We start from the raw sequence: 144,179 nt of genomic DNA on the forward strand, positions 1-144,179 counted from the left end.
CTATTAGGTAAAATCTACATGTGCAATGTCTAGTCCGTGTGTATATAGCAACTTAGGAGAAAGTATCTGATTATCCTGTCTATCTTGACAAATTTAGAGTTCTATACTTAAGTCAACTTTTATCCTTATTGGTATTACCTATATGAAAGCATTTCCTTAAATTTTAAACAACTTAAGCTTAATTGTGGAACTATAACTATTTGATCTTTAACCCCATCAAAGACTTGAGAAGGAATAAAATTAGTTACCAGAGTAATAGGAAGTGCATGTTAGCAGCTCCCAAAAACTAAAAAAAAGACAGAGACAGTTTGCTACAACAGTCAACCATAATTCTCTGTGAAGTCAGAGAATCATCTTCAGCCTTTTCTGGCTCAGAATATTTGACAGACATAAATGTGAAGCAGGAACTATTTAGGACTTGCTTACCCTGTCTTGGTAGTTTAGTAGACTTGTCCTGCATTTAAGTTTGGCAGAATTTGTCTATCGTGAAGGAGGAGTATTTTCTTTACCCAAGTGGCTTGTTTGCCACATTTGAAGCCATCTCCATACGGAGGTTCTTTGATGCTCACGATCTTCTTCAAGTTAGCAGGGATACTGCTAGGAGATAACCTGTCTCATTGTCAAAGAATCTTTAAAATAATAAAGACATTTTAAAATGCCATAATCTGTAAGCCTCTGAAGTTTTTGAAGACTTACCTGTCTACAAAGTCATATCTATCTGTTAAACCTAGGATGTATAAACCTGTGATAAATTCGACTAGTGTCTGACATGACTATGAGTTGATTAACAATTAACAATTACCTAATACCCTAATCAGTTTGCAATAGCAGTTTAAAAGTATTGGAAGTAACCTTGAATTTGTATCAATATACTAAAGCTTATACCAATGTATCAAAAATAGACTTATTTTTGCATCAATATGCAAAATCCTATACGAGAGTTAAAATTAACCTTATTTGAGAATAACAAATAAAACCCTAAGTAGAGTAGATTCAATAACCTACCTTTTGTCTTATTATTCCTATAAGATATCCCTGTATCCCCCTTTCTTTTTAACCCCTTTTCTCCTTACCTAAGAAAGAAAGATAGAGAAAAGGAAAAGAGAGGAATCCCTGAATCTGATCTTGTTTTTCCCTGAGTAAGACAATTAATTTATAAACATCTCCCAATGAAAATAAACATTCATAGGCATAGAAAAAAAAAAAAACTTACCCAACCCCCTTTAAGGAAAATTGGACTTTGTTCTCATGGTGTTCTTCTAGCTGACATTTTGGACAGATAAAAATCCTGTTAGGGGGCCCAAAGAAAATTGGGGAAAAAATGGTTAATTAAAGAAGCAATAACATTTGTGGTCCAGTCTTTGAATGTTGAGAAATTTCAGGCTTAATAAAATTCCTGTTTGGAACAGTCTAAAATGCTGGATCAATTAAGATTAGTAGCTTTCTTCATAGCTCTCTTGGGAGCAGGCTTTGATGAGAAACAGCAATTGAAGCAGTTGAGGGAGGAACAAGCAGAATGCTGGAACATGCAAGATGCTGGAACAGATGTGTCAATGTCTCAGCATGCTGGAAGGAGGATTCAGTCAGGTTTGATCCAGCATCTCCAGTGTCCAGTCCTTTTGTTCTGCAAACATATAATTTCTCACAAGCATTATACAGTTCTAAAATTATAAATGTATGAGATGTTCAGGATGAAACTAAACTGTAAACCAATTTTATCTATCCCAGTTAAAAGAATGGCTTAATATATTTTGAGGATATTATAGCCAAGGATTTATTGGCCATGTATTGTTGTATGTGACATTTTTTATGCCTCAGTCAGTTTTAGAGTTGTTCTCATGTGAAGGGATTATCAATTTATGTTACCTGTTATGTTTGGTCTTGATTTCTCTCTTCTTGTGTGGCCAAGGTCTTCAGGTTGTCTTTCTCTGTCATATCTGATTTTAGTTTTGAAGGAACCCATAATTTCTTTTCTCCTGTATGAACATACACAAAACCTCTTTCCCAGCGTAACACATGTGAAGTTATGGTATTTTTGAAATATATAAGCTGAAATAATTTGGCAGTTTTTTTCTATAACCCAGTGTCTCTTCCCAGCTGTTGTTTGTTGTTCATTAACATTTAAGAAATTTAAGGTCAATAAAGCATTATGTAATCTATTTCTGGGTTTTTTTTAATACCCCTCTCTGTTAAGCATGTCCCTTAAAGTATGATTGGATCTTTCAATGACTGCTTGACCGGTAGAATTGTGAGGTATACCTGTTACATGCTTTATCTTGTAATATGTAAAAAATCCTTCCATTTTATTAGAGGCATACGCTGTAGCATTATCAATCTTAATTTGTTTAGGTATGCCCATAATTGCCATCACTTCTAATAAATGCATAATAACCGAATCAGTCTTTTCAGAACTTAAGGCTGTTGCCCATTGAAACCCTGAATATGTGTCTATAGTATGATGCACATATTTCAGTTTACCAAACTCTGTAAAATAAAGCACGTCCATTTGCCAAATTTTATTTCTTTGGTTACCTTTAGGGTTACTTTCTGCAGGTAGTGGAGTTTGTTTATATAAAGAACAAGTGGGGCATTTTCTCACAATTTCTTTGGCTTGTTGCTAAGTGATAGAAAACTCTCTTTTTAAACCTTTGCTGTTAATATGGTGTTTTTTATGAAATTCTGAGGCCTCTAACACACTGCCTATCAATAGTTGATCAATTTTATCATTGCCTTGTGCTAGAGGGCCTGGAAGACACATATGAGATCTGATATATGTTATATACAATGGATTATTTCTATTTCTGATTACTTGTTATAATTGAAGAAACAGTAAAGTTAAATCAGAATTATCCTGAATTAGATCAGCAGTTTCTATATTCAGAACAACTCTTTCTGCATATTGAGAGTCGGTGACTATATTAAGAGACTCATGAAAATCTGATAACACCAAGAGAATTGCATATAATTCTGATTTTTGAACTGAATCATAAGGACTTATAAGGACTCTCCACCACTTTACTCAGATTTTCTGACTTATAACCTGCCCTTTTTGATTTATTGGCATCTGTATAAAATGTGGGAGCTCCAGAAATTGGAGTTCCTTTTACTATAGGAGGGAGAATCCAATTGGTTCTTTTTATATACTGAAGTATTTTGCTTTTTGGGTATCTGTTGTTGATTTCTCCCAAAAATTCACAGCAAGCTCTTTGCCAATATTCGTTGTCTGCCTATAATGACACAATCTCAGCATTGGTAAAGGGCACTACAATTTCAGCTGGATATATTCCAGCCAGTTGATAAAGTCTCATTTTTTCCTTTTAGGATCAATTCAGAAACCGTTTCTATATAGGTTTTAAATTTCTTTGTTTGTGCCAAAAACATCCCATTCTATTCAGAGGGAAACTCAATCCTCTCTCTGCATAAGAATTCCTGTGGGAGAACGAGTGGAAGGCAAGATAACCAAAATACAGGCCCTCTTTGGATCAATATGGTCTATATATGCATCTTGTAATTTCTTTTCTACCATAGCCAATTCCTTTTCAGCTTCAGCTGATAATGTTCTTGGACGATTTAAGTCCTTATCACCCTGTAAGGTTTGAAATAAGTTACTTAGCTCTTGAGTAGCTAAACCAATTTCAGGCCGTAGCCAGTTAATATCTCCCAGCAATTTTTGAAAATCATTAAGAGTTCTTAATTGGGTTCTTCTAACTTGTACTTTTTGTGGTTGAATTTTCTGTGGACCTATTTTGTATCCTAGGTAATTAATAGAATCTCCTCTTTGTATTTTTTCAGAAGCAATCTGTAATCCCCAACAAGACAAAGTTCTATTTATTTCATCATAAATATTTCTAATGTTTTCATATCTGAATAAGCTAATAAAATATCATCCATATAGTGGTGAATTATGGATTGAGGAAATTGCTTACAAATTATCTCCAACAGCTGTTGTACAAAGTATTGGCACAAAGTAGGACTGTTTAACATACACTGCGGTAAGACCCTCCAGTGATATCTCTTTATTGGACAGCTTCTATTCAAAGTGGATACTGAGAAAGCAAACCTTTCCCTATCATGTTCATGTAAAGAAATTGTGAAAAAGCAATCCTTTAAATCAATCACTATAATAGGCCATTCCTTAGGTAATACAGAAGGCAATGGGATTCCAGATTGTAACAATCCCATTGGCTGAATAATTTTGTCAAATTGCTCTGAGATCTGTTAACATCCTCCATTTGCCAGATTTCTTTTTAATGACAAATACAGGAGAATTCCAAGGGCTTTTGGACTCCTCTATATTTTGAGCCTCCAACTGTTCCAGGACGAGCTGTTCTAGTGCCAGTAATTTTTCTTTACTCATAGACCATTGTTCAATCCAAATAGGTTGGTCCGCCAACCACTTGGTTTGGGGTTTTATTAGCAGTGGCTTCCCAACATGAAGTTGAAAAGACAGCCTCTGTTGTATTTTGTTATGGACAGCCTGGACAGTCTGTAACTGTTTTTGATGGCATATATATATATATATATATATATATATATATATATATATATAATTTTAACTTCTTTATCAGGAGTATTGCCTGTTTTTTGGCTTGCTTCTAAAATTGGGGGGATGTTAATCTGGATTTTCTATTGTTGTAACAGATCTCTTCCCCATAAGTTTATGTCTATCTCAGCCACATATGACCTCAATTTTCCTATTTGACCTTCTGGTCCTGTTCATTTAAGCCACCTGACACTTTGTTTTACTTTAGATCAAGTTCCAACTCCTTAGAATTGGATATCCGCCTCTTGAAGTGGCCAATTTGGGGGCCAGGATTTAGGAGTGATAACTGTGACATCAGCCCCAGTATCCACCATGCCTTCAATTTCAATATTATTTAAAATTATCTTTAACTTTGGCCTTTGATCATTTATAGAGGTTTGCCAATATATTTGTTCTTTTGTTCCCTCCTGTTTTTTTTTTATTATTATTATTTATCTATAGAACCTGCTCTGGCCTCACTGTCTAAGCTTTTAATGCTTATTCCCAGAGCTGCATTGGGGCCTGTGAGAGGCCCCTTGGGTGTTTTTTGATAAAGGATTACCCCATTTATCTGTGACTGCTCTACAGTCACTAATCCAGTGTCGACCTTTACCACATCTTCTGCATATTCTAGGAAGCAGAGGCTCCCTTTTTGAATTATTTTGGTTTTCCTGGTAACTTCTTTTGTAGCAACCTTGCCCATCACAATTAAGATATTTCCCAAGGTCTTTAGGGGTAGCTTCTCCTATCAAGGTCAAACTGGGTGAATGAGGTCTGATGTCAATCGCACTTCGAATCCATTCGTCTATTGGAGCAGATCTTGCTCTTAATGGCCTATTGCCTTTTTGCATTCAATATTAGCATTTTCAAAAGCTAAAGATTCTGTTAGTGCTTTTCTAACTAGTGGATCTGATTTACTTCTTTCCACAGCTGACGTCAATCTTTGCAAAAAGTTAGTGAATGTTTCACTTGGACCTTGTATGACCTGGGAGAATGGCTCAAGCCTTTTTCCTGATTCCTCAACCTTGTCCCAGGCATTTAATGCTGCTAGGCAACATAATGCTAAAGTTTCTTCATTATGTACATCTTGTATCTCTGTGTCAGTTTATTGGCCATCACCAAGTAGCTGTTCCTGAGAAACACCAGCACCTTCGGCTCTATTTTTGTGTGCTATCTCTCTAGCCTCTTCTTCTCTCCACCATGATAGCCACTGTAAATGTGGCCCACATTCTAACATTGCCTTTGCCATATCCTCCCAGTTCCTTGGAATTACTCTACATCTGATTGACTAGGAAATCTGCATTTGTTTTTCAAATGGTGAATGCATTCCAAAATTAGTGACACTTTCCTTAAATTTCCTCAGATCTAGCACTTCCACAGGGCGCCATTCAGCTTCAAGACAATCCTGTGGATGATCATCATCTGCTGGACTCTGCTGTATACTGACTGGATAAGCTAACGTTTGTTTTCTAACCACCTTTGATTGGCTTTCTTTCTTTTTATCTTTTGCCTCTGCCTGAGTATTTTCTTTACTTAGTATTCTAAACTCTTAAGGTCTGCACCCATATTTCATACCCATCTCTCTATTGTTTATTATGTTCAATAATCTTTTGTCTCTCTTGTTTTATGCTTCTCTTCCAACTTTTAATTTTTTCTTTATATTGTTCTAGTTATTCTTTGTGTTGTTCCAGGATCTTTTCTAAAACCCCTCTCCTATCTTCCTGTTGTTCATCCTGTTTTGTAAGTTTCTGTATCTCTTGTTTTAGGTCCTGTTTCCAACCTTCATTTCTTTTTCATATTGTTTTACGTGTTCTTTGTATTGTTTCAGTGTCTTTCCTAAAGCCTTTGCCTTTGAGAAGACATAAAAGGCTAATCCAATGATTAAAGTTAAATTAATGACTATGAATGTAACCATTGTCATAATTTCTAAACTTCCCTTTATTTCTGTCTTAAAACTGTAGACTAGATTATCAGCCTAGCTCCCAGAAGTCTGTTTTATTGTGTCTTCCATCCTGTTAGACTGTAGCCAGTTTTGTTAAGTCTCAGGTCTGCTCACAGTAAACTCCTGGGCCGATTTAAGAGTCTCTCAAAGAGACAGTAATAGACATGGGAGTTTTTAGGTTTTAAGTTTGGGTTGCATCAGTGGGAGCTTATGATAAAGTATGATTTAAAGGGTGTGGATACTTAGATTAGTTGGGTGCCATTTGTTGTGGCATAACAATATTTATTATTGATATAATAAATCTCAACCACTACAAAGAGGTTTCCATGTGCAGTCTTCATTCTCTTTTTATGTTTGTGCCATATTAGTTGACTTCTGGTTGCTTTTCAACACATTTGGTACATGATGGGAAATGGAAAGCCAATCCCCTCTGTATTGTTTTATTTTAAAATAGTATGGATATTCGTGCATTCTTCTAGATGGATTTTGCTGCCAACTTCGGAAAGGGCACGGTGGGATTCTAAGGGGAAAAGCAGTGCTCACGTGTTAACTCATGTGTTACCGTGGGATGTGCTGAGTGCCAGTCTCCCTGAACAAAGCACACTCAGTCTCACCATGGTGTCATGGAAAGTTCATCTCTCTCATATTTCCTCTAAAGTTCATTTGTAGGCATTTCATAAGCTTTGTTACCACTGCAAATTATTTTATGTAATTGACTGGATATTCAACTCTATGGGTCTAGAGCCTCAAAAACATACCTGAAAATAGAATTTAAACTATGTCTGTTCAGTATCTACCTAGAACCTAGGAGGGGCATTGCATGGAATTGTCTTAAAGAGGCAAGCAATAAACCAACAGAGCACACCTTGGTGAGCTCACGCCCACCTGGACCTGCCATAGTGGCTCTACCTGAAACTCTTTCCTCCTTCTACTGTCATGTCTGGCCATTGGCCCAGGAAATTATTTTTCAGAACATAGGGTACTAGTTTCTTCCTGTTACATTTTATTATCTCAGGAAGCTCCATAAGGAGAAGTCTCCCAGTCTCTGTCCTCAGAAGGTCCTCTGTGCTGTTAGCTGGTGGACCCTGATCCAGTTGCTTACAGTCCTGCCCCTTTAGTGGCTGCCTGGATTGCAGTCAGATTTTCATCTTCATGGATGAATTTTACATGCTCTGCTCAGTCCCCAGCTTTAAGCTCTCTCTCTTCCGTGCTTCTGTTCTTCATCCATTTTCATCTTGTTACACTTTATAAATCTTTGTAATCCATCTTAAGTGTTTGCTGGATCAAAACAAGCTTGAAAAATGCTGAGATGAGCTCATGCCTTATAATCCATACTCTAATCCATTAAATCGAATGATAAATAAAATTTACCATGCCACAAAAAAGAGGCTTATTCTTCGATTAAAAAAATTATATGCTTTAAAATTACAGATTTGTGTTACTGTGGGAGTGCGTGTGCTCAGATACATGCTGTGTTATATGTTTTCAAGTGTGCGGGTATATATATGCCCACGTGTGTCCACTCATTGGCCAGAGCAGGACACTTGGTGTCTCCTTTAGTGCTTTGAGACAGGTCTTCACTGAACCAGAGGCTAGTAGCTGTTCGCGTAAGCTGCCTGGCTAATGCGTTTTAAGCCCTTGCAAGGCTCCAGCCTCCTTGCTTCAATTCTTGAGTGTTAAAGATTCAAGCTCATGTTCTCGTGATTACAAAGCAAGTGTTCTCACTTACTGAGCCACGACCTTATCCCCACGGGCTGGTTTTTGAAAAAGTGTTAGCCACAGTTTTCAAAATCAATCTCATTGCAAAACGTACTAGGAAAATGGTTATACAGATAAGCCTCAGACTTTAAAGATTTACTAGAAAATATATACTTCGTGAGAGTTGCTGTATCAATAATGGTCATCTGCATTTGAAATGGCTATTTATTCTCGGCGTTTTGAGCTCATGTCTAGAAACATACTTTCTTATCAAAGATCTGCTCTACTCTCTCTGTATGATTGTTTCCTTCTCAGAGATGAAATTTTCAAGTTATATTCATCTAAAACAAGTTTTGGGTGACCCAGTGTTAACTTATATGTGGTGGTGTGTGTGTGTGTGTGTGTGTGTTGTTTGCATGCGTGAGTGTGCATGTAGGCAGGAGTGTTGAGGTCAGACATCACAGGAGCACCGTGATGGCGTTTTAGGTATGTCCCAGGGATGTGAGCTCATGTCTTTATGTTTGTGTGCCAAGCGTCATTGCTTAGTCCGTGTTCTACTGCTGTGAAGACACACCTCGACACGGAAACTCTCAGAAAGGAAACCATTTAGCTGAGGTGGCTTACAGTGTCAGAGGTTTAGTTCATTGTTGTTATGGAAAGGAGCGTGGCGGTGAGCAGGCAGACGCGGTGCTGGAGAAGATGCATCCCCGGGCAGCAGGAAGAGAAAGGGCCCTGTCTTGAGCCTGGCAAACCCCAGAGCACACCCCCAGTGCACGCGTCCTGTAAAAAGGCCCCACCCCCCAACCCTTGTCCAGTTGCAGGCCTGTGGGGGCCATTCTTACTGAAACCACCACAGGCAAAGCTGCAGTCCCTAATCAGTGTTCAATTAAGTTAGAAAGGACTTTGAAGTACCGGAGCCCCTTAAATCTTAAAGCCAGACAAGGTGACTGAGACAGTACAAATCGACTGCGCTTATCTAAACCAAGTACTAATTACCCGACTTATTCTGGATACCAAACAGGGACAATGAGAGTCCCGTTCCACCGCAGGAAGCAGTTGCTGCCGGCCATCGTTGCTGATTTCTTAGCTCCAAGACGCCTGAGCTGGTCTCATCCACAGTAACCTCGTGCCGGGTGGAGAGCAGGTGAGGTCCTGGTAGACCTGGAACCTGAGCACCGCACAGCAGCACCCACAGATGATGTCTACACACAAACCGTTTCTAATCCTTTTATTTGAAGTTATGACATCTGCCAGCGCCCGTCTTAGAGAGCACGCAGAGACAGTTTCTGGTTTGGGTGCTCCTGCGTTCCTCTGGTGACTACAGAAAGCGGTAGAGGTCGGCCTCTCTGCTGCGCAGCTTCATCAGGGTCCCCGGGTGGAACATGAGGTCCACGATGTACTCTTCGGGCGGCGGCAGGTTCCCTCTCAGGCCCTTCCGAGCCTCGTTCAGCAGCGTCACTTCGTTCCACCCTCGGCTATACTCACCGCGCACCAGGCAGCAGCCCACCCCGATTTTATCAGCCAGTGCCTGAGGGAGAGACAGCACACCTCGGCTCAGGGCCGCGGGCAAGCCGCTGCGGAGAGCCTCGCTGGGAGACTGAGAGTTAAACACAGGCATGCGCACACAATGTTTGACGGAAAATGGAGGAGAGTGTGGCAGGAGCGTGGGCTGTCCCTGAGGCCTGGCTGTCAGTGTGTACAGCGGTGCTCTGGGAAAGGGCGCTGCAGGCCGTTATGCAGTAGAGCACCAGATGGAAGGTTGGAGGGCAGCTATCCCCAGGCTCCAGCCACAGTAGGTGGTGAGACTGAAGCAAGCCTGATTCCCAGCCGGTCAGTTTTGCAATGCAGAAGGCACCATGGAAGACCCCAAACTGCAGCTAGCTCTCTAGCTTTCAGCTGCTACCTCACTGTAGGTTGTCTTTCCAGGGTGCCCGGACTTTCCCTGGTTTAGAGTTGTTTGTTTGTTTGTTTGTTTGTTTTAAGTGAAAGGGAACAGAGTACAATTCCAAGAACCCAAGAACAAGTTATCAGCACAAAGGGGATTTATTTGCCCTAGAGAGAGAGGGCAGGAAATAAGAGACAAGACAGGAGACAGAGGACTGGGGGGAAGAGGAAGAGACACTTGTCAAGCAAGGAGCAAGAGACAAAGGACTGCTTCTGGATGTAGAGGAGACAGATGTGGCCCATAGACAAGTGGCAGTTTATAAAGGTCAAGGGAGAAACCATGTGTTAGGGTGAGGTTTTTAATTTTGTTTGGGCATGATAATTAGGTGAGCATGGGGGCTTTTGACTTTATCACTTTGCTGGCTGGACCTTGGTAGTCAGCCTCAGGAGAAAGTAGGCAAATAGGGGAGTAGACCGTGGTGGCTAGCTTTAGGAATGTTATCTGATGGTTTTCAGGAAGGCAGAGCGAACGGGGGAGAAGGGCCAGGCCTGCCAGAGGCATGCTCTTGAGTGGGCTAGAGTCCCTTCGTCAGGCATCTTTAGAAACTTTTCAGCTGTTCCATAATGAATGAAAGAGCTTGGTTACGTTGCCTGGGTTTGCATTTCAACTCAGCCCTGATTCTTACCAACTAGTGAGCTTAAGCCTCAGGGTTTGCAAGCCCAGGCTTCCATTTCTTCCTCTGTGGGGTGGAGAGCAGCACGGTACCTTCATGGCTGCGTGATGGAAGCCAAATGTACAGAGTAAGCCCTGAACAAAGGCCAAGTAGCCCCAGAGGAGAACTGTGCTTTCGTAGTGGGCATATTTATACTTTAATTGGATGAATTGTATTTCAATAGTGGGTGCATTAAAAAAAAAAAAAACTGGATGTTTTAGTTACTATGCAGTGACTGCCCCAAACTGCAGTTTGGAATAGGACAAAATGATACAGACTTGGTGGTCATTTTCAGGACTCTTAGGTTTTGATTTTGATACCGTTTGTCCTGTAGCTCAAGATGGCCTGGAAAGCAGTCACCACAGAACAAAAGTATAAAAATCTATCACCCTTGTAGTCCAGTGGGATACAAAGACTGTGGTAGGCCGTTCTCCAGAGTATGAGACTGATGTCCCTATGTCCTGTTAAATCACTACAACAGGTTGCTGGCCCCACCCTGTTTCCTAGACTGAAGCTGAGGGCAGGCGGTTTCTCAAGGTGAGTGCACGAATCGACCTGACAGGGGAAGCAGACAGCCTCCTGGAAACAATCTGTGAGTTGGTGAGTGAGTGAAGGAGCTTGTGTCTGGAAAGCTATTCTCCTTGTACTGTGGATCACACAAAGGTCTCCTGCTCACAGGGAAGGGGAGCTGGGGTGGGGCATAGTTGTTGGAGAGTCCTGGGAAATGCCTGTGGTGAGCTGGGAAGGGACTGATCCTTACCTCCTCCTCCTAACGCTGGACACCCCTGTCATGTTCTGCAGCCTGTGTGTCAGAATGGACAGGACTGACCTGATTGGCACGGCATCTGTGAAAGATGCAGGAGAGGAAAGGAGGGAATTACTGAGCCTGAGGTCAATATATCTAGGCTTCCTTAGGGCAGGGAGGAAAGCCAAACAAGGGCCATCAGTCTGCAAGAAAATGGGACAAAATCTACATGTATGGAGAGTTCAAAGAGCAAGAGAGTCAGAGAGCACTGTGCTCAGGATTTCAGTGGTGCAATGGTCAGCAATTAGCTGCATGACACGGGTAACCTGTGAGAGCAATGAGTTCAAGTCAGCACAAAGAGTTAGGGATTACATACGTGTGCAATGCCCCTACCCCCCAGCTCTGCATGCTGAAGTCCTAAACTCTAATGTATTCTGAGTGAGGTGAGAGTTTGGAGAGATGACTGGGCTTAGAGGAGCTAATGAGGACAAGGCCTCCCTCCCCAGAAATTACTGTCCTTACAAAAACAGGAAAAGGCGTGGGGGACCACACCTTTAAACCCAGCCCTCTGGGAGGCAGAGGCAGGCACATAGATCTCTGTGAGTTCAAGACCAGCCTGATCTACAGTGTGAGCTCTTCAAGAGACTGGAGTATGTAGAGAGACCCTGTCTTAAACAAACAGATAGGAAGAGTTAAGAACTTCAGCTCTGGGAGGATGCCTCAATAATGCAGCTGACTGCAAACCAGGAAGAAATCCCTTTCCAGACGCAAACTTTTCAAGGTCACATTGACTTTGGACTTCTCAGCCTCTAGAACTATGAGAAATAAGTATTTGCTGTTTAGACCTCCCCTGTACACCAGTGTACGGGGTTTTGTGATAGCAGGACCATAAGGTGCTAACATGGGAAAGTGATCTGATATAGAAAGTTCATAAAGGGAAAACAGATGATGTGCTGGACAGTTTTACATCAACCTGACACAGCTAAGGTCATCTCAAAAGAAGGAACCTCGGACTGGAGAGAGAACTCAGAGGTTCAGAGAACTGGCTGCTCTTCTAGAGGTCCTGAGTTCAATTCCCAGCACCCACATGGTGGCTCCCAACCCTACAGTGAGATTTGGTGCCCTTTTCTGGCATGCAGGAGCACATGCAGGCAGAACACTGTATAAATAAAATAAAATAAAAGAAATCTTTTTTTTTTTTTTAAGAAGGAACCTCAATTTAAAAAATAGCCTTCATAAGATTGAGCTGTAGGCAAGCCTGCAGGGCATTTTCTTCATTGGCAGCTGATGGGAAAGGCCCAGCTCATTGTAGGGGTGTCATCCCTGAGCAGCTAGTCCTGGGTTCTACAAGAAAGCAGGCTGAGGAAGCCATGCTGAGCACCATTCCCCCAGGATCTCTGCATTAGCCCCTGCCTTCAGGTTCCTGCCCTATTTGAATTCCTGTCCTGCATTCCTTTAACAATGGACTGTGATGTGGAATGATAAGCCAAATTAACCCTTTCCTTCCCAACTTGCTTTCAGCCGTGGTGTTTCCTCTCAGCAACAGGAACTCTAAATAACACAGATGACCATCTGGAAGAGTCTAGTTATTAATAGCAAGAGAGAAGAAGGTAACTAGAGAGTGGTGTCTGGGGAAATGGATGGTCAATGACAAACCAAATCCTTTGTTGTATTAAGCAAGACAGACAATGAGGTGGTCACTGTAGCCCCTACCAGAGACTAGAGCAAAGGTCAGGGACAGAGAAGTAGGGAATGAGGTATGTGCCAAGAAATATCATGGTCAGTATAACTCAGAATTTTAATCAAGGGTGAGATTTACATTTGGTAGAATCAATGTGAGAGGTGTTTAAATACTCAGTGTAAAATGTGTTCAAGCCTAGTTCCACATGGCTGAGCTGGGTAAGCTCTTTTCTCCAAGTACTAGCTTTGCCATTTACTAAAGTAAGGGTTACAGTGCTGGAGCGATGGCCCAGTGGCTAAGCACTGGATGTTCCTTCAGAGGACCTGGGTTCAAGCACCCACATGGCAGCTCACAACTGTTTGTCACTCCAGTTCCATAGGCTCCGGCACCCTCACACACATACGAATGCAGGCAAAACACCAATGCTCATAGAATAAAAATAGATAATTAAAAAAATAAAGTAAGGATTACTAGCAAATTTAATCTTTGCTATTTTTGTGAGTTGTTACAGTTATATGAACAAGGTCCTAGCAAATAGCACAAATGACAACTGTCGTGAGGGAGAGGGCTCTGGTTGTAGACATTGCAAGAACAGACATAGAGTTTCTATGTGTACATTGCAGACTTCAGCCTGTCTAGAATCTAGATGAAGGAACAGGTGATAAAAAGAAAGGACTTTACGACAGGAAGAAGAACCTACAGAGCAAGAATTCCAAGGACGTAAGAAAGGCATTTAGATGATGAGTAGGACTGCTGTGAAACCTGAGTGAGATATAAATGGATGAAATGAGATTATGGTGGCTTTGCTGGCTAGTTTTACGCCAATTTGACACAAAGTATAGTTATCAGAGAGGAGGGAGCTTCAGCTGAGAAAGCGCCTCCAGTAGATCAGGCTGTAGGCAGCCTGTGGGGCATTTTATTAGATAGTGATTGATGGAGGAGGGCCCAGCCCATTGTTGGTGGTTCCATCCTTAAGCTGGTGTCCTGGTTTCTATAGAAATGCAGGCTGAGCCTACATGGGAGCAAGCCAGTAAGCAGCACCACTGTATCAGCCCCTCTCTCCAGGTTTCTGTCCTGCTTGAGCTCCAGTCCTTACTTCCTCCAGTGATAGACTACAACATGAAAGTGTAAGCCAAATAAACCTTTTCACAGCAATAGTAACCCTAAGACAACGGCTAATGGTGTCTATCTGCTTGGAACACACCTTGGGAATATCTCTAAGGGTCTTTCCAGACAGGTTTAACTGAGGAGGGAAGATCACTCTAAGGTCCTTGTGTGAAGATAAACCCCAAGCTACTGTAGAGACACCAGGATGTCAGAGTTAGTAAAACCATGGGACATCAGCCAAGGAAAGTTGCAGATACAGAATGCAGCTTGCCCAAGAGCTATCAGTCATGTGCTGCAGACAAGTTGGATGAGCAGGGTTCCAGAAGCCCAGATGATTGCATTACAGGCTCCAAATGCTGAACATGGTGTTGCAGGAACTGATGTTTTCCCTGTTGAAACGTTTGCTTTGGTCTTTCAAGGCAAGGTTTCTCTGTATAACCCTGGATGTCACTCTGTAGAACAGACTGGCCTGGAGCTCAGAAATCTGCCTGCCTCTGCTTCCAAGTGCTAAGCGCCACCATACTCAGCTTTCTGTTGAGTTTTGATCTTACTTTGATCCAATATTTTCTTACTGTGTTCGTGTTCCCCCCTTTTAGAATGGCAATGTTTATTCTGTGAAATGATTGTCAGAGTTATGCAACCTGAAAAAATGCTTTTACAGGAATCATAGTTAGGATTTTGCTTTGACTCTTAGAGTAGACTTTGGACTGTGGGTTTTTGTACAATGGTAGGACTGTTAGGATCTGAGGAATTCTTACAGATAACTAAGTGCAGTTTGCATTACAAGATGCCTGCAAGGCTTTCAAGAATGAGACATGGAATTTTTTTTGCTTAAAATGATGGGTATAGTTAGCAAATTGACACGTGGTAGATTGAGAGTAGTTCCCCATCAACTTGATGGGCTTTAGAATCACCTAGTAGACACGCCACAGAGTATTTATAAGAAAAGTTTAACTGCACAGGGAGGAGAGAAGACACTCTGAATGCGGGAAGCACCATCCCATGGGCTGAGGTCCAGACTGCATAAAGGAAAGAGAAGAACTGCATGCCAGCATTTCTCTCTCTGCTCCTTGACTGTGGTGGAGTGTTACCAGATGTGGCTCTCATACCTCCCCAGGCCCTGGTAGACTGAGCTCTCTAACCTTTCTTCCCTTAAACTGCTTCTTGTCAGATGATTGGTTGGTGACAAAAAGGAGAAAAGTCACTATTACAGAAGTTTATAAGTACTTGGAAGATGAAAGAAATTTAATCTTTCAGTCTGTAGGGTGGGAAAACGTTTTCTAAGTTCCTACACAATGGATCAAAAGGCCACACTCTCTTAAGCCTCACTTCTCGGTGAATGGTGCCATCTTCTCTACTTGCCCTGTCCAGAACCTGGAGGTCATTCCTCATGTCCTGGGAATTCTCCCCACCATCTTCAGGCAAATACCAACTCCTTTCAGGTGAAATCTCTGCTTCATTCTCCTTCCACATGGAGCACCCTCAGTAAGGATCACTTGACCCGCCACCTTCTAAAGGCTCATCCTGTCTTTAGTTCTGTGTCTGTTCTAACTTGTTCCCCCTTCTGCAGCCTGAATGGTCTTTCAGAATTATATCACATCACACACACACACACACACACACACACACACACACACACACACATACACACACACCCCACTTACAACTTTCAGTGGCTACTCAAATTTTAGGGTGAAGAGCAGCCTCATTTGATGCCCCATATCAGGCCTTTGAAATGCATACACTCTCTCTTTCTTTTCTTCTCCCTCCTTCTCCTGCTTTTCTATCTAAATGATATCCTTTGCATTTCTTAAATGGAAGCTAATTCTTATACCAGGGTTATTTTATGTGTAGATGTTTATTTATTTATGCACATGCACTTTTTTCTCTATGTGGATCCTGAGAACCAACCTCAGGTCATCTGCTTTGGTGGGGAAGTGCCTTTATCAGCTGATCTACATTTCTGGCTCTGAAACTTATATAGTGGAAGTTTTGGGTTCTTTGTATATTATGTAAATAATTTTTTTTAATCCTGAGTGTGGGATTTTAGTTGGTCCACAGTTTGCCCACACCTGTTATGATAACTGTCACACGTGGGGCATGATCTTTGCCACCTGCCACATGGAGGGGGGATCGAGGTCTAGGACTTGGAGTACAAACGTGAGGCCAAGAAAGAGGCTATATGGTGTGTGATGGGGTTTGGTGTTGGTGTGCAGAGAGGAGCAGTTTGGAGGGAACAGAAATGGTGTGGTGGTGGAGCAGACAGATGGAGAGAAACACTTCAGCTGAGTCTGCGGTTGATGGACGCTGGTATGGAGCCCTAAAAGAATCCCGAGGTCCTAACTAGCCGGGAGAAGTAAAGGGGTCTGGGCCCCTCTTCCCACTAACCTTCCCTCTCTCCTACCTAAGGTTGGGGGTTGGTGGAAGGGAGGGAGAGGCCTAAACACCCCAATAAAGCAGAGTTTTAAAGGAGAGCGCACCGGTGGCTTTCTGCTCCAGCCTTGTCTTTAAAGGGCAGAGTCTTGCTCTGCCCCCGGCAGCCTGAAACTAGAAAATATTCCCACCTCACCCTTCCAGGAACTGGAATAACGGGTGTGTGAGCCCCACCACGCCTGACACCTGAGGGAACCTTGCGTGGTCTCTAACAGAATTGGCTATGTGTCATTCCTGTCTCTGAACCCTTCTCTGATATGACCGTGGGGACATAGGTACCTCTTAACTGCACGATCCATCACAATACTGCCACTGACCTCCAAACTCTGCAAGATTCTCTGAATGACAGGAGGTAGATGATAAAAGTTGAGTGAATATCCTTCCAGCAGCCTGGCAAAATGTATATGCAGGTGCATATGCCTGTGTGTGTTTGTGTATGCATACATACAAATACATATAAATCAAATGCATATAAATGCAAAGATTCATGTTAATGTTACCAACTGATACATTCAGGTGAGATAAAGACAAATTTTTTTTTAACCTAATGGAAATGAGATAAAACATTTTAAATACCTTGAAAAGCAAAGCTCGATGATAAAAGATTCCTTTCTTGATATATCCAATTGGTATAACATTGGATTTCAGTTGATATTTCAATTCACTTATATGAAGTTCCCAGCTGAAATCAGATAGCTTCTCTTTTGGAATCTTACCGCCCATTTTATCTGCCACATATCTGTGTCCATTACAGTGAGATTAAAAAAAAAAGTCAGTTTTAATAATTTATTTTGGATCTTTTATGCAATATTATATGTAAAAGCTATATTTCCTCTGTTTTTTTTTTTGCTTACTTAAAAAATAAATACTTAGAGGAAAAAAAACATGCTTTACAATACTGAGACAATCACAAACATATATAAACTGAAATTCTGCTGATTTCATTCAACACAAAGAAAATGAATGCTAAGATCCCAATTGATATAACACCAAATGACTATCACACTAAATATAAATGTAGTTTCAAAGTTTTATCTTACTGTGAACAGTATTAAGTGTTTTAGTCTGAAAGTGAAGGCTTTTTACCAATTTTCTTCTTTCAGAAGGAATTTAAACTCAAAAGCAAGAGCAAACCAGTCAAATTTCTCATTACATTCATGGGCATTTTCGAGTATCAAGAAAAAAGGGCCTGTTCTTTTGAGACACGATCTCAGTGTGTGGCCCAGGTTGTAGTTGCCCGCATGGAGCCCATCCCGCTTCTGTCTTCTAAAGACTGGGCATACACCAGTGTGTATTACACGGGTGTAGTCCAGTGTGAATTTCATATTTTTTCCTTTAGGATTAATCTTTTTAATTGTGGAAGATAACACATCACAGAACACTGACATCAAAGAAGAGTGGAAAAGAAGGAGGAAAGAAAAAAGGTATGAAAGGGTAGCAGATGGGTGGGAGATAATGAAATTGGAATACTTTCTTTCCCCCAAAACAATACGATTGTATATGATGGTGTCAATAAATACTTTTCTAAAAGGTCTCTATAACTAAGAACATAATTAGGGGGAAGAAAAGAAAATTTGAAAATTTAAAGGAAAGATTAGCCTTTCTTTGGCTGTACTGTAATGAATAATATCTTAAAACCCCCAAACACAATAACAATAACAAACAAACAAAAAACACCAGAGCAAGTAAACAGAAGCAAAGGAAAACTCCAAAGCTTAAAACAAAACAAGCCAAAGGGCGGAGGAGCAGAGCCAGCAATCCACCTGCCTCCACCGCTCCTCGGGTGGTGGGACAGGCCTCTGGGGCCACTCTCTTGCTTGCTATCTAGCATCGGTTCTACTTTAAAAAAGTGGAAGTGATGAGCAGAGCCTCCGAGGGAACTCGGTGTTGTGAAGAACTGGACAGATGTTCACAGGACCCGAATCTTAATGACCCTGGAAATCCTTTAGAGCCAAATCCTTTACAACAGCCTCGTTCTGCCTCGTCCTGGGTGACAGAAGTCAGGGTCTGGCCTCTGCGAGGCTGGCAGTCGGCACTGCCTGGTCTGTGGACTGCTGCCCGAGCTGGAGTGGCCAGAGCTCCCGGAGAGGCGGCCTCTGTAGCTGGAGGAGCAGCTCCGCTGCTGGGTCGTGTCATTCGTGGAGCCCACCCCGGGGTTCTAGTCATTCCTGCTCGCTTACAGGCCTCATGTTAAGGCGGAAGGAGCCCAAACACGGACAGGGCACTTCCGGGGCTTACACTGAGCTCTGCTTTGCCCAGCAGCGAGCTCTCAGAATGCCCAAAGTCCACTCCAGAGATAGAGCAAACTAGCAGACACCCATCAGAAAAACGGATGCTTATTTGCGTTAAAAGAAGGGGAAGGGGAGAGTTTGTAGAGAACTCACAATAGGATGCCTTTAAATGGTGAGTGCCCCATACAACAGAGGAATGATTTAATTCTTAAACACAGGCTTACTCATAACCTCGATAAGATTATACCAAAGATGCTTCTTAACAGCTTAGCTAGGCAACAAAACAAAAAAACAAAAACAAACAGGTGTTTGTCTCCAAACACCTTCAGCTCTGATTTCACAGAAATGTAGCTTAACGAAATGAAGAGCACCCATAATTCATGGCTTCTGTGTTGGAGTCATTGGCTCAAGCGCCGTGAACCACTGCGGTTTATCTTGTTGGTTTTATTTTAAATTAACTTAAAAAAAAAGCCAACCACTAAAACTTTTTTAAAATTCAGAAACTAAAATAAATGTACGGGGGCGGGGAGGGGAGGGACTCACTTGGCAAGAGCCTCAATCTGTTCCTTAATGTTGACGATGGGCAGTATTGATTTGGTCACCTCGTACACATACACACAGAATTCAGGGTCAGGAGGAGGGTACCATTCTCTGTCCAAGATGCCTTCCACCATTTTGGGCACTGTCAGAATCTCTTCTTCTTCCTTTACTTTTTCTTCTTCTTTTTTCCCTCTTCCTTTCCTTTGAGAGTAAACAACCCCATATCCAGACAATTAAATGACCAAATACTAACTATGCACGGAATTGAAAAGCATCAGAGGAATAAGGAGAGGACAATTAATCAGAACAAAATACAATGACACATATGAATGAAAATACCATGATAAAGCGTGTTATTTGTATGCTAAAGTTAATTTAAATTTAAAAAACCCTAGAGACAACTCAAATGTCCTTCGGTAAGAGATAGCGATATAGCACTAAACCCATACAATGAAATATTTGTTAAGAATAAAAAGGAATAAACCACTAGTACACAAAACAATTTGTTAGCATCTCAAAGGCATTATGCTGGATGGACCTTATCAGTGTCCTATAAAAATTATCTTTGGCTGGACCTGGGGTAGTCCATGTCTTTAATGCCAGCACTTGGGGGCAGAGAGATAGGCAGATTGTTGTGGGTTCAGGGCCAGCCTGGTCTACAAGTGAGTTCCAGGCTAACCAGGGCTATCTAGGGAGACCTTGAAAAGACAAAAACAACAGGAAAGCACCACCGCCAAGTCCTGGTATCTAAAAAAAAAAAAAAAAAAAAAAAAAAAAGAGTGAACTGCTGTATTAGGGACAAGATGGGGAATGCCAGTGTTGGGGCTCTGGCATGGCTGAACTGTTTTCTATTTTGACTGTGTTTTACACAAATTCCTTCTTTAAAATTCTGTAGAATTTGAAACAAAAAGCAACTTTGCAGCATGTTAATTAAAAACTTTATTGCTTGTTTTTTGAGACAGAATTTCTCTATGTAGCCTTGGCTGTCCTGCAACTCTCTCTGTTGACCAGGCTGGCCTTGAACTCCGAGATCTGCCTGCCTCTGCCTCCTGAGTGCTGGGATTAGAGGTGTGTGCCACCACTGCTTGGCTAATAAAAAGCTTTAATTGTGCTGGGTATTCTGCTTACATTTCATGAGAGTTATTACTCAGTTTTACACCTATTATCCCTAGCATGGGGGCTGGACTAGCTTGGTCTTCACACACTCCCGTTGGCTAACTTGGCTGGCTGATGATGCCATGATCCACTTCCTGCTAGGCACCCTTCTCCTAACTATGTGCTCTAAGCCTTTGCTCCCTTCTCCAACAGTCCGCTATCTTTACTTTGCAGTATCTCCAGCTCTGCCACGCCACCCCAGGGGAATACTCTGCCAGCCTTTTGCCAAGGTGTGGCACTAGCTGAAAAGGACAGAGAACTGACAGGAAAACAAGTGACTCTATCCTAGGTAATGTTTTTGTTGCTGTAATTAAACATCAGGACCCAAACCAACTTTTGGTAAGAGAGGAAAAGGCTTATTTCAGCTTTCACCTCTCAGGTCACATTCCATTAACGAGGGACACAGTCAGGGCAGGAGCCCGAGGCAGGAACTGAAGCAAAAGCCATGTGGAATGCTGCTTCCTGGCTTGCTCCTCATGGCTTGCTCAGCCTGCTGTCTTACACACCCCATGACCTCTAGCCCAGGGATGGCATGGCCCACAGTGGGCTGTGTCCTTCAACATCAGTCACTAATCAAAAAACAAACAAATAAACAAAGAAAGAGAGAAAGAAAGAAAGAAAGAAAGAAAGAAAGAAAGAAAGAAAGAAAGAAAGGAAGGAAGGAAGGAAGGAAGGAAGGAAGGAAGGAAGAAAGAAGAAAGAAAGAAGATGCCCCACAGACATGGTTACAGGCTGCTTGGGGCATTTTCTCAGGTAAGTTTCCCCCTTCCCAGATGATTCAAGCTGACAGAAAACTTCTAAGAGGTTTTCTCTAAGAGGAAGGGGGAGATGTCCCTTGATTGTCTCCATGGTCTGTTTTCAAGGAAATCACGGAAATTGAAAGGATGTAAGAGTCTCAGGTGAGGCTCAGCCTTCTCACCTCGCAGCCAAAGTGACCCCAGACTCTAATGGCCCCTCTTTGTATTTTTTAGCTTTAGTAATTTTTCCTCTTGATAATTTAAAGGGCCAAGTGCAATAAAGGACATTATTTACCAAAGAATGGTGACCCCACACTCCTGTGGGGACAGATCAATAGGTCTGTCCAAATACCCTTGGATGGGGGTGGGGTATCTGAATGAATGAAAAGACCAAGTCCCAAGGGTCCAGGTAGGTCAGCGTGGGGCTTCCTAGTCCCCCTCTAGGGGTCAACCAGCAGTGACAAGTTTAAAACTCAGCTGTAGCTTTAGGGGACGGAGGGATTCTAAGTACTTCTGCTTCTAGCTCCCTCTTTTTACTGACCTTAGTTCTACATTTCAACTTTTCTAGCATAATTTAGCCACTATTTCTGTGTAAATAAGCACATCAATTTTAAGGTAAAGGAACTGCTGCTTCAGCTAAACACGCCACACCCTTCCTTGTATGCGCAGATGCAGATCTTGCGTTCAGGGGTCTAGACTCTCACAGTATTAAGATTAAGCAACAGATATTACTGAAACACTCATTAACTAATTGACAGGGAACTTAATGTGATCCAGATTCAAACGAGCCAAGACCCAGGCGCTAACCTGGGGAGGCAGGAGCAGCACCTAAGTTAAGTAAAGTACAAGTATTGAGTTTACATTTCAATGAAGCAAACTAGGGGTGGGAACTATTTATCTTTACCCGTTACTGACCACACAGGGTAAGAGGAACAAATCAACTGAAGTTCACATGAAGTTTCCTTTTGAATATTTTGAAAAAAGAAATCAAAGATTCCTTCAATTTTTGTTAGTCAGTACAAACCATTTTTCTCCCCTACCCCACTTGTCGGGCAGTTAGCCCAGGGTGGTACCCAGCTCTCTGTGAAGCCTAGGCTAACACTGGACTGCTGTTCTCCCTGCTTCTACCACAGCGTGCGGGACTGCAGGTGGGACCAGACTGTGTGTGGGGAACACCGTGCTGGGTTTATGTCCTACTGGGGACTGAACTCGGCTCTCTGTGCATACTAGGCACACACTTCACCCACGGAGCCATCTCCCCAGCCCCAAATAGGGTATTAGAATACATCAACCACAGAAGCACAAAGCACACTGTAACTGTTCCAACCATCCAATCCATCTCTTTCTCCCTCCTTTGAGTTCTTCGCCCTAAGGTTGGGTGGGAACACAGCTAGGAGAGGACGAGAGAGCGCCATCAGGAAAGGGCAACTCTCCTCTCGCTCCTGTTCCCTAGGGGCAGAGTAGTTGAGGACAAGTGCTGTCCTTTTTGAATGACAGCCACTGTAGTACTCGGTGGTAGTAGTTACCAGGGTAACCTGACTTATCCAAAGACAGGAGAAATTCTGGGTAAAATTTTCAAAGCCAGCACAGACCAAAAGCAAACACTTACAATACAACCCAGGCTTTTTGCCTCATTCAGTGTGTAGGTTTCAAAAGTCAGTGCTGGGGCTCAAACCCAGATATGACACTTGCTAGGCAAAGTCTCTGGCAGCAAGCTACCTATGGCTGGAGTGTGGCTGCTAAGGAGGAGATTTTATGTGCGAGGTTGTGGCTCTGTGTGAAGTCCACCATGGAGATGCCGGGTTCCACGGCCGGCACAGGGTAACCAGAAGCTCCACCTCCCTCCATGCACCCTTGCTGCATAATTACAAGTTGTCATGCTTGAAATTGGGAGAAGAAAACAATGAGTTTCCTACCTCGATCCTTTCTCTTTGGTCGCACCTCTGCTAACGACAGTGTTTCGTCCTGATGCAGGCTCTGACTTTTCTTCTGTGGGAGATCCAAATCCAGGGCTAAAACGAAAACTGTTTCTCTCTTTTATTATTTGAAAATCACACAGTTCATTCTAGTCAAACTAACATCGGGCATAGAAGATACACCTTAAAGAAGATAATCGTTAGAAGGCCCTCTCTCTTCCTTTATGCTCGGGTTCAGTCACCACTGAACAGTCAGGGCCTATTCTACCCACAGTTCAGGGGAACAGCCTCAATCTCAGGTCCTCTACCTCCAATTCCCCCCAGACAGCTTTGTCACATAAGTTTGCAAAACAATTATGCTGCTCAATCCCCATAAAAAGAAAATGAATTTAGTAGCCACTCTAGGTGGGTTGGTTGAGTTTTGATAAAATGTGTCCTTACTTGGCCTTCTCTTTGCTTCCCCTTCTCAAGGAGGCTGAAGAAGAAATGTTTCGTCCATAGGCAGGATCTGCGGATTTGTCCTCCATAGACGGAGGTGGAGACCTAAAATGTTGAAGTTAAGTACAAACTAAAACTTGTCAATGGTAACTTTGTCCTGTAAAACAGATTTTTTGGGAGAGTCATATTTGCAGAAGACTTTCAATGGTGCCATACTATTTTTAAAAATCATAAGGGAGAAGTTAAGACACAAATAAATTTAAAAACCTTTCCTGAGCCTGAACAGGAAATACTCGTATGAAATACGTAGCATGTTGGTAATATATAGATATACAGGTTCATAGGACTTGGCTGTAGCTCGGCTGGCAGGGGATTTGCCTTAGCACGCACAAAGCTTTGGGTTTGATCCTTGTCATGATGTAAATCATGCCTGGTGGTGCACACCTATAATCCACTCAGGGATGGAGGTGGAAGTTCAAGGTCATCCTCAGCTACAAGAGGGTTTGAAGCCAGCTTGTGCCACAAGTGATCCAGTTTAAAAAACCAAAAAGTTGGCAGCCCGCGTGGTGACGCATACCTTTAATCACAGCACTTTAGAGGCAGAGATCGGTGAATATGACTTCAGGGCCAACCTGGGCCACATAGTGAGTCCCAGGCCAACCAGAACGACACAGTAAGACCCTGTTTATTTGTTTGTTTGTTTGTTTTAATTGATGCTTTAGTTTTTAGTTCTACCATTTATTTATTATAAGAAAATTGACGGGTGGTCATTGCATGCTACTACACATTTCTGGAGACTAGTCAATTTTTATACACTTCATATTCTTTGGTTATTTTCCCAAATCCATTGAAAATACAGGTAGTTCCATGTCAGGCTGAGTTTATGGACAGCCCTTACATTCAGTGTTAGATACAGCTGGGAAGAAGCCATACTGGAATTTTTATGTACTTGTATATTAACAAACAAAAAACTGCATGCTTCCCTCTCTGCAGTACCCCACCCCAAAGACTCACGTGTCAGATTTATTGTTGACTAACAGAACAGCACGTTGATCATTCACCTCCTGTAAGCAGAGTTCCTTCAGGGGCAAAAGTTTGGTGCCAGGGTTTATCTGTGAGATAATGTGAACACAAAAGTTGATCATCTGCAAGTGTTATAGTTAAAACATGAGTGCTGACAGAAGGGTCTAATTCATTCATGTGCACACATCCTGCAGATAGATAATAAAGAAGCAAACCAAATGGTAGGTAAGTAGATGATAGATATATAGATGACAAGATGATAGATAGATGATAGATACATAGATGATAGATAGATAATCTCTATACATAATTAGAGCCAGAAGCCTGAAGCTTGCAGACACACTCTCCTTTACACACACATTCTTTGCTGTTTTGCCCTCAGCCATTCCATACCATAACTGTTTCCACGGTCCCTAGAAGTATTTGTTCCAGAATCTATCTATATATTCCAGGGAAGACTTTGCCTGTGAAAGTACTGTGGGCTGAAACCGATTTCTCCAAATCTCACAGGCCTATCTAAGAGAAGCTGCAGCTGGAAGGATGGTGCAGCAGTTAAGAGCACTTGTTTCTCCTGAAGGGCACCCAGGTTCTGAGAACCTATGTGGTATTTTACAACTGTCTGTAACTTCAGGCCCAGAAGATCTAATGTTCTCTTCTGACCTACCCAGATAGCAGGCATATACATGGTGCCCATACATACACACAAGCAAACACAGGCATCTTAACAGAAAGGGAAGACATTTTCAGAGTCCCACTTCTAGACAAAAAACCACAAGCAGCTAATGACTGCTGGGAGAAGGGGATTCACCTCTCTCAGGGGTGAGCCTCCTTATTGGTTTCCAACGCAGAGTAATCAAGCCCTAAAATCACGTACACACAAACAGTAAAAATGGACTCAATATGTTCTCTCTCTCTTCCCTTTTGTTCTATCAGTCTGTTAATCTAACAGTCCATCATCCATCCATCAAACCATCAATCCATCGATCCACCTATGTATACACATACATATGTATGTGTGTATGTAACAACAAGAACAATAATAATATTAATAATAATAATAAAAGAGAGGCTGTCAACTTGAGAGTACAAAGGCACGAAAAGAGTTGGAGGGTAATTTTGCCAGCCTGAGGGAAGAGGGCAGATAGATAGATCAGCCTCTTTGTCTCCTTGTGATCAAGTAGTGGATGCTGTTCCAATCCAAGAGAGTTTCCATGATCTTTTCAAAACAATTCAAAGCAATTGTCTAAAACCAAGACAGATCCTATCATTCATTCTATGAGGATCCTGTTCCATTTCCCATTTAAGACTGAGGTCTTGCAGCGGTCCTCAAGAACTATATGGTCTGGGCTCCTTTACTCATTTGATGTATTGGTTAATAATAGCATCTCTAGTCTTCCATTTTATCAGCTCAGCTCTGGTCTGCAGCCCATCCTGATATTCCTTAGACATGCCAAGCACATTTGCCATTATACCTCTGCTCAGAAATTTCTTTCCCAGATAACCCCCAAGCTAGCTTTCCCCACTCTATCCAAGTTTTTATTCATACATCATGCTCAGTAAGGGCTGCCTGGCCACCCTTTTAAAAATGGCAGCCGCAGCTCTGTTGCCTCATAGTTTTTAGATGCCTTCATGCCCTCTGCTCCACCCTCTCTTACACCCCACCCAGCTTTAGCATATTGCTGTGTCTGCATATTCCTCCCATGGAAAGGAAGCACAGTACGTACAGAGTGAGTGGATCAGAATTCTCCTTTATAGAGAATATTGTCTCATTGAGTTTTTCAAAGACTCACGCCCCTCTCTCTGCCAGTGTCTCCCTGTGTGTCAGGGTTCTGTGCTTTGAATTCCTGCTCTTGTCCTCAGTTCCCCTGAAGCGTCTTTGTACTGATGTTAAAGTAATTCTTTCAAAATTACTCATCATTGAATAAAATGAGCTTTTTGTGGAGCAATTTCTCAGTGGTTTGTGTGTGTGTCGTGGAATGTTACTGGGGTTTGAATTAACAAGCTGACTTAAAGTACAAGTTAAATAGGATCTAGTTAAAACTGTATGAGAATGCAAAATCTTATAGCTACAAGAAGTCCAGGCTAAAGTGCTGATCCTCACATTTCTAACTGTAAAAATATAAAGTGTGTTTGGGGCTTATAAAATAGCAATGTAATGGCATCATGATTAAAGAGAAAATCATAGTAAAACACAAATAAGTGCCACCACTTACCCGACCGTAATCATAGAATCCATCACTAATTATGTTGCTTGATGACAAATAGCCAGTCTGGCTGTATTTCAGGGAAAGATTGTTGTTGAGCAATTTGTTATAGGCTGCCTCGCTGAACTTATTTTTCCGACTTACTGATAGATTAATTTCTTCAAGGATGTCTAGAGCCCTGTCAATAAAATAAAAAAAAAAAAAGTTGTTTGTTTTCTCCAATCCAACTGGCAGTGAGTCCCCATTTATATCCTTGAGCTCCTGGGCAAGAACTGAGACAGAAAGCTCAGAGCCTCCCCTGCCTTTTTAAATGAGGCACAACTGACAGAATTATGAAGACAAATCATCACTTTCTGAGAACATAAATGCCATGCAATGACTCATATTCAAACAGTTAGAGGGATATAGCCTAGACAAATGTCTGTGTTAAAAGCTTGGTTGTGAGCTGTGGCTCTGTTGTGAGGTGATGGAATCCCTGAAGTGGGGTCCTGTGGGAGGGAGTTAGGTCACTGGTGTTTGTCCTTGAACTGGCTCCTGGGAGCCTATCCCTTGCCCTCTTTGCTTTCTAACTGGCATGAGGGAACAACCCTGCCTAGCCCTGTGCTCCTGCTCTGAGGCAACGCTTCACCACAGGTCCAAAGACCAAGCAACCACGATAAAGAACGTCTGCGGCCATGAGCCAGAGTAAATCTTCCCTCTTTGCTTCTTTCTCAGGCACTGTTACAGCAACGAAAAACAGATGAATGCGTATTTTAAAGGAGAAATTCCTTGTTCATTTTTGGCATTTCTTTAAATGTTTAGGTTGGCATACAAAGTAATGGGTTCCAGGCAGATATGGTTAACATTTATAATCCCAACACTCAGGAGGCAGAGGCCAGGAGATCTCTGAGCTTACAGAATGGGTTCTACAGAATGGGTTCCAGAACAGCCAGGGCTACACAGAGAAACCCATGTCTAAAACCAAAAATCAGGAAACAAAAGCAAAGTCATAAGTTCTATCTGACACTTTTATACCTATGTGTTATTGCACTTTATTCTAATTTGTATCCTCACTGGCCTTCCTCATCCTCTCTGTCCCTCTATCCCTTCACCCTCTGATCCCTTCTTTTTGTAACAGAATACATGTCACACATATTCCATTAACTTCTCTTTTCTCCTTTATCACTCCCTTAAGATTTGTCTTTCCCTCTCAGGGTCTCCTTTTAAACATGTCGCTATAAGTCTTAGGGTTTTATTGCTGTGAAGAGACACCATGACCAAGGAAAACACTTAATTGGGGCTGGCTTACAGCTTCAGAGATTTTGTCCATTATCACCCTGCTGAGCAGCATGGTATATACGGCGGGTGCTGGACGAGCCAAGAGTTCTACATCTTGATTTGGAGGCAGTAGAAAGAAAACTGTGTGGCACACACTGGCAGTAGCTGGAGCGCGGGAGACTCCAAGCCCACAGTGACACACTTCCTCCAACAAGGCCACACCCACTCCAACAAGGCCACACCTCCTAATAGCCACTCCCTATGGGCCAAGCATTCACAGGGGTCTCTAGAGGCCATTCCTATTTAAATCAGCACAGTATGCATATACATATAAATTTAATCTAGATTCCACAGAGAAGAAAAAACATGCATTTTTCTGAGTTTAGATCTGAATTTCATTCAGTGATCTCCAGTTCTGTCCACTTTTCCAGATGCCACAACTGCAGTTTTCTTAATGGTTGGATATGGTGTGTGTTATACCACATTTTTTTTTTCTGTTTGTTAATAAACGTCTGGGCTAGGTCTATTTCTCAACCATTTGGGGTGTGCATTTGGATGGTCCCTGTGGTGTGTTTACTTACAGTTCTTTGGATGCAGGTTACCTTCTCTCTGGCTGTGTTTACATCCTTATCAGCGTTCATCATCACTTGTTTTCTTGATGCCAACCATTCTGACTGGGTGAGAAGGAATACCAAAATAATTTGAATTTGAATTTTTCTGATGGCTAAGGATGTTGGACAGCTTTCCAGACATCTGTTAGTCATTTGTTTTCTTCTCTTGAGGAGTATCTGTTCAGTTCTTTGGCCTATTGATTGGCTGTATGATTCTTCTGATGTCTGATCTTCGCAGGTTTCATGTGTTCTAGTTATCAATCCCTTATAATCTGTTATGCAGTTACTGAAGATATTGTTCTACTGAGAAGGTTGTCTGCTCACGCTGATGCCCACTTGCTGCTGCTGTCTGCTCATGATGATGATCACTTCCTGTGTGCCTAAATGAGAAATGCTATCTCTCTTGTGAATTCTTGGGATCATTTTCCATGCTCTTGAGTCTCTTTCTCCAAGTTCTCACCTGAGCCGATGTTTAGACATGTTTTAGTTTTGTCTTCCTCTAGCAGTTTCAAGGTTTCGTGCCCTACATTGGGGTCTTCTAACCAAGTCAAGTTGATCTTTCTATAGTATGAGAGGTGACTCTATCCGTTCTTCTGTATGTGGACAGCCATTTCCCCTGTGTCATTTGTCAACCATGCTGTCTCTTCTTTGATGTGTATTTTTCACATCTTTGTCAATAATCATGGGGCTGTGATGTTACTGTGGCTCTGTAGTGTAATTTGAGGTTGACTATTGGGATACCCCTAGCATTGCTCTTTCTGATGAGGGCTGCTTTGGCTCTTCTGAGTTCCTTATGTTTTCATATGAATTTCAAAATTGATTCTTCTAATTCTGTGAAAAATGTCATTGGAATTTTGATAGGTATTACACTCAGTATACAGATTGCCTTTGAAGTATGGATGCTTTCACATTATTGATTATGCCAATCCAAAAGCATGGGACCTCTTTCCATCTTCTAGTGTGTTCTTCAACTTCATCCCTCAGTGTCTTAAAGCTTTCATCTCTGAGGTCTCTTACTTCTCAGGTTATATTTATTCTAGATTTTAAAAAAATGATTGTTGATGGGATTCATTTCACTCCCATTTCTTTTGTAACAAGTTTAATATTGGCACACAGAAAAAGCTACCGATTTTTGGATGTTGTTTTTAGATTCTGCTGGTTTCTGAGAGTGCTTGGCAGTTCTGAGAGTTTTTCCACAATGTGTGTATGCTCTTTTAAATAAAAGATTAAGCTGTCTGCAAACAGAGACAATCTGATTTTTTCTATTTGTTCATTTCTTTCTCTTGTTGTTCTAAGACTTTGCACACTGCTTAATCAGAGCAGTCACTGTAGATGCCTCTGTCTTATTCTTGATTTCAGAGAAACTGATTTTAGTTTTTCTCCACTTATAAGCATTGGCTTATAGGTTTGTTGTGTGTAGCCTTTCCCCCGACTTTCTTTGGGGCTTTTATCATGAGGGCCTGTTGAACCTTGTCAGATGTCTTTTCTCCAGCAAGTAAAAGGTCACGTGACTTCAGTCCACTTTTTCACTCTGTTACGCTACAGACAAGTAGAGTGTCAAGTCTTCTTTGTGTGTTCTTGGAATCATTAGAAGAATTTTTGTGTCTGTGTCATTACGGAGATTGGTCTGTTGTTTTCTTTTATGGTTGTACCCTTATCCAATTGTGAGTTAGGGTAATACTGGCTTCACAGAGTGAGTGTGGTGGTGTTCCCTTCCCTTTTGCTTTACAGAACAGTTTGAGGAGTCTTGGTGTTAGCTGTCCTCTAAAGACTTGGGGGAATTTGGCAGTGAGTTGGTCTGCCCCTGACTTTTTTGTTTGTTTTGGTTTTTTGAGACAGGGTTTCTCTGTGTAACCTTTGCTGTCCTGTACTCACTCTATGTAGACCAGGCTAGACTGGAACTCCCACCAAGCTACCTGCCTCTGCCTCCCAGAGTTGCTGAGATTACAGGTGAGCACCACCGCACCTGGCTATGGCCTTCTCTATCATTGTTCATTTCATAGGAAAAGAATATGAGAACTTAGATTGAGAACTTAGATTTAGGTAACAAAATTATATAATAAGAACAAATGCTTGGAGATATGTGGGAACCTTCAAACTTCCTCTGCTACTATGCTAAAGAGAACTAAGTTCACCTGCAGCTTGTGGGGAGCATGAATTGTGGGGAGCATGCTAATACAGATACCAGGTGAAGGGTTTGGTGAAGTGATGAACAAAGATGACAGCAGTGGCCACAGCTTATGTTTTGCCGTGAGGCTGGGAGATAAACAGGACTGTGTTTGTGGAAAGTGAAAGAGAACCATTTATCGAGATGAAGTGGAAAAGGAAATGGAGTGTGGAGCACTGAGGGAAGGGACCCTCAGGTGGGCAGGCAAGGGGAGCTCATCCTGTCCCAGGGGGCCCTTCCTCAATGCTAAATGACAGTGTGGGCTCTACTTGGTGCTCCGTGGACCTGAGGGGTCTGTTTCTCTCCTTTGTGCTTTCCACCTGAGGTACACACAAGGAATGGCCACTCACCCGAGCCTGCATAACTCAACAGACATCAGCTCGTCGCTGGCACAGACCATCACGGCCCAGCTCGCATGCCTTCGCACCTCATCATTCTTGGAGTGCAGGAGCTCAACCAGCGGCTCCAGCCCACCACAGTTCTTCAACTACAAGCAGAAATCAAAACTGACATGTTAAGAGCATAGAAACCAGCCTGGCAATAATCTCAGTACTCAGTGGCTGGGGCAAGTGGCTCCCAAGTTCAAGGCCAGCCTCCATTACAGAGCAAGATTGTATTCCAAAATCCCAGGACCGTCCTGTCAATATGGTTCATGGGTTGTTCACGTATGCTGTGTTCAGGTTCCATCCTCAGCAGCACATTGGGGAATAGAAAAATCAACATTCATACATTAGAAAAAAAAATCTCATTGACTATGCAAAGGTTTCAACTGTGCAAAGACGGTTTTAGAATGTGTCAATTTAGAGTTATTAAATTCAGGGGGAAGTCTGCCAGTTTTCCATTCTAAGCAGAGAAGCCCAAGAAAAGTCATTTTAGAGTTCTTCCAAACTTTCCCTGGGTGAGTGGTGGGAGTCCATCTCCTCCCTGCAGTATGGGGTACTCTGTGCTGAGTCACCTGAACACTGACAGTTCACTATCCTGACAGACTTTGTACAGGTGATAAAATTAAAGATGTTGAGATTGGGAAATGACTGCATTCTCAAGCAGCCCAGTGTCATTGCAAAGCTCCCAACAGAAGAAGACAGGAGTGCCAGAAACAGACAGGATGTGGAGGCACGAGTGCTGTTGTGATCATCTCTGAAGGCAGAAGAAGGGACCGTAAGCCAAAGAATGCAGGTGTCTCTAGGCCAAAAGCTGGAATGGCCAATGGCATTGAACCTCACTCCTCATTCCCCCCAACCCCCCCAAAAAAAAATCCCTCAGAGAAACACAGCACTTCAGACTTTTTAATTTTTTCTCCCAAGACCTATTTGGGGGGATCTGGCCTCAGATTCCCTAAATTAATAGATTTTTCTTGTTTTAAGTTATGAAACACCAGTAGCTTGTTATAGTGGCACTAACACACACACACACACACACACACCCTGTTGCACTCACACACTCGTGCACTTGGGCTAGTGCTCACAACACGCCATGGCCCAGGTTAGCAGCATAGCCAAAGCCATGCTAGAACAAGTCTCTAGAAAAAGGTGCTTTTTTTTTTTTTTTTTTTAAATGATGTGAAAGTTGTTTCTTTGGGGAATAGAAAATCAAAAGAGTAAAAAAGAGGCAGGATGGAGCTATGTTAACTACACCATTAAATACTTTCTCGGGATGAAATTCCAACTAGGAAAAGAAAGGTCTGGAAGTGCTCTGGTCTTGTGTGTGAGAGGTAGCACCACCTTCTCTGAGTCTAGAGAATGAAAAGAGCGTTCCCCAGAACAGTCAAAGGCGGCATTCAAAGCCAAGAGCCCACGTGGACAAGGATCCATTTTCAAGAATTCTCCCTCTTGATTAGTTTCTTTAGGTGCACAGATTTTGGTATGTTTATTCTATATTATATGTCTAATATCCACTTATAAGTGAGTATATATCCTGTGTGTCTTTCTGCTTCTGGGACACCTCACTCAGGATGATCTTTTCCAGTTTCCACCATTTACCTGCCAATTTCATGATTTCCTTGTTTTTTTTTTATTGCTGAGTAATATTCCATTGTGTGGATATTAGACATATAATATAGGATAAACATACTAAAATCTGTACACCTAAACAAACTAATCAAGAAGGACAACTCTGCCTAAAATGTTCAATCCCCATTCAGAAAGGCAAAGAAGATGAACATCAGAAGAAGGAGAAAACAGGGAACAGGACAGGAGCCTGCCACAGAGGGCCTCTGAAAGGCTCTACCCGCAGGGTATCAAAGCAGATACTGAGATTTATTGCCAACTTTTGGGCAGAGTGCAGGGAATCTTATGAAAAAAGTGGGAAATAGTAAGACTTGGAGAGGACAGGGGGTCCACAAGGAGAGCAACAGAACGAAAAAATCTGGACATAGGTCTTTTCTGAGACTGATATTCCAACCAAGGCCCATGCATGGAGATAACCTAGAACCCCTGCACAGATGTAGCCCAAGACAGTTCAGTGTCCAAGTGGGTTCCATAGTAATGGGAACAAGGACTGCCTCTGAGATGAACTGATTGGCCTGCCCTTTGATCACCTCCTTCTGTGGGGGGAGCAGCCTTACCAGGCCACAGAGGAAGACAATGCAGCCACTCCTGATGAGACCTAATATACTAGGATCAGAAGGAAGGAAAGGAAGACCTCCCCTATCAGTGGACTTGGGGAGGGGCATGAGCGGAGAGGGAAGAGGAAGGGAGGGATTGGGAGGGGAGGAGGGAGGGAGCTGCAGGGGGGATACAAAGTGAATAAAGTGTAATTAATAAAAAATTAATAAAAGAAACAAAAACAGATTTCTCAAGTCAAAACAGGCACTCCGGCACACCCACATGTCAGCACACAGAACTCTATGTTTGAAGGGTGGCACACTTAGGAAGCCACATTTCTGACCATATTTTTTTTCTGGGTATAAAACAAGATAGAAATCTAATGCCGTGTGTTCCTTTGGCAGAGAGCTGACTTATTAATTCCTCTATCCATTCATTTTTTTTCCTCATTCACTTAACAGCTATTCATTAAGTAGGAATTATCAAAGTCAGGTGTGGAGACACACCCCTGCTGTCGAGGGTGGAGGGAGGAGGATCTTGAGCCCCAGGCCAGAAGCCAGCATGGGTTGGGCAGTGAGACCCTGTAGATAAATAACACAGAAATGAACATTGTGTCCTAGTAAAATAGTAGTAACATGGACACAGGGCAGAAAATTCCGTTCCTTTCCCCAAAGCTTGAAGGAGTGTACTTTTTTTTTTTTTTTCAAGAACCATGAAATGCGGTGTAGGAATGGCAGGTAGAGACTCAGGGAGTAACAGAAGCAAAGAGGGAGGTTAGCTAAGCTGCAGGGCTGGAGAAAGGCCCGGCAGCGGGGGAGGTGGCAGAGCTGGCTTTAAAAGGGAAGAGCTGTTTACCGGGTGGATAAAAAGAGAGGTTACCTTTCCCTTCAGAGAAATGGCGGAGGTGAAGTAAGAGTTGACATTCGCATGGACTTAGGCATACAGCGGGTATTTCTACGTTATGGTGTTCTAGGAAGTGCTGTTGAGCATCGGGTGCAGGGATTTGCCTAGAAAGCCCACCTTGTTCTTACCCGAGTCTTGCAAATGGTGTGAGGAGGGTCACGCGCTGAAGGCTCAGCATGGGGGGAAGGCAGGGAAGCCTCTGCAGTGTTCCAGGCTAGACAGACCCAGGCAAGCGCGGGCTTGCACGGCCACGGCACTGTGGCTTGGCGTCACGGTACCAGCGCTCAGCACAGTGCTGGCGTAAACACCCAGAGGCTAGGGGCCGCCCCGTGGACGGGTAGAAAGGAACCCTCCGTGTCAGCGGGAGCGGGGACAGTCAGAGGAGATTGGGGCGAGGTCTGAGCAGAGGCGGGACCCCAGCCTCGGTCAGCCTCACCTGGGAGCGGGCCTCCACGTCGCAGGCAGTGGCGGCCACCGTGAGCGCGGCGGTGCTCTGCACCACGGTGTTGGTGGAGCGCAGCGGGCCCAGCAGCGCGTGCATTATCTCGTGGTTCTGGATGATGGCTCGCAGGGGCTCCTGGATGGCCATGTTGGTCAGCACCGTGGCGGCGTTGGCGACGGCTCCGTCGCGCTTGCTCGACAGGATGTTGATCAGAGGGTTGATGGCGTCTGCTTCTGCGGCGGCGCTGTGCACAGCAGGGAGAAAGGATGCCATTCAGTTCAAGGAGGTAGCAGAAGAGTTTGCCACCGAATTCACGAGTAAGCACGGAGACAACGCTTAATGAACCCAGAGATGGGTGCTAGTGAGCTAAGTGCAGTCTGGGGGAAAATGAATGAAATCAGGTAATCCTTTGGGTTCCAGAAAAACGCATGACCCAAACGTGTCAGGACTCTTCAGTGCCTGGTGTTCAGTTACTTTCCTCAGCGAAGATGAGTTTTAATTGTCAACAAGCTGGAGTCACTTGGGAAGAGTCTTCGTGATGGGCTGTCTAGATTCGGTTTCATGTCTTTGAGGGTGTAATTAAGATGGGGAAAACCTGACCGAACTGTTTGAGTGGAGAAAGCTGACTGCCCCACTGTGGGTGTGATGGGACCAGCGGGTCCCTGCTGCCTTTGTGCCCCACGGCTGATGACTGCAAGCCCTTAGTACTTGACAAAGGAGTCGTGCATTTTTGGCAAGAGAGGCTTACGGTGGTTAAAGATTTAGAGCCTTTGATGTGAGGGCCTGTACTGTGTCAAGTGCGTGAGAAATAGCCCTGTGTATAAGATGTAGGGAGCACACCTGCTCTGCAGTCTGGGGCTACGGGCCGACCTGCCGGGGCTCTCAGCTCAGCTCTGGGGACAGGAGGAGATCAAGGTCTGTCTGGACTATGAAGTGAGCTCAAGTTTAGCCTGGCTACTTGGTGAGACAGTCTCTAAAGAAAAAGCATAAACGCAAAAGGGGCCTGGAAATGTGCACTTCAGTCGTAGCGCCATTACCTACATGCCCAGTGCCTGGCTCTAGGCTCAGTCCCCAGCAACACAAAATCACACCAACAATAACAACAACCATTTACCTAAATCATCACGTCATCAAGACAACAAAAATTACTGACACTTTAGTAACACGAACATCTCAAATTCATATTGGACATTCTTTTTCATTTAGGATTGCATCATAAAACCAGAAAGGTGGTGTGGTGGGGGGCGGGGAGATAAAGCTGCCTGGTATAGCCAGCAATGCCTGAATTCATTTAATTTGGCAGCGTCACCTAAATCTGCTTATTGTGAGGGAGGACCGGTGTCCTCAAACACAAAAGTCATGACAATTATCCTGTCCCTCAGAGCAGAGACAAAATCTGGGTTGGGAGGCCAGTGGTCCTTGGGGAGGGGAGGGCTGTGATGCCCATATAAACCAGCTCAGAAGGAAAGAGAACGGGTCGGGGGTTGGTGGTGGGCTGGCAGGCCTGACCCTCGGCTTGCTAGATCAGGCCTTCCAACATACTTGCTGCCTCGATGGTGAGGGGATACCCAGTTTCTTTCCCATGCTTCCTCTCAGGTACAGTTAACCCTTCCTTTAGTAGCTGAGGGTCAATGTTTAATTTCCTTTCCTTGGGGAGAAAATACTCAAGATAATTTCAATTCTAATTCTTTCTTATTATTAACTGACATGGTGGTCATCTGGTTTTATGAATAGGAAAAATTGTGCATTTAATCTACGTCAAACAGCTAAAAATAAAGAATAAAAAAGATTTAGTGTCAACTCTTATCAGGAACTTCTCATATTTTTGTTTACGTACTTTTATAGTTCAAATACTGAATTTTAAACTTTCTGCATCTATGCGTGTGACTCTCTCTCTCTGTGTATGTGTGCACCACACACACACACACACACGCACGCACGCACGCACGCACGCACGCACATGCCAGGGCTGGAGCCCAGGGCTTACACATGGTTTACACAGAGCTCCTTGCTGATCTCTGGACGTTCAGGCTCAATGCACTTTTCTAACTGGCACACACTGACCCCCTGTCAAACCCCTCTTCTTTTGAGTTATTTGTTCAGGCACTCGGTGCAGCTGCCTCTCATGCCACACGCTTCAGGTCTTCAAGCACTGCACGCCTTGTGCAGGACACACGCCCCTCGTTCACGCGTGGGAAGTTCTCTTCTCTTCTTTTGGAAAATTAAAAAAGTATGGTGTTTTCTGTTTGTGTGTTTGTTTGTTTTCAGTTTCTCACAAAAAGAAGAAACTAAAGAATAAGGGGCTGGAGAGAAGGTTTACTACTCTTCAGACCTAGTAACCCAGGTCCTTAGAAGAGTAAGAAGTCTTACTCTTTAAAACCACCTATAACTTCAGCTCCAGGAGATCAAATGCCCTCTCTTAGTCTTCCTGGGAACCAGGCATTCAAATGGTGTACAGACATACAGACAGGCAAAATACACACAAAAGATGATGAAAAAAAAAAAAAGCCTATCTGTATTGAAGAAGAAGAAGAGGAGGAGGGGGAGGAGGAAGAGGAAGAGGAGGAGGAGGAGGAGGAGGAGGAGGAGGAGGAACAATGACAACAGAACTAAGAAACAGCAGGTTTCTTAGGGATTTTCATTCATGGTCCTTGGTGGAGCGTCAGTCTCAGAAAAGATCCTGTGCCCAGATATATTTGGTCCTTGTGGAGCTCCTATCCTTTCTACATCCATTCTAACTCCCCCTTCTTTCATATGATTCCCTGTACTCTGCTGAAGGTTTGGTTATGAGTCTTAGTATCTGCTTTGAAACACTGCTAGTTAGAGTCTTTCAGATGCCTTCAGTAGACTCCTGTCATACGTTCAATGCACATCCCATCTGTCTTTCTAAACGAGGATTGATCATCTTACCCTGTGTCTGCTTTCTTGATTATCTTCTTTATGTGTATAGATTTCATTATGTTTATCATATCTTGTAGGTCTATATAAGCGAGTATATACCATGTTTGTCTTTCTCCTTCTGGGATACTTCACTCAGAATGATCCTTTCTAGATCCCACCATTTGCCTACAAATTTCATGATTTCCTCTGTTTTGATTGCTGAGTAGTATTCCATTGTGTAAAAATACCACAATTTTTGTATCCATTCCTCCATGAATGGATATAACCTAGAACCTCTGCTCAAATGTGGCCCATGGTAGCTCAGTAACCAATTGGTTTCCCATAGTAAGGGGAACAAGAACTATTTCTAACAAGAACTCAATGGCAGGCTCTTTGACATCCCCACCCCCCAAGGGAGGAGCAGTACTGTAGGGGCCACAGAGGAGGATTTTGCAGCCAGTCCTGAAGCTACCTGATAAAAGAGGGTCAGATGAAAGGGGGGGGGAGATCCTCCCCTATCAGTGGACTTGGAAAGGGGCAGGGAGGAGTTGAGGGAGGGAGGGTGGGATTGGGGAGGGAAAGAAGGAGCAGGATACAGCTGGGATACAGAGTTAACAAAATGTAACTAATAAGAAAAATAAAATAATAATAATAATAATAATAATAATAAAAGACTAGGGATTTCTCTAAGGATCACCTGAGCCCTGGGCCCTTCTGCTCAGTGTTGGCATTGTCTGGTAAAGACATGCCTTGCCTTGGTCTGTGAATCACTTCCTTCTGCTCTTTTCTTTGCTCTTTATGAAGACAATAAAAGAATTCCAAAAAACCTAGCTGTTTAAAAAGCCCAAGTTTAAAGCTAGGCACAGTGGTGCACGCCTGTAATCCCAGCACTCAGGATGCAGAGGCAGGCAGATCTCTGTGAGGTTGAGGCCAGCCTGGTCTACAATGTGAATCTAGGATGGCCAGAGCTACCAGAGAAACCCTGTCTCAAAAAACCAAAATAATAATATAATGGTAATTAATAAAAAAGTGTCTGGTGCATAGTGGAAGACAGCTCTAACTGCACTGAGCAGAATAGCCTCCCGGAGATAAAGCGAGCTCCCAGCCCTGGGAAGAAAGGCATGTGCTGGCTCTCCACCCTTTACCTCTAGCTTGTGTTCTACACCATTCTAAACATTACTAAATGAACTTGGGGCAGAAAACCAAACCCCTTTTGCTTAAACACAAAGTAGTAACAGTGACAGAAATATAATACAAAATTTACATATTAAACTAATTATTGCATTGACCATGTTTCTTTCCAACCCATGATATTTTGTTTTGTTTTGTTTTTCTTTTGACGTCTCTAATGGGGAAATCCAGAAACTGACGGGTGGCATATTTTAAAAACATGTTTCAGTTTTCTTAACAGTACAGCATTATCCAAGCAAATGAGACAGAAGTCAAACTGCTGTATTATAAAATCCAGAATTATAAGGCCATATGTCACCACAATAGTTAGAAAATATTTTCTGATATTTACTATCATTCATCACCACCCAGTTGGAGTTTACTCAAATGAACTTAAACTGTAAAATTTTAAAACAAGCTAAACAACAAATATGGAGATGTATAAAAACATCTGTGTGTAAGCATGAAGAACAGAGGTGAAGTCTAGCAGTTGGGTAGATCCAAGCTAACCAGGTCCTGGCTATACCAAAGCCCGTGCATGCTACTGCTCTCTCCCTTCTCTCCATACTCCAATGCAACCTGACCTCCTGCGGATTAACACAAATACAGAGGTCTTTCACACACACGGTTCTTGACTTCCAGTTTGGGTTAGGATTTTTCAGAATTGACAGACATTCAACAGAAACCACACTGCAGGTTTTCAATTCAGACATTTGACAGGTTGGCGATGTGATGCTATTTGCCATGCTCCATTCCTATTGCCTGCTCTCGGCTCTCCCCGCTCTCACCTGGCCCCTCCCTGGCACCCTACGGTGTGTTATGTTCTGAGGCTAAGATGTCAGGTCTAGTAGCATTTGGACTTCAGTTTTCAATGGATTTGTGGGAATAGAAGCTCATCATGAAGGGAGGAACCAGTAAGTCCTAACATGTCTCGTGCTACAGCTAATGCAATATTTAAAAATTATAATCACTGCTTACTCCAAACTTACACAGTTTCCACTGTTAGGATAAAGCCCAGATGACTCCCCACAGCTTGCAGACTCCTGCATGCATGGCCCTGCCTCCCTCTTTGCCCCCCCCAACCCTCCCAACCCCCCCCTCGCCCCATCCCTGTTGCTGTCTCTCACCTCAGGACAAGCTCTCCCTGCTTCCCAGAACTCTCCTCTTGCGCATAATCCCCTTTCATTGTTTGGCACAAGTGGCTTTTCCTCAAGAAAGTGGCTCTACACCCCCAAACTCAGTTCTTTTTTAAAACCTGAACTTTAACCTTTTTAAAATCTGCATAATTTTTTGCTGTTGTTGTTCAGAAAACAATGTTTTGGCACAGAAATTTGCAATCAAACATAACAAAATGTAGTTATTTCACATTTGTCATGGAATTCAGAAGTTTTCACTGAAATTCCGAAGACCTACAAAGAGACAAAGGAAAACAACAGCCAAAAAAGCCACCACAGAACAAAACAAAACAACTAAAATGGATTCTCTATTTCCCCGAGGAAAAATTCAGTTACACGTGTAGCATCAACTGATGGCTTATGGTCTATTTCACATCTTTGCACTGAGGCGCCCCTTGCCCTACTCACTCTTCCCCATCCCTCCTGCATTTCCTCCTGCTTGGATTAACTCATCATGGTGAGGAAGACTTTTAGGGAGCCAACAGACTGGGGTGTCCACCTTCATTGTCTAGCCTGGTCTCAGTCCATTCCATCCTCACTGTGATGTTCTCAGTCTATTGAGACATCTTTGAGATGAAGTTAAATAATGGAGCTTTTTACTTTAAACAAAGAGTGTCTTAGGAATCTGTTTCTTTTATAAGCCATTGTCATTGCATGCAATGATTCTGGGTGTGTTACCAAGCCACACCATTTGGTCCTGGAATTGAATCATTCTGCAGGTTTAAGAGTCAAGTTCAGCAGATCTGTAACGACTGATGACATGAATCAAGGGTGACCTTGGGCATTCTGGGAATCTGTTTAACAGAGCCCACACACAGCGTGGTATGTGGAACTCGGCAGAACAGATGGTAATATTGGCAATAAGAACCGTTTGTTTACAGCGACCACCACCATTCCCACCAGCATGACTTTTCATATGTCTCTGAGTTTTGTCACTCCAAGGAAGACATATTGGCACAGCCAGGCTACAGTGGCGAAGAGAGGCCCCTGTAGCCACACCAGCTGACAGGAGACCCACACAGGTGAAGCTCTGCAGGCCCTGACAAGCAGGTGGAGGCACATCTCCTGGCTACCACAGCCAGAGCCGGACGGCGGAGAGCAGGAGCCCTCACTCCCTCATCCTGTCTCTGTCTGTTTTTCAACAAAGATGATAATCCCTAAAGTGTTGTGTTGGACTCAGCTGTTAAAAGCAAGGCTCGAATCCAAAACGACAAAACGTGTGGTCAGTTCCAGAGCCGAAAGCAGCGATCAGCTGGCAGCAGCCCTCAGCTTCAGCGTGATGGCACTGTGGCTGCACGCCAGGGCTGACGGCACTGGCCAAGGAGTCTTCTTTTCAACAGCATTTAAAGAATATTTGGCTCATAATTGCAGGCATATGCTTACAATGAAAAACTTTAAGGTGGTAAGATGATTATTATAAAGGACATGACTGTGTTTTGTTCCACAGAAGAAAATAAAGATGCAGTAGAATACTTGGAGCTATTGACAGCACATTGTTTGTATCATAATAATTTGCCTTAGGTATTGTTCTGAGGCTGCTAGAACATTCTTAAAGCTTCTCTGCCAGGGTTTCTGTGGAAGAACCACACAATTATAGGCTCCAGCCAGGCACTTCCACAGACTGCATGACTATTTTTTGTTACAGGTTTGGAGGGTGTCAGTCAAAGTCTGAGGGAATCATGTAATCTTCTGACACAGAGTGACAAGGCGTCTTTACTGACCTATCTGTTCCATCACAGTTCTTCACTTCCGCTACCCTGTTTGAAAACCCAGACTGCTCTGCCAGTAATTAACTACCTGCCGTGGGGAGTGAGCTCTCTTCATTTTACGTGGCTGGCTTATCTCCTAATAAAATAGGAGTGATGGTCAAGGTGTTTGGATGCTCAGGATAAGTGGCTTTGCAGGTACTAAATGTTTCTTGTTAACTTGGAAATCGGTCTGCAGTATCTGTAAATGACATGAAATAGGATCCCACAGGAATTAAAGATATCACTTTATGTTCGCAATAAGGACACTGAATGCTCTAGTATGACTGAAAAAAAAAGGACCCCTCCCCCCATGTCCTTCTTCCTCAATTAGCTCCAAGCAGGTCCCTGAGTCTCCTCTTACGACCCGAGGGTGATGCCTCTTCATGACCCTGTGGTATTTTGTTTCACTTAAAAAGCTGCCCCTTTAGATGGTCACTGCAATACTAGCACTTGGGAGGCTGACACAGGAGGATTGGGATAGCCTGGACCACTAGCCATACCCTGTCTCAAAACGAGACTATAATAGTTGTTTCCTGCCATCTCCCAGACTCACGCTTGAAGAATGCAGGTCCTTGGGGCCCTTGTCTACACTCCTCTGTGTCTATAGAGCTGGGGCAGTGTCCCACACAGAACTGGCACAGAAAGAGTTGGGGCAAGTGGTGGTATGACTACAGAAGGATCCTAAGCTCAAAGGTGAATTCCCAGATAAACGACAAAAGCCCAGCGCACCCTAGCAGAAGTCATTTCTAGAGAGAAGAAACTGTTGGAAGAGCCAGGATGCCTGTCAGGCCGAGGCTCAGAGGTACAGACCAAAGGGCAATCTACATCCCATCTGTTATTTCTTAGTTGAAAAAGACAATTCGGACGGATGGGAAGTGCTGCTTGAAGAAGTTGACTACCGACGAGGGTTAATATACTGACACTGTGACTTTTCCTGCATTCTCTTTGTTTCATTTTATCTGTTTGCTTGCCTGAAGCCTGGTTCCCACAGCTCAGGTAAACCTCGACGTACTCAAAGATGATCTTACCTTCCTACATCTGCCTCTCCCTCCCAGGTGCTGGGTTATAGCTGCAGCATCATGTCCAGTGTCACTGTTTTAAGCATTACAGTCATTTCAGAAAACAGTATTTTCAGAGGCTGCCTTCCCCTTCCAAGAAAAGCAAATGTAAATTCTGCTCAAATCACTTTGCTGTTGTTCAAGGGCTGAGAAATGAGGAAGGTAGAGAAGATGGGAGGGAAGGAGAGATGAGAGGGAGGAGTCTGGGTTAAAGGTGCAGATTAACATCTCCCTGGAGAACAAGAACCTCCCAAGCTTGCTCAGCAACTGGCGAGTGGGGGATGAGCTGCACGGTGGGAGAAATAACTGTCCTGCCCAGGGACGTGGGACAGGCCATGTCCCCGCGTGCATGTCCTGCCTACCTCTCATCACCTGGGGAAGCACTGTGCCTCGACTTCTCACTTCTACATGTGAGAAATGAACAAATGCACACGACAGGGACAAGTACATTCCTTCACCCATAGGACTGCTGCAGGACCCAGAGACACACCCCACTAGGGTATAGCTAAATGCTTGGCCACAACTGCCAGCTACCAACAGCAGCAGAATCTGCCGCAGGAAAATATGACCGTATTTCTCCGTTTCTATGTGTGGACGGAACCTTCATTTTCAGACAACCTTTCAGCCAGAGGCCTGAAATGAACCTGCAGGGCTAGAACGAAGGCAGCGTCTTCAGAGTTTGGATCTGGGTCTCTCCATGTAGGTACAATTAATGAGCAATAAGGGACTATTCCCAAGTGAAGAGAAAGTGTGGGGAATGATTAATATGAAAAGTCAAGGGTGAATACAAAATAACGTATAGGTTTAAATAGGCTTCAAATTAAAAGAGAAATAATCTAAGTGTATCCAATCTGTTTGATAATTTCCTGTGAAAGTCAGTAATGCCGGAAATCAGGGAGTACCAGCAACTTTAAAATGTTATGCAAATATCAGCCCTGCTCTGTAGGTAATAAAAGCAGCACGGATAATTTTCTAATTGAACATTTTATGAGATTCACTGAGCCTCACAAAACTGGTAGCTAATCAAATTCAAAGTGTTTGTCAAGGTCTGGCAACCGTCAGCCCCCACGAAGGAGGGATGGCAAATCGAGCAGTTTTATTGAAAATTAGGTGCTTTTTAGCTCCAGTATGATCCCCACCCCACCCCCAGCCCAGTATAAGCAAAGTAACGTCAAGATGCTTCTAAACAGGCGGGAATAGAGGGGCTAAGGGAAGATCTAAGAAACAAGCACTCAGCAGATTCGGATGGAAGCAATGAAGGAGTAATTCATAAGAATGCCACCAAGGCTCTTCCGGCTTTGTCACGTAAATACAAAGGACTTTCCTTACTTTGTTTATTACAAACGTGTGTGCCCCATGGCATGTGTGTGCAGGTCACAGGGCAACCCTGGAGGGTCAGGTCTCTCCTTTTACTATGTGGAGGACCTGGGAATGGAACTCAGGACATCAGGATTAGTGACAAGTGCCATTACCTACTGTTCAATCTTAGGGGCTCTCAGAGGACTTTTAAGGTAACAAGCTCTTTGGAATATTATCCTTAATTTAAGAAAAGGATCATTCTTCAAACAAAACCAGGTCTCCTAAACCAGCTCAATTTATGTTGCCTGTCACTTATGTTGGGAGACTGCCAAACTTCCAAAAAATTTCAGCAAATTAACACTAACAAAAATTTTAAAATAAGCTTTTTTGTATTATTATTACAATGAGATTCATCAGTGTCTATTGCTTGAATGGGCTGCATTTGTCCTGGTGATAACAGGGCACGGCAGATATTCAGGCACCGCTTTAAAAAAAAAAAGGTGTCAAAACATTTTGAAATGACTGCACCTCAGAAAGGGACAAAGAAAGACAAACATCAGCTAACCGCGTAGTTAGCAGCAGAATACGATCACAATGAAATGCTTTCCAGATCGCAGTCTTTTAATAATGCTCCCAAAATATTATTTTAGGCTCACCAGAGTGTTTCAAATGAAATTAGTGTGCGTTTCATTAAAACAGGGCTCGGTCTGGTTTGCCCCTCCCCCCGAGCCGCCACGAGGGGGCAGCGTGAAGACGCGGTTCCGGCGCCCTGGCTGAAGGAGAGCGGCAGAAAACCTGCTTCTTCGGGACAACCCTCCGCGGCCGGGACGTAACCGCCCGCTGCGGCTGCGGGTCCGCCCACACACCGGGAGCACGCGCTGAGCTTGCGCCGTTCGGGGCTCGTTTCTATGGCCATTTGTTTAGCTGTTTTTAACCTGAGTTCCGAGAGTACTAATCCTAAACGAACCTGAGGGTTGCAAGGGGTCTAGGCGGGTCATTGTCTGTCCAAGCACACAACCGCAGCCGCCTCGAGGGCGTGCGGCCACCCCCGCCAGAGACGCCCAGCGAAAAGGGAAGCCGGGGCGTTTGGCCACTTTTAACACATGTGTTTTGTTGTACTCTTGTCTTCAAAACAATTGGCCGTCACTCAATGTTACAGCCATCATTCTACAGGAAAGTACGCGACTCTAAGAACAATCAGTCCCACGTCTACAAGTTAAAGGGTATACAAAGAGGTGGTGAAATAATAAACACAGCATAGCGATCTTCAGCCTCACCCCAGCTTTAAAGCACACACACACTTTCTGCACTGACCAGAGATAAGAATCCACTTCGGAGCAGACTGGACTACGTGACAGTCCTGTCAGATAGCATGCCTGAATCCTGGTGTTTCTTGAGGGATGCTACATGATTTTTGCAATAGTATATAAGAATTTATCCTGGGATACATTTAAATTTTTTCTTCACATATTATATAGTTTTCTTAGACATAATACTCAACAAATATTTTTTGTAGACATTAAAACTGATATTACCTGCCTCCCTCCAGCTTTATTTAATGGGGGAGATTTTTTTCTTCGCTTCTGTATTAGTCAAGAGAAATTTAAACACCAATAATACCAAACAATCAGTCATTCATATTGACATGGATGAACAGTCGAGGAAGCTCAAGAGCTGGCAAAGCACTCAGGCACACACCCATGCAATGTGGGGCACTCCGTCTCTGCACAGAGACCCTTGGGTGGGCCTCTTACTCACCATCAGCTTTTGTGGCCCTCGCCATAGGTCACACAAAGAGAGAGACACTTGTCTTTGCTATTTCAAAGGCTTAAGGTGGCCCAACAATTAATTTATCTTTAAGTGACCAGTCTGTATTAATTTATTTTTACAATTATGCTACAATTCAGAACTTCCTTGGGTTGCTGCTCTTATGGGCAGTTGAGAAGCTATTTAAAAACAAACAAACTGAAAGTTCCAGAGGAGCGTGGGGAGAAAGGGGGTCTTAAGAACTCTGAGGTCTTTCAAACTATCTTGATGGAGGTAAGGTAGGCCATGGAGAATCAGGGTCAGGTGGTTGAACATGACAGTCTGTGAAGAGCCGAACCTTAGTTATCAGTGTCCACTTTCTTGTAGGTATTAAAATGATTACAGCTATTGTTTTCAATATTTATTTGTTGCTACTTGCTAAAATTGTATCTTTACAAAAAGATCCTTTTAAAAATGCCCAACCAACATTTATACTTATTTTCAAGTCTTGCCATGGTATATCAAAGGATAAATTTAGTTAGCAGTGCAAAGGAAATTAAAAATACTGAATCTTTCCATTCTTGGGGCAACTCTGAATCTAATTCTGGTCAGATCCAACAGATGGCAGTGATGATATAAAGTGTTTAAAATATTCTCATTACATGTAGAATCAGCTACTCAGAAAGATGTCAACCACAAATCATTTGCTCCACACTTGCATAAATTATTTAAGAATTTGAAATGATTAATTGGGTAGAAAAGTACAGGGTAAATAAAACATGAAATTCAACTGAAGATATTTCCTACATCCAAAAATTAATAGCTTCTCATTTCCAAAAAGCATTACATACAGACAACTGTCAAGCAGATTACCAGCATACGAGGGAAGGAGAGTGGCAGAGAATTAGACAAGGGGCTACCTAGTCACAGGCCAGTTTTTACTGCTTCTTCATCTCATTTTTCATTATTCTAGGTAGGTTTGTTTTTACTGTCTCCTATTTTTATTACCTACTTAAAACAATTTCTTTCTCCTTTCATTTCTAACAAGTGACCCTGGCAATTCTTGTCTTTAATTACCCTTCAGATAAGTACTTTGATTCCTGTCCATTGCTTCATACTCTTTAACCTTTATTCTGCAAAGAAATGAAAGACCACATGTAAGAACAGATGACTTCTAGAGGGAAACCACTATTGACTTCTGTGATCCAAATCACGAAGAAACAAACATCATCAATCACTTTCTGTTCTAAGATACGGGCGTTGGTATAATGTTTGCATAAACTTTAAAATTTCTGTTTGACAAAATTTATTGGTATTTTAGTAAAGACATTTAACTCTTCCTATATTGACCTCTGGTTAATAACTCATTCAGCTCAAGTAAAGAAGATGCAATGTTATTTTAACAAGCAGCAAATTGGGCAGCTTGCTACATAAATGTAAGTTGTTTGTGTATTTTGATGTAACAAAATTATATAGGACCTAATTATGTCACCTACAATTCCATTGCTTCACTTAAGTGTTATTACCGACTGCTCCCCCATTTGTGGGTGTTAGCTTAGCATCTGTGGATATGCGGGCTTCACTGAAAAGTTATTACCTGATTAAAGAGCTCATTACTAAAAAGAAAACAGGAGCTGCCTCCAAACTCAACATTGTCCTCTTCAGAGAAATGCAGCTATTTTGGTCCATGACTGTGTCTTTGAAGCTATGTTTAACTGTCACACTTTAAAACTCACCCGTACAAAACACAGAATTATAAAACAGGCTTTACAATACACATGTCTATAGACTATATATAGCAAGAGAATAGAAAAAAAAAACTGTGTTTGCTTTCCTTCTAGTTCAGTAATTAAAGTATGCTTTTGACGCCACTGGTCACTGCTTGCATGTTTAGGATAAGCTATGTAATTGTGAGAAATCCCACTCTGAGTCCCACCCAAATTGGGTCTAACAAGTTTGTAACGCCTGCTCTGCTGAAGCCACAGAGAACACATGTTCTCAGTTTTTGTGTTCATACAATGTCATATTCCCATTCTCCACTCCCCCTCCACCCCTCGGTCTCTCTCTCCCTCCTTCTCTCTCTCTCTCTCTCTCTCTACACACACACACACACACACACACACACACACACACACACACATCTGTCTGTCTCTGTATGTGTGTTTTAATTTAAACCTTCAAAAATGAAAAATAACTGAACAGTTAAAATGCATACACATTTAGATTTAAGTGGTAGCTTATTTTTAAATCATGTTCCTTAGGATTTGCCTCAGTTTCTGGTGGAATCACAGGAATTAGGGACAAAAACCAGAAGAAGCACATTGAAAATGCTGATTTCCTTTGGTGGCACATGGTGTTCTCAGAAGAGTCATGAAGGCAGACAAGAATCCATTCAAGCAAAGTGGGCTATTTCCAGTACTCACTACTGCACGTAACATTTGGGGTGTGCATGTGTGTGAGAGCTCAGTCCATACTCTATTTTGGCAATGTAATACCAGGTATAGGGTGCCCATAAGAAAAAGGGAGGGGTATTTTAATTTTATTTAAATTTACTATTGGTTAATAATCTAGTAATATTTTCTTCACAGTGAATAACCACATCCTCTAAAAGGCTTTCCTGGGAGCCAGATAGTTTAAGGTCTAGGGAATGAAGTCAGGAGATTAACTGTTCAGGGTTTTAAATGGGCCATAACTTCTCCCCCCCCCCCAAGGTGTTAAGAGTTATCTTTTTTCAAAAGGTGATTCTTTTCTTTTAAAAAAGTCATTATTTCTTTATCATCTGTTACCTTTGAAAATGAGCCACATGAACCACTACAAAACTAGCAAATTTCTTGAAATTGGTATAAAAGACAAAAATCACCTATAGTTTCAAACTTGCATTTATAAGTATTTTATTTAATCTTTGAAAAAGAAGACAAACAAAAAGGAGTTTAAATGTAGTCTTAGAGTAGCCTCTGTCTGTGTCTCCTTGTCTGTCTGTCTATGTGTCCACATCGCAGTTAAAAGCAGCTCCCCGACTCTTCATGGTCGGGCACTTTTCCAAGATGACGTACTCAGTTGCTACGGCCTCTGCTTACAGACACCCCGGGCTCTTCTGTTAGAGGCCTGTGGCTGTCTAAGCGCTCTTTCCGATATTCTCCCATAAGCCTCTGGGGCCATTTCTTCCAGCTCACTGCTTTCGTCTTCATTAGCAGCCGCTGTTACTCCAAATTGGGGGAACCAGAGTTGGACCAGATTCCCTAGATTACTTGACCAAACCCTGATGAAGGCGGCAGATGTCTTCTTTAGTGTCCAAGCGCCCGTGGCAAATACACACTTGGAGATCTTTGTAGGACTTGCGAGAAATCTGCAGATGGCCCCTCAGCCTTTCGACGGGAACCTCTTTTCCATTAGAGAAAGAAATCGTTTTCACTGGGCCTTCTCTTCTTCCGGTCCTCCAGCAGCCTGGTTACTGCGGCATCAAGGCTTCTCCACTGCGATTACCCATCACACTAAACTTCCTATTTTTCCCTTTGGGTTGATTTCTTTCTTTAAATAGCTCACCCCTCCCTCACACCTCCATCCCCGGCCCTACCTATCTGTGGAACAGTGCTGTTCTAGATCCTTGAACTGTGTCAATGAATAAACAGAGAAAGGTTGCTCCCTCCATAGATCTGGTGTAGTGGGAGACAGAAGATAAACAGCAATCAACCTAACAGGTTAGCCCTACAAGATGGGGGCAGATGCCAATGAGAGCTGGCTGTGTAGTTTTCAACATTGTAGCAATGCTTTCCCAGGGTGATAGTTGAACAGTGGGTTGGCTTTCTAGAAAAACATTTTAGGCAAGAGGGTTAGGGTTAGGGCTAGAATTGTCATTTCAAAACTGCTTGGGAGAAATACTTCTGGAACTGGAAAGTACTTCCAGATCATATTTTATGGCCTGTTTACTCTTGGTTGTTTTCCGCAGCAACGTTGATTGTGTGTTGTTAATGAAGTAATCGACAATCTGATTTAGAGATATTGGCAGATGGGATAGAGACGGCCTGATAACTTGAGTTTGCACTTAAGAAGCATACCCTCCTTTATGGTAGCAGCGTAAGCATGCAAAGGGGTTAGAATGGAGCAGTTTAGAATCTTTTAATTCAAACGCATTGTATATTGTTTGAAGGGCCATTCTGTGGAGAGATAAAGTTTGAAAGGTCCACAAAGCCACATCCGCAGGGACCTCACGGGCGGGACCCCTGTGCCCGCGTTCAGATGGAGACCCAGTTGCTCGCTGTACTGCGAAGAACGCCTGCGCGCTGCTGTTGCGGTGAATTTGTTTCCAGGCGAGAAACAAGATGCACGGGTGAGAACCTGGGTTATAGATAGGTTTTACAGTTCCATTTTTAAATCATAAAAAAATGGATGAAAAAGTATTTGTACTTTTGCAAAAAGAGTTACCTCAAAGTATCCTTCTGATGGTGGAAGTGGCATCCTCGTCCTCTGCTCTTTTCCTGTTTGGCTTGGTATAGTTGGGTTGATTCTTACTATATATTACTCAGGCTAACTCCAGAAAATGTCCCAAGTGTGAGGACAAGTACCTGTGAGTGCTCAGCCGTAGATGAGCTATCTACCCATCTCCCCCCAACCTCCCTTCCACCCAAGACTCCGGGAACATCTCTTAAGAGGACACAGAAAGAATGTAAGGGCTGAAGTATGAGGAGAGCAGTGAACTACCGTCCCCTGGACATCATATAGCTGCTGCACACCTAAGCCCACAGTAGCTGGGTTATCTGTACAAAAGGAGGGAGAAAAGACTTCAGAGGCCCTAGCTGGGAAGCTAGTGACAATTTATGTCGGATGGGGAGAATCAACCACTTTTCTTTAGGGAGGAGTGGCTGGCCTTTGGCAGGTGGCCCACGCCCCAGTAGATAACCCTACAGAACACTAACATGACTCAGTGGATGGATAGATGATAGACAGACAGATAGAAATGATAGGCAGATGATAGATAGATGATAAATAGTCAGATGATAGGTAGAAAGATAATAGATAGATAGATAGATAGATAGATAGATAGATAGATAGATAGATAGATATGAGTGAGGTGCTGTCCTGAATGGGATTGGAGAGAGAGAGAGAGAGGTAGATATGTCGTCAAGATACATTGTATATGTTGTATGAAAGTTTCAAGAATAAGTAAACACTATTATTTTAAGAAGGAATTAGAAATTCATTTTAGGCACATGGAGATGTGAATGGAGGAGAAGGTTGCCTCCATCACACCCACGGTACTCCTGGTGGTTATCCTGCCTTGCTACACGTTAGCTTAGAGATGAGCAGGTGTTCAAACAACTCTTAAGTGCACCTGGACTCAGTTCTGGCTCTGCCTCCTTCCTTCAGGATGAGCCACAAAAAGCAATTAGAACAGCATAAACTCCTCAGCCACCCCAGCAGCAGCATGGCGCATGCTGGGAGAATCATCCTGAAATAGTTTGCTTCCAAAAAGGGATTCTGCGAACCCCAGGAAAGGCAGGTTCATGCTTACTTATGTATAGTCAAAGAAGACATTTTCTATTAAAAATAACCAATCTCATTTGCTGTCATTCCTGTTGAATCTTACTTTATAATTAGTACATTAAATGACTGACATTCTAGAAGAAGCTACAAGTTAGCCTGGCTGCCTTCCCTACTTTTGGTTGACTTTGAGATCATTTTTTGACTCCAGGTTTAGCATCTGGCACAAGTAGACTGACACGCTCTGAAACATATTTACTCTGGGCTTGAAGAGTTGGCTCAGCAGTTAAGAGCACTTGTTACACTTGCAGAAGACTGTGGTTTGATTCCTAGCACCCACAGGGTGGCTCCCAACCATCAGCAGCCCCATCGCAGTGGCCCCAAAGACCTGTTTTGGCCTTTGAGGGTGCCACTTAGGAATGTGGTTATAATACACACACCTGTGGGCACAACACTCACACACAATGAGAAATAAATAAATCTAATGTTTTAAATATTTTAGTTTTTTATATATTAATATATAAATATGTATATTAATATATAAAATATATTAATGTTTTAAATGTTTTAGCTACAAAAATTAATCAAAAGTAAAACTATGCAGCTATCAAAGAACACCAGTAAACCCCTTAACAAACAGTGATAAAAGGTGGCAGAATGAAGGACACGCCGAATGGGTGAAAACCTCCCCTCACATGGAATCAGGGATGAAGGGAGTCATGTCAGAGAAAGCACACATCTTTTAGCCCTGATTCTATATTTCTAAAACAGAAATTACAAAAACAACAAAAATCCATGAAAGAAACAATGCCAGAACAATCTAAAGGCAGTCCCTCCGGCCTAGCGATGTCCTAACTCCTTCAGGTTTATAGAGAGTTGAGAAGAACTCCTCCAGGTTTATAGCAAGACACCTTTTCACCCTGAAGGCCTGTAAATGTATTTTACACTATATGTAAATGAACATGGACAACAGAGAGGTTTTAATGATACTGATAAGACTTTTTTGAAATGGTATGATTGCCATTTTCAAATACTGCTCCCTGAGTCTGAAGCTTTCTTGGAGGTAATGGTGACCCTTGGCTTGGGAGGTGATTCCCATGGCCTGTGACAGAGGAACACCTTTGTTTCGCTGCACTGCTGTTAGGCTTTCATGGGACATTGTTGGATTTTAGTCATTCCACCAAGGGCCTTATAAAACGTGTGTGTGGGAGTAGACAAAGGGGTAAAAGGTTAAGAAAAAGATGATATGAGAGCAAGGGGTGTCTAGGCTTCAAGTTAGAAAGGGTAATTTTAGCCAGAATGTCTCTCTTTCTGTCTGTCTCTCTCTCACACACTCATGCACAGAAAAGATAAGAAGTAAATGTTAGTCAGCATTACCAAGTAAGATGCAAGGAGGGCAAAGTTTATCTTCTTTAAACCCAAGCTCAGGAAATTCCTGTCTTGCAAGGCTGTGCTATACCCTGGAGGAAAGAGCTAGCCCTCTGGAGCCTCCTCCAGAGACTGACGGACGTGTGTTCCGTCTCCAGCTCAGTATTTACATGTTAGCTAAGCATGCACAGTCTTGGTCTCATTCCTGATGGACTACTTCGATAACTAATTTTAAAAGTGATTACAAAACTTGTTTTACAGTGTTCCTACTCAGGAGGAATCTCCAACGCTGGCCTCTCTTCATGCTCATTTCTCTAATGCTTACATTCTTTCAGAGGGAATCTTTAAACCCTGTAAAATGTATCAATTGTTTTAAATAATGCTGTCAATCTTTCTAGCTTGCTTACTTTCACACACATAGGAAGTGAAAGCTGTGAGCCATAAGAGTTAACGGGAGGGGCTGGGAAGATGATTCAGCTGGTAAAATGCTTTCAGCACAAATGTAAGGTCCTGAGTCTGGATGCCAGTACCCATGCAAAGTGCCAGGCATGGCAACGCAGGCCTGTAGTTCTGGTGCTGGGGAGGAGGAGCCCAGAGGACCTTTGGAGCTCACTGGCTTTCTGGTCTTGCTGAATTGTAGAGTTTCAGGTTCAGTGGAAGACTGTCTCAAAAAATAAAGGAAATTGGGGCTTGAGACGGTTCAGGGGTTAAGAGCACTGACTGCTCTTCCAGGGAGCCAGGCTTGATTTCCAACACCTACATGGCTGCTCACAAGCGGCTGGAACCCCAGGTCTAGGGCATCCAGCAGCCTTCTCGGGCCTCTGTGGGCACCACGTTCTCACATGGTACACAGACATACAAGCAGACAAAATCCAGTACACAGAAAATAGCAAACACTGGATAAAACAAAGGGGAAAGTGATAGAAGATGATGTCTGTACTCCAGTCATCTGTACACGTGGACATGTAAACACACACACACACACACACACACGCACACGCACACACAGAAGAACAGGAACACACACAAAGACTTAACTTGCCATCTCAATACAATGGTTTGCAGTTTCCCAACAAAATTCAATAGTCCATTTTTTTTAAAGAGTCAATCAGATATCTACTTTCATAAGAGACACCAAAGAATAACAAAAGTCAGATTACCTAAGAAAATATGGAATCATCTTAAAAGCTAAATGTGCAGGACCCAGCGAGCTGTCTGCACTTACTTGGCATTCGCAGGGCTGCTGGTGGTCAGGTTGGCCAGGGCCAGGGCAGCAGCTTCCCTCACCTCCTCATTGTCACTTTTGAGCAGCTGAACTATCTGTGGAATCCCTGCGGAGAGATGAACACAAACCGTGACTTCAAACCCACCTATGCAGCCTGAGCGCAGAAACCTGTAAGTCTTCACAGATGGCTGTCTCTGCTTTGCTTACCCTGGGTGTTGAAAAAATCTTTGCTGCTCGAGTTCTCGGACATGGCTGAAATAGCTTGGGAGGCAGCAATCTTGGTGCCATCGTTGTCAGATCCCAGAAGGGTCACCAGACATTTTTCAACCTCTTGTTCATGAAAAATTTTTCTATTTTCAGCTTTCATAAACCAAAAGAAAAAATAAATCAGAATTTGCCTGGTAAAAACTGTACTTACCACCTGATGGAAATCTAAGCCATTTGCTAATTTTAATGTTCAAACTAAAGAGCATGTGTACCTGCTCCACCCTCAGGTCACAGCCGGGACACAGGGGGACGATGGGCCTCACAGTTCCTCCCCGTCCCTCACCGCCGTGCGCCAGCAGGGTGGGACGAGCATGGTGTGCCCACATGCACACACTCAGACCTTGTAAGCACTTAGCACTCGTCACAAGCTGGTTCAGCTCTCACGGTCCACAGAGGCTCTCCCTCTAGCCCAGAAGCCCAAGGACCTGATATTATTTTAAATATAAACCACAACATTGAGGTGTGCCTACAAGGTGTAGACCAGAGAACTAAATACTCAAGACTTCCGGAGAAGAGCAGAGGGGAGGAGGAAGGAGAAGCGAGTCCTGGAGTATGGTCCTGCCTCTTCTCAGCTTCCATTAAAACCTTCAAGTGTCTTTCCCCAAAATGATTGTACATACATGTACAGTAATAGGACCTAGAAAAAATCATGTGTGTTACTGTAGACACAGTATAAAACAATGTTAGAATAATATGACTTTTTGAAAACACTTATGATTCTATGTCCACATCACGGTATTCACGCCTTATAAAATAAATTTCAAACCAAATGTGTGTGTGTGTGTGTGTATGTGTGTGTGTGTATGAGCGAGAGAGAGAGAGAGAGAGAGAGAGAGAGAGAGAGAGAGAAAGAGAGAGAGAGAGAGAGAGAGAAAGAGAGAGAGAGAGAGAGAGAGAGAGAGAGGCACTGAAGGCACAAACTTAGGACCCTGGACAAACTAAGCAAGTGGTCTGCCGTGGAGGATTCCCTAGCTTGAAACTCAATGTGATTTTTTTCTCTGTCTTTTTTTTTTTTTTCACTCTTGGTCTAACTTTTTTTAAAAGATAAATGCCAATCTCATAGTATACAGAAGGAACTATCTTGTGTCAAAGCAGACATTAACTTAGAATATTAAGATTATTTTTGTGTTCTTTTAGTTCTAAATTTAAAAATTTTTTCATTTTATTGAATTCTAAACCTTATTTAAGGAGTCTGGAAACTCAGTGTTAAAAACTGTGGTCACTGGCTCCAGAGGCTGCTGAGAAAAGAAGGAAAAACAGCTGAGAAATAATTCCTTTCTAAGTTACTTATTTTTTTGTTTTTTGTTTTTTGTTTTTTTGGCTGTAGATCTGATTCTCCAGTCGTCATCTGAGGACATTACCATATGGAAGGATCTTCTGCCCCAAACATTGATAATACTTTAGATGACAATCTGCACTCAGATATATTTTAATTGAATGTTTTTTTTTCCCCCAGAAATACTTTCAGAAGCAAACACTAATGGGGTTTCTCCATTGGTAAGCTCTGCTTTCTCCTTCCCTCTAACAAGTACTACATTCGCTCCATTACAGTAATATTCCGTCACGTCTGCAGACTTTCTAGCCTCTTCCGTTCCCAGCTGTGTGCGTCAAGCTGTCTGGCTGGGATTGGCTCAGGCTTCGTAACCAACCAGGAGCTGCCTACCACTCCTGTGCTCCTTTCTTGGACAGGCTTCAGGCTGGTCAGAACCGAGTTTCATAAAAAAGCTGCAGTTAATATTTACATCGAAAGCATGTGGCCTCTAAGATATTTTTAAATTCACGAAGTCATTATTAGTTTAAAAAAAAAAATCTGGGGACTTTTCCAGAGACACTGACCAAAAAAAATTACTACTGAGCTTTCCCTGAAGGCTCTCATCACCATCTAAACAGGTCACTCAGCACGGATTCTACCAGGAAGATCCGACAAGCAGAGTAGCGATTAATGTGAACAGATCAACTTTCAAGCCCACGATTGTTGCATAAAAAAAAAAAAAAAAAAACACCCCAGTATGTATGTAAAGACTGGAAAGATTTTTAAAACTAATTTAAGCAAATACTCTGGGCAATTAGATTTTTACAGAATAGTTTAGATAAATGCTGTAGACAATTAGTTTCTCAACCCTGCTGGGAAAGTGCTCACAATCCAGCTGCGTTCACCAGACCTCGACAGTGCTGACGGCACTGTGGCTGTAGAGACGTAAGAGACAAATTAACATATTAACCACGGACTTTCACTGACTTGCTATGCCAAGAAGTATTTGTGCTTTAATTATGCAGATGATAAAGACAGCTAGACAGTTTGGCTACTAGTAAAGAAATGCCCTTTGAAAACAGCACTCAGTGTGCTATAAAGAAGGCTGAGCTTCAGAGAGCAGCAGACTTTTAAGGCTTGTCCTTGCCCACTCCCTAGACTGCCACTGTCCCACCTTTGCTCCAGCTGAGACGTTAACACCCGCTCATTAAACTCAGCAACGACGTAATTAACACTTTCCCACCTTCCTCTGGGCCAGGGCAAATGCAGGTGCTGACCCTGCTTCCCACAGTGGGAAAGGAAAGTCAAAACATTACAAATAAATGTCATTTGTTCACGTCTCAGCTGTTTTTGACAATGAAAACACACACACTCATCTAAAACATTATTGTAATAATGAAAAGTAAAGCCACGTTATGAATCACTACTGATAGTAGCACTGTCTTCCTAACAGAATGAAGACTAACATCTGTCCAAGCTTACTTATGGCACTTTCTAACTGAAGAAAAAAATTTAAACTTCTACCTAATTATTCACTTTCAACACAGCAATACTAGGAGGCAGCTTTGTTAATCCTTGTTACTTTGGAAGGGTCACCAGTGTAACTAAATAATGAAGCATGTCTAATGAATCTGGCAGATGGAGGTCAGGACTGTCTACAAATTAATATGAAAAACAGACCAGGAATACAGGTAGGGTGGGGAAAGAGAGCAGCCAGCTCTCAGGCACACAGGAAGAGGTGACTTGGGGCTGTGGCCAGGTAGACAGTTAATGCACCTACAAGATGGGAATAAGCCAGCAAGGAAGGAAGGTGGCACGCAGTTGTCCAGCAGCACCCGGAAAGGCTGGCCCTGGCCCACACCACTGCTCGGAAGGAGAGCGACTTATACCAACCAATGCTTCCCATTGTTTTGTTTCCTTTGCCTTTCGTTTTTGTTTTTAACAGACTTAATTCACTGTGTTTTTCTTGTATAAAATCCCTTATGTGGTAGTCACAGCTCGAGCCTGGGTTCTCTGGACAGAGACTCTGATTTGGGTTTTCATAAGATGATCACTAAATTCCTGATAAGGAGACTTGGTGAATTCAGTTTTTTTCTAGAGGTTGGGGGTCAGGTAGCTGTAGGTCTTGGAGATGGCATCAAAGGCAGCCTTGACAAAGTTGCCCAGGGTGGCAGTGTAGCCCCTGGCTGATGTGCAGCAGTCACCAATAACGGCCATCATCAGTAACTTCTTGGGCACAGGAGCAGAGATGATGCCAGTGCCTCTGGCGGCAGGGATGAGACACACCAAAACAGAGCCACAGCGGTCTGTCATCTTACATGGAACGGTATGGGGCTTGCCAATCTCATTCCCTCAGTAGCCTTTCTGCACAGGAACAAGGGAAAAATTGGTCAAAGTGATGGCCCCTGGGATGGCAGAGGGCACTTCTTGGGAGCACTTAACACCAACAGCAACATGACCATTGCAGTCCCCAATAATGACAAAAGCTTTGAACCTGGTCCTCTGGCCAGCCCATGTCTGCTTCTGCACTGTCATGATCTTTAGAACCTCATCCTTTAGGGATGTACCCAGGAAAAAGTCAGGTTCTTTAACGGGCAGGGAGAAGGGTAGATATCCTCCAAGGACTTGATCTTCATGTCCTTAATCAGGCAGCTCAGCCTGGTGACAGGGATCCACTCCTTGTGTTCAGTTTTACCTCCACGAGCCCTGTGCCTCAACCATGGTGATAGCCTGGACCAGGAGTGCAGCCCCTAAGACCACTGCAGAATTCTCCATGAAAGCAGCTGCCGCCTTCTAATCCTGCGCCCCTGGGTCCTCTGAGCCATCCTGTTGTACTGGTGTCATCTGCCATTTAGTGTTTCAGAAGTGGGTTCATGCTTAAGGATTTATTAAGACAGAAAGTACAGGTGTGTGCACACATACACATAGTCTTATAGGTCCAGAAAGAGAAACCAGTTATTTCATCAAAATGAGATCTCCCCAAATCCAAAGACTAAGACCAAAACCAGAACAAATGAGTACAAAATCATAGCCTAGCATGTAGAGAAATTTTACTTCAGAACATGGCTGCTCTGGCAAGAGATACATCCAAAGACCTTCTAGGTCTGTGTGATCCAGCTGGAATACAAACATGCCTGTAATCCAGGAGACAGAGGCAAGCAGATCTGAGTTCAAGGCCAGCCTTGTCTAGAACAAGTTTCAGGTAAAGAAAACTTAGGTCCAGGCAACACACCTTTAATCCCAAACAATGAAGGCAAAGATGGTTTGTAGAAGGAAGCACTCATGTTTGAAAGTAAATGCTAATTGAGTGGCAGAAAACAGTGACAAATCAGAAAAGATTTGACAGAGTAAGATATGCCCAACTCACGGAAGAAGAGAAGGGGAAAGAAGCTACTTAAGGAGCAATGCAGAGAGGAAGAGGAGGCAGTTTTACCAGGATAGATATACAAGACAGGTTGAAGAGAGAACAAGCTAGACACAGGTAAATACAGAATGAACCAGAGAATGAGAAGGAGCCAGAAGATTAGAAAAGATTGCTGAGTTAGTTTGAGGCCAGGCAGAGCAATTCAGAGGCCAAGTGAAAGGCCAGATTGAATAAATCAGCTAGGAGAGGAGTTTGAGCCAAAACAGCTGAGTTGAATCAGCCAGCCCAGAGCTCAATCAGAACACAAGAGGGTGAGCTTGTTAAGCAGTGATTCTTAGAGGCCGAAAACATTCTAGACCTAGGTTAGATTGTATGGAGGCTAGAAGCTTCCAGGACTAGGCTTATGTTGACAGACAGAGGCGGTAAGGCTCTGAGACAACAATTGAAATGAGTAAAAGTTCCTTTTACACTAGCACAACTATGTCCTTGCAAATACAACACAAGGAAGACAGAGGAAGTTCTAGTCTATCCAAAGGGCATGTTCCATCATCAGATGAATAGCTCACACTGAGTGAGGGTGTAACAAATTGGTCTAGTTATCCTTACTCTCCTCATTTGGAGGCTATAATCTGGGGACACTTAGCGTCAGACATCCCGCGAGATTGCATGCAGAATAATGCCTATATATAAATACTGGCAAGGTTACACTGATCAGATTCTCAAAGATAGTCAAGACTCTCCTAAAGCTTGAGTTTGGGCACAGCCGTTGCATGTTCTTGGAAGCCATCAGGAGCAACAGGCCAAGGCATGTCAGAATTAGAAACAGATGTAAGACGTGTATGCAGAGAAGGAAGTATAGCAGACGTTAGTCAGAAGTGATATTTCTCTGGAAGATTTTAGAAAGAACAAGACATGAGATGGAAACAAGCCTAGCACTGAAATGATGGATGGCATGTGAAGGATTTTGGTTCGACAGTTGGGAGAAGAACTAAATGAGAGGTGTGTTCTAGAGATGGAAAAGAGGCAAGTGCGTAGAGAAGGTGACCACAACAGTGGGTGACCTGCAGAGCCAGAGTTCAAAAAGAAGGAAGGGCTTTGTCTAAAGGATTCAGTTAATATGTTTATTTCAAATTCTACAGGGCTGTTTTGGAAACAGTGGGTTTAGCAATGGAGAGAAACTGAGGAGGTAGAGTTTCTTAAGTATTAGCTTGTCTGGCAGGGAGGTTGACTAAGAAGAAAGAGAGGACTATGAGGGCAAGAGCAGAAAATCTTCCACAAACTATTTTCAGTTAAAACCACTGCACTTCTCAGTGTGTCCCCCTCCTGCTAGCCTCCATCTGTCTGCTGTGGCAGCAGAAGACAGAACAGTGACGGTGTGACATCACAGTACAAGAACACACCTGCCACCATCCAAACTTGTACCAAAGGCTTCCACTAACATATCAGCTGATGGGGAACATGGCCAAAGGCTCTGCGAGAGCCTCATCTGCTAGGCTGAGGCAGAGCAGTCTACAATCAACAGCAACACTGCAACTCGACCATGGCATATCAGGAACAGAGAAGGACAGAGATGCTTTAAAGACAATAAATGCTTCTGGGGAAATAAAGATTAAACCAAGCAATGACAACAACACCAAGAACGCGGGGGGGGGGGGGGGAGGGACACCTGCACTGAGTAACTTTTCAAAAAATTTTTTTTCCAATTAAAAAAATATATTTTGCCTGTCAGTGGTGGTTCACACCTTTCATCTCAGCACTCAGGAGGCAGAGGCAGGAGGATCTCTATGAGTTTGAGACCAGCCTGGTCTACAGAGAGATTTCCAGGATAGCAAGCTCTACACACACACACACACACACACACACACACACACACACACACACCAACAAAACAAAACAAAATTTAAAAAACCTGTTATGAAAAACATATAAATAAAATTTTATTGTTCTGACTGCAGGTTTATCTGTGCAGCACTTGCTTGCCTGGTGCCTTCAGAGGACAGAAGGCGGCACTGTTTCTCTGGGACTAGAGTGATAGACTGTTTCGAGGTACCATATGTGTGCTAGGAATTGAACCTGTGTCCTCTGCAAGAACAGCCAGTATTCTTAACTACTGAGCCGCCTCTCTAGCTCCAAACCTTTTGAATGCAATGAAAAGAAGATTTTACCAAAATATAATATGAAAACATATATATATATATATACATATTAGTAAAAATTAGGCAGGGCTCAGACTGGAACTCTACAAAAGCAAGACTCAAAGAGAGTTAAGGAGAAACATTGTCAAATATTTATAAACCCAGCTAAACTGTCAAAGACATTGAAAGACAGCAAACCCACTCAGAGGTAAGAACTCAAGTACGCGGCACTGAGGTTGGTGAGACAGCTCAGTGGTTTCCATCCCCAGGTCTCACATGGTAGGAAAAAACTGACTCTAACAAGTTGAACTCACACAGGTCCACACACTCCCCAATAAATATACTGTAACAAAACTTTAAAAATTAAAAAGAGCACTCTTGGGTATATGCAAAACAATTTTTAACTGAAAAATGTACCCTGATAATTTGAGAAACAACTAAAAAACAAAATAAAATCTTAAGAAGGTCAGCATTAGCATGGGAAACTGATCTTCTATATCAAGTGACTCTTTGCCTGGGAATCTAGATTAGAAACGTGGGTACAATGAAATGCCATAGTAAAGAGACTCTTTAGAGAGAGACTGGCAGCTAGTTGGTGAAGGGACTCTTACATAACTATACCTTTCCATACAAATACAGACTTACCTGTAATTAAATTACTATAACTTTAACTTTAAAAGTTTTAAAGATCTACTTTTAAAAGCCCAGAGAGGCAAAGTATGGAAAACAAAGAAGCCAGAAAAAAGACCAAATACAGTTGTTGTGTAAATAAATCTACCCCTGTATCTTTGTGTAGCCCTTGGTGGCTAGCAAAGGTGGCAGCTCTTCTGCATGGCTTAGCTGTGGGCTGCTCACGCTTCCTCTTTGTTCTTTTCACCCAGCTATTCTATAACTAAACCATCTTCTGTTTACCAAATGTTTTGTTTTGTTTCCTAAAACCACTTTTGATAAAATAGAATGATCTTAATATCAAATTAGACTTTAAAGCTGGAGTGCATAATTGAGATGCTTAGTGAATGTGATTAGAAGTGAACAGTATTAAGTAAACCAAAGTTATTCAAATTACTCCAGAAAAGCAACAGATAGAACCTAGCAAGTGATTGGGCCCCTAGATTAGACAGCACATGACAATATGAACAGCCAAGCTGATGTCCTACAGGAAATGCATCTGCTGCCCACTCAGCAATGCTCTCACGCCCCACTTCCACGCTTGCCTTCGGGACTGGAGCCTTGCAGGCAGCAGGCGGGCAGCAGGCTTGTTCATTCACAAGCAGAGTGGCCTCGTTAGGGTTGGCTAGACCATGTCTACATATTCTAGAAACTGCCATGCTAACCCCAAAGCAAAACTTGCATTTTGAAAACTGCAAATCAAACAGTTATTTTTTTAGACCCTAAAAAAAAAAAAAAAAAAAAAAAAGACAACTTAAAAAGAAAGATTTTGAGCTCTTGTCCTGACTCAGAAAGGGTCTGGGATCACTCCAGGTCAGTCTCCTGAGGTGGGACCCATGAGTCCATGTGAGTAACAGATTGATTAAACCACTTGCTTCCTAAGATGAAAATTTAAAACATCCTAAGCCAGACTGTCTTTACATTGTAGAACTGCCAGTGAGTGTTCTTTAAAATGATCTTCATATGCTCATCTACACACTTCAAGGGTGTGGGGGAGCGGTCTTACAATCACAAGAAAGTTCTGAAGAGGTAAGAGAACGCTCACATGCTCGAGGACAGGATGCAGGGAGAGCCTGAGCCAGCGCGGGCCTTGTGAGTCTGAGAGAGCTCTGGCTAAAGGGAATGACACAGTGGCGAAGCAGAGGCTAAGCCAACACAGTAGTCATTAGGTCCTAAATTAAGACTGAGGACACACGACTCGAAGCTGAAATGTAGTTATTTTAGAACGAACATAAGGAAGTAGAACCAGAAACATTACGTGCTACAAAGAGCTCAAAGACTCTGGTACCTAAATTACTTTGTGTAGCAAAAGGGGAAAATGGATTCCAACAAATGATCCTAGGAAAACTGGCTATATGCATACAGAAGTGGGAAGTTGGAAACATCCTAAAATTATACGCAAAAATTAGCTTTAAGTATGCCAGGGATGGGAAGTGCTGACAGCATGAAACTCTTGACTAGAAGAAAGCCTCCATGACAACGAATTTGGTAAAAAGCACTTAGACATGATGCTGAAAATAGATGAACTGGGCTGTATAAGAAATGAAAACCACACATGCATCAAACACAACCAAGAGCAACTACAAAATGGGAGAAAGAACTGGCGAATCAGAACTAAGGGGTGATCCATGCAGAATGCCTACAACTCTCTCAAAACAAAGCAGCAGTGGCCTGAAGCCCCAGGCACTTGGGAGGCTGAGTAAAAGGACCACAAGCTTCAGGTCTGATGGGTTTACAGGATGAGTTCAAGTTCACTCAGGGCACTTAGTGAGACACTGCAAAATAGGAAGAAAAAAATGGGTCCCAGAAGAGAGTTCAGTTGGTAAAGTGCTAAGCACAAGGACCCGAGCTTGGTCTCCAGAACACATGTTAAAAACAAACTGAGCAGTGTTGAGTCATGCTTGTAACCCCAGCTCTGGGGAGAGGCAGGCATGTGGGTTCCTGGAAGCAGCTAGTTTGTCAGGCGAGGCTCCTTGGTGGGTTCCCGGCCCATGAGAGACCTTGCCAAACAACAACAAAAGGGGACAGTGTCCGAGGAATGAGACCTGAGGTTGTTTCCTGGCTCCCACACACATGCACACACATGTATTCATACCTGTGCGCACAGGTAAAAGATGGAGACTTTTCTCTTGAAAGTAATATACATGTGACTAATAAGCAGGTGAAGAAATTCATTAACATTGCAAAGTACTGGGGCTGGAGAGATGGCTCGGTGGTTAAGAGCCCTGTCTGCTCTTCCAAAGGACCCAGGTTCAATTCCCAGCACTCACTTGGCAGCTCACAACTGTCTGTAATGCCAGTTCCAAGGGATCTCATACCTCCACACTAATGCACTCAAAATAAAAATTGAATAAATTATTTAAAAACATTGCTAAGTACCAGGAAAATATAAAATGGGATGGCATGGTACATATGGTAGGGCAGTTACTATCACAAAACAAAGTAACAAATGTTGGCCAGCATGTGGAGAAACTGGAACCCTGAACACTGGCTGTGGAAATGAAAAATCAGTGCAGCTCTTAGAGAACAGGACAGGGAAGTTACTGAAAACATCAAGAATAGAATTAGCATATGAGTTAGGGAGCCTCTCTGGTGCATTGCACAAAATGTGAGTGCAGAGAGTCAAAGAGATATTTGTGTATACGCATTCATAGCAGCTGCATTCACAATAGCTAAAAGGGAAAGAACAACTCCACTGTCCATCAGCAGTTGAATGGAAAATCAAAATGTGGCATAAACAAAGAAGCATTATTCAGCTCTAAACACAAGGAAAACTTGACACATGCTATTCTGTGCATGGGCATTGTGAGGACAGCATGCTAAGGGCCACACCGTGACAAAGGAACAAACACTGTGATCCTAAAAGCACAAAGTGACTGCAGCAGCCAGCTCTGAAAGGAAGGTAGCTGGCAGAGAGAAGGAAGCGCAGTTAGCATCTGGGCCACTCTGGGCGACACCTTAGGCCGGAAGGGGCACAGAAGGTTGAATTATTGAACACCACTGAGCTGTGCACCAGACAGCACTTACAGTGGCTGATTTTATACTGCCAACATTTTAATCAGAATTTTGAAGAGGGCACGAGTTTCCTTTTCTTCAGATAAAACCCACACCTCTCCTGGGTTCCCATATCTCAAGTTGCATCACATTATTCTCAGTTTTCCAAAGTCAGGTACCAGCTTCATCCCACCCCAGCCTCTGCCACCATTCCACAAGTGCTTACCGAGCCTTCCTGCGGGCCAGGAACAGGCTGAGGTGTCTACCTGCTCACCACGCCTGTGTCATGGCATCATGCATTGGTATGGATGTGTGTATCTGTTTGCCTGCCTGCTCCCTCTATAATCAACCTCAAAGCTTGTTAAAACCGTACAAAAGACGAGCGCGAGTGTGCGAGTGTGGTGATGCAAGTGTGCGCATGGTCAGGAGTGTGCGTGCCCACACCTGTGTTCATGGAGGCCAGGCCAACAGCGGACATCTCCCTTTACTGCTCCCCCAGTTATTTCTGAACCTGGGTCTGTCACTGAAGCTGCCGCTCACCAGCTTGGCTAGGCTGGCTGGCCAGAGAGCCCGGGACCTTGCTGCCTCTGCCTCCCCGTGTTGGGACTGCAGGTCCTCTACGTGGTACTGGGAATCCACACTTCTGTCCTCATTCTGCAACAATCATGCCTCCCACTGGCTTAGGACTTCCCAAGACTTAAGACTTTTGGTGATTTGTTTTTACACAAACACATTTGTCAAAGTAGGAAGATGGGGTATGATTTTTAATTGGCACTCAGTAATTATATAGTAATTATACATGGAATTCCATCTGGAGTTTCAGTACATATATGCAATGTAATAAACTAATCAGGTTAGCTGAAATCCATCATCTCGGATATCTATCATTGTTTGAGTTAAGAACTCAAAATGATCTCTGTTTTGAAATGACTATTGTCAAGCATTTTACCCCGCTGTGCATTAGAACATTAGAAGGGCTGTCCCTGTTAACCCTTCTCTCGTGCATGCATATGTGTGCTGCTGGGCCTCATGCATGCTAAGTCAGGATTCTACCTCTCAGCTCCTCCCCCAGATCTTTCCAGGTAACCTTCATACCTCGCCTCGATCACCATGGCAACCTGTTCTGGTCCTCTGTGTTGGGTGATACATTCTTCCGATCTCTCAACCTAACTGCAAGAGTGCTCATCTTTACAGAGTGAAAAGTGCAGTGTTCCCTCCTCACCCTGTCTCTTCAGTGGCTCTTCCTTCATGTTAAATATCTTGGTTCACAATGATTGCTCATTGTTGCTCTAGCCTCCATTAACATGCTCAGTGTTCTGCTGTATTCCCTTTACTAGGCATTCTGCAAATTTCCAGATCTGGAACTCTCTGTACTCCTCTAGCGTTCATACATGTTCATTTTTTGGTTTTTCTGTGAACTGATCTTCTTTGCCCAGCAAATTTTCACTATTGTTTCCACATCTGGGCTTGTAAGCACTTATTGGAATCTAAGACGTCTCTGCCTTAAGTGTTCATGCAGTGGTCTTCGTGAGTAGACCCTGTGTTTCTATAAACATGGTTGACATCTTTATGAGTACCTGCTTGCTTGACTGTCTCGGTTAATGGAAAGAAAATCCTGACTGGGTGGGTTAATGGACAGGTGTTTAGGAGCTGCTGTTTGCTCAGAGCCATGTGAGCAGGTCCACACAGTGACAGTGCTAGAACTAGTACTGAGCCTCATACTCCAGGCACACTGCCTGGGGCCCCACCGTGCCCGGTCACATGACTGATCACCGTCAGGAACAAACAGCTATCCCCGGGGTCTTTTAACAGATCAAAGTACATGCTGGCTTCCAGGTTCTTTGACCATCACAAGTACCTCTTACAGAGTCCGTGATGGCTTTTCTCAGCTCTTCTCACCCTGCCCTGTACTGTGAGCTCAGGGCTTCCCCTCTCCCAGCTTTTCACTCCTTTATAACCTGGCTTCTTCCACATATGCTCTCTCGGCTCTCTCTCTTTTGTCTTCCTCTCTTGGTATGCTCTGCTCACACTCTCTTTATCGTCCTCCTTCTCTCTACCCATCTCTTTCTCCTCCAGGTCTGCTCTGCTGGTTCTGCTCAGTGTACTCTTCTAGATGTCTCTACCTATGCTCTCCCTTCTCTCTACAACAAAAACCTTCCCCTCAACCATACCTTGGCGTGATCACATCCTCCCTCACTTTATGCAATCACTATGAAATGTAAAATTACACACTAGTGGGGGCTGCAACAAACTTAGAAAGACCCAGCCACACCAGACCTCAGAGAAGTTATGCAAAGCATGTGGGGTGTGACAGCACTTGTGTTATCTTATTACACCTCTCTCTGAGTCTCAATTCACCAAGAATCCTGGACTAGAAAGAAAACAGAACCAGCCAGGTGTGATAAATAACAGCTAAGCTCTCATGAGTAGAACTGGGACAGGCCAATGTTTACTTACTGGTCAGGTTGCAGGCAGGCTGGGTAGGGAGAGAGAGAGAGCGAGAGAGCGAGAGAGCGAGAGAGAGAGAGAGAGAGAGAGAGAGAGAGAGAGAGAGAGAGAGAGAGAGGCTCAAGCTGGACTGTAGAGGATTTCTGGTGGTTAGATACAAGCCAGCATCCCTGAGGAACTTGTGAAACAGGTTATCCTTCCTGGAAAGGAGTCACTTCTCTTGCCTCTGGCAGAAGGGACATATGGCTCCATTGATATGTATCTGTGGTTGCAAATCAAAGCTCAAGCTGGCTGGTCTCCATGCTCCTACAGCCCCTATTCGCAAGTACTTATTAAACCCTTCAAAGGCCCCATGGTTCTCACCCGCCCCCCCCCCAGCTGTGCTCTCTCTTCTCCTCATTCTCTCTTGCTGTCTTGTTAGGCTGCAGTCTCCACTACTCTTCCCTGCTCTCCGGCAGATAGCCCTGGCCACGTGCACTATGTTTTCTTTTCTCTCTGCTCTGGGCTCTTCCAGATGCTCCTGGATGTTCTCTCTTATCCACGATAAAAATCTTTCCCATAATGAGAGGACATTTCTGCAGTTTCTTTACTGTTCCCCCCTTGCATACATTTTCATATTAAAAATCCCCAATGTTACAACCCATCTTTAGATTTGGTGTGGACAATGTAACTCATGAAGCCCCACTATGCTGACTCTACACTCACAGGAGCTTCTGTTTGCCGCATTAAAGCTGAGCCTTTAGGAAATCCAGTATGGCTGAAACAATGTCCTCCACGACATATACACAGACATATACAAAGATGTGAGTATGTATGTTTAGAATGTAAATCAGAGGAACAGTCAAAGCTGCCATCCCATTTCTGAGGGTAGTTATGCGGAAGGGGGAAAACAAGCTCCCATCTTTTATTAACAAAATAGCCCATATATTAAGGCTGTCGCTGCACTGCGGTGCTTCAGGTGTAATCACTCCTGTTTCACAGACTGGTAACGGCATGGATTGCCGCAGAAATGAAAACTGTGTTATGTACATACATAGCATGAGCATATTGTCTTCTGTGGCTCTATGACATGGCACTATTACCTTCCAGCTGACACTTGACAGTTCTTGGATGTCATTTTGAGTGCAATCTCTCAAAACCATGCTTTCAGTATTACAAACACTCTGTATTATTCCAATTTGGGGAAAAATAAAGGCTTAAAGCTTAAATCGTAATGAAGTGATTTTAAAAAAATGGGCCTATAATTAAGTGGTGTTAAGTTTGTAAACTTACCCCTCCCAAGCACACACACAAGCACACACAATGCAATCTGTGCTCTAACTTGTTGGCAGTGAGATGTTTGGGTGCTAAGTGTTACATAGACTGCTTTTCTCAGAGAGGTGTTTAAAGCAGGCAGACCTCCAGTGTCTAAGAACACAAGAGGAAGATGTGTGCTGAGATCATGTTAGGGGATACGTACGATCATAAGCTGCTTTGGTAATGGCTTTGGCTGCATTCTTCTGAATGTCAGAAACTGTGGAGTTCTCTGCGAATGAAAGCAGTTTTTTGAGACTGCCTGTCTGCTGCATCAGCACCATTGTATCCATGTCCTCCAGGCAGTTGGCCACCACTGCAAGCGCTTCTACATGAAGGTCGCCCAAGTCCTAACAATACAAACAAGCACCGCTTGAAAGCTGTCTTCTTGGCTGCTTTACAAGCTGTGTCGACAAAGTGCTTGACCAAGGCAATTTACGGGAGAAAGGTTTCATTCCAGATTATAGTTCCAAGGGGACTCTGTCCCTCATGACCAGGAACATGAGGCTGGCCACTCACATTGCACAAGTCATCAGGAATCAGTGAGAACAGGAAGTGAGGTAAGGCTATAAGCTTATAGGGCTATACGTCCCCCCCCCCCCCCCCCGCCCAGTGATGTACTCCCTCCTATGAGGGTCACTCCTAAAGGTCCCACGACCTTCCCAAACAGCACTACCATCTGGGTGCTAGCATTCCTCACTTTTTAATTACAGAAAAAGTGTATTTAGGAAAAAAGTATTTAGGAAACTGCTTCTGGGTTGCCTAGCAATCTATGTCATCATGTGGCAGGTGTGGTCACGTTGTTTCTTAAAAGGATCAACCCGCCACGTTGTCCCCCTCTCTCTCTTGCTCTCCTGGCTCTTACCCTCTCCCCTTTCTCTGTCAGGGAGCTCCCGTCTCTTTTCCCCCCATCATGTCTCCCTCTCTTCTCTCTCTCTTCATCTCCATCTAATAAACCTCTTTCATATGAAATCTGCTGTGTGCCTCATCATTCATTAATTGGTTCCCAACACTGGGTACCAAGTGTTCAGACCCATGAGCCTATGGGGACATTTCCCCTTCAAACCACCATAGCCTTTCAGTTTTGACTAGGAGAAGACGCGGGGCTCATCAGAGCAGAGTATGGTTATTTCGGGGTTGGTGGAGACCACGGGAGCAGCAGTTCTTATCAGCAGCTCATCCCCACCACTTGCCTAACCTTTTCTCATTTCTCCTACTTCAAAATGTTTTGTGGATAAAATAATAAAGAAAACACATAGAAATTACAAAGAATTGAAATTTCTCATATTATCTTTCACCAAATACAAATATAAAATTCCCAGGAAAAAGGTATAGAATTTTTTTTTTTTGGCAGTACTCAGCATGAAAGCAAGGCCTTGTCTCTGTGGTTCTCTACTCCTGAGCTGTAACCTCCAGTTCAAGAAGGTACTTTTGGGGACAGGACAGAAGCTGAAGATAAATATGTTCCCTAGAATTTTGAAAGTAGTGGGGAAAAGCAGTGTGAGCGTGGATTCTTGCTGGAAAGACCGCGTGGTTCCCACAGCAGTGCAAAGCTGTAGCCTCCCGTAAGCGGAGAGCTGGAGCAGAGGTAACCCAGTATTGTATTCCACCCACGGCGCTTGTGCGCACGGGCTTCCTTTCACTTTAGACAAGTGCAGCAGGAAGCCATCTTCACTATCACCCTCAAAGCAAGCAGACTGATAGAATTCTGGAATGGCCCTTTTGTCTGACATACAGTGCTATTTCTCCGTTAGCTACGATTCACAGGTCCTAGAAGCAAGGCACAGGTACTGGCATGGCATCTCTCATCATTCTTTTTTTCTTCTTTATTTATTTATAATAAACTACATACAGTAAGAACAGTTATGAAGCAATCAGAAAAGCCATATATAAAAGTTACATTCAAAATGTTTAGCTCATTTGTGTTTGGTGACTTTGAAGAATATACTATCTATCCTGAGTCTAAAGTTTTGTACCTAAATCATTCTCTATCATAGCTTGTATTTATCAACTTAAAAAAACATCTTTTTAGACCTTAAAACATTGTCTTAAATCCTAAAGAACTTAAGCCTAACTGTGAAATTCTAACTATCTAGTCTTCAACGCCATCAGAAACTTGAGAAGGATTAAAATTATTACTTAAGTAGGAAGTGCAGGCAAGCAGCTTCCAAAACTAAGAGATGACAGAGACAGTCTACTGCCTGATCAATTACCCAGGCTCTCGCTCTAACATTGGAGCATCATCTTCAGGCTTCCGAATATTTTTTTTTAATCCATTGGTATAGAAACCTGTATATTGTTATAAAAATAAGGTTATTTTGATATGTTTGTATAGGATTTTATGAATTGCTGAGAGCAAAAGAAACCTCAATTACTGAAAGGAGGTAGTGATGAATGTCAGTCATGGCCACGTCACTCCTTACAGCCATGACAGCTGAAATTGCCTGAGTGTTTCTCCTTGATTTGGTAGAGTGTTTGTGCACACATCTGTTTTCATTCATGCATTCTAAATATATAACTTTGTTTTTCACTCTCTTGTCCTCTTATATTACAACTTGAGGTGGTTAATTATGAATTAGTGTTTGGTTTTCATTACCTTTACATTATGGGATTTAAGTTTCTGAAACTTAAGAAGAATAAATGTCACCCATGAACTTTGCACTCATTCTAGGGTAAGGTGTGGTGTGTTTTCTGATGGACACAGGACAGTCGTTTTGTATTAGATGGATTTGTGACTTTGTCCTTGATTTCTTTTGAAGAGTATAATTTAAAGGGTAAAAGAGATGAAGACAGGGCCTGCTACAGCAGCACATTCCATTAATGTCAGCACCCAGGAGGCAGAGGCACATGGATCTCTGTGAATTAGAGGCCAGCCTGGTCTAAATAGGTCAGGGTTACAAGTGAGACTCTGTCAAAAAAAAAATAAAATAAAAGGTCAGAAGACAGAAGTGAAGAACAAGGGAAGGGGCCAAATCAAGACAGTAGCCCAGACAAATTGAAAACAAGTGATTATTTCCATGTCTAACTACAGTGAAGCCAGGAAAATATAGGAAGTCTAATAAAAACTGACATATTAAAATTGTGATACAATCCACAGTGTTGGTGTAGCCCTCTATGTAAGTCTTCCTTAACATTATTTTGCATTTTCCATAAATAGATTTTACACAAATTTTAATAATTTAATTATTTGCAGTTCACACATTAGGAATATATTGTAGAAGTCTAACGAAATAGTTCAGCCAGTGAAGTGCTGTCCAGGCAAGCCTGCGGACCTGAGCACTTGTGTGTTCATGGTTCCAGCACTGGGGACGCTGAGACAGGAGGATGCCTGGGCTTGCTGGCCTGCCAGTCAAGCTGAATTAGTCAGCTCCAGGTTCTCCAGGTTCAGTGACACACACTGTCTCAGAAATGGTGGAAAGCAGTTGAGGCGGATACCTGATGCTGAGCGCTGGCCTCCTCACACATGTGCCTGCTGACACTGTAGCCATACGCGCATACACCGTTACCCGGCTCACACACAGACTCTTAAAGCAGGAGAGACACTGCTGGCAAACACTGTGGCAAGTGTGCAACCTCACCTCCAGGGTTCCCTGACGTGTAGAGAAGCCATCTTCCTGCTTCCTCCACCGGACAGTTATGATGCATAGAGAGAGCAAGGCTGGTTCTAGGTGTTTCAGAAAATTAAGCCTTCAAAGCCGGAAGCTTGTTCCTTTCATTCTAGAAGGCCTCTACAACGAGCCTGCAGCCCAATAGGCTTCACACACAATTAATGACTCACTCCCGTACACTCTGCTCACTAGAATTAAACACAGCCAGGCCTTAGGACATGCCAGAGAGCTGAATGAGTGCAAACACTTCGAATACCTTGGCTTCCAGGATCTTGGTGAGGTAGTCCAGCCCTTGATTCTCTTTCAGCATTGCCCGAGACTCCTTGTCACAAGTGATGACAGCCAAGGTTTTAAGAGCCAGCAGCTGGATGATAGGATACTCCGACTTCAAGAGCTCTAACATAGGAGGGATTGGGTTAAGTTCCTGAAGTGTAGTCCGACACTGAAAATCCTGCCACGAAATACAAATGAGCACATCAGTCCTTTCTACAACAAAATGTAATCTCCAGAATGGAGAGTGTCTATGTTCTGGCAGAGAACATTATTATAATTTCCCCATCTTTGATTCCAGACTCCAAAATAACTCATAGATAAAAGAAAACTCTTACTGGACTGTAATAAAATATTTCTGTATGCAGACACTGTCAACAGGAAGTCATCATCATCTATGACCCTCAGGATTTGTTGCTGCAAACCTCCATAAACAGCATTGCATTAACATTTGTACACAGTGCAATTCCTTTCACACGGCTACACTGTTTCAAACACTATTTCATGCATGGATTCTTTATCAAGGGGTTGTCTGTGAAATAGCTGCATGCATGCAGTGCTGCAGATGACCCTGTGTGTGCAAGCTCAGAGCAGGATATTTTCAAGTGAATGACCTTTACTTACGATACTTAAGATCTCAGAGAATCAGTGTAGTTACAGCTCTGAATGTATGGCAGGGCCGGCAGCAGCGGCGGGGCCAGGGGTATTGTGTGCAGTAGTGAAGAAAGTTCCGAAACTTTGGCTACTAAATCATGATTAAAACAAACAAACAAACAAACCTCAAATGGGATTAAAATAACATTAATGGTGGGAAAGGGAGCTGGGGACACAGCTCAGTCAGGTGAGCGTTTGCCACGAACACCTGAGGAAATGGGTCTGGACCTTCCAGAAGCCATGGAAAGACGCCAGGGGTGGCAGCATGCCTGTGTTCTCGCTCCGGGGTCAGAGTCGGTAGATTCCTGGAACTCAGTGGCCAGCCAGTCCATCTTAATCATCAAGAGCCAGTTAGTGAGAGGCTCTGGCTCAAAAAAATAAGGTAGAGAATAATTGAAGAAGCCTGGACATCCATCTCTGGCTTCTGTACTCACACGCACAGTCGTGCACACCCCTACACACACATGTATGTACAGCACACACACACACAGAGGGGGACCCCCACACTCAGCTTAGGCTTCCTTCCTTCATCTTTCACCTAACCTCGAAATGTTCAGCTTCTTTCGTGCGTAAAAGTTAGAGGTGGCCTTTAAATGAATATAATCGTGTCCCCCAGGGGCTCAGAATGCCACCACACTTGGAAAGAGAGTCACTGCAGATGTGATTAGGCAAGATGGGGTCATTCTGGAGCACAGTGGGTTCTTGATGGTATCCTTTTAAGGGAAGATTGATGTGAGGATGGAGGCAGCAAAGGCAGACTAGAGCGCTGGCTCCCAGCAAAAGCTGGGCAATCGAGGAATGGTTCTGCTCAGTGTCTGGAGAGTAAGTCATATCCACATCACAACTTTGAACTTCTACAGCCAGACTGACTTGTTTTGAGTCACCCAGTCTGTAGCATTTAGCTACAGCAGCCTAATAGCTCCTTAGTCCCCAGTGCTCTGTCGTAAAGAACTATAAAGGTAATGCTTCTTTATTTTCATTTGAAAGAAGCAGAAAAACACAACCATGAGGAGTCAAGAATTAAAGCCACAAATCCAGGGACAGGAAGTTTTGAGTCAGCTGAGGGAGTTGCACAGTGTTGACTGACAACTATGAATAATGCAAAATCCCCCAGGAGACGAGCCAGTGCGCACACCTGTGAGAGGTATCTAGAGGTAGCTTGGCTTTGGGGATTACCTTGATTCCTTTGACTGGTGTGGGGAGACTCACCTTCATTGTCTGTGGGACCACTGTCTGGACAGTGGATCCTGGGCGCTATGAAAAATGGAGGACGTTCGCTGAGCACAGAAGTTCCTAGCCCTCTGCTTCCTGATGATGGATGTCACATGACTGGCAGCTGCACTCTCCTGCCACCTTCACTTCCCTGCCACAAGGGACTCCATACTCTGGAATTATGAGCCAGAATCAACACTTTCTCCCTGAAGTTGCTTTTTGAGAGTGTTTCATCACAGAAGCAGGAGAGTAGGCTGGGATGGTGAGGGAAGTCCCGGGGGATCCTGGACAGCAGACAGCAGAAAAGGGCTGAACTCCCTCAGAGGATGGTTGTTTCAGCAGCATGAAGAAGTCACGTGGCAAAGGCCATTTGAGGCAGAGACTGTTTTCTGAACCCCTTTCCATCTCACTGCCTAGAAACTATCTCTCAATCAGCCCTCTCCCCTTCCCCTCATGCCCTGTCTTAGGATTTCGGCTGACCTAAAGCTTAGCAGGCTCAATTGGAAAATTTGTAGAAAAAGAAGCAGAGAAGGCTGGTAAGTCCTTATTTATTTATTTATTTATTTATTTATTTCAATTTATTCATTTTATATCTGGATCGTAGCCCCCCTCCCTCATCTCCTCCCAGTCCCACCCTTCCCCCCCATCTCCTTCCCCTAGTCCACTGAAAGGGGGCGTTCTCTTCCCCTGCCATCTGAGCCTAGCTTACATAAGTCTTTCTAAAGCAGCATTTTCTAAACCAGCAACCTGCAACCCTCTGGGGATCAGATATCAGGTATCTTGTAGCAGATATACGTGTATCAGATATCTTGCATATCAGGCATTTTACACTATGATCCACAGCAACAGCACAATTACAGTTCTGAAGTAGCAACGAAAATAATTTTATGGTTGGGGGTCACCACAACACAAGGAAAGGATCCTAGCATCAGGAAGGGTGAGAACCACTGCTCCAAACTGACCTGCCTGTGGGTAAGGAGAGGGTACAGGGAACAGCACAGTGGGAGGGGAACCACAGCTATTTTCTACTCTACAGGAAAGAATCCTGACACAATACCATTTTGCTGTTCTGAATAATGAATTGCACAGAGCTGGTGTCCCTTTGGGAACAGGAGCTGGAAAGAGTTATGTTCTGAACTTGACTCTTGAGAGCGGACCCGGCCACCTCAGTGTCTCCTTCATCATCCTCTGAGTTGGAAGCAGAATATTCCCTTTCATTGTCACAATAAGATGTTGGTGCTGGTATCTTTCTTAGATTATGAGGTTGTGTTGACAGAAATTCACTTTTGTTGTAGTTCTCCAGCTGAGCTTTCTCTGAATAACCTTTCCTTTTTTGAACATTTTTTTTTTCTAATTTCAGGATCATTCTTTGAGTCAAGTGGAACAACTTCTCTTAGTGTTTTTTTTTCTAAAGCTAATTAGTCATCTCTTCATCTTTTCTATTTGATTGGTGTGAGGGTATCAGATCCCCTAGAACCGTAGTTACAGAGAGTTGTGAGCTGCCATGGGGTGCTGGGAATTGAACCCGGGTCTTCTGGAAGAACAGCCAGTGCTCTTAACTGCTGAGTCCTCTCCAGAGAGAATAAACTTTTCCCCCACTATCTACAACCAAGCCATTTCTCAAGGATTCTTGAACATTTTTTCCCAAAACTTCCACGTGGTTCTGATCCTTTATGACTTTCCGGTCCCTCCAGGTCACATTCTGACTTCTTTGTTATCTTCTGGGGATTGACCAGAAGCTGAGCTTTCTCCTCTACTTTAGTTACTTCTCTCTCAAAAATGTGCTCCCACACACTGGGCATCCGGCACCTCAGCGTCCTTTAACTGCAGCGTCATCCTGTCCAACCTGTCCCCGGAGCCTGCTGAAGAATGAAGAACGTCGCGACCCCCGCGAACCCCCCGCGAGGCCCCCGCGAGCTGTCAACCAGGACTCCTGCCACCGCAGACAGACGGCCCGCTGACCCCCGAAGGAAGCCTACGTCCTGGGGAAGCTCGCGGGGCGCCAGCTGCACCTCGGTGACCAGCCGTGAGTTTAAATTTTTTTTTCTTTTTAAATGAGACGATGAATTCCATAATGGGCTTTAAAATTTATTTTCTGTGTATGGCTGTTTTGCCTGCATGTCTGCGCAGCACGTGCCTGCAGGGTTTACGGAGACCAAAAGGGGGCATCAGAGCCCCCTGAGCTGGAGCCCAAGCCACCATGTGGCTGCTGGGAACTGCTCCTGGCGCCGCTGGCAGGGCAGCAAGTGCTCCTGGCCTCTGAGCCGTTTCTCCAGCCTCAGCCCCACAACCGGCGTTCCCCCAAACTCAGGGCCTCCTGCTTGTAGCCAGCTCTTCAGCAGGGCTGTATCCTCTGCCCAGAAACCGATTAGAAGGCAGCCTCACCTGCACCAAGTTGTAGAGGCACTCGATAGAATTCTTCTTCACGTCCGGGTCCGGGCTGCTGAGCAGCCTGATGAGCGGCTCCAGCCCCCCGTGCTCGAATATCTGCACTTTCCCGGTGTACTCCACAGACATGTTTGCGAGGCAGAGGCTCGCGAACTCGTGGATGACCACCTCTTCTGTAGGTCACAAGCAAGGAAGACAACGGGTTAGCTGTTTGCGGAAGCCCTGCTTTACAATCAGCTCTGAGGAGGGGTAAGGACGATGCCCACTCGTGACCCTAACCGCTTGGCAGGCTGGGGCAGAAGGTTCTGGAACCCCAAGGCTGGGGCCATACTGCAGTGGCGCGCACTCTCCGAACATCTGGAAAACACTCACACCCAGACGGGGAGGGTGCTTTGGAAAACAAAGCGCCACAAATCTTGCTCACATCACACTTTCTTTAAAGGTTGAAACTGATTTGCAAGATTATAGAGACAATTCACATTGATGGCTGGTAAGTGCTTTTTAATATGTAGCTTAATAAAACGTAAAAGAAATGAGTTCTATTTTGGAAATAAATGCAGGATGTGAAGTTACCTTCTGGAGCGAGCTGAGCAATAACAGAATTCATGACTTCCAACTCCCTTAACAGCTTTTTAACATCATCTGCAAAGGAGGAGACACATCTGAATGCTTACTAAAATAGTGGCAATGACTGCTGAGAAGTTTTAGGAGACAGGTGCTCTATCTGATTTCAGGGTAAGAATACTGAGGTCTAAGCACCAACAATGAGGAGGCAGCTTTCATGCCCAGATCAGTGTCCTCCCCTCGAACACCGTCTAGACTCTACCTCTTCACCAGCCCTGCACATGGCAGCAGCAAAGTGCCGGATATACCTGGAACAGTCGAGGGAAGCTGGCTTCCAGTGTCCTGAACTTGCATACTATGTTAATCTTGTTTTGAAGTTTTTATACTTGAATAATATTTACCATTTCCACCCTTCTTCTCCCTCCAATTCCTCCAACATCCCCCCTCCCTCTCAAATTCATGACTCTTCTTTAATTACTGTTGTTACAGCTCTCTCTCTCTCTCTCTCTCTCTCTCTGTGTGTGTGTGTGTGTGTACACTCACTGTTATATGTCCGTGTGTTTAGAGCTGACTATTTGGGATTGTATAACCTATCAAGCTTGTCCCTGGACAAACCTTATCTTTCCTCCCTCATCTAGGGTGGAGCTCTCAACTACCCCATCCACTGGCCCTTTGGCGGTTGTCCTCATGCAAGGTCTTGTTTAGGAAGACCCGGTTTCACAGTGGGAGTCCCCCAGATTGTGCAATCTTTCTGCCCCCTCTTTCTGTTTTCCTAGAGCCTTAGCTTCTGTTGTGTGTACATCCAATGAAGGCACCTATGTTTGTTTATTTTCTCCATTTTGAAATTGTTTTTAAGTTTGATTTTTCACAAGCTTGTACAGAATGCAAACAATTATCTTAACATATTTTGACTGAGATCCGGACTGCTTACATTCCATTTAATTATTAGAGATGTCAATAATGCTTAGAGAGAAATGCGCTGGCTTCTGAGGTTCACTTGTCTGTGGTTTCTGTTAGGCTGAGGCTGGCCAGGTATGTTCCTACTTCTTGCTAACTTCAGCTTTTTGAGGAAAAAGAAAGATATCTCTGCTTTTTAGTTTTGCATCTTCTCTGCCCATTTCCTTTACCTGTAAGGAAAGATTAGTCCTGCTGGAATTGGAGGAAAGTTCACTGAATCAAGCTGACTCAGATGAATTCATCCTTATCAATTGCTGAATAGGTTTGGCATTCACTAAACACCTTCTGAGAAATTCAGAGCTGTGGCTTTTCTTCAATGTGACCGAAGGTCCAGCAGATGGACAGTAGTCTTTGAAGGTGGCTAGACAAGATTCCAGAAAGTGCAAAGTCCTGAGGTGTTGGTTGATGGGAAACAGAGGAAATCCTGAATGAATGCGTGTTATTGACAATGACCCCAATGCTTCATGGCAATTGACAAAGCCTTGCCTGGGTCAGGCTAGGACACTGGCAAAGCCTTCCTCTGATCCATGTGTGAATGTTGACACAGTTGACAGAAAGTGTTGGCTAAAGCTTCCTACAGACTGCTGTGTACAAAAAATCTATTGAAACTGGCACCTCCCTGTGTTGTACATAATAAATTCTGGGTTCCTTGGGTAATAGTTGCTGCTCTCCATCAGGGAGAGTACAGCCCACCTGATCCCAGGCTTTCTTCAAGAAATACCGTGACCATGGCAACTCTTTTAAAAAAAAAATTTAATTGGGGCTGGCTTACAGTTCAAAGGTTTAGTCCATTATCCTCATGAAGTATGGTGGCATGCAGGCAGTCATGGTATTGGAGAGTAGCTGAGAGTTCTACATTTGGGTCTGCAGGCAGCAGGAAGAGACAGCGAAGCACTGGGCCTGGCTTGAGCTTCTGAGACCACAATGCCTGCCCCCAATGACACACTTCCTCTAACAAGGCCACGCCTGTAGAGACAATTCTGGAATTTGGGTTTCTTTTTTAAAATTCCAGAAATGTAAGTGTATGTTCTTGTTTTACTTCCAGGTGTGGGGATGTGGGGCTGCTTCAGGCCGTCCACAGCAGCAGCTGACTATGACTTGCCTCATGCTCTGCAGAGGTTTGGTTTTGCCAGCTGCAGATAGTTTGTTTATTTATTTTTTATTGTGTGATGTCTGAAATTCTGGGAAATTTTCAGAGGGTATATAAGTGCTAGGGCCCTGAGAGGAGAAGGTGGTGGCCCTGAGAGGAGGAGGAGGAGGTGGTCCTGAGAGGAGGAGGAGGAGGTGGCCCTGAGAGGAGGAGGAGGAGGTGGTCCTGAGAGGAGGAGGAGGAGGTGGCCCTGAGAGGAGGAGGAGGAGGAGGTGGCCCTGAGAGGAGGACGTGGTGGTGACCCTGAGAGGAGGAGGTGGTGGCCTGAGAGGAGGAGGTGGTGGTAGCCCTGAGAGGAGGAGGTGGTGGTGGCCCTGAGAGGAGGTGGTGGTGGCCCTGAGAGGAGGAGGTGGTGGCCTGAGAGGAGGAGGTGGTGGTGGCCCTGAGAGGAGGAGGTGGTGGCCTGAGAGGAAGTGGTGCCTGAGAGGAGGAGGTGGTGGCCTGAGAGGAGGAGGTGGTGGCCTGAGAGGAGGAGGTGGTGGTAGCCCTGAGAGGAGGAGGAGGTGGTAACCTGAGAGGAGGTGGTGGTGGTGGCCCTGAGAGGAGGAGGAGGTGACCACCTGAGAGGAGGTGGTGGTGGTTGGTCATTCCGGGGCCTTGGTTGCAGTTTGTTAGTTGTTGTGCTCAAAGAAGAAACAAGAAGAAAGAGATTAGACTCAAGGATCTTTATCTCTCTTTTCCCCTCTATTCTTATTTCTTTCCCATCTAGCGATGGGGGTGAAATGTGATGGGGTGGGAGGAGATAAAAAGTAGGAAAAACAAGTACCCACAGCATAGCAAAGTGCAGTTACACACACCTACTCCAACAAGCCAGACCTCCCAATAGTGCCATCCCTAAGGGCCTATGGGGGCCATTTTTTTATTCAAGCCACCACATACCTGATTTCTTCAGCCCTACATCAACTCAGTCAGGATCTCAGGCCCAAGCTGTGGTGGTTACAGTAGGGGATGACACCATGTTTTAAAGATATATTTTTCCCCCACTGATTGACAGGTAATAGCCTCAGCATGATATTTAGATCTTTGCAAAGTTCAGGGAACCAAATTCCACCCATCCTTTCTTAGCAAGAAAGGATGCCTGTTTGCATAGTTCAGAACAATTTTTGTGACAACTGTACCAAAGATTTTTTTTATATGCCTGAAACAAAAGCCTATGAACTATTTCTGGGATGTTAGATCTCCAAAGACTTTCCCCATAGATAGAAAACATCCCCATATGCTTCAAAATGTAGAGATGTGTCCCTAACAGGTACGTTGGTACCTGTTCACTTTCCAATTGTTGTTTGTTTGTTTTTCTGCATGATTGGCAGTCACTCAACGCCTACAGCTGCGTGTTCTTGTGGCCTCAGGTTGACATTACACTTTGCTTTGCACAAACAAGCTGCAAGTCTTCATTAGAGAGTCTTATGGCATAAAATTTAGGTCAGATGCTCAGAGCTGTGCAAGAACTGTTCTGTGCGTCTGTCCCCACCTGCGGGCCCAGTCCCCTGCTCAGTTTGTGTTTCTAGTTTGTTGCAGCTCTGTGAACTGGTGTTCTAATTGATGGATTTAACAGTCTGCTTTTGACACTGGATTGTTCAAAGAAATTAATCTTTTTTTTTCTTGAGATTAAAAACAAACAGAAAAACAGTCACACTGCTCTTTCAAGCACTCTACATACAGTATTAGTCTCTGTTCCTTCTTTTTTGACCGTGAATTTCCTCCACTGTGGCAACTGGATGGAAATCCTGACCCAGGCTGTGACCAGCGGAGCATCACCTGACTAAGCCAGGTGCCACCTGTGATTTCTGGTTGAGGCAGATCTGTCAACAACTTTAATACCTACTCCCACTTCTCAGATCTGTTTTGATTGCATTTACTCTTCAGACAGAGCTTCACTGCGGAGTCCCAGTTGGTCTAGAATTCATGATGGTGGCCAGGCCAAAGTCGCTGCAATTCCTCAGCCTCCCCCATACTGACATTCCAGGTAGGTACCACTATATCAGTCTTGATTACTTTCTCAATGACCAAATCTTGGCTTTACCATGTAATTCATTCCTGGCCTTTCCACCAGTTTACAGCACCATCTTTCCACTGCAGCTGGTTTCTGACTCCTAACACCCGACATGGGGTTTCTGGTGAGTGCTCTGCAGCTGACTACAATCTCTGCATCTCCTGTGTGCTCTCAAGTAATTCAATACAATCTGGCAGGAGAAGACAGCAGCAACAGCTATGTTTTGACCAAAAAATGAAGGTCCAGTAAAGAAAGTGTCAATGTCTTTTTTAATCACTCCAGTTTGGCACAGGCACACAGCTCAGTTATTTCCAGAAGAGGAGGAAGGGAGATGAAGGGGAGGAAGAAAATGGAAAGAAAAGGGAGACAGGGGAGTTGAAAGAGGAGTGGCAGGAGTGAGCAGAAGTTAAGGAAGAGAAAGGGAAAGGGGGAAAGGAGAAAGGAGAAAAAGAAAAGGCAAGGAAGGGGAAAAGGGAAAGAAAAAGGAAGAGGGGGAGGGGAAGGAGGAGAAAAAACAGGAGGAGGAAGAGGACGTGGAAGAGGAAGAGGTTGTGAAAGGGAATGCTGTCTCTCACAGGAAGTTTCAGCACCCAGTATTCTGTTGGAACATCAGCTCATCTGCGTGAGTACAGTTGTTAGCGAGCAGGAAAGCCACGGGAGGGCCCGTGTTTCTCAGGAGCACACACTGCTGCGGGGAGACATGCCGACCATGCTGGAGCTGGCAGTGTGGAGGGGTGCTCAGGACCTGGGCAGTGTGGAGGGGTGCTCATGCACAGATTATCCCTGAGGCCTAACTCTGCTCACATCCGTTGGCTTCCTGCTTATCTTCTAGGCACGTTTTCTAGGACGCGTGTGAGAAGTGGAGCCATGAACATATTGATTCTTCCAAGAAGAGGAGGCCTTGCCAAGCAGCTGGGGAGGCCATGTGTTAGCTGCGTCATCACACAACACAAAGCGATCAATTCAAATCATGTTTTTCTCGTCTAATTCGTGGAATCTAAAGAAAGCTTTCATTACACCGTCATTGTTCACCGTACCAGCTATGTGCTCATGACCTGTCATCATTAGTCACTAGTCAGACGGGAGAGCCAGGTACTCACTGGAACTCTGAGGGCAGCAGCTCTCTCCCTGCTGGGCAAGCAGATGTGGCCTGTTATGCTAGCACTGATCCAAACCATCTCACGGGGCTCTGGGGCCTGCAGGTCCTAGAGAACCCCTCTAAATGTGAAAACACTTCTTCATTTTTTAAATTTCTAATCGCATCTGTGGGGGTGGGGCAGGGATGTGTATGTAAGTGCAGGCAAGAGGAGGCCAGAGGCCATGGAGCCCTCTTAATCTGGAGTTGCAGTCAGTTATAAAGCAAACCCTGGGAACCAAACTCTGGGCCTTTGCAAGAGCAGCGTGTACTCCTAACTGCTGAGCCATGTTTCCAGCCCTAATTCCTAGTAACGTATGGTCACAAAATCCCCTAGAAACCCATAAAGTGTGGTTTATATACCCTGATCTGAGAATTTTCACCAACAATTTGGAGAATTTCAAAAGAAATAAATATCATTATTAGATGATAGATCGATAAATGAACAAATAAGAAAATAAAGAATACAACAAACAGAAAAAAAGTCAAAAATCTAAATCTGTTTATATCATACACTGTCTATAAAAGCTGCCAGTTGGGGACAGGAAGGAAGGAGTCCACGCTGTACCCTGCGGAGGCCATGGCAAGCGACAAAGCGACCATCTTAGCCACATACTGTAACTGGGAGACTGGGTTCATTTTTGGCTACCCTTGTTCAATGGTTGAATTCATTCTTCATTAAAAGTATCACTGAAGATTTTTGTAGTTACAAATGTGTTGGCTCATATATTTTTTGAAGTTGTTTTGTAAGTTACAAAGTTTGTGATTCAAAAACTACCCTAAAACACAGAGAAGTGACTTATGCCTGGACAATCTACATCCTGCTCCCAAGTCAGAGACTACCGCTGTTGGCATGGCTCTGCTAAACTGCCATTTTCCTTTAACATTTTATTGTTGCTTTGTGAGTGTCACATCATGCATTCCAATCCCACTCATCGCTGCCTCCACTTACACCTGATTTCTACCCCTAAAACCTTTCCAACAGAGGAAAAAAAAAGTCTCCTTGTGGAAGCTGTGGTATGTCAGTGAGTCATACAGGATACACTTTTGTCCACACTTCCTTGCTTAAAAATGTTCATTGCCATTGGTCTGGTTTGAGGCCTCTGGCTTTTGCTGCTCGGTCAATACTGGAGCCGCACTCCTTGCAGACATGCTGTTGTTGCCCTGTGTCATGGAGATGCTATAGTTTTGGTTCCTATGACCAGCCCCTCCATGCTCTCTAGCAGCTCACTGATGGGGCAGATGTTGGGGTGGGGCCGACTCAAAGCCCTGGTCTGGGCCTGAAAGCGCCGCTGGTCAGCCCTCAGGGCCGGCTCTCCAGCAACCCCACCCACCCCAACCGGGGCCAGCTCTACCCTGCTGCCCAGGTGAGGCACAGGGCCTGCTCTCCTGAGTGCTGAAGCTGGTGGGGTCAGCTCTCCCGCGATGTCCAGACGAGGGGTGGGGCACAGCCCTCGGACAGCAATGTGTTCCTGGGCAGCAGGCTATACCAGGAACTTCTGCCTGGCCCTTGGTAGTAACAGACCCCTGCTGCTGCAAGGCCACACACCAAGATGTGGCCCCGGTGGCAGTACAGGCCAGGACCCCATCATGGTATCACATCAGGTTGTTCCTCACTACCCTTGAGTCTCCAGTTCTGCCTCTCTTCATTGTACTCACATCCTTCTGTTTCTCCCTCTTCTATTTTTGCACCAGTTACTAGCTCCTCCTTCATGGCACAGTGGTGCCCAGGGTCTCCTGAGCGTCTGGGGTCATCTCAGAAGTGGCCTCAGAAGTGATATGCCTCTCTTGTGCATTATAGCACTGGACAGGGGTCACCTTGGGCATGGCCTTCCCCTCTCCCCAAGCCTGTTCAGCACCTGACTGTGGTCATCTTGGGCTCGCTGCTCTCCAGGAGCCTCCCAGTTAGCCCCATTTGAGGGTTTTCTCTTTGGGGGTCACTCCCGCCCAGGGCCCAGCAGTCCCAGGCAGGGATCTTCTAGTCCCTGGCTCACTCGGGGCCTGGGTGGTGCCAGACTGGGGGTCCTCTCAGGCTGGTTTTTTGAGGGAGTGTTAGGCTACTAATCAATCAGATGTTCACAGGTCAGAACACTGAGCCTAGATATGACCTCTCTCCTCTCTGCCACCGACTGACCTGCATGTGACCCAGCAGCTACATCTGCAGTGCCCAAACTGCTATTCTAAAAGCCAGAAGAGCTTGTTTTGGCCAATACTACATTGCCACACTCCTTACTATATGAAAATATTTGAATCAAATGATAGATCTGATTTAAGAGTAAATTATGTACAACTATTTTTTTTATATAAGCAAAAGTTAGTTTTAAAAAGTCGATTTATCAAAACTCTGCTGGAGTTTCATCCACTAGGAAATTTATATGGAGTATAGCTGACAAATTTATATGGAGTATAGCTGAGTATGTGCTGGCAAATTATGCTATGCTAACTTGAGGGGGAAATCATTTTAAGAGATAACTTCTTTCCTAACCTGTTAAACTAGAGCATCATCACCAGTTTTGAGGTGAGATTTTATAGTTATCTGCACATCTTTTGTATATCTGTTAAAAATCCATTAGATATGAAATCTGGGCTGGAGATTTCAAGAGCTCTTGCTGCTCTTCCCAGCACCCACCTTAGGCAGCTCCCAGCCACCTGTAATTCCAGCTCCAGGCGATCCATTGCCCTCTTCTCAGGTGTCTGCACTCCCATGCAGATACAAATTAAACACGTACATCTTTTAAAAATATGAAATTATTTGTTACACTGCACTGAGATTGTTACATTTGCTGACATTAAAGTTTGTTTAAATAAAACTTGGGCAAATCCCTTAAAGTAAAATTTGAAAGGAGGAGACTGTTCATTTCAAAACATTGTTACTCACTGTTAGAAGCCATGATGCCAAAGATCATCGTAGCATTTCTTCTTACGATTTTGTCTTCGTGGGTGAGCAGTTTGGTCAAAGGCTCCACAGCTCCAAGTTCAAGGAGAGTTGCTTTATTTTCCTCACCTGTCACCACAGGTAAAACAAGACCATGCACGAATGCCTGCAATCTCCATGGGGCTCTGTCATGGGTTACTTATGTCTCTTATTTGCCCTTTGCCTTTCATCCCCGTTTGCCTTTCTCTCAGAAAAACCTTCGGGCTCCAGCACCATGTATATTGACTTCTCTCCCTTCCCCGGATGTTGGCAGGCTCATTTTGTCCTCACCAGTTCAGAGTGGTGTCCTAATGTTGTCACCACATCTCAGACATTCTTATAATTCTCTGTCTTTAAACGTCTGTTTTCTTTAAAGAAATTTATTTTATGTGTATGGGTATTTTGCCTGCAAACATCTATACACTGTGTGTGTGTGTGTGTGTGTGTGTGTGTGTGTGTGTGTGTGTTTGTGTGTGTGTGTGTATCCAGTGCCTGAGGAGGTCAGAAGAGGCCACAGAGCCTGGAATTGGGATTATACATAGCGGCAAACTACCTAATGTGTGTGCTGGGACCTGAGCCCAGGTCCTCTGGGACTCTACTAAGTGCTCTTGATTGCTGGGCCATCCCTCTAGCCCCTAGATATTGAATTGTGTAAAAAGAAATGAGAAAATGTTTATTCATCAAAAATGGTGTATTACTTTCTTATAGCTACTTTAATAGACTCAGAAACTCTGTGACTGAAAACAGTGAAGTTTTCATCTTATGGCCTGAAAGCTCAAAGTCTAAAATCAGTCTCTTCAGGCAAACGCAAAGTGTCAGCAAGGTGACCTATGTTTCTTCTTAGATCTCCCTAAGAGCAACATTTCCTTTCCTTGGTCTATTTTGCAGGGGGGTGAGGATGGAACCCAGGACCCTGTGAGTTCCAGGCAAGCTCTGAACTACTGAACTGTACTTCCAGCAATGTCCTTTATCTTCTCAGTATTCTTTGGCTTGTAGGCCCCTTCCTCTCCCAATGTCACCAGCCACACATTTCTGACCTGTTTTCCCACCTGGCTCTGAGCCTCCAGCCCCCTCCTTTCAGCAATCAGGACTTGAGTGACTGTGTTGACCTCACCTGGAAATTATCTCGTCTCAAAGTCAGGTGATTGGCAGTCTTTACATCTGCACTCTAACTTCTAGCCAGGTAATGGCATATATTTACAGCTTCTGAATGGCCTCATGTGGATGTTTTTGACATATTTTTCTGCCTATAACATAGGATAGAGTTCCTTTACTAATTCTTCAAAGTTAAACAAATCGTGGGTTCTTGGCATGAAACTCAGCTGTTGGATTTAATTTGCCAGTATTTTCTTTACAAATTCCAAACCCACATTCGAGAGTCATACAGAGCTAAAGATTGCCTCACTTTCTTTTTTGCAAGCTCACAGTTTCTGCTTGCTTTTTATAATTGTTTTGTATTGCATTAATTTCTTTTCAGATGTCTATTGTATTACAGACTTTGAGTTTAATTTCTCCTTTACCATTGCTCTTCCTTAAAAAGAAAGCTGAAACTACTGGTTTGAAACTTTGAAGAACTTTTTATTTCTTCTTTTTTCTTTCTCTCTTTTTGTGTATGTGCATGTGTGCTTTGCATGTCATTGCATGCACAGTGAAAGGAGTCAGGAAACAGGGGGCTTTTGTATAAACTCCTGAGATCCAGGCTTGGGGTGCCCCTGTTACCTGCCATGCCTCCTCCCTGTCACTGAAACTTGTTTTCTAACATGATGCAAAAATTTTTGTCTAAACACTCATTTTACAGCATCCTATACATTTTTATAAATTACTTTAATTTTCACCTTTATCCACCTTGTTTATTCACTCAGGAGTTACATAGGAATGTGTAGCTGACTTGCTGAGTATTTCATGGTTACCCAGAAGAGCTGCTATTATTGATTTCGAGTGTGATTCCTCTGTGGTATGGAGATACATTTTTTAATAGTTTGGAATCCCTTAAAATTTGATTAGTCTTGCTTTATGCCCCAGAATGCAGTTTACTGAGGTAAGTATTCTGTAAGTTACTCTTGAGAAATAACATTCACTCCACAGTTCTCAGAGAGTTCTGTCAATACTAGGTTAAATTCGTTATATATTCATGGTCAAAACGTCCATGTTTTTAGACCTACTGTCTATTTATTCCCTCATTTATTGGGAGAAGGGTCTTGAATCTTCTCTAGGGGGATTGATGTCTCTTGATTCTTATCTCTCCTCAAGATACCAGCTTTCTGCTTTTGGAGGGTTCTCTATGAGGGCCACAGCTATGGAAGATTTTCTACAGCCTTTGGATTACTTGACCACTTTATCCTGATGAAATAGCCTTTTTACTGTTTATTTTTCTTATACAGATTTATTTTGATTGGTCCTTTCATGAGCTAGCCCTTGTCATCTTTGATCTGAGCCTTCATATTCTGAGTCTTTCTTGAAGACAGAATGGAGTTTGGCTTTGCCTTTTTTTAATGCAATACAAAAATCTCTCCCTGTTGGTCATTTAAATTTTATTTGAACAGAATTTTATTAAGCTGTAAATGAAGATGAAATTATAAAATTAGCATGAAAATGGACAGAACTAGAAAAACCTTAAATGAGGTAAGCCAGGCTCAGCAAGGCAAACACTGTGTTCTCTCTCCTACTCGGATACTAGCCTCTAACTGCTAAAAGCCCACATCCAAATGGGAGGAAACATGAGTGGAGGCAAGGAACCTAGAAATGGGGTGCCAATGAGACTGGGCAAACGGAGGCTTTCAGGTGTGGATGGTAATAGCACCAAGTGGGCAAAGAGAGTGAGAGTGCGCTTCGGGGCAGGGAGACGGTTGGAACAGCCTTGATTTCACTTTCTGTATCAATATTGTCTTACACATGGATATTTATTTTATACTTTGGGTTATGATCTAAAGCAAATTTATCTTACTACCCAAATGGCGGCTTGTTGTTGTTGTTCCTGTGGCATTTATTTTTATTGGTTGATTGGATGAGTGAGTAAGTGAGAGAGTGGAGAGAAAAGGATATTTTCTACACAGTCAAGGCTAGCTTCCCATTCATAATCCTCCTGCCTCCACCTCCCAAATCCTGAGATGACAGGCCTGTGCCACTGTGCCTGACTCCTGCTTTTCCCACAGTTGATGAGGTCTAAATGACTGTTCTACGCTGCGACAGACCCTTGGAAGCTGAGGAGAGCCCTTTACGAAAGCACACTGCCTTCAGACAGGGGACTGCATGGCATTCACATAGGCAGTAAGCCACATACTAAGTCAAGGAAGTGCCTGGGATGGAACCCAGTGAGATGGAAGGAGGAACTGAGCAAACGCAAACCTTTCAAAGCAAACTTGTAGATGGCTTCGCACGCTTTGGCCAAGATCTCCTCCTCTGGAGAGTTGAGCATGAGCACCACTGTGGCTGCCTTCTTGCTCTCGATTGTGAGCGGGTCGAACTGAAACGCACAAGAGCTCACATAAACATAACATAACACATAAGCATCAACAGCGGCTTGAAATTTCAGCAGCCGCAGTCTCGAAAAACAATGTGATCGCTGCCCGGTAGGTACACTAGAAAGTTCCCATCTAAAACAGAAATCACTGGGGTTGGAGAGATGGCTCAGTAGTTAAGAGTTCTGGCTGCTCGTCCAGGACCCAGGTTCAGTCCCATCACCCACATACAACTGTCTGTAACTCCAGTTTTCCAGGGGATCTGATATTTTCTTCTGATGTTTCTTTCTCTGTGGGCACTGCTTATATGTGGTATACGAACATACATGTAAGCAAAACACTTATACACATAAAGTAAAATTAAAGAAAACATAGGAACAACCACAGACTAAGAAACAACTTTCTGCACGGACAGCCCTCTGACTCCTAAAGAACAGGGGAAAGAGAGAAAGGTTTTGAGTTATAGATGCAGTTTCTCAATTTGTCTCAGACAAGTTGCTGAAGTGGCTAGAATGCTAATTTCATTCTGTGTGTTCTAGAGATGACAGCACATATCTGAAATGATCAGGTTAGGATTGAAGAGGTTGTGCTGACGTGCTTAGCCCATTGCCTAGCACACCACAGATGCTCACTGAAATAAAATTGCCCTCTAGAGCTAACACCCAGCATGGATGTAGGCAATGGCGTAAAAGGAGATATGAGGAATTAAAAAAATCCATAGGGGAAAAAGCCTGTTGGATTTTTGAAAATTATTACATTCTTAATTGTGTGTGTGCACGCTTGCATGTGTGTGCACATACATACACAGGCATGGGAGTTCAAAGGAGCAACTCACAGATGTGGGCTTTTTCCTTCTACCGTGTGGGTCCTGGGTCTGGGCTCAGGTGATCAGGCTTGGTGGCACGAACCTTTACCTGCCTTCTGCTGGATTTTATGACAGTACTGTCGCAACATTGATCAAGAGCTTCTGTATCTAAACATCCACTTTTCCCTTTGATAAAAGTGTTTGTCCTATAATTGTATTTTTGTTCAATACATAAATGCTTTCTTATTATTAATGTTTGCACTATATGGATGTCTTTCTGTTTTCACTCATAAACCTATATGTATCCTTAAACGTTTCTTGGGTCTTTTCATTAAATTTGACAATCTCTCTTCTTAAAATATTTCAAAATTTATGTCGAGTAAGATTATTGATATAGTTAGGTTTGATTGACTATCTTCCTATCTATCTCCACTTTCCCTAGCTATTCTTTTCCCTGTCTTCTTTTTTGGTAATTGAATTTTTTTAGTTTCCTATTTTATTTCCTCTAATGGCTTATTGATTGTTTTCCTGATATGGGTCACACTTTTCTTTTTTTTTCCATCCTTAATTATTTTTATTGGCTACTTAACATAGTGAAAACTATGTAGTTGAGTGTATAGATTTTTTCCCTTGGTAATGGGGATGCAGGGAACTTAAAGGATATTGAACTTTACTCTCTCAAGCACTTATCCTCCATCTGGATCAGCTCTGTCTACTTCAATCCCATTTTTAAACCTTGCTGTAACAAACCCAGCACCCCAGGGCAAAACTAGACATCCTATAAAGGCACAGGGCTCCTGGAGTTCCTATCTAATAATGCCCTAGATATTCAATAAGACCTTCCAATCAAAAGTATAATTCCCCAACTTATGCGAGCTCTAAAAGCCATTCACAGCTTTTTAGTAGTTCAGGCATTCTATGTATCAAGTATAGTTCTGCCCAGAACTGTCGCATTTACACACTTAGAATTTAAATCTCAGGAAAGTTTAACCAGACTTCCTTTGCTCTTAGCCCTTCTCTGTGCCATATAGACTCCAACAAAAAGTTTCCAACCAAATCTCTCTTATTTTGAAACAAAAACTAAACTTTCTTTAGATACTATTTACCTTCTGCCCTTCCTTCCCTTTCAGAGTCAAAACCATGGTGATATGTTGCTCTTCTCCATTTTCTACTGGCTTTGCCTATCCAATGATGAACTTAACCTTCATCATTGCCCAAGGCAACCACTTTAAGGCTCCACCAGTGACCATGACACGGGCTGCCAACTATTTATTGATAATTTCATTTCATTTTTCCCCTTAATAGCAATTGAAGCTACAGAGCTCCATGTTTGTTGGGCTTCCCGAGTTCAGTTTGTGGAGTTAAGGTGGCTTATCTGGGTACTGTCTTCTGATATCAGGAAACCTAAGCCACCAACTGGCTTCAAAAGGTGCATTCTGCTACTGAAATTGCAAGCAAAAAGATCCAGAGTTTCTGTCCCACTTCACAGGGCTCCCACACTGTCTGTCACTCTCTGAGAACCACAGTTTAGACATCCTAAAACTTCAAGCAGTTTCCTGACATTGTAGCTGCTTATTGTCCCCACCAGCCCACACTCAGAAGGACTCAACCCCTATTTCACAGCTTTCATTTTCTAATGCAATTCTTCCTCTCTTCTTCACTCTCTCCATCTTCTCCTCCTTCCCTCTTCCTATCTTCCTCCTTCCCCTTTCTCTCTTCCTGTCTCCCTCTCTCCCTCCCCCTCTCCTCTCTCTGTTTGGGTGGTGTGTACTTGTTAATATGAGTGCATCTGGAGGTCAGGGTTTGACATTAACTGTCTTTTATTATTCGTTTTCACCTTTTTGTTCCTCCATTATTTTTAAATATGTGCCCACTTTACACCTGAAGCTCGCTGATTTGACTAGACTGGCTGGCCACTGAGCTCCAGGGCTCTACCTGTCTCCCCATCCTCCAGGGTCCCTCTGCTACCCAGTTCTGGGGTGACTGATGAGAGTACTCATGTCTAATTCCTTTGTGGGTTCTGGGGATCTGAACTTAGGTCCTCCTGCTGTGTATCACCAACTGAGCCATCTTTCCAGCTCTGTTATTGGTAGTGACATTAAATTCTACAATGTTCCCCAGATTGGCCTTGAACTCCCAAACTCAAGCAACCCTTCCACCTCAGTCTCCAAAGTAGTGAAGACTAGAGTCATGCCATGTAGCACTAAATCTAAATTAATATCTGGCTCTCTGAAAGCTCATTTCGTAAACACATGGCTAACTTGTGAGAATGTTATGGTAATTACAGTCTGTGAAGAGGTAGAGTCCATAAAAATCCTTCTAAACAAGAGTGATAAATGAACACCATTTAATCTCTCCTGAAGGTTTAGTCAGCACTCTGATATGTTCCTGTGCCTTCCAGTCACCATTAGAAACAAGGCAATATAGATTATGGGAAACATAAAGGAAAATGGAGGCCATCAGAGCTACACTTTAAAGAGCAGTTCTGCTGTAGAAATGCCAGTGCTTGGCAGACAGCAGAGGCACTTGGCTGGTATTTGTTTTTCCTGCAGGGCCTACAACATTATAGTAATTTTTTATTTAAAAAGGTGCTGAGAATAAAATGATGGCTGTAACAGAATGACACACAACTAAATAAATAATCGCAAGCTGTAATCACATAGCCCATCTGCCTCCCCATGAGGCAGTCAGTCAGCAGCAAGCTTGTTGTGAAGTTACAATGTCATGCTCTGTATAAAAAGAATGGTGGGCCAAAATTACCGACAGAAGGAATGGGAGTAAGAAGCAGCATTCTGGCTAAGCCCTGCTTTGTAACGCCCGTCTGCTGCCAGACCAGAGGCTTCCAGACAGCCTCCAATCTCTGTTAAGAAAAACACAACCTATCTTGGTGTAACTCTAACCACGCAAGTGAAAGCCCTGTAAGACAAGAACTTCAAGTCTTTGAAGAGAGAAATTGAAGAAGATATCAGAAGAGGGAACGATGTCTCAGGCTCCTGGATAGGTAGGATTAACACAGTAAAAATTGCCTTCTTATCAAAAGCAATCTACAGATTCAATGCAGTTACCATCAAAAGACCAACACAGTTCTTCACAAGCCTTGAAAGAACAATTCTAAACTTCATATGGAAAAACAAAATCTCAGAATAGCTAAAAAAATCTCCTACAATAAAAGAACTTATGGAGGCATCTCCACCCCTGACTTCAAGCTATCCTGCAGAACAATAGTAATAAAAACTGCATGATACTGGCACAGAAACAGACTGCTTGATCAGTGGAATTGAATCGAAGACCCAGAAATAAATGGAAATACCTATGGTCATTTGATTTTTGACAAAGGAGCCAAAACCATACAATGGGGAAAAATAAAACAGCATCTTCAATGCATGCTGCTTGTCTAATGTAGAAAAATGCATATAGATCCATATTTATCTCTCTGTGCAAAACTCAAATCAAAGTGGATCAAAGGCCTCAATATAACACCAGATACACTAAATCCATTAGAAGAGAAAATGGGGAAAAGCCTTGAACTCATTGGCATAAAAGACAACTTCCTGAACAGAACACCAACAGTTCAGGCTCTAAGATCAACAATTAATAAATGGGACCTGTTGGAACTGCAAAGCTTTTGTAAGGCAAAGGACACTGTCAATAGAAAGAAAAGATGGTCTACATATTGGGAAAAGATCTTCACCAATCCTATATCCAACAAATATCCAAAATATATAATGAACTCAAGAAATCAAACACCAATAAACAAAATAACTCGATTAAACAATAGGGCACAGAACTAAACAGAGAATTCTCAACAGCGGAATCTCTCAAATGGCCAAGAAACACTTAAAGAAATGCTAAACTCCAGGTCTTTCTATCTCCCCCCTTCTTTCATAAGATTCCCTGCACTCTGCCCAAAGTTTGTATATGAGCCTCAGCATCTGCTTTGATACACTGCTGGGTAGAGTCTTTCAGGGGCCCTCTGTGGGTAGGCTCCTGTCCTGTTTCCTGTTTTCTCCGTCTTCCTATGTCCATCCTGTTTGCCTTTCTGAGTGAGGATTGACCATCTTACCCAAGGTCCTCTTTCTTGCTTAGTTTCTTTAGGTGTGCAGATTTTAGTATGTTTATCCTATAGCATATGTCTAATATCCACTTATAAGTGAGTATATACCATGTGTGTCTTTCTGCTTCTGTGATACCTCATTCAGAATGATCTTTTGTAGTTCTCACCATTTGCCTGCTACAGGACCTCCATAAGGAGAGCAACAAAACCAAAAAATCTGGGCCCAGGGGTCTTTTCTGAGACTGATACTCCAACTAAGGATCATGCATGTAGATAACCTACAACTCCTGAACAGATGTAGCTCATGGCAGCTCATTCTCCAAGTAGGTTCTCTAGTCATGGGAACAGAGACTGACTCTGACAAGATCTTAGTGGCAGGCTCTGTGTTCACCTCCCCCTGAGGGGGGGGCAGCCTGACCAGGCCACAGAGGAAGACAATGCAGCCAGTCCTGATGAGACCTGATAGGCTAGGGTCAGATGGAAGGGGAGGAGGCCTCCCGTATCAGTGGACTTGGAGAGGGGCATGGGAGGAGATGAGAGAGGGAGGGTGGGATTGGGAGGGAATAAAGGAAGGGGCTACAGCTGGGATACAAAGTAAATAAACTGTAATTAATAAAAAAATAAATAAAATTTAAAAAGAAATGCTAAGCTTCATTAGTCACCAGGGAAATGCAAATCACAACAACTCTGAGTTTCCATCTCATACCAGTTAGAATGGCTTAGATCAAAATCTCAAGTGACAGCAAGTGCTGGCAAGGGAGTGGAGAAAGGGGAACCCTCCTCCATTCATTTAGTGGGAGTGTAAACTTGTACAACCATTTTGGAAATCAATCTGGCACTTTCTTAGAAAATTAGGAATAACTTTACCTCAAGACCCAGCTCTACGTCTCCTGAGTATGTACCCAAACGATGCTCCACCATGCAACAAGGACACTTGCTCAACCATGTTCGTAGCAGCTTTATTTGTAATAGTCAGAATCTGGAAACAATCCAGATGTCCCTCAACTGAAGAATGGATAAAGAAACTGCGGTACATTCACACAATGGAATACTACTCAGCCATTAAGAACAAAGAAATCATGAAATTTGCAGGCAAATGGGTGGAACTAGAAATTCGTTCACCAGTCATTTCACAGGTATTCTGAATTTTCTTAAAACACCACGAGCAAACATTTAGCCACACTTGGTTGAGGGAGAAGACAGTTGTGTTGGTCATTCGAGGCTTGGCTTTCTCTGTTTCTGTCTCTCTCTTGAGAAAAGAATGTAGAACTATAAACCATGTATCAAGACATGCCCTGAGCAAAGAGAAGTTAGGGAAACGCAGGGAGACTGTTTTAATCCTACCACTACTATGCTGACTCTGCTAACCCGCGGTGGGTGAAAAGAATAGTCATTGGCAGCTGCTTCTAGAAAATATATGGCAAGCAAAGTAACATTAGTTGACTGAGAAAAGTTTGTCTCCATCAGCCGTTATCTCTCACTCTCTCTGACACTTGGTTATCACTTACAATTTATAGAAAAACTTTAAAACTATTTTTATTACAATTGATTGTTGTATGTTTGGGGTGTGTGCATGCCAGAATGTGTATGCGTAGATCAAAGGACAAGTTTCGGTGTCATGTGGGTCTTCGGTATCAGCTCTTGCCCTGAGCCTCAGAGGCGAGTGCCTTTACCTATCTGCCCCAGAACAAATGTTTTATAGGCTTTGAAGAGGCAGACCAAGTTAGGATACTGCTAATTGTAGCAGACCTTTTGTGATAACTGGTTACCAGGTAGAAATCAGAGCAGAGAGGCTGGAAAGCTGGCATGCTGTTGAGAGTGCTATTCCCTTTGCAGAAGACCAGAGTTCAGTTCCCAGCACCCCATCAGGTAGCTCTCAACTGCCTCTAACTCCAGTTCTAGGAGTGCATGTGCGTGGTGCACAGGAGCTCACAAGCCTCATATATACAAACATAAAAATAATAAATCTTTTAAAAGGAGGATTAGGTTTCCTAATGGGACCAGTTTTACCGATATGAAGGCCCTGGGAGGACAGCAATAGAAAAGGACATTGGTGAATGTTTTGTGTGTCTTTGTCTCGCTTATCATGAACCTAGAAAGTCAGAGCCACCTGTAAATGTTTTCAGCCCTAGGGCTGAGTTTCTTAAGTCTTCCCTGTGTCCTCAAACATTGGCTCACAGAACACAATATGGCCAGCACTGTAGGACACTATTAGACATGTCTGCTGTTTACTATAGGAAGCTCAGCGGACTGATACGCCTTTGATTGATAGTCAACTGATCCTAAATTCAATCAAATATGTTTGTTGCTAAGTACTGTGTTCATAAGTCCCCTTAAAGGCACTAACAGTGCTACGTGGATAACACTGAGGCTTATGAACTAATGAAATAAGAAGGTCTGTCACGTGTTAGAAGAACATCTAAGGGAAATAGCCAGCATGAGAAAAAACAGGAAACCAGTAAAAATTCACCAGTGACTGCTTCTGCCAAGGTTTCCTAGATGAAGGCAGACAGAAACTTCTATAGCTTTTGCCATAACTTTATTATAAAAGTATTGAATACCTCTAGGTTACCAGTGTGTGTGTCTGTGTGTTTGTGTTTCTGTGTTTGTGTCTGTGTGTGTGTCAATGTGTGTGTGTTTGTGTGTCTCTGTATCTGTGTCTGTCTGTGTTTCTGTGTGTGTGTTTGTCACTCTGTGTGATTGTGTGTGTGTGTGTCTATCTGTCTGTCTGTCTGTGTGGCTGAGCAGAGTCCTAAGGATTCCCACAATAACAGATGTTATTTACTGCATTATATGTCAAGTACTGAAAACTTCATGTAATTTAATTTATTTAATAATGTAGCAATCCAAATGAGTTGGAGAGTGATAGTCTCATTTCAAAGATAAAGAAAACTGCAATAGCGTAGACAAATTTGGCAACTTGGTCAAAGTGATGAGCACAGTTCCTGAGGAGCCTTGATGACACAAACTTCCAACCTTTACCATAATGCTCTTATCTGAGGGCAACTTTCTGCAGAACTTTCCAGTTTTGCAAACTTGGAAATTCCTCATTTTTATGTGAATTCTGTCTGATGACAAACATGTCCAACATCTGTTTTGAAATGAGACTCCGAAGCCAGAGTCATCAAGTTGTCCTCCGCTGTAACGCAGTCCTTCAGTAACTGACTAAGGTGGGCCATGCATTGAGGAGCGAAAGGGCATTCTGCCGGGGCTGTGTTCATGCTCAACATTGGAAAGAAAAGGAGTTGGTAACCCAGGTTACTTTCCAACTGGAAAATATGGGACATTTCAGGTCCAAGATCACCAGCAGACGCCAAACACGAGTATGTACAAGCTGTAGCACAACTTCTCTTTCTTTTTAAAAATTCCCTTCAATAATTTATATTAATGAGAGGACAATGAATATAAACTGGAAGTATTTAAAAGAACACAATGAAACTATTTATCCATTAGCAGACTGTAAACATGCTGTCTACATACTAGAAAAGCTGCTAATGGCTGCCTAATTGTGCTAATGATATAATAACAATGTTGCAAATGTTTGCTTACATGCTGCTTTGCTCTGGCTAACATTGTCATTAGTCAGGTGCTGGACTTCTGCCGCATACATTGCGGGGCTCGCCAACCTGTTGGAACAGTTTCTTTTAAAGCACTGGGGACTTACCACATCCTTGGGGGGTGGCTCAACTTCCTTCTTTATTTTTTTACCCATCCTAGAAAAAAAGCAGAAAACACGATTTGCACATCATAAGTGTATACATTCTCCATCTCTTAGCTGTCTGTGCTCTGGGGAGAAGGGTCATTTCTTCTTCACATCTCACCAGGTTAAAGCATGCAGTTCACGTAGGAATTACTGCATGTGTGCAGACATCCCTGTTGGAAGCATGTATCGTGAAGAGACTTACTGGTAAGATTGTCTCACAAGAAACCTTGGATGGACAAAGTCCCTGGGGAGGGCCTTGAGTGTCAGGATTAGTTGAAGTTGCTTGCCAGAAGTCAAAAGCAGCTCCTGGCTCTAGAGACATGGGACAGAGTGCATTGCCCTCATTAAAGGCCACATAATTGCAATAACTCAGACTTTTGAAAAGCATCTATTCCTTTGAATCATGAGGTTTGTGAGGAATTACAGGCTTACCCTATAATGGGCTACCTTAGGCATTATCTAGTACACTGAAATGTTAAAAGACACCCACATTCTCCATTAAATATAATTTTGTATAAACAATTTTTAGTTTTATGTATTTTATGTATATGGTGTTTTGCGTTCACCATGTGCATGCCAGGTGCCTGGGGAGGCCAGAGTGGGTGTTAGAACCTCTGACACTGGAGTTACAGACTTGTGAGCCACGGTGGGGTGATGGGGACCCAAACACAGTCCTCTGAAAGAACAGCAAATGCCATTAGTCACTGAGACACCTGTCCAGCTCCTGCATTTTCATCAGGATATGCTTTTGAAATTGCTCAGCAACTAGTATGGATACCTGAAAATTCTTTTAAAAAATGAGAAAACTCTTCAAATGTTTGGAAATGTAGTATCAACAAAACATTGAAATACTAATTTTAATTTTCTTTTTATATATTAAAACCAACGTTTTTCTCAAATTTCAAATATTCATACATGTTTAAATATTCATACATAAGCCCTTATCTTTGAGCCTGTTCATTCAGAAAGGCACATAGAAACTATTTTAGAACCATGACATATTATCATGCAGTCTATCGCTAGGTGCAGGGGGAGGAATGAGCAATTCTAACGCCAGCAACTGATTTATGACAATTCCTTTTGAAGAGTCAAGAGTCAAGCTACACCCACACACAGTTGTCTGAAGTTATCTCAGCTGCCCTCCTACTGAAGTCTCCTATTCTGGAGTAATGTTTTTGAACAGTAGGATAATGAAGGGTGCAGAGGGCAAAGACACAGCATTCTGAGCATGGAAGGGGTCCTGAGCAGCACCATGAGTGGCTGGGTTTTAATGCTATCTCAGGTGTAAGACAGCTTTTCGGGGGCACCAACAGAAAACACTGGTATAGGTGGGAGCAGTTAATTTTTTTTTTCTCATAGAAACTAGGCATTTGTTGTTGAGGATCTGAGAAACAATGAATAACACAAAGAACAAAAGAAAATTCACCCAAAGATAAGCTCAGATTTCTGTTATTTTGAAATAGTTTCTCTCTCTCTCTCTCTCTTTCTCTCTCTCTCTCTCTCTCCTTCTCTCTCTCTCTCTCTCTCTCTCTCTGTGTGTGTGTGTGTGTGTGTGAGCGCGGGCGCGCGCCTGAATTGTACTGCCTATTGTCAATTTCCTTACCTGGGACCATTTTCCTAAGAAATTCTTAAAGGGCACGTTCACAACATCTCCATTTATCCTCCCAGTGTCTCCAGTGGATCAGCATATCATTTAAATAATGCTTTCAAATCCACTACTCATGGAGCCTCCCACTTCCAATTTTCTTGAATTATGGCCAAGGCTGTAATGAACGTCTTTGGATATAAAAAAAAAATTCACCCACCTCCCCGTTTCTTTAGGAATACAAATGCATTTGGGGGGGGCGGGGGGAACGGGTTGGCTAGGTTCCAAATTCACTGTGCTGGTTATGACGATGGATTTGGCTTAAATTCACACCTTTCACAGCCACATTCTAGCCTCTCCCACTGCTAAGGCAGATCTGGCTTTGAGCAGACTTAGAGCAGCAGAGGACCGGAGCAGGTAGAGGCACCTCAAGAGTCTCTTAGAGTCAAGGGATAGGCTCCTAGACCCTCATGTCCCTCCTCTAGCCTCCGTCCACGCCGTTAAGGGAGCTTGTAACTGCGGGTCCAGGTTGGGCAGCTCTCAGGTGTCCCTGAAGTCCCAGAAGTCCCCACGCGTGCATCGAATCCCACTGTGTGCCCTGTCCCTGGTCCTTGTGTACCCCTTGGGGCAGGTGTGTAGCCCCGCCTGCCCTTACCTGCGACGCCGTGGCTAGAAGCAGTGGCTCCTACGCCTAGCAAGCCGCATTGGCCTCGGCTGGTCGGTGTTGTTGACGGTTGCTAGGCGACACCGGGCTGCGCCTGCGTGCTCTGCCCGGAATTGGCTCTTAGCTCCAAGGCTCCCATTGTCCAGAGCCAAGGCAGTCAGTCCTGCAGGAACCATAATCGAAAGACTAACAAGGCTCAAAATCTCCTCCTCTCCCTCCCTTCCTCATCTTCAGATAGCCTTTCCAATGGCCCCAATAAAGAAGAGCCTGTTTGCTCTCTCGCCCTCTACCCTTCCCCCGCTCCCCATCCCACCCCCCGCACAGTCTGCAAAGAAGCCATAATTGGCTCCTTCCTTCCTTGCTCTTTCTCACAAAGGCCACCACACTCCAGGCCTTGGCGTTTGGACTCGCAGCTGACGGCTCTGGTGAGGCTCCCAGTTTTTCCTACACAGCACAAATGTGTTGGCACTCCCGCAATCATTTGTCTGGTGTCGTCGCTTCATTGCTGCAATGGCTGAAGCTTTCTTAGGAAAACACACTGCTCCCAAACTGGCTGCCCATTTGATCCAGTTACCGCAGCCCCACCCTACCCCCCGCCGAGGTACTCCTCCAGCTTCTCTGTCTCCTCATTTCCTTTCCCAACAATGATCTCCTAAGCACCTTTTATCTGCAACCCTCGGAATAGTCTTCATTTCTACTTAACTCGACCTGTGCCTGTGCAGTCACAGACAGGGTCCCTCAGTTGCCTTTAGAAGTCAAACACCTCAAGTGATTTCCATGTTTTTGTTAGACCTTGACTAATAGCTAATATAATTTATTATTCTCCTTTCTTCCACCCCTCCCCCATGTGTATATAAGTATAATGATCTTTCCGGTGCTGCGCCAGAATAAAACAAACCCAAAATTTTCCTTAGGGTCTGGCAAAATGGCTGAAAAGTAAAGGTGCTTGCTATGCAAGCCTGGAGAGCCAAGTTTGATCCCACATGAATAAAGCAGGGGACCAACTTCATGAAGTTTTTCATCTGACCTCTCTTTATGCTGTGGTACACACATGATTCACACACACACATAGAGGGAGGGACCCATTAATGTCCACCTCTAAAAGATCCATGGGACCATGCCATCCTGGGGACGAAGCCTTTAACCCGTGGGCCTTTGGGAAACACTTAGACAAACCATAGCAAAGCATGTCTCCTCCCACTCAGTTATCTCTCTGCTCCTGTTCATGGCTTTCCAGAAAACGTTCGTGTGCTATAGACTTTCCCGTTTATAACTTTCCATTCGATCCTGGTTTGGCTCCACACTAACACTGCCTCGCTCCAGAGGATTTTCCCCGTCTTTGTCTTTTCTGGTAGTGCTGTGCACACAGCACTTTTAGCAGCATCAGGAAGGTTGAGAACGGCTGGTCTCCCCGATCTCTGCTCCTTCCCCTCTGTGCTCAGCTGTCAGATCTGAGTTCCTCAGATTGGTCATGCCACTCCCACAGCCCATTTTCAGAGTACTACCATCCTTTCCCTGGGCTTATTTACAAGCCTTTCAATATGTCTGGAGTCCTGTGACTTTGCCCTTGCATCAGCTGCTCTTTTCCAGGATAGTCAAAGTCACTCTGTAAGTTGCAAGTCTGATTGGACTGTCTTTCTCTTTGCTGGCTCCCTCTCACCCCACCACTGGCTGGGATGCCTCGTGACTGGCATTCGAGACCCTCTGTGTTATTAGGTTTTCTTGGCTCCAAGGAGTAGCAAACGGCTCGTCATTTTCAAGTGCACAGTGACATTTTCTGCCCTTGCTGTCTTGATTGGCCCCCAAACCACGTACTCATGTTTCATATCTATTGCCATGATTTCTTCCAGAAAGTCTATTAGCTCCTCCAGGCACCGCAAAACAATTCTCATTTTACACCATAGATCCACCTTACATGTGTGCTAGTTTCCGTATTTTCCTGTGACATTAGAAGCTGTGAGTGTATGTATGCATGTGTGTTCGTGTGTGTGTGTGTGTGTGTGTGTGTGTGTACAAGCATGCACATTTTCTCTCCCTTAGGACATTTCTAAATGGGCATTTGGTGAATATTTATTCTGAGACAGAGTTACGAGTGGTTAACTGAGTCATTAACCCCACCCTAATCTTAGGAGGTCTGAGTTACATGATAGGCATAAGGTCATCTTTCTAGTAAATGGCAAAGACAGATTGAACTGAGAGTGGTTTGACTTTTCTAGGAATGTTCTGAGCTGATACTTCAGCCACATATGTCTTAAAAACACAGTATTACAAGTCATAAAGAGATGTTTTGTGAAATTATTTAAATTATTGTTTTGATCTTTTTATAGACTTTTCTTGATTCAGTATGTCTTTTGTTCATTTTGGGAGGTCATGTTTATTATAAAAACATTGAGTTAGTGAGCTTTGACAAGGGTTTACAGTTGTGGGAGCAACTGCCACTATGAACACAGAAGATTTCTGTCCCTCAAGTGTCCTACATGCTCTTTCAAAGTCGAACCTTTCTCTGCAGCTTACTTTCCTGGAGCCACTGCTTTGTTTTCTCTCTCTGTAATTTTGCTCTTTCTGGAATGTCTTGTAACTGAGACCATCCAGCACTCTGCCTTTTCTGTCGGGGCCCCTTTCATCTACCATGCTGTTGTTGAGAGATGCCCCTGGTGTCTTGTCGTTGCTGACTAGCACTATAGAACTGCACAGTGGGATGTTGGTCCAATCCCTTTCTATTTTGGGGATGATATAAATTTATCCTCTCTGGGCATTTGTACACAAGCTCTGGGAGAAAATGATTCTTCCTCCTCGGGAAAAGATCAGGAGTAGAATTTCACTTCTGGGTCTTAAGGCAAGGCTGTGTTTAGTGTCATGAGAAACTGCTAACTTGCTTTCCCAACACCTCCAATGATCTGCAAATAGGTGAGAATGCTACTGCTCTTCAGGACTTGGTATCGCCAGTTCCCCCAACTGTAGCCATTCCTGAGGGCCAAAGTGGTGTCTCTTCTGGGTCTTGGTTAATCTTATTTCTTCGTTTTGTGAGGAGAGGGAATATGTGCCATGGTGTGCCTGTGGAGGTCAAAGGACAGCATGTGGGACGCAGTTCTCTCCTCTACCAGGCGGGTCTGAGAACTGAACTCAGGTGTCCAGCTTGTGCAGGAAGCTCCTTCACCTGCTGAGCCATCTTGCTGGCCCTATACTACTGGCTTTTGGTGTCCATTTCTCTCTTATGGAGTGATGATCTCTTATGTTCTTGTAGGGTTCGTCTACCTTCTTCAGTGAAGTATCTGTTTGGGTATGTTTTCCTACTTTTAAGTGAGTTTTCTTACTAAGTTGTAAGAATTCTTTTGTATGCCAGTAATTTATTAAAAAATGTAATTTATAAATATTTCCCTCCAATATATGGTCTATCCTTTTATTTCCTTTTTAAATTTAAATTTTTTATTATTTTAATTAATTAATTTTACAGCCTGGTCGTAGCCCCTCCCACTTCATTCCCCTCCCTCAGATAAGGGAAACCCCACCCCAGCTCATTAAGTCACACAAGGACTGAGCTACCCCTCTGCCTCTGTGGCCTGGCAAGTCAGCCCTGCCAGAGAGGAGCAATCAGACTGCAGGCAACAGAGTCTATGTCAGAAACAACCCCCACTTCCCTTACTAGGGAACCCACAGGAAGCCTGAGCTGCCCATCTGCTACATCTTTGTAGGGGGCCTAGGTCAGTCTATGCATGGTCTTTGGTTGGTGCTTCAAACTCCTCTTGGATTTGTTAGCTTTGGTTAGTTGGCTTTGTTGGTCTTCTTGTGGAGCTCCTGGCACCTCCAGGTCCTTCTATCCTCCTCCCACTTCTCCTCAAGACTCCCTATGCTTTGCCCAGTGTTTGGCTGTGAGTCTCAGAATGTTCTGATCCAGTGCTGAGTGGAGCTTTCTGTGCTAGGCTTCTGCCTTGTTCCCTCTTTTCAGCCACTTCCACTGTCTATTCTATTTCCCTTCTGAGTGAGATTTAAGCATCCTCTCTTGGGTCCTCCTTGTTACTTATCTTCTTTGGGTCTATGAATTGTAGTATGTCTATCTTGTACTATATGGCTAAAATCTGCTCATAAATGAGAAAATAAAAAATTAAAATTTTTATCTGAGCCATTCTGATATAAAAATTTTATTTTTTTTAATGTGCATGGGCCTTTTGCTGTGTGCCTACGCAGCATGTGTGTGCAGTGCCTGAAGAGGCCAGAAGATGGCATCAGATCCTCTGGAGCTGGAATTACAGCCAGTTAGAGGCTGACATGTAAGTGCTGGGATTCAAACCCGCACCCTCTTGAAGTACTCTTAACCAGGAAATCATCTCTCTAGCTTTCTATCTTTCGTTTCTTAAATGTATTTTTCAAAGTCCAGATGCTTTAACATTAGAGTTATATTCATTCATTTTAGGTTATTTTAGGTCATTTTCCAAAAAAGCCTTCTTTGTTACTAACAACAACAAATATTTTATTTGCATTCTTTGTTTAGAATGATTACTGGCATGTTTGTGCACCACAGTAATTGCAGTGCCTGAGGAGCCCCAGAAGAGGGCACTGGATTCCCTGAAACTGGAATTACAGTGTTTGTGAGTCACCACGCGGATGCTGGGACCGGAACCCAGGTTCTCTTTGAGATAGGAAAGTGCTCCTAACTACTAAGGCATCTATCAACCTGCCTTGCTTGTTGTTTTTGCTTTGTTTGGGTTTTGTTGTTGTTTTGGTTTTGGTTTCATTTGCTTCTGTTTATAAGGCTCATGGTTTTGCTCTTACATGTAGGTCATGTGAACATTTGTAGACGTTGTGGGTTATTTAAGCACCACAGTTAGCATATGAATGTCCAAATGCATGAGGATCACTTAAAGAACATTTTCTGCCTTGGTTTTTCAATTACTCTGGCATGTTTCTCAAAATAAATCCATCCTTTGTAAGCAGGTCTGTTTCTGGGCTTTGTTGTGTTTTTGATCAATATTTCTATCCAGTCAGTAATAACTACAGTGTCTTCATTATTTTAGCTTTCCAGTAAGTCATATAAGCCTTTTCAAGTGGCTTTGGCCACCCCACATCTTTTTACATTTCCTACACATTTTGGAAAAAGCTTGTCAATATCTATAAGAAACCTGCTGGGATATTGATTAGGATTGCGTGAGTCCATAGATAAATTCACAAAGACCTGGTAGCTTAATGATACTGAATTCTCTGATTCTCAAACACAGTATCTGTCTTCATTTGAGCATGAAGATTTCTTTCTTTATCTACAGGTCTTATTCTTGTATTGCCCCCATCTAAGCATTTGGTGGAATTTTTTTTTTTTTATGCCATTACAAAGAACAGTTTTCAATATGGAAATTTTCTAGTAGAAAAATAAGTCGGAATCCTCTATGTTGATCTTATAGGATGTAACCCTGTTAAAGCCTCTCCTTAGTTCTGGTAAGTTGTGTGAATTTATTAGAATATTTTTACCTGAAAATAGTCTTACATCTTCTGCTCCAACATGGGTTTATTTGTTTATTGAGATCCTTTGTTCTTTCCTGTTCCATTTCTCTTTCTGAATTTGTTAGCTACACTTCTAACAAGTACCCCTATGAAATACACCTCACACAGGAACTGCCAGGGAATACACCTCAGACAGGAAATAGTAGAGTACACCTCAAGGGGACCATGTTCTTCAGAACATGTTGTCCTTGCATCTCCAAAGATAACAAATGTTTTCTAGCTGGTTTTTTTGTTTGTTTGTTTGTTTTATGAATGTCAGTGTAAACACATGAGCTCCTAATGTGTGACAGAGTTAAATCTACTGCAGTCACTACTCTTTTTATGTTAATTGTTCTGCTTGGCCAGTGGGAGCTGAGCACTATGTCCTCTGGATAGAATTCATGTCATGCCTTATAGCTTGCATTCTTTCTATACCTTTTCTGTCCCCACACTTGAATCCAAAGAGTCTAAACTTGATGATGGGAGAAGACTGTCAGAGCACAGTCAAAAGAGTGATGCACACTGAACAAGGCCTTGGTGAACTTTGAGAGAGGTTCCAGGAAAAAGACAGGGTCTTCTCCGGTAAGTGCATTTTGTTTCCTGGGTTGTTCTTGGATGTGATTTCATGCCTCCCATGTTAAACATGTACATTTAGTTTATAAGACATGCTTATTCTTGTTGGATGTCAAACAGAAGCCAACCTGGTGAAGGAACACGCTGAGTGCTGTCCTCAGTGTACCGTGAGGCCGTCTGCCTTGCCTTTGTGTTCTCCCAGATATAATCTATAGAGTGCATAAAACTGGTCTGTCCTGAGGCAATCCTGGGAAAAGGCTGCCTGTTAACATTTACTATGTGCGTATTGGCGGTTATTTACATGTCTTTCTAAATGCAAACAACTTTTCTTGAATCACTGCTCTCTTTGTTTCATTTGTCATAAAACTACATGGAAACTGAAGTATAGTTGTCTGCAGCCTTTGATTGTAGTCTGCCCCATTCTTTAAGTTCAAGTCCCAAATCTTGCAGACAGAGGTGTTGGTAAAAGTCAACAGAGGACAATTAGAAAGCATAATCTAGACTTGAGGCTGCCCATGGCTGCTGAGCATGCTGTGCTCTTGAACACTATAAACCAGAAACCCAGAAGCACAGGAGTTAGATCCAAGAGGCAAGATGGCATTGGTGTGGCACTCGGGAAAAACCTCCTGCTTTCTGACCAGTGGCTTCTACTGGAGATTTAAAACTCTAAACCTGTTGTTTTCTGTCCCAGAACTGCCAGCTGCAATTAGAGGTAATCTATCCTATCCTCCACCCTGTGGTTTTCTGCCCTTTTTATTCCTCGTACTGTGCTCAGGCAGTAGCCGCTGTGTCTGTCACACTTGTCTCCAGCAAGTATTTCTTTCCCGCAGACTGGAAAAGAGTCGGCCTTTAAAGCAGCAGTTTGCAACTTGTAGGTCACATGTCCCCTTTGGGGGTTGCATAATAAGATATCCTACATATCAGATATTTGCATTATGATCCATAAAGTAGCAAAATTACAGTTATGGAGGAGCAGCAAAATAATTTTATGGTTGGGGTCATCACCACATGAGGAACTGTACTAAAAGGCTGCAGCATTAGGAAGGTTGAGAACCACTGCTTTAAAGAAAAAAGATCCTCACCAAATCTAACCAGGCTATACAGACCCCAAATTTACACCTTTGGACTTCCAAGGTCAAAAACTGAGCAAGGAATTGCTTGAAATTCCAGCTTGGAGCACAAAGCCATGCTAGAGGGAACACAGAGAGGTGCAGTGCTCACTGAGAAGCCACAGGAGCCGGCTCTCAGCTCCTAGGAGCCTCGAGGGGCCGCTCTGAAAACAACACAGAAATGGCTAAGCAAGAAGCTGGAGGAACCAGGGGGCGGTTCCTGTTACACAGTGATGTGAACCATCTCTTGGTTCATTCTTCTCCCATCAGTCTAGGCAGTAATTTCTTCCTGTCACAGAGAGATTATGAGTCTAGAACCGTGTGTCTAGCACATGAGGCCATGTCTACTCCATATAACACATGGGAAAATAATGTGAAAAATAAGGACTCTAATTTCTTTGAGCAAGCTCAAAATATACAAGATTGTATTTCTGAAATCAGTTAAACTAGTACTAAATTAAGTTCAGTTTTATAGCTAAAAACCAGTTATATGAAAAGTTGTTGGAACACCCGATTTAACAAAATCGGGTGCAAAATTAGCCATATTGAGACTTAAAGGAAAAGGCATAGAAAAGATAGAACTTATGAATAAGACTATTAGCAGATACATTTATAGCAGGTAAGTCGACAGAACAGATTTATCTAGAACAATAGTTCTCAACCTGTGGGTTGTGACACTTTCCACAAGGATTGCATATCAGATATTTACATTATGATTCATAACAGTAACAAAAATATAGTTATGAAGTTGCAATGAAAATAACTTTATGTTTGGGGTCATCACAGCATGAAGAACTGTATTAAAGGGTTGCAGCATTAGCAAGGTTGAGCACCGCTGCTCTGCAAGATAGGTGTTGCTGAAGAGATGCTCAGTCCACAAAGCACTTGCTGGAGAAGCCTGATCCCCAGGACCATGTAAAAAGCAGGTCCCTGCACCTGGGAGGGTGAGCCAGGAAGGTGCTTGGGGCTCGCTTAACAGCTGACATACCTGAGAAGTGAGACCCAGGTCCCCCTACGAGACTGTCTCAAAGAAAGGGAGCAAACTCTTGAGGAATGACACCAGAGGTTCACCTCTGGCCTCCACACGCATGCATGTGTGCCCACTACATACACCTGTGCCTGCACACACGTGACCACTCACATACACCTCTGGCCTTCACACATGTGTGCACAGTAAATACACATGTACCTGAACACACATGACCATTCACCAACCTCCAATGCTCCTATCAAGATACTTAAATAAAAAAAAATAGAGGGGGTGGAATTTGTCATTATTATTGTTATTATTTTACAAAGGGTTACCAAAACAAAGTCATTGAGATACAATATGTAAAGTGGGATATGAACAAACAAACAATGAAGGTAGATTTAGCCTGGTGGTGCTTTATTTGTAAATTAAAGCCCATATGCCAAAAATTATTCCAAAGCTCTACTAGCAAAAGAAATCATTGTTTAGGAACATACAAATAAGAATATGAAACATTTTTATGGATCTATACTTTACATTAAATACTCTCAAAATGGTGCCTCTGCTCACTGTAGACATATTCAGAGAGTTAAGATCATAAAAACAGAATCTTGTAGTTTATATCAAGAAAATGACCACTGCACAGTTTCTGAGTGAAAGGGGAGAATTTGGGTAGGCTGGGGGTGGTGAGACAAAAGGATCATAATTTCCTAAGGCCTGGCTCGGCTACACAGTGAGTTCAAAGCCAGCCTAGATAACTTAGTGAGATCCCTTTCTCAAAATAAATGTGTGTAAAATGAGGACTGGGAATACTTCTTCCTCGGTGATAGAGTGACAACCCAGCATCTATGCGGTCTTAGGGTCAATCCTCCATCGTGGGGGAGGGAGGAGATGTCAGCTCTAAAATGTTAAGTAATGTTTGGGTATACTCCATAGTTGAAAGGATGGCAGGAGATATAAGAAAGGGAGCTATCAACATTAATAGACTCAAAGAAGATAATTACGGGTTTTAGCTCGTGTTGCTCGGAATTGGAAAAGACAGTAGAATTGTAGCTATGTGGGAAGAAGACTTTTGTTAACATTTCTTCAATGCTTAATATGAAAATATTTTGAAAGACTCAGAGTCCATCTGTTACCACAAAACATTTCAATGCTGCATCAGTAAAGCAAGGAAAATATTAATTTTGTTTAGAAAATGATTAACTCCCTGAGACACAATTTTAAGAGGATTAGAGATCAAGTCATCTCAAGGGACAAGACCGCAGTTTTAATTTAGTGAGTTCTACTGGCTGCCTCTATTTCTGATCTAAGTGGATATCAAGAACACAAAAGGTTTTGAGCAAGATTTACTCGTAGAAATTCTAAATTGTAGCCACACAGTGTGTGTGAGAGTGACTGTGTGTGAATGTGGGTGTGGTGTGGGTGAGAGTGTACGTTTTCCTCTCCTTCTGTCTAACTTTTTCCTTTCTGATTTGTGCTTTCTGCTGATGGTGTCGTTGCATTTGTTTCTTGCGGTTACTTTGGGCCCCACATAAAATACCTGATACTCACTATTTGAAGCTAACAGCAATTTTGGTTGTATCACAGATGACACTTGTAATCCCTTTCCTCTTGTATTTGTGTTCTTGTTGAACTAACTTGCAGAATTTCATAATTTGCTTCCATGACCATTTCATTGTAGCTGTAGGTTCTTTTAATAGTCCCAGTATTGACCTTGGTACTAGAGATTAAGTCCATTTCCCCTCGAATGCTAAGGTGTCTAAGAATGTGGGATTTGAGAATCTTACCAGTGAGTTCTGGAGTTTTCACACCTCCATATTAATAACCAACACCCTCTTCCTTCAGCTCAGAGACAACTTCTGTTGTGTTTTTGGTAAGGTTAGTCTAACAGTGATGAACTCTCTCCGCTCCTGATTGCCTGAGAAAGTACTTACATTTTCCTTCATTTTTCAGGAATAGAATTATTGAAGAAAATATTCTTCACTAAGCTTTCTTCTCTTGGGGCTTTGAACATATTATCCCACTCCCTTTGGCCTCCAGGGTTTCTGCCGTAAAAAGAAATCCTCATACAGTAAATGTTAATTTTGCATTTTCCTTATTATAAATATGTAATATGAAAAACATTTAATCATTGTTTTATACCAAGGCACCTGTTGACTCCACTGAAGCCCTTTCAGGTCACTAAATGTGACTACAAAAACCCAAATCTGTAAAAAAAAAAAAAAAGAAAAGAAAAGAAAAGAAAAAAGAATCAGTTCTTGAACATTCATACTCCAAGACTGTGAAAAATAAATGTTCTATTCTATTTGTTAGAGCAACTTGAATTCAGACACTCTTCAGTAAAGAAAGAAATGACTTGCTTCATTCTATTGGTATACCCACATATGATTTAAGTAAGGAAGCACACTTGTATTTTAGGTAGTTTAATCAGAACACACTCCTTTTTAATGTGTTGAATTAAAGTCCATTTACATTATACTAGTCATATAGCTAATTGCTGTACATCAGTTGAAATTGGTCAAAGATCAACAATAAAAATCAAAGACTTGTGTTTTCTGAACCATCAAGTTCAGGGTAAGGAAAGCCATGGGCTCCAGCGCCCTTCACTCTTTCCAGAGCTTAAACACACAGTTTGCCAACACGTTCTGTGAGAAGCTCCTCCATCCGGCAACAGGAGTTTTGCCACAGGCATTTTCTGCTACCACATTGTGTTATTTAAATGTTATCTGCTTTTTTGGCAGCCATTCAAGAGAGTTCTTTGCTTGTAAATCCTCTTTATCTCATGCTATGGTTGAAGTGAAATCTTGGCACAATTTCAGTTCATTTGTCTTCTTGTACCAGGGAAGAAAAAAAAATTAAAGGCTCTAGAGACTAACCCTGTGTGCAGGTCCTGAAACAGTGGGAGGCCTTGTTGGCTATTCAAAAGGGTCATGCTACTAAGTAAGCATCCATGGAGTAAAATAAGATCCCATCACAGGAGAGGCAGCCACCCAGGCAAAAGGACTATTTGAAAGCCTGAATGGTAGAATTTCAAAGTAAATAATGCTTATTGTGTACTTGACTCCAGGCCTTTACAATCAGCTTAACTTAGTAGACCAAGTCCACAAGGACCAATCACTTGGTGCTTAGCCTGAATGCTACATTCTTTCGGCTTTGAACTTGGCTTCTGTAATTCGCACTGGGGGCTTACCAGCTTGTTTACTGGGGTACTGAGGTTTAAACGGAAATAGGGTCATCCCACTCAGAGGGAAAAAACTGACAAGCATGTCTGAGCCAACTCATTCCTTGGAAACGACATCTCATTCTGTGGGAGATGACAGAGAATGATTTCTCTGCCCACCTTCTCTCTGCATGGAATGTGGAACCCATGCTGCTGGATAAACAACAGGAAGAGCCTCTTGATGGGAAGCAATTCCTCTAGTTCGTCTCTGCATGTTCAGCCTATCTTTAAACACAAGCTGAATACTGTGCCGGTTTAAGGAAGAAGGCTTTCTATCTTGGTGGTCCAGATCAGAACCACCAGAGTGACCGGGGATGAGCCTGGTGATGGGCTGCATCAGGACAGACAGAGGGCTGACAGTAGGTGGAGGGCTCTCTACGCCCTCCGCTTAGCATGACATTTAGGTGTGATTGTGCACTTGTCCAGACCATGGCCACGAAAACTGCTTGATGGCTCAAACTTCACCGTAGAGCTCTGTTGTGCTGTACCATAATGTCCATTGAAAACCTGAAATTTAAATTCAATAAAACATTTATATTTTAATTTTGTAGACATTCCTATACCTCAGGAGAAATAAAGGGGCCTTTTAAATTTTTTTTTATTTTTTTGTATTTGAAGATTTTATATGTACATAGGAAAATCGCCAGTGTAAGTATTTCTAGCTGGCAAATAAAGAGCCACTGAAGTAAAAGCTTAAGTGACTGAGTGAAGACAGACTCTGCTCGCCCCTGGAGTATTAGCATTGCTGGAAGGAACGGATGTGGAGAATAAGGCTGTGGAGCATATCAAAGCAAAGGCTTTGTGTCACGAAGTTGTATAAAGAACTCAGGGACAAACAAGTGGCTCAGTGTGGAATGGCTCAGGTTCTAGAGGATCAAAACATAGTGCTGAGAACACACAAGTTAATTTTTTTCTGAGTAAGAATTTCTTGCCTCTATTAGTTTCTCCAGTTTATTGGATGTAATTCAAGAAATATGGGTTACTGGCCTCCTCGTCTGTCCCAGAATACTGATATTACTGGAGCTGTAAAAAAAGGAAGTAACTTAAGACCACAGGGAGAAAAGCAATAAAACACCATATCATATCCCCAATCCTTTCTCTTTATCCACAAACATCTTTGTCCATAATATCAGATAACCTGCTGTTTTCTTTGCTAGGAGCCTGAATCTTTCATTTGAAGGTTTTTACTTTGTGTTACTGTTGTCTATATTTTGAACAGGAATGTCTTTGTTTCTCCTTTTATTGTTTTAATGAAGGCTGCAGTCATAGTTCTTTTGTGAGGGCAAGGATTAGATTTACTTATTTAATAAGTTGAGTATGTCATTTAAAAAGAAACAGAATTGTTTTGGTAGATGAAGAAGAACAGATATTAAAGTCATTACTTACTTCTGTTTTAAAATCACAATCTCCTACTTCCGATCTCTATCCTGGTGGCCAGTTCTTTGATCACCTCCCCCTGGGGGTGTGCAGCCATGCCAAGCCATAGAGAAGGATGATGCAGCCAGTCCTGATGAGACTTGATAAGCTAGGGTCAAATGGAAGGGGAAGAGGACCTCTCCTATCAGTGGTCGAGGGGAGGGACATATGGGGAGAAGAGGGAAAGTGGGTGGGACTAGGAGGAGATGAGGGAGGGGATTACAGCTGGGATACAAAGTGAATAAATTGTAACAAATTAATTAATTAATTATAAAATAAAAGTACATTCAATGAATCCTTGCACTTGCTTAGGAGAGATGAGCCCCACGGGGTGCTAATTACTGTCTGGGCAACCCAATTCAGGCAAAAATCTACGTCTCGAGACCACTAATTAGGAAGGGAAGGAGTGCCAGAGAGGAAATTTTTTTTTCTGTAGAAGCAAATATTTACCGAAAAGAGAGAGTGTTGGGGTGTTGTCCAGACTGTCTTGTTACTGTTCTCACCCTGTGAAAAGAAGGAATGCAAATGGAGAGGAGATGGCATACTCACTGCTAAAAATTTGAACACCAATATCTTGGAGACTACAGCTTGGTTTAGAACCAGGGTTTAACTAAACCTCAAGGACCACTGAAAAAAAACAAAACAAAACAAAACCCTAAAGGGCAGAATGGGCATGAAGAGAGCAGCCGCAGAGGCTGTGAAAAACCCAAGCTGAACATAAGCTCATCCTACATGGATGAGATCCTCTTCAAATGTGGGGGAGAGCAGGGTGACTGACCTTGGCCTATTAGAACTGCAGATGGTGTGGTGGTTTGAATGAGCAACGCCTCCCATAGGCTCAGTCACTTCATCACTTGTCTCCTGCTGGCGGCACTGTTTGGGTAGACTTGGATGATACACCCTGGCTGAAGAATGTCACTGTGGCCATTTATTCAGGTTTCAGAAATAGGCCAAGAACTCATGGAATTGTCTATCACAGTAACGATGAGCACTTGGAAGGTGTTGATTGGAGGGGATACACAGAGATGTCTGTGGTGTTGATATTGCTCTGTGTCTAGATCTAGATGGTTGCTAAGATTATATACACATACACTGTCAGCAAAGTTACAAGAAGGAAAAATCAACATATAAAACCCAATAGCTTTTCTATAAATCAATAGGAAACATGTGGAGAAAGAAATTAGTTAAAAAAATCCATTTAGAATAGCTTTAAAAATAATCTTAGGAGCAAACCTAATGAAGGAGGTAAAAGACCACTATAATGAAAACTGTAAAATGCTGAAGAAATAAATTGAAGAAGACACTAGAAGATAAAAAGACCACCCATATATTTGTGGATCAACAGAATTAATATTATAAAAATGATTACCCAAAGCAATTTAAAGATTCATGGCTATCTCCTTCATTTATGAAAGAAGAATGACTGCTTTTGAGGGGAGGGGAACCAGTGGGAGGAGGGAGGAAGGATGCAGAGGTATTTGGGAATGAGAATAAGCAAAGTATAATGGGTGCACATGAAACAGGGTGAACAAAAATGTGATTATTGAAGTATAACAAAAGGAAAATTCCTGTTTACACTATGTGGTATATTACATAACATGAAAATCACTACAAACTAAAGAATAATAACAATAATTTAAAAAGCAAACAACATGTCGGAGATAAAGGCCAAGAATGTCTATGGAAAAGGAACAACGTGTGGTTTCAGTCTCATGAAGCTAAAGTCAACTCAGCTTCAGCCTGACACTTAGCTGTGCCAACGTGACACCGCAGAGTTCAGGGGGACATTGTTCATATCAAACTGTGAGATACTCCCAGATCCTTTCAGTGCACAACACGCACAGTCATACAGCAGTCTTGCATACGAGAAAAACATAATACATTATCATAATATGGTATTATTTTTTGGAATGTCAAAAATCCAAAGTTTGATAATATTCTCTGTTAGCAAGAGTCTAGAGAAAGCAGGCATTTCTAAAGCTGATGGGGTTTAAAATACATAAAACCTTTAAAAAATAAACAGCTATTAGCAAATATCAAATCTTCTTACTTAGACATATAAAATGACCCGTGTTCAAGAATATTTCTTTCAGAAGTATCTGTAATTTCAAGAGAATGAAACCAAAATAAGCATTCATCAAGAATGGGCTGATCAGTAAATAATGTTTTACTCACATATGAGATAGTGTTCTGGTGTTATAAAAATTGACATTTACAACCAATGCCTGGCCCAGCTTGAGAGCGCAGGAGAGAGAGCCCACCGCTGACACTGTTAATGATCTTCCGCTATACCTGCAGACAGGAAGCTAGCATAGTGTCATTAGAGAGGCTTCACCAGCAACTGATGGAAACAGATGCAGAGACCCACAGCCAAACATTACACAGAACTCAAGGAGTTCCATGGAAGAGGGAGAAGGATTGAAGAAGCCAGACAGGTCAAGGACACCTCAAGTAAACATACAGAACCAACTACCCTGGAAACATAGGGTGCCAGAGAGACTGAACCTTCGAACAGAGAATACATGGGATGGTCCTAGGCCCTCAACACAGATGTAACAGTTGTGCAGTCTTCGTGTGGGACTCCTAACAGCAGAAGCGGGGCTGTATCTGACCCTGTTGCCTGCCTTTGGGTCATTTTCTCATGTAACGGAGCTGCCTGGCCTAGCCACAATGGGAAAAGATGTGCCTAGTCCTACTGCGCCTTGGTGTGCCAAGACAGGTGGATATCCATGGAGGCCTTCTTTCTTCTGAGCCTCTTCTGAGGAGAAAGGAAGGACAGGAAGATGGCAGGGAGATGAGGTAGGAGGGAGGAACTGGGAGGAGAGGAGAGAATTCCCTTCTCTCCTCTAGTAGGTTGTAAAATTAATTAATTAATTAAAACAAAGCCAACAAGAAATGACACATACATATCAATTTTGGATAATCTATAATTGATATCAAGTGAAAAGAGCAAGGTAAGCACCCAGTGGAGTACCATGTTGCTGTGGAGATGGATTTTTAGAAAATACACAAGTATGTACCCCAGTTGTCTCCCCTGAGAAGGAGCACTGGATGGATAATGAATGAGGGAAGGAAGGACCTTGTGTCTTCAAGGTCACTTCTGTGACAAAGAATTCTGGTAGTTGCACCAGAAATGTCATTTCCCACAGTTTTGGGAGAGGGAAGCTAAGAGATATCAGCTGTGGAAGTTGTCCTTTCAGTCAATGGAAGACCTCAGACAGTGACTGGCCATCAGGAAGAAGAGAGAAGTGGCCACTCTCTCTTGATTTTGCCACATGGTTTTTCTGCCAGATGAAGTCATACTGAACTGGGACAGAATTTTTGTTTTACAAAAACAACCTTAATGAAAATAAAAAGCAAAGCTGTTCCTAACTAAATGTTCTAGTCAGCATTCTAAAGAAGCCCAACACCAGAAAACCACCATGAAGATTTTGCTGTTACCTCCTCATCAGAGTCACTTGAGAGAGCCTTGCTTATTCCTCAACATGAAAGGATCTGAGCAATTCTGTCCTTCCAGGTTTTAAAAAATTGGCAAATGCAGCCTCCACTGGGTTGTGGATGCATTGTCCTCTGCCCGATTTTGGCCTGGCTCTGAGAGAATGCAAAGAGGCCCTGATTCTTTAGGTATTCAGAAAGGCTATAGGGATTTAGATACAAAATGCACCCAACAGACTCATGAGTGAAGGCTTTGTCTCAAGCTGGTGGTGATATTTAAAGGAGGTGGAAAGCACACAGTGGATCTTCATGAGAGCAAGTTTATCACTGGGGAATCTCCTGGAAAGAAAAACCTTGCCCCTTCCCCTAGTGTCTTTCTCTCTCAGTTTTCCAACCACTATGGGACCAGCTGCCTCCTCTTCTACCACATATCCTGTGGCTATCATGGCTTATTTCACTTCAACTCAAAGCAGTGGTTCCTGCCAACCTCATACTGAAACCTCTGAGATCCATAGATACAAGAATATTTTCTTCTTCAAACTGCTTCTCTCAGGTTTTCATCACCATGAAAATACCTGGCTAGCACAAAGACCAAGAGAAGTCTGTCTCCTCAGAGATAGGTTGCAGCTCATATTTCTTGACTTAACAAGAATCTGTCTTCTTCAGAAAACCACGGACACTGAATTCCTTTTTCAATCATGATTTAGGCCATGTGTCTTCCAAAATTATACCTGTTACTCTGCTGTCTGAACACCAGCCTCTTCCTGAACTGGTTTTCATTAAAACCAGTTTTCAATTCAAACGACAATGAAAGACCAAAAGATAAGCAGTGATTGTTAGGACTATGTAGAGTAGGCGCGGTATAGCAGTTAGTAAGTTCCCTGAGGGGAGAGCTACCTCACTGCGTTCTTTCCCCACCCACTAGAGATACAGTTGCTAGAAAACTGGACCCTCCCCCTAGGGAGGGACACCTGGTCATTAATAGTCTGGGAACCTTCCTATAGCCAATCGATTCAAAATGTAGCACCTTGACCAATAGATGCTTGCCAGGCAGGAATTGCCCCTGCCTTGGGCATGCTGGGAGGGACCAGAATCTATAAATCACCCCACTAAACTGGGCGCAGGGCGCTCAGCTCCCACCGCTTCGGGGGTGGGGCTGTGTAGGCCCGAGCTGCAGCTTGTAATTTTTCAATAAAAAGACCCTCATGTGTTTTGCAACGGAGTCGATTCCTGGAGATCTTTTGGGGGCTCGCGAACTGGGTATAACAACAACTTTCTGAATTTGTTTCACTTTGATTTTTAAAGTCACAGATAAGCTCCTCCAGGAAGCAGTTGAGTTGACAGAATTAAGAACATAAAATTTTTATCATGAGCCAAGTTATGGGATTGACGTAGGTGTCTGCCCCCCCCCGCCACCAATGAATGACTTTCAAAAAGCAGTAAATATACACAATGGATCTTTATTCTGTCATAAAGAATAAAATTGTGTTTTATAGGAAAGTGGATGCCCTTGGAGCTCATCACACTAAGTAAAATGAGTTAGACGTAGAAAGACAAACCTAAGTGGAAATTTCTGGTTTCCCTGAAGACTGTGTTTTGTTATATGATGTTTTGCTGTAAGCTGGGCACGTGATGTTTTGCTCATGTTGGCTTGTGAGAGGGCATGTGATGTTTTCCTGTCATGCAAGGGACATGACTTTGGCCAGCTGAGAACAGCTGTGGGTGGACTCTGAGGAGATGTCTCACAAACAGTGAGCATGGCTTTTTGGATCGACAGCACTGCACTGATCTTTGTGCTTTGACAATGAGCTTCATGGAGAGCTTTTCTGGGGAATCCAACTGAGTCTTTTGGATTTCACTGCTTAGTGTTGGCCTTTGGACTGAATTGCTAGTATCCTGATGACTGAGTCTGATAATCCCTAATGACCCATCGACCCTGCTCAGCAGGAAGTAGAAAAAGACGACCACAGCCCTTTTCCCTATTAATCACCTACCTAAGATTGTAGGGGGATAAGGGAATGAAAAAGAGGTAAAGGTGCTTAAGAATCCTAAATAAAGTAAGTTTGCTGAAAAATCTAAGCTTACAAAAAAACATTGAATGTTTTCTCTCATACATGGAATCTGATTTTTCAAAATAAAGTATGAAAGTAGACAGAGGGCTGTTTGAAAATCAGAAGGAAATAGAAGGAATGCATGGGGGACAGAAGAATGGAAATGGGAATATTCAAAGTTCCACACTTATGAAAAGGTCATAATGAAACCCATTATTTTGTAAATGAATAAATATATGCAATAAAATAACTGAAATTAATTTTATTGTGAAATAAATTACATAAAATGAAAAGGGAAAAGAATCCGGACTGGCAGGGGAGTCTAAAGACCAATAAAAGCAGGGAAATGTCTTCCACAAAGGCAGAGCTCAGGAGTGAAGACATAGATTTCCTCTTTCAGCCATGATTAAATACCTGCAACTGCCTTAGCCAAAAAAAAACCGGTAGGCTGGACAATAGTAGAAGCTAGAGGGCTTTTGACATTGGAAAACAGTAAGAACTGTGATATCAGAGAGAAGTAAAATATAATAAGAAAGGTGAAACTGATGGCCATCACTGTTTCTTCCCAGAGTATTTCCATACTGAAATAGGGATCCAGCTGAGCTAAGGAAACAGGAACTGGACTTTGGAAGTGGCAATGTAATTGGTACCTGAAGGTCAGCACACTGAGGAAGTAGAAACTGCAGAGAGCTAGCATCACAGAACCCCAGAGATTACATCAGGGTCTTGTATTATTTCTGTGGCTATTATTAAATACTAGAGACAGCGTTTGTAAATAAAGTTTATTTAGCTCATAGTTAGGAGGCTGGGAAGTCCTAGAGCAAGGTGCCAGCAACTGCTCCAGTATCAGGTTTGGTCTTTGGTCTGTACCACAATGTGGCAGAGGACCTCCTTGAAAAGACAGAGCAAGCATGTGGCCACTTAGGTCTTTCTTCCTACTATAAAGAGGTTAGTCTAATGAGTTACTCACTCTAATGACCTTATCCAATCCCCATTAGCTGCCCAAACCCCAACTTCCAAATGTCATTAGCATGTAGGAGATGGACTGAAATCTTGGGGGCATATTTGACCCATGACAGCTCCGTCAAGTTTTGAATACTGGGCAGATCCAGATTCTATGTGGCTACCTACGCACAGGCACTGCAAACAAAGAAATCACCAAACCTCACATGGGGCTGAGAACTTTTTACTTTTTATTTATATTTTTTTAGCTAGCTAGAATGAGAAGACCATACTCAAACACTGCACCGCTCAGTTGAGGCCAACAAAAGCCTCCACCTTACTAACAGTGCTAAACTATCCCAGATCATACGCAGCTACAAACTTCCCTGCTGAAAGCTTGTAAAGAAGCATCAGAAGTGTCATGTTGGTCTGCAAAGACCTGCATGTCAGTCAGAACTAAACCCACACTCATAAAAGAAAGATGTAGTTAGGGCTTGGGAGGAAAATGATACCTCCAGGACTGGGGGTAAACCTCAGGGCTAGAGCACTTTCTTAGCATGTATGAGGCTGTGGGTTCTGTCCTCACCCCAGAGAGAGGGGAGGCATCCTCACCACTGTCTTAGGAGCAGTGACTAAAATTACCACCACAGCCAGAAACAAGATGAACTCTGTCCTGGGCTACTGGGCTATGACCTTTTCTATAGGCCCATTCATCACCTCCTCCCCAAATCACTTACTCCTCTCTAGAAAAGATCTAGAAACTTCTAAACATCATTGAATCATGGTGTACTCACTTCCTGTCTTAACCCAGTGTATATAGTAGTTCTGTGTGCTTCTTCTACTTGTGTATTGTCAGTTTATTGGTATAGATTCAACTGCCAAATGTTCACAGGCCAAGAGAGGACCTCTGCACACTCAACAACATAATGTTGATAGCATACATTATCCACTAAATAGCTGCTAGATGTATTAGACAGTGCATAATATAGATGAAGAAACACATCTGTTAATCTAAAATAGGCCCAGAATGACAACAGTAATGAAGTCAGCAGAAATAGACTGTAAAAATTGCTTTTAAAACATCACAAGAAAAAAATCTCAAAGAATACATTAGCACAATGAGGAAAGAAAAACTGCAGATAAGAAATTCATGCTAAAATAACATAAAATCTGAAATAAAAAATGTTAGGTTGAATTAGTAGCCATTTTGATGTTGTTGTGGGAACTCCCATAAACAAGGGGAGAAAGGTGACTTAGGAAAGAGTGGGTGACCTTAGTAGATCCACTTCGTAGATGACCATTGGAGTTCCCTGGGGACAGGGAGAACAGAACAATATTGGGAGAAACAATAACTTCAAACCCATTAAATATAAGGAAAAACTATAAATCTATACAATGATTTTTAGCAAATCAATGAGTATTGGAAAAGCTTGAAACATAAGCAAAAGGTTAAAGAGGAAAATTTTTTAAGGGACCAGAAGGACAAAAGCAATTCATACAACAGAACGAACATAAACCGTATAGAACGATGTAGGAAAATAAGCATGTATGTAGGTCAGAAGACAACTGGTAGGAGTCAGTTCTCTGCTTTCGCTATGTGCATTTGGGGAGTTACACTTAGGCCACCAGGATCAGTGGTAAACACTCTCAGCATCTTAGTCTGCTCACTGGTCTCTATTTTGGAAACAAAAAGGCTTGATTTGGGGTCTTGACCCCCAGGCAGTATTGCACAGGCCCTTTGAAGACCCTGTGGCAGGAAGTCACAGTACAAGCAAGATAGCAATTATATCTCAGAACAAGAAGCCCAGAGAAAAGTGGGCACAGCTTGCTCCTTTCTGTTTTCTCCTAATTGTGTTCTCATGAGTATTCTCAAGGGTTTGTGCGGCAGTTTGACTGAAAAGGCCCTGTATGTTCAGACACAGCCTGCAGTGGGTGGAACTGTTTGAGAAGGACCAGGAGGTACAGCTTGTTTGAAGGAGTGTGTCACTAGGGTGTGTCACTAGGGTGTGTCACTAGGGTTTAAAAACGCACACTATCCCCTGTGTGTTCCTTGCCCCCTATTTGTGGTTTGAGACGTGAGTTCTCAGTTGTTCCTGCCCCCATGCCTTCACTCTGCCATCATGGACTCTAACACACTCTGAAAACTTAAACGCTTTCTTCTCTCTGTTGCTTTGGTCATAGTGTCTTATCACTGCAATAGAAAAGTAATCAATGCAGCTTATCTGGGAAATGGCTTAGTTCTTTCCTGGGTCAGAAATTTGGTGATGTCAGGACGTCCAGGCCCCAGCTCTTCAGGGCCTCATTCTTAGCCTTACCACCTAAGGACCAACTTCACAGCATGTGGACCAGGGGGCAACACCCCAAACACAGTGATGAGAAAACATTGTGTATGACTAGGAGACAGCATCCTTCTGATGAGACAAGTTTCTTTTTTTAATTTTTATTTTATTTTATTAATTACAGTTTATTCACTTTGTATCCCAGCTATAGCCCCCTCCTCCATCCCCTCCCAATCCCCCTCCCTCCCTCTTTTCCCATGTCCCTCCTCTAGTCCACTGATAGGGGAAGTCCTCCTCTCCTTCCATCTGAACCTAGTCTATCAGGTCTCATCAGGACTGGAGTCAAATTTCTTCATCCTTAATTTTTCATCCCATACTGTTTGATTTTTTTTTTAAGAGGAAAAATCAGGACAAAAATACACTATCCAATTGTGAACTTTCAAATTCAGAAAAATCATGAAGTTTATTAACACAGCACTGTCACAGCAGATTTCCTAGATTAATCTTAATTAGCATATCAATTTTTATGTAAATCATGGTTCTGCTGTGTTGGAAAAATGAATTCTAGGATAATTTAATTCTTAAATAAAACCAATTGAATAATCTTTTTGGTTCTGTTAATTGCCACTCAGTTTTTGAATTATTTATATTTTTTTAGTACTCTTGCTTAATCCAAGGGGTAGGGCATCTAAAACACTTGGGGAACTATAAATCTTTAAGAAATGGTAAGATGATTATTGTGGGTTTTGGCTGAATTCAATTCTGCTACATTGTTCATTGCTGCATTGACTTCTAGTTTCATGATCAGTAATATTAACTCTTGCTCCTCTCTTTGCCTTTTATATTCATATTAGAAGCTTATACCATGAAGTTTACATTAAACAAAAGCAAAATAAACATGTTGATAGAGCCTGCCTGATCTAAACTATTTTTCCTTAACTTTTGGCTTTTATGTACTTAGGGGATTATAAGGGCAGAGGGATGTTTTTCCACACCAGAAGCGATATGGGAACGTCTTAGGTCAGCAACAGGCAGCAGCATTTGGAAGGGGAGGTGACATGTCCCTAAAGCTATGGATCCTTGGTTTGGAAGATCCTCCCAGCCCTAGGTTTCACTTTATGAGCCTTTCTTATTAACTGGCTCTGTTCTGTGTCTGCTCCTACAATGGGCCTATAATCGAAGTAAAGCACCACCCTGAGTCCTATTTGTTCCTGTGGCAAGTGACTAACTCTAACGGAGTCTGTGGAGGCCCCTATATTTGTAACCAGCTTCTCTGAAGTGAGGGTGGCTCTAGAGGCGCTGCCCATCACTCACACCCCCAAAAAACTGTGTAGTGTCAGAGGTCTTGAGCAGAGGTGATATTTGGGGTATCGGTTTCCCTAATCTTAACTTTTCCTAAGCTTAGGTTGATCTCTAAGTCTCCATTACTCATTGTATCTTTGCTTAGGGGTCTCCTTCTAGTCCTTCTGGGATGACTGGTTAGATTTTCACACATTGTTGCATTTTTTCATTCATTCTTCAAATTTTCACTTATTGGGTATCTATTTTATACCCAGCTGTATACTATAGAGCAAGAAGAATATACCCAGCCATATGCTAGAAAGCTGGAGGAGTACCACACCTTTGCTCAGCTATCATAAAGATAGTCTGCGATGCGGTGCTGGCTCTTCTTTAGGGGGTTGTTTAGGGGATTCATTCCCTGGCATAAACAAAAAATCATAAAGTTTGGGAAGCTATTAGACAAAGCCAGAGGAGAAAAAAAGTAACAGTATTGTTCCTTCCAGATGGGAGAGGTCTTACGTCTGGAGGAAGCTCCATAGAGTCTGGGTTGCGTGTCTTACAGGGCCCCTCCCCTCTCTCCTGTTTGTACCATTTAGATACCTATTTGTGCCTTCCAGTTGTTTCCCCTTTCAGTATCTCCTGGGAACAAGAAACTGCCATCTCAGGAGGCATCCTTTTCCTTTCTCTGTCTGCCTCCATCACTCTAATCCTGCTTCAAGTAAACAAATAGAAAGATATGATTACTTATGAGTAAGTATCATGGAGCACATGAAGACAAGAATGTGCTCCAAGACTTGCTTATCCAGAGTCCTGCTGGCTTGTCTGCACAGCAATGCTTTCTCCCCCATGTGAAAAGACTTCTCTGACACAGAAGGGAGATGGTGACCTTCTAGGATCATGTACTCTGCTTGAAGGAATGCAAGTTATAGTCTCTATGCTGGTGACTGGAGTGATGAGGATGATGTCTGAGGATTCCTGATTTGAAGGCATCTAAAGCCTATCAACTTCAAGTATTTAGCACACAATATCATTTGATATTGTTTCTATAACTCCTGCTAACCAGAGAGGAAGTTTTGCACAGCGGTACCCATGCTGGTGGCTCTACCCTGTACCTGGGAGTAAAAGATGTTTCTCTAGAGCAACCCAGGCAGATGGGGCAACACAAAGGTTTGTGGCATGACAGGTGTGAAAAGGACTGCGATGGCAAAAGAATATCGCGGAAATGGGGAAGCATGTAGAATTGGCCGCTTATACACAGCCTGGTGCAGGCTGCTGGGGGTGTGGAAGCTGATTTTAAAGAGACATAAACCCTTTGAAGGGTTCTAAGCTGTGACAGAGTGTTTTCAGTTTCTTACTGTGTTAATAGCTCTACAGTCACTGTTACAGAATGGCTGACACAAACAACTTAAGAGGAGGGAGAGGTCCCTGTGAGTCTGACTTCACATGTAGCAGAGTGGCTGGCTCGTAGATGGTTTGGGATCTGCAGTGACTAGCTCAGCTAGAAAAAAGTGCATTCCAAGCAGAGCTCTGGTGTTTCGGTGTCCTCTGCTTGCTGTCTGGGTTTTGCTGGTAAGCAAAGCAAGATAGAAAGTGAAAGGAAGCCTCCTTGTTTTCTTTTGGGTTGACTTGTACTCACACTCTCCCTCCATTTCTTTCTGCTTTGAGGGAAAAGTAGAAATCTTTGTAGTGTAGGTGGCTGGGTTTCAGAGGGTTGTCTTGAGACCAGACTCCTGCTGCAACTGAACACGAGTCACAGAGATAGCTCTCTCTCTTCTTGATAAATGCAAATAACTTAGCACTATCCTTTCTGTTCGCCCGACCGGTGCTCTCACAGCTCTCAAGAACAGCCCAGCACAATATGCTTTTATTAGTCAACATTTTACTTTGGTTAAACTCACTTCAGTTCTCTCTTGTCTTAAAATGTCCTTTGCATATAAATCTTATTATTATATTGACTCATTTTAATCCTGGGTGTCCTTATTCAACTCAGAATTCTCTAGAGGTCTTTAGTCAGGCAATAACTGCTCCCTCCCACCCCAAGAATTTTGTATAGAAGTGGAAAGATTTAATTCTCTGGGCTCACTCAAACACCTTGATAATAAGGCTCCTCATCTCATCCAGATATGGCAGGGGTTCAGTCATAGTTTAGAAAGTAGGACATAGAGTACTCAGCCTCATTCTCTCTTCACTAGTATTGTAGCATCATTTCTCTTTTCCAGAACTGGGTGTAGCAAAATGGTCAACGAAGTTATGGAAAGACTGGGCCTCAGCCATCTTTAACCACTGAAATAGCTATGGCAGACTAGCCCTCATGGTGTCTTTCATTCCTCAGGTACTTTAAAATAGCTGGGATACTTTTAGCTCCAAAGAAAGTCACTTCCGTAGAAGGATGAGCCAGAAAGATGAGGGGAGCCATGCCCTTTACAGCAAGAATGAAGGACTGTTTTCTGTTGTAGTGTGTGTTCCAGGGAGACCACTCTCAGAGGAAAAAGGTCCTTGAGGCACACCCCCACAGAAGGCTCCAGGGAGAAACAGCAGAGCATGTATAATTTGATCTCTAGCTTGGCAGTGTTTGCCTTCCTGCTTTTGTGCTTACTCATCCCAACCCTTTCTGCACCCTCCTCTAAAGGAAAACACTGCATCTATCCCATTCTAGAAAGACACTGCATCCATAAACCTCAGGCGTGGTCAGTCTTGCAAACTTACACAAACACTTGGATGCATTCTCTCCTTCTTACCCTCCTATGAAAACTGTTTATTAGGCATAAATTGCATACCCAGTTCTTATTACAAGAGGAAACTCATCCGATTAAAAGCCTTTACAGTCCTCACAGCATCCCATGAAAGTTGATATAACTGAGAACTTTCTCACCTACAGATTAATGGCTGTAAAGAGAGAAAGCAGGTTAAGAAGCTGTTTGACTCCACATTATCCTGTACTTGAATGAGAGCCAGGAACAATACAGACACTGTATGTGTGATCTCTGTCTCTGTCTCTGTCTCTGTCACACACACACACACACACGGACATAGCAAGACACACAGACAAACATGCTTTTCACACACATGCAGTCAGAGAGACACGTGGTGTGTGTGTGTGTGTGTGTGTGTGTGTGTGTGTGTGTGTACAGGGTCTTATGCATATCAAATTTTTAAGTAGTCAGTGATGTCATTCCCCTGCCTTCCTTTTCTGGCATGGTACCAGGAGGACTTTTTATATTTGTGAGGCTCCATTATCCAAGTTCATGGCCAGAGACAAAACTGTACCATAGAAAAGGACTGGCTTTCAGCATTCTAGGAAGATCGTTTTGTTACCTAAGTGGGTCTGGCTTGGAGGTGGGTGCAAAAGCAAATAGGAAGAGTACATCTCACTGGTATTATCAGAAAGTCAAAAGGCGCAAGAAGGACATTCAGTTTTTCTTAATAAGCTATGTTTTTGTCCTAAAAGCTCGTTTAAAATATTTGTTTATTTACTTATTTAATATGAACATGTACTTGCCTGCATGAACTTCAATGCAGTACATGCATTCAAGAGCCCACAGAGAGCAGATGACAGTGTTGGATCCCTGGGACAGAGTTACAAGCTGTTATGACCCTACTTGAGGGTCCTGGGAACTAACCCTGAGTCTTCTACAAGAGCAGCAAATGTTCTTAAGGTTGGCCCATCTCTCCAACCCTACAACTGTGTATTTTATGATATATCATCAAAATGCATGTGGGATTTGCGAATTTCTTTGTTTGTTCTTATACCTCAATACAAATATGCTTTTAAAAATCTATTAATTTACTTGGTTTTCAAAAATTTTAAGAAGTAGGCAGTCCAGTCTTTGGGAAACCTACCTAGAACTGAGCTTTCTAGGTATGGTATCCACCAGCCGCGTACAGTCTTTGAGTACTTGAAATGCGGCTAGATGTGAAGGTGTGCCGAAAGCACACTACACACGTTGGATTTTAAAGACAGAGTAGCTGGGATACCGTTAGCCCCAGAGGAAATCATCCCAGTGGGAAGGATGGCCAGTTAGATCATAATGCAAAATGCAATATTGATAACTTTATGTCCACACATGTTTAAATAAGAAATGTTAGATATATTGAGTTAAATGAGGTGTATCACTAACAATTATCTCCACTGTTTCTTTTACCTCAGTGAGCATGGGATCTAGGAAATTACAAGTCACATGGGGGGTTTTCACTGTCAACTCTGGGAGATCGCAGCCCTAGAGCCTAGAAGCCGGGAATGAGGTCAGTTCCTACAGATCCCATATCCACTTCATAGCTATTAGTATTTCCAATTCCCATTGAGATTGCACAAAATATTTCATATTCTGGATTTGTAAACCTGACTTACGTTACCCCAGACATATACACACATAAGCTATTTGATGTTTTATGACTGGACATTATGTTAGCTCCTTGTCACTTTGACAAATTGCCTGAAATAATTTGTTTTATAACAGAGAAAGGCTTTGTTTAGTTTGTGGGTTTAGAGGTTTTGGTTCTTGCTATCTTAGCCCTGTTGTGTTGTAACTCTAGCAACACAGGCCACCATGGTGAGAGTCCCTAGCAGAGGAAAATTGTTCATTTATAATTTCTGAGAAGAAGAATAGAGGGACAAAAAGTCCCATATGTCATCAAGTGTATGTGGCTAATGACCCACCTTCCTAAATGTTCCCCCACCTGACAATAATAGAACCACAGTCTGTGGACTAAGCTTATAGCATGTGACCTTCTGAAGGACACTTAACATCCAAGCTATAGCAAACAATGAAGTGAATTGTGAATTAATAACAGGGAATAGTTTAAATGGTTTTGAGGTTAAAGATAGCAAGAAGCACAGTGGCCATGTAGACACACCTGAAGAGGCTCGATTCAGCTGTAATCCACCCTTTCTTGTGTTTAGTGTCTTCCTCTTTCTCTAGTATTTTTGCTTTCAGTTGGATCTCTTTTCAAGATGGATAGTCGGCTGCGGCAAACATTCTTCAGTGGGCTGGCACTGCCGCCAGCTCTGTATGCAGCAAGCTGGCTCTGCTGAAATTCTCCCTGAGTTCGCAGCTGAACAGTGACAAGAGCTGACGTCCCTCCGAATGCGTTTGGAAAAGACTCTCAGGCAAGCATTTCCTCCCAAATTACAATATTCTGCAGGTCATATAATTAGAACCTTATAAAATATATGTTCTCTTGTGCATTACAGTAATTTAAAATTTGATAATGATATAATAGCACACTAACACAAACATAATTACAGAAAAGCACTACTTGATGCACATTGCAGTTATTGGCAAACCTAGCAACTAGCTATAAATTATTTCTGGAAAAATAAAAATGTGTCCCCGAAGTGTTCAGCTCAGTCAAGGCTAGAAGTGCTTAAGCAGGCTTAGGAAAATTGCAATTTTCTTTCATGACAGTCACCAGGGAAACATCTATCACTGGAAATTTGAGAAAATAGTGTGCAAAAGCAGGTAAGAACCGCAGCAACCTGCAGGCTTCTGTCGCTGAAGCTTTTAATCCCCTCTCTCTTAAACAGTCTCTGTAACAGCAACAGAATCTGAGGAAGTATTCAAAATGCTAACTGCCTTTACATTGAACCGTCATCAGAAAATGCAGAAGACACAGCATTGCTACAACCAACTTATTTGGATGTGTGTGCGCGCGCGTGAGCAGATGAGTGTGCATGTGTGAGCAAATGGGCATCAGAACTTGATACTGATTTCCTCAATTTTTTCCACCTTACTTGGTGAGACAGTCTTACAGCAAACTTGGTACACACTGGTGTGGCTGGGTTCACTGGCCACAGAGCCGTAGGGTTACAGACATGTTGCCTCATCTGCTTTTTAAGAGTCCTGGGAATCTGAATCAGGCTCTCATGCATGTGAAGCAAGCTCTTTTTCAACTGAGCCACGTTCCCTGCCCCAAACATGTATAATTTTGCTTTGATATCTCTTTTCGTGTCATTTCATACAAACAAGAGGGCTGGCTTTATTATTCACAGAAAGTATTCACATACTCCCTGACCAAAGTTACCTTGCCACAGAGAACCTCCAAATTAAAATCACTCTTCATAGATAAATCTAAAGAGGGTGATCTAATGGACCAAGAGAGCAATTTCAGTCTGTAAATGTTACTCCCAGCACATGCACAGACTACAGTGTGGAACTACCTTGAACTTAGGATTTTCCCATGTGATTCCCTCCTTTCTCACACTTGATTTCCAGCATCATTCCACTCAGAGTTTCTGTGACAGTCTGCAGCAAGCCCTGTTATGGACACTTGTGTCACAGGAGATTGCAGACGGAGCCCTTTTACTTCCTCTTCTTCCACGACACACTAATCCCTCCAGATCCGATTCCTCTTTGGAGGAAAGCAAGATTGTTAACTAGACTACTTTTTCTCTATGTGTCTTTCATTCTGCTTTTATCTTTGCGAGGTGCTGTAGTTTGTCTTTAAAAACCTGTCGCCTCACTATTAAAGTTAGAAACCAAGAACTCGTCTCTCATCTACATCTCATGGCTTTTTTTCTTGAAGACACACACATTCACACAAGATAGCTGGCCTACTCCCCGGGTAGCTGCAGACCTTTAAATGATTTGTCTTTTTTTAATTTAAAGTGAAGCGATTTATCTGAGAGGAATTGTCAACAAGCAAATGATCACAGGCCACGTGCAGTCAGGTTCACCGAGTCAGATGCCGATCCTTCGTCTGTGCAGGCGGGGTGAACTCTAACACACGTCTGTGAGAAGCACGCAGAGGGAGCTCTGCGGCCACCTGCTACTCGCTCACTCATTCGTTCACTGTCTTTTATTATTTATGTCTGCAAAAATACTTTTTAAAAGAGCAACCTTGCACAAATTCTTGCAATGATCAATTTTAATTATTTTGGGAAATTAAGTTGATAAAAAATAAAATAAAAAATGCTTAATATAGAATTTAAAACTAACTTTACTGTTCAAGTTGAAGTAAATAATCTATATTGGCTAGATACATGCTTATAAAATATTCATTACCTGAATAAACTCATCAGATACCATTTTAAATGTTTTATTGCAATGTTTTGTTGTTCATAATATAGAAAATAAGATGAAAAGATATCTCCTCCTTCATAAATGTTTGCTCAGGAACCTCAACATTTAGGACATTAACAAAAGGCTCCATCACTTTTGTGTAACGCTTTTAGCATTCACTTTAATTATAATATCCAGGAAACTGCTCATATCTGCTCTTCAGTTCTTTGTCAGACATGCTCTGATTAAAGTGCATGACACCTCACATTCTGGATTGATTGAGAGTAAATTGCTATCAATAACGGAGCAGATGAAATGAACTCTGCTACATACACACCCCAAATGCCCAAATCTGAAAAGGACTCCTGTGCGCTGACATGGGAGATGTGGGTCTGTTTGATGTTAAGTGAAAAGCAAAGTACAGACCCTTGTATCAGATAAAGGCTTGTGTATAAATCATATAAATCTATATTTGCTCCATTTAAATAAAGTAATATTGGAGAGTGTAAGAGGAAAGCCCCTGTATTTACTGTGGAGGAGAATAAGGTGGGCAAGCAGAAAAACAGATTGAGCTTTCACTCACACATTTTCATATTATCTTTGCTTTTCAGGGCACAATGCAGTAACTACAAAAACACAGATTTAAAGGGTCATGAGAATGACACATAAAACATGCTATTTGGTGGAAAAGTAGGTTATTGGAGAGTATATACAGCAAGATGCTTTTTTTAAATTTATTTCAAGAGTGTGATTCAGGTACATACTGACATAGAGTGTGTGGGTTTTTTTGTTTTGTTTTGTTTTTCTTTTTCTTTTTTTTTTCCACCAAAATTTTAGTGCATGGTAAAATGTCAGGGTATTTTTGCTTTCTTATAGTGTCCTGAATTTTTTGCCATTTTATTTTATTTTATTTTTCTTTATTAATTACACTTTACTCACTTTGTATCCCCCCCGGTTCCCTCCCTCTTCCCATCCCAATCCCTCCCTTCCTCCACCTTCTGCATGCATGCCCCTCTCCAAGTCCACTGATAGGGGAGGACTTCTTTTCCTTCCTTCTGATCCTAGTCAATTAGGTCTCATCAGGAGTGGCTGCCTTGTCTTCTTCTGTGGCCTGGTAATGCTGATTCCCCCTCAGGGGGAGGTAGATAAAGAGCAGGCCAATCAGTTCATGTCAGAGACAGTCCTTGTTCCTATTACAATGGAACCCACTTGGATACTGAACTGCCATGGGCTACATCTGTCTTAGGTTATCTCCATGCATAGTCCTTGGTTGGAATATCAGTCTCAGGAAAGACCCCTGTGCTCAGATTTTTTGGTTCTGTTGCTCTCCTTGTGGAGTTCCTTTCTTCTCCAGATCTTATTGTTTCCCACTTCTTTCATAAGATTCCCTGCACTCTGCCCAAAGATTGCCCATAAGTCTCAGTATCTACATTGATAGTCTGCAGGGCAGAGCTTTTCAGAGGTCCTCTGTGTCAGGCTCCTGACTTGTTCCCTCTTTTCTCCTTCTTCTGATGTCCAGTCTGTTTGCCTTTCTGGATAGGAATTGAGCATTTTAGCAAGAGTCCTCCCTCTTGATTAGTTTCTTTAGGTGTACAGATTTTAGTAGGTTTATCCTATATTATATGTCCATATGAGTGAGTATATACCGTGTGCATCTTTCTGCTTCTGGGACAGGTCACTCAGGATGATCTTTTCCGGATCCCACCATTTACCTGCAAATTTCATGATTTCCTTGTTTTTTATTGCTGAGTAATATTCCATTGTGTAGATATACCACAATTTGTGCATCCATTCTTCAGTTGAGGGGCATCTGGGCTGTTTCCAGCTTCTGGCTGTTACAAATAAGGCTGCTACAAACATGGTTGAACAAATGTTCTTTTTGTGTACTTGAGAATCTTTTGGATATATGCCTAGGAGTGGTATAGCTGGATCTTGAGAAAACGCTATTCCTAGTTGTCTGAGAAAGCGCCAGATTGCTTTCCAAAGTAGTTGTACAAGTTTACATTCCCACCATCAGTGGAGGAAGGTTCCCCTTTTTTCATATCCTCTCCAGCATGTGTTGTCACTTGAGTTTTTGATCTTAGCCATTCTGATGGGTGTAAGGTGAAATCTTAGGGTTGTTTTGATTTGCATTTCCCTGATGGCTAATGAGATTGAGCATTTCTTTAAGTGTTTCTCTGCCATTCGATATTCCTCTGCAGAGAATTCTTTGTTTAGCTCTGTATCCCATTTTTTAATTGGATTACTTGATTTTTTGCTGTTTAACTTCTTAGTTCTTTATATATATTGGATATTAGCCCTCTGTCAGATATAGGGTTGGTGAAGTGATAAAAATGACCATCTTACCAAAAGCAATCTACAGATTCAATGCAATTCCCATCAAATTACCAACACAATTCTTTACAGACCTTGAAAGAAAAATTCTCACCTTCATATGGAACAACAAAAAAACCCAGAATTGCTAAAACAATTCTCTACAGTAAAAGATCTTCAGGAGGTATCTCCATCCCTGATCTCAAGCTGTACTATAGAGCAACAATACTAAAAACTGCATGGTACTGGCATAAAAACAGACTGGTGGATCAATGGAATTGAATAGAGGACCCTGACATAAACCCACACAATTATGGACACCTGATTTTTGACAAAGATGCCAAATCCATTCAATGGAAAAAAAGATAGCATCTTCAACAAATGGTGCTGGTCTAATTGGAAGTCTACATGTAGAAAAATGCAAATAGATCCATACTTATCACCCTGCACAAAACTGAAGTCCAAGTGAATCAAAGACCTCAACATAAGACCATATACTCTAAATCGGTTAAGAGAAAAAGTGGGGAACACCCTTGAACTCATTGGCACAGGAGAAAACTTCCTGAACGTAACACCAACAGCACAGGCTCTAACAGCAACAATCAATAAATGGGACCTCATGAAACTGAAAAGTTTCTGTAAAGCAAAGGACACTGTCGTCAGAACAAAACGACAGCCTACAGATTGGGAAAAGATCTGTCCTGAATTTTTTAACTTGTGTGCTTTAAAAAAATAAAAAATAAAAATACTGATGACAAGAAGTCAGAGGCTTCTGACTAAAGTTGGGGCTAAAGTTATCAAGTGGTTAATAGGGCGGACTGCTCTTCCAGACCACTCTGCTTTGATTCCCAGCGCCCTCACGACCTAACCTGCAACGCCAGTTCCAAGGGCTGCAACGCCCTCTGCTGGCCACAAGAGGCACCAGGCACACGTGTTATACATGCGCATGAACACTCATATTCATAACATAAAAACCTCTTTCTTTTTAAGTCAGCAGCATGTGCAAAAAGAAAAAAAAAGAGTGGGGAGAGGGAAGTAAAGAAGGAGGAAATGGAAAAGGAAGGAAGAGAACAACAGAGTAAAGGATAAGAAAGCTGTAGCTACTTCTGCCCTCACTTCTCCCATTCCATCTCCTACCCGATTCCCTCTCTTCATCCGCTTCCGATGTCTATTCTATTTCCCCTTGGGAGTGACATTCCAGCACTCTCCCTTGAACCCTCCTTGCTAATTAGCATCTTGTAGTGTGATTATCCCGTACTATACATCTAACATCTGCTTATAAGTGAGTACACACCACGTGTGTTTTTCTGGGTCTGGGTTACCTCACCCAGGATGATCTTTTCTAGTTCCATCCATTTGCCTGTATGTGGGCCGGCTGGTGAGTGGAGGGGGTGTGTGAGCTGGGGTAGTGTTGGATCGCTTCCTCCTGGCTGGCCTCAGTGGAAGTGTATGGACTCAGCCCTGATGTGACTTGATGTGCTGGGGAGGCTGTTAGGGGGAGAGAGGGGCTCCAGTTTTCTAGGAGACGAGGCGGGGGCGGGGGACTGAGAGAAGAGAAAGGAGAGGCTGAATTCGGGAAGTAAAGTGAATAAATAAACTTAAAAAAAAGAAAGCTGTAGCCATTCAAATAGCAAATATTTAATAACTGCTCTTCCAATCTTTGCTTCATTCCACCTTCTCTGATGTCACCACTTTAACTGTGATTTGTGTCCTGAAATAAGGTCAAACCTAACAGGTTTATTCTTAACTGTATTCCACCATAATGCTACCACCTTTGAGTGCTGTTTGAAATATATTTTTAAAATACATAGAATGAAAAAGCCTTACACTGAACAGATGTTCAATATATATTTGTTGAATAAATAAATAAATGAACTAATAATTGTCTGCATAGAAAATCAATGCACCACAAAACTATATGACAGAACTTATTTCATTGACTAGCTATACTCATATGAGCAAATACAATTTTTCTCATATTTTTGCACAAAATCATGGTTTTCTCTTTTTTTTTCTTTTCTTTAAAATAATTTTATGTATTTATCTATTCAGTCACTTTATTTATTCTTGATTGTAGACCCCTCTCTCCTCTCCTCCCAGTCCCACCTCCTTCCCCCATCTGCTCTTCCCTATTCCTCAGAAAAGAAGAGGGCCCCTACCCATCCCTCCACCCCAGCTCATCTATTCACAGGAGGACTGAGTTTCTCCTCTCCCCCGTGGCCTGGGAAGGCAGTCCCATCAGGAGGAAGTGATCAAAAAGCAGGCAACAGAGTCTGTGTCAGCCCCTGCTCCCGTTAAGGGCTGCCCACTGGCTACATGTATGTAGAGGACCTAGGTCCAGTCCTTGCATGGTCCTGTTGGTACTTTAGACTCCACAGGCCCCTCTGGGCCCTGAATCATCGCTGGCTCTGTTGGTCTTCTTGTGGGGCTCTTGTGACATTTAGGTATTTTTCTTCTTAGCCTCACTTTTCCACTAGACTCCTTCTGCTTCGTCCAATGTTTGTCTGTGAGTCTCAGTATCTGTTTCAAACAATTGCTGGGTGGAGCCTCTCAGAGGACAACTCTGGTAGGCTCCTGGCTGCCAGCACAGAAGAGTATCATTGATAGTACGAAGGGGTACTGTTTTTGCAGGGGTGGTCTTGGATTGGGCCAGGCATTGGCTGGACAGTCCCTCAGTCTCTGCTCTATCTATTCTGTTTTTGTCCCTGCAGCTCTTGGAGGCAGGGTAAGTTTTGGAGAGAAGATTTGATCGGTGGGTTGATGGTCTTCTCCCTCCACTAGGATTCTTGTCTAGTTAGAGGGTGTCCTCTTCAGTCTCCATGTCCCCAGCTACTAAGAGTCTCAGCTAGAGGCCTCCTCATATCCTCCCAGAGGCCTATTCTGACTTAGGTCTCCAGCTTGTCACAGAGATGCTGCACCCTCAGTTTCTCTTTTTCTTACAGGCCTCTGTCTTCTCGCCCTTGCTCTCAGGTCTGATTTCCATCCTTATTTCTCTCTGTGCTCCCTCTCGTACTTTGTTCCCTCTTTTCAACCACTATTACCTCTGTCCATTCTCTTTCTCATTCTGAAGGAGATTTAAGCATTGTCCCTTGGGCCCTCCTTGTTACTTATCTTCTTGGGGTCTGTGCATTGTAGTATGTTTATCCTGTACTACTATATGGCTAAAATCTGCTTATACTTGAATATATACCATGTGTGTCTTTCTGGGTCTGCGTTACCTCACTCAGAATGATATTTTCTAGTTCCATCCATGTGCCTACAAATTTCATCATGTTCTTATTTTAAATAACTTAGTAGTGTTCTGTTGTATAAATGCACCATAGTTTCTTTATCCTTTCTTCAGTTGAGGGGCATCTAGGTTGTTTCCAGATTCTGGCTATTACAAATAAAGCTGCTATGAGCACAGCTGAGCAAATGTCCTTTTTGTATGGTTGAGTATCTTTTGGGTGTATACCCAGGAGTAGTATAGCTGGGTCATGAGGTAGCACTATTCCCAGTTTTCTGGAAAAGCACCAGATTGATTTCCAAAGTAGTTGTCTAAATTTGCACTCCCACCAGCAATGGAGGAATGTTCCCCCTTTTCCACATCCTTACCAACATAGGCTGTCCCTTGAGTTTTTTATCTTAGCCGTGCTGACAGGTGTAAGACGGAATCTCAGAGTTGTTTTGATTTGAATTTCCCTGATGACGAAGGAAGTTTAGCATTTAAGTGCTTCTCGGCCACTTGAGATTCCTCTGTTGAGAATTCTCTGTTTAGTTCTGTGCCCCATTTGTTAATTGGGTTATTTTGTTTATTGCTGTTTAATTTTTTGAGTTCTTTATATATTTTGGACATTAACCCTTTGTGGGATGTAAGATTGGTAAAGATCGTTTCTCAATATGTAGACTGACATTTCGTTCTATTTGATAGTGCCCTTCACCTTACAGAAGCTTTCAGTTTCAAGAGGTCCCATTTATTAATTGTTGATCTTAGAGTCAGAGCTGTTGGTGTTATGTTCAGGAAGTTGTCTCCTGTGACAATGAGTTCAAGGCTGGGTCCCACTTTCCCTTCTAGTAGACTTAATGTTTCTGGTTTTATGTCGAGGTCTTTGATCCATTTGGACCTGAGTTTTGTGCTGGGTGATAAAAAATGGATCTGTTTGCATTTTTCTACATGTAGACACTCAGTTAGACCAGCACTATTTGTTGAAGATGGTGTCTTCTTTTCAATTGTATGGTTTTGGCTCCTTTGTTAAAACTCAGGCCTCCATAAGTGTGTGGGTTTGTGTCTGGATTATTGATTTGATCCCATTGATCAACCAGCCTATTTCTACGCCAGTACCATGCAGTTTCTGTTACTATCGCTCCACAGTACAGCTTGAAGTCAGAAGCCAGAAGTTCCATTATTGTAAGGGATTGCTTTAACTATTTTGGGTTGTTTTGTTTTTTTGTTTGTTTGTTTGTTTGTTTGTTTTTCCACATAAAGTTTAGAATTGTTCTCTCAAAGTTTGTAAAAAAAAATGTGTTGGTCCCTTCAAATTCAAATTCAAATTGTGTTTGAATTTAAGTAATTCAAATCCAGAAGAAATTGAGATTGATTTTGTTGTTTTTTCTAAAATTTTATTTATTATTTATTACAATTTATTCATTTTGTATCCCAGCTGTAGCCCCCTCCCTCGTCTCCTCCCAGTTCCACCCAACCTCCCTCTTCTCCCCCTATGCCTCTGCCCCAGTCCAATGATAGAGGATTCCTCCCCTTCCATCTGACCCTAGCCTATCATGTCTCATCAGGACTGGCTGCATTGTCTTCCTCTGTGGCCTGGCAAGGCTGTTCCCCATTCAGGGGAAGGTGATCAAAGAGTCAGCCACTGAATTCATGTCAGAGACAGTCCTTATTCCCATTATTAGAGAACCTACTTAGAGACTGAGCTGCCATGGGCTACATCTGAGCAGGGAGTTTAGGTTATCTGCATGCATGGTCCTTAGTTGGAGTATCAGTCTCAGAAAAGTCCCCAGCCCAGACTTTTTGGTTCTGTTGCTCTCCTTGTGGAGCTCCTGTCCCCTACAGGTCTTTCTATCTTCCCCTTCCCTAAGGTTCCGTGCACTCTGCCCAAAGTTTGGCTGTGAGTCTCAGTGTATGCTTCGATAGCCTGATCAATAAAGTCTTTCATAGGTCTCCGTGGTAGCTCCTGTCCTGTTCCCTGTCCTCTCCTGCTTCTGATGTCTATCCTGTTTGTCCTTCTGAATGAGTATTGAGCATGTTCCCTCGGGTCCTCCTTCTTGTTTAGCTTCCCTAGGAGTACAAATTTTAGTATATTTATCTTATATTGCATGTCTAATATTTGCTCAACCATGTTCCTAGCAGCTTTATTAGTAATAGCCAGAACCTTGAAACAACCCAGATGCCCCTCAACAGAGGAATGGATACAGAAATTGTGGTACATCTACACAATGGAATACTACTCCACAATTAAAAACAAAGAAATCATGAAATTTGCAAGCAAATGGATGGAACTAAAAAAGATCATCCTGAGTGAGGTATCTCAGAAGCAGAAAGACACACATGGTGTATACTCACTTATAACTGGATATTAGAGATTGATTTTGAAGTGCTCAAACTGCCTACACTTAACAAGCTTGAGCGATACATTTTATCCAGTCTTCAAACAAACAAACAAAAACCGGAAGCCCAACACTATTAGGAAACCTGTGGGAAAGACAAAGGAGGAGCTGGTTTTGGAGAAGTGGTTGCAAGGTGTCAGTGGACAGCCCAACTCCACCAAGCAAGCAAGCAAACAAACCAACCAAGAAAATGAGAGAGAAAACAGAGTCGTCATTTGCACAGCAAGCTGCAGTGTCCCGCCTCAGCACTTTCAGCTCCAGCTCAGACTCCTGCTCCTCCTCCTCATCTTCATCTCCTTCATACTCAGGCTACGGGGCCAGTCCAGATGGAGCAGGGGGGCTCTACAGGCAGGACCCCTGTACCACCCTTGCCCACCACTTCTCACCCCCTCCATAGGAGAGCTGGCTCAGCCATGGAGAGGATTGCAGGAACATGGACTTGAGAGGGACATAGACAAAGATTGAAGTCCTTGCTCTTAAAAAAATTGTGTTGGTAATTTGATGGGGATTGCATTGAATCTGTAGACTGCTTTTGGCACTACGGGCATTTTTACTATGTTTATCCTACGGAGCCATGAGCATGGGAGATCTTTCCATCTTCTGATACCTTCTTCAATTTCCTTCTTCAGAGACTGGAAGTTTTTGTCTTACATATCTTTGACTTGCTTGGCTAGTTACACCAAGACACTTCCTATTATATGTGGCTATAGTGAAGGGTGTGGTTCCCTAACTTCTTTCTCAGCTTGTTGTTTGTATACAGAAAGGATACTGAGATTTTTTTTTTTAATTAATCATGTATCCAGCCATTTTGCTAAAGCTGTTTATCAGCTGCAGGAGTTCTTTGGTGGAATATTTGGGCTCATCCATGTATACTATCATATCATCTGCAAATAGCAATGCTTAACTTCTTCCTTTCTGATTTGTAGCCCCTTGATCTCCTTTAGTTGTCTTATTGCTCTAGCTAGAACTTCTAATTCTATATTGAAAACATATGGAGAGAGTGGGCAGCCTTGTCTTGTCCCTGATTTTACTAGGATTGCTTTGAGTTTCTCTCCATTTAGTTTGATGTTGCCTACCATCTTGAGGTATATGGCCTTTATTATGTTGAGGTATGGGCCTTGTATCCCTGATCTGTCTAAGTCTTTTATCATGAAGGGGTGCTGAATTTTATCAAAGGATTTTTCTGCATGTAATGAGTTGATGATATGATGTTTTTCTTTCATTTGTTTATATGGTAGATTACATTGATGGATTTTTGTAAGTTGGACCACCCTGCATCACTGGGATGAAGCCTACTTGTTCATTGTGGATGGTGTATTTGATGTGTTCTTGGATTTGGTTTATGAGTATTTTATTGAATATTTTTGCATCAATGTTCATGAGTGAAATTGGTCTGAAATTCTCTTATTTTTTAGTCTTCGTGTTAAACCACACATCTAGGCATCAGGGTGGCTGTGGCTTCACAGAATGAGTTTGGTAATGTTCCTTCTGTTTCTATTTTGTGCAATAGTTTGAGGCATACTAGTGTTAGCTCATCTTTGAAGGATTGGTAGAATTCTGTACTAAAACCATCTGGCTCTGGTTTGGTTGTTTTTTTTGTTCATTTGTTTATTTGTTTATTTATTTATTTATTTTTGGTTGAGAGAGTTTTGATGATTGCTTCTATTTCCTTAGGGGTTATAGGAGTGTTTAAACTGTTTACCTGACCCTGACATGAGTTTGGTAGGTTAAATCTATCAAGAAAATCATACATTTCGTTTGGATTTTCCAATTTATGGAATATAGGTTTTTGAAGTAAGACCAAATGATTCTTTGGATTGCCTCAGTGTCTTTTATTACGTCCCTCTTTTCATTTCTGATTTTGTTAATTTGGGTACTGTCTCTGTCTTTTAGTTAGTTTGGCTATGGTTTTATCTATCTTGTTGATTTTCTCAAAGAATCAGCTCTTGGTTTTATTGATTCTTTGTATTGTTCTTTTTGTTTCTAATTTATTGATTTTTATCCCTGAGTTTGATTATTTCCTGCCATCTACTACTCTTGGGTGTGTTCACTTCTTCTTTTTTTTTTTTTTTTAAGCTTTCAGGTAGTCTGTTAAATTGCTAGTAGGTGAGCTCTCCAATTTTTTTTTTTTTTTTTATGAAGGCACTTAGTGCCATGCACTTTCCTCTGAGCACTGCTTTCATGGTGTCCCAAAAGTTTGGGTATGCTTTACCTTCATTTTCATTGAATTCTAGGAAGTCTTTAATTTCTTTATTTCTTCCCTGACCCCATGGTCATTAAGCAGGGAGTTGTTCACTTTCAATGTGTATGTAGGTTTTTCATTATTTCTGACGTTGTTGAGGTCCAGTTGATAAAGAACAATAGGTTAATTCAATTTTCATGTACCAATTGATGTTTGCTTTGTGACTGACTATAAGGTTGATTTTGAAGAAGGTTTTGTGTAGTGCTGAGAAGAAAGTGTGTTTGGGTAAAAAGTTCCGCAGATATCTGTTAGGTCCATTTGATTCATGACCTCTATTAATTTCATTATTTGTCTATTAAGATTCTGTTTCAATGATCTGTCCATTGGTGAGAGTGGGTTGTTGAAGTCTCCCACTATTAATGTGTGGGAATCGGTATGTGATTTAAGCTTTAATAATATTTCTTTTACAAATGCGGGTGTTCTTGTATTTGGGGCATAGATGTTCAGGACTGAGATGTCCTCTTGATGGATTTTTCTTTTGATGAGAATGTAGTGTCATTCCCCATCTCTTTTGATTGAAAGTCTATTTTATTAGATATTAGGATGGCTACTCCAGCTTACTTCTTGGGTCCGTTTCCTTGGAAAACTTTTTTCCCAGCTCTTTACTCTGAGGTAATGTCTATCTTTGTTGCTGGGTGTGTTTCTTGTATGCCGCAGAATGTTGGATCCTGTTTACATAACCATTCCATTAGCCTGTGTCTTTTTAATGGAGAGCTGAGTCCATTGATGTTAATAGATATTACTGACCAATGATTGTTAGTTCCTTTTATTGTGCTGTTGGTGGGGATAGTGTGTTTGTGTGCTTTCTTCTTTTGGTTTTGCCATGTGAACTTATCTATATCTTGTCTTTTCTTGGGTATAGTTGACATCATTGGGTTGGAGCTGAGTTAGTGAATAAGATATTGCTTAAATTTGGTTTTGTCATGGAATATCTTGTTTTCTCCCTCTATGGTGGTTGAAAGCTTTGCTGGATATAATAGTCTGGGCTGATATCTGTGGTCTCTTAGAGTCTGCATGACATCTGCCCAGGCCTTTCTGGCTATCATAGTCTCTGCTGAGAAGTCAGGTGTGATTCTGATAGGTCTGACTTAATTTGGCCTTTTTCCCTTGTCACTTTTAAATTTTTCTCTTTGATTTAGTATTTTCTCTGTAGATTTAGTATTTTGATTATTATGTGACAGGAAGAATTTCTTTCCTGGTCTAGTCTATTTGGTATTCTGTAAGCCTCTTGTATGTTTAAATGTATTTCTTTCTTTAGGTTAGGGAAATGTTCTTTTATGATTTTCTTGAAAATATTTTCTGGTCCTTAAAGCCTGGAATCTTCTTTTTCATCTACTCCTATTATTCTTAGGTTTCATTTTTTCATAGTATCCTTGATTTCTTGGATGTTTTGTGTCAGGTATGTTTTCAATTTAATAGTTTCTTTGACAAACACATGGATTTCTTTAGTTGTATCTTCTCTGCCTGAGATTCTCTCCTCCATCTGTTGTATTCAGTTTGTAATGCTTACCTCTGTGGCTCCTAAGTTTTCTGTCTTCAGGATTTTCTCTGCCATGTTTTCCTTATTGATTCTATTTCCATCCTCAGATCCTGAATAGTTTTATTCACTATTCTTCACCTGTTTGGTTGTATTTTCCTTCATGTCCTTGATGGCCTCTCTTTGTTTGGTTGTATTTTTTTCTGTATTTCTTTCAGGGATTTATTTTGTTTCCTCCAACAACTTCAAAAACATAAATTTAAAGTCATTTTCCTGTGTTTCAGCTGAATTAGAATATCCAGTGGTTTTGAGGGGGAGTTCTGGTGGAAACATATCTCCCTAGTTTTTGTTGATTCTGTTCTTATGCTGGCCTTTAGTTATCTGTTTGTCTGTGGTGTTGGTTATTTGTTCCCAGAACCTGCTGAGTTTCTCAGGTCTTTGTGATCCAGTCACAAAGTGAGGGCCCACCAATCTCCTCAAGACAGCAAGTAGAGCTGAATTGAAGGCTAGAACCTCATGTTTCTGGGGTCTAGTATCTTCAGGATGACCAAAGAAGTCCAGGTGCTGGTGTTTCAGCCTCCTATCAGAATCATGCTGCAGCTTTCTCACCAAGCAGACACTGTACTCCTGGCACTCGGATTCCGCTGGGCTCCTCCATCTGGGAACTAGAATCCTGTCTGTGCCTATTGTCCAGCCAGTCACCACAGGAGGACCAGTAAAACTGTGAAATAGAGGATAGGATGTAGGCCTCGGTATCCAGACGCTGCCCTCAGGGAAGCAGGTTGCTGGAGCAAAGCTCCCCTGGAACTGTAGATTCATGCTTGAATAGGCAGAAAGTGCAGGGTCCATCGAGTGGGACTCCTGAGCCTTCCAGAAGCTATTCCTAGACCCAGGAGATGGCCGGGGGGAGGTCTTGAAACTGTTCCTCCCCAGCTCCTGGAACATCCCCTCCCATCTGGGAAACATCTATTTTTGGAGTCAGCTGTCAGGTTACTCACGGGATTCACAGTCTGTGATCTTCTGCCACACAGATAAGATTCTCACTGGCTGCCACCATCTTGAACGTCTCCGTAGTTTACTCTTTTGGAATGGTTCAACAGTAGATGAATTTGTCATTATGTCACTCAGGAAATAGTTCCAGGGCTCTGAGACCCTTGCTTCCTCTTCATTCTGTTTCTCCCCACTCCTGCCACGTTCTCTCATTTCCTCATTTATCTCTACATTTGTACTTCCTGTAATTCATTTGTAAGTTACATGTAACTTACTCCATCTGTACCTGGACACCAGCAACACTAACCACAGGACAGGCAAGGATATGGAATTAAATGGCTTTGGAGCTAGAAATTGAAGCCTTTGGGGCTGAAGGGACACAACAAAGTCTAGCTTAATTCAAGCATCGTGATGTCCAGAGAGAAAACAATGCATGTTCTGAGTAAGACATAGAATCCAGATCCCATGGGCTCTTGGTATAATAGTGTTCAGCTGCTGCTCAGACCACAGTACATGCAACAGCCTTTTCCCTGTCACAGATATGTGCACAGGCACCTACTGAGACAGTGTGAGTTCCCCTCACTGACCGATATCTCGGGTCTCAGGATAGCGAGTCCACATCAAAGGGGCTGTTGGTAGCCACACTACCTCCTCCCCACTCACTCAGGCCTGGAATTAGAGAACCTAACTACAGGTTTATTCTGTAAACCTTCCTGCTAGAAAGATGTAAGAAGAGACCTCCACCTAAACCATCTGGATCCTGATTTCCTCTCTTCAGAACTCCTCTCCCCTGTGCTCTCTGACTCTAGTGCTGAGGCCTCTATTCTCCTTTGAGTCCCCAACATGCTGTTGCTTACCTGCCTGCCTGCCTGCCTGTGTATGGTATAAATAACCCTTCCAGTGAACTTGCTCCCTAGCAGTTTGTTTAGATGACCCCTTGAAGCTCCATCTAAACCTTTCAGTGAGCAGATCTAGTGGAAGAGAAGGATCGCCACACTACCCAGAGGAGGAAACATCAGAGTGGCTGCTGTTTCTCTACTGTCAGGTTTTTCTCAGCCATTAGGATTTTACTATAAAGTCTGAGTCTCTGAATATGATTTTCACAGCAGCAGCCTCTAGTTGGTCTGCTCCCAGAACCTATTTCTCTAAAGAATATTCAGTATTACTTTCCCACCAAGTACATCTTGGGTGAAGATAAACATGGATGGTTAGAAATGAGTAAGCCTTGTGTTTTGGGAACCACTTTAAAATTCAAGCCCACCCTCCAATGCCCTAAGGCCCTAAGTGACAGCCCTATCTTCCATATATGATGGACCAGATGCATGTAGCCTATCATCAAGCTCCACAGTTTTCTAACCAGAAGAGTTTTGAGCAAGTCAATTCACAATCCATGGCTTCTCCATCCTTAAAATGGTGACAGTAATGAACCCCAGAGTGTGGTGGTAGAGAATGAAAAGAAATCTTATATTGTTTTAATATTTAACATAATGCCTAACATAAAGAAAAATGCTAATAAGCGGTGGCCACTGTGTTTAATCCTTAGAAAGGATTTCTATTACAGTTAGTAATGACACTGTTTAGCTTTGTGCCACTCCTCAAGGGATACGGAAGAACCCAGTCCTATGGCCACCCACCTGCCCAAGCTCCCTTTAGAGTTGTTGCATCTGTAGTTGAAGAAATGATGCCAGACCCAACTGAAGAAGCTCTAGCTGTCTTCTTTGGTTGAGTAGAGAAGCCCCTCACCTGAGCGGACCAACCCTGCTGAGTTTCCGTATGAAAGGCCATGGCCGAGAGATACTGCAGGAGCTCGTGACTCTGGAAGTCTTCATTCCTTCTTCTGTCCCCCTGCATTTCATGGAGCATGGGCAAAAGCAAGAGAATGTTATTTTTCAGAGTAGGTCGCTAGTGCATTTTGCATTAACTAAGAAATTTTATAAAGTCTGAACAGAAAATATAAACCAAAATATATATGAAGAATCCTATAATTCTATTAATCCTTTAGGGTACTGTACTAGACCAACTGGCCTTCCAAAGACTACTTACTAACAGGAACAGATGTTGCAGAAGGTGATGATGGTGACAGCTTTCTTAGCTTGCTCTGGATAATGCAGTATAGTGTCGGTATACAAAATGTCAGCTATGCATGATGAATCAACACAACTTTTCCTGAGTAGTATTATTTATTTTCCATATAACATTTTTATTGATTGTCGGAGTTTCACATCATGTGCCCCA

The 144,179-nt window shown here is 42.7% G+C and overlaps 1 protein-coding gene, 1 non-coding gene and 1 pseudogene across 3 annotated transcripts; all 3 read right to left on the reverse strand.

Moving 5' to 3' along the window:
• Positions 1–9,375: 9,375 nt before the first annotated feature.
• On the reverse strand, positions 9,376–99,858 carry Armc3 (armadillo repeat containing 3). Of its 2 annotated transcripts, XM_021652249.2 has the most exons (19): positions 99,567–99,858; positions 97,288–97,336; positions 88,652–88,769; positions 85,271–85,396; positions 77,167–77,235; positions 76,591–76,766; positions 72,326–72,520; positions 68,628–68,811; positions 54,247–54,399; positions 54,040–54,145; positions 34,887–35,136; positions 31,355–31,491; positions 26,979–27,147; positions 24,757–24,854; positions 23,746–23,847; positions 23,305–23,412; positions 19,500–19,697; positions 17,302–17,464; positions 9,376–9,690 (listed from the first exon to the last, which is right to left on the reverse strand). In XM_021652249.2, the coding sequence occupies exons 2-19, from the start codon at positions 97,333–97,335 to the stop codon at positions 9,481–9,483; spliced, it is 2,610 nt and encodes an 869-aa protein (XP_021507924.1). In that variant the 5' UTR covers position 97,336; positions 99,567–99,858; the 3' UTR covers positions 9,376–9,480. The 2 variants fall into 2 exon arrangements, with proteins under 2 accessions (XP_021507924.1, XP_060228364.1); XM_060372381.1 differs by lacking the exons at positions 76,591–76,766; positions 77,167–77,235; positions 88,652–88,769; positions 97,288–97,336; positions 99,567–99,858 and having other exon boundaries at positions 85,271–85,394.
• On the reverse strand, positions 57,051–58,537 carry LOC110557708 (small ribosomal subunit protein uS5-like; annotated as a pseudogene).
• On the reverse strand, positions 84,441–84,568 carry LOC132649367 (small nucleolar RNA SNORA17). The gene has a single exon (XR_009587813.1). It is a non-coding gene; the product is annotated as a small nucleolar RNA SNORA17 (small nucleolar RNA).
• Positions 99,859–144,179: the final 44,321 nt, after the last annotated feature.

Source organism: Meriones unguiculatus, chromosome 19 (assembly GCF_030254825.1).
Source record: "Meriones unguiculatus strain TT.TT164.6M chromosome 19, Bangor_MerUng_6.1, whole genome shotgun sequence".
Classification (NCBI taxonomy): domain Eukaryota; kingdom Metazoa; phylum Chordata; class Mammalia; order Rodentia; family Muridae; genus Meriones; species Meriones unguiculatus.

Excerpts from the sequence above, each read along its gene's own strand:
- Armc3 (XM_021652249.2), bottom strand. The coding sequence starts at position 97,335 with ATGGGTAAAAAAATAAAGAAGGAAGTTGAGCCACCCCCCAAGGATGTG. Across the intron at positions 88,770-97,287 it reads AGCCACCCCCCAAGGATGTG|TTCGACCCGCTCACAATCGA; the intron begins GTAAGTCCCCAG and ends TGTGCGTTTCAG. Across the intron at positions 54,146-54,246 it reads AGATTTTTTCAACACCCAGG|GGATTCCACAGATAGTTCAG; the intron begins GTAAGCAAAGCA and ends ATCTCTCCGCAG.